This window comes from Pan paniscus, chromosome 15, assembly GCF_029289425.2.
Source record: "Pan paniscus chromosome 15, NHGRI_mPanPan1-v2.0_pri, whole genome shotgun sequence".
Taxonomy (NCBI): domain Eukaryota; kingdom Metazoa; phylum Chordata; class Mammalia; order Primates; family Hominidae; genus Pan; species Pan paniscus.
Genome location: NC_073264.2, coordinates 71831160 through 71975338, shown reverse-complemented (window position 1 = coordinate 71975338; position 144179 = coordinate 71831160). Strand labels below are relative to the sequence as shown.

General features: G+C 44.5%; 1 protein-coding gene and 1 long non-coding RNA gene across 3 annotated transcripts; one reads left to right on the top strand and one right to left on the bottom strand.

Moving 5' to 3' along the window:
* Positions 1 to 39662: 39662 nt before the first annotated feature.
* On the bottom strand, positions 39663 to 47791 carry LOC134728904 (uncharacterized). The gene is made up of 2 exons (XR_010109768.1): positions 46352 to 47791; positions 39663 to 42298 (listed from the first exon to the last, which is right to left on the bottom strand). It is a non-coding gene; the product is annotated as an uncharacterized LOC134728904 (long non-coding RNA).
* Positions 47792 to 47875: 84 nt separating this feature from the next.
* MAP3K9 (mitogen-activated protein kinase kinase kinase 9) lies at positions 47876 to 134323 on the top strand. 2 transcript variants are annotated; one of them, XM_034937736.4, is made up of 13 exons: positions 47876 to 48651; positions 56367 to 56780; positions 95629 to 95809; positions 106739 to 106887; positions 107816 to 107991; positions 114241 to 114481; positions 116666 to 116788; positions 118432 to 118585; positions 120801 to 120869; positions 122336 to 122448; positions 123036 to 123077; positions 123492 to 124295; positions 125974 to 134323. In XM_034937736.4, the coding sequence occupies exons 1-13, from the start codon at positions 48246 to 48248 to the stop codon at positions 126456 to 126458; spliced, it is 3357 nt and encodes a 1118-aa protein (XP_034793627.1). In that variant the 5' UTR covers positions 47876 to 48245; the 3' UTR covers positions 126459 to 134323. The 2 variants fall into 2 exon arrangements, with proteins under 2 accessions (XP_034793627.1, XP_014203118.2); XM_014347632.5 differs by lacking the exon at positions 123036 to 123077.
* Positions 134324 to 144179: the final 9856 nt, after the last annotated feature.

Sequence of the window (144179 nt, the reverse complement as noted above, 5' to 3'; positions counted from 1 at the left end):
TTTATGTGTCTGTCCTGGAACAGTACATCTGAGACTTTACTACTTATATGAATCATCTGGAGTTATTTCTAAAATGTAGATTTTGATTCCGTAGGTCTGGGGTGGGGCCTGAGATTGTGCACTTCTAAAAAGCTTCCAATCAATGTCCATGCTGCTCATCTAAGGACTACATTTGAACAGCAGAGTCTTGGAATAGACTGTGAATTTGAGAACAAGGGTTGTGCCTTATTGGTCTAATATCATCAGTGCCTTTTGTATATGCCTGTTGAATGAATGGTCACTGACTCATCACTATGCACCCATCTCTACTGCCTGTAGGAACAAACCACAGACAAGTAGATCATGCGCCCACATCCTTAACCAAACTCATCCTTCACCACATTCCCTTCCTCACTGATGAGTTTAGGGCTGATGTAGTGGCCCCAGCACAGCAGGAAGAATCTTGGAATCTTGGAATTTAACTCTTCAAATATGGAAATAAGTTCAGGTATTTACTTTTAATTGACTGTGATTTTCCATGGTAGTAAACCTCTTTTAATTCATTTTCACTTTGTTAATATTATCTGTTAAATATATCTGGAATGAATTTCTATATAGTTTGGTCTAAAATCAGTAGTTTTAAGAATGACAAAACCTCCTGGGTCAACAAGGACATGCTGCTCTTAATCAGCCTATGCTATTAATATATGGTATAGACCAGGAGTTAAAGATAATTAACCGTAAAGTTTCCAAACATATAAGATCCAAAGAGGTGCATGGATTCTTGCAGTTGAATCCAAAGCTCATACCACTTGCCACACGAAGCCCATTAGTCAAAAGACATGGTGTTGGGGCAAGGAAAGTAACTTTATTTCAGAGAACCAGCAAGCCAAGATGGCAGACTAGTGTCCAAAATAACCATCTTAAGTTAATAGAATTTTAGGCTTTTTTATGTTAGAGGAAAGGAGAATTAGAGGGCCTTCAGTTGAGATCAAGAAGTGACTGATGATCATAGATACCTGGGTGGCAGTGAGGGTCCAAGTTGGGGGGTTGTGAAGCTTCTTTGCCCTTGGTCAGGTCAAAATGCTCCTATACATCTTTAACATAACATTGTTACTTGTGTGTACACCTCTTTATCTTCTTAAAGATTAGTTTTGAGAAGGGACTATCATCATCTTTCCCTTTAAAAAGTTAGGCTATAAATTAAATTCCTCCCATAGTTAACTCAGCCTATGTACAAAGATAAATAAAAGTAGTTAACCCAAAAGATATCACTATGGGCGTGGGGAGGTTAGGAGCAAAATGGAGCTAGTCATGTTAGGCTTCCTTTTGTTACTGGAAAGGTGTCCTGATCCAGACCCCAAGAGAGGATTCTTGGATCTCGTGCAAGAAAGAGTTTGGGTCAAGTCCACAGAGTAAAGTGAAAGCAAGTTTATCAGGAAAATAAAGAAATAAAAAAATGGCTACTCCATAGGCAGAGCAGCCCTGAGGGTTGCTGGTTGCCCATTTTGATAGTTATTTCTTGATTCTATGCTAAACAAGGGGTATTTAGCATAGTTATTATGCCTCTCCTTAGCATAGTTATTCGTGCCTCTCTTTTTGAGACCATATTGGGTAACTTTCTGATGTTTCTATGGCATTTGTAATCTATCATGGCGCTGGTGGGAGTGTAGCAGTGAGGACCACCAGAGGTCACTCTCATCACCATCTTGATTTTGGTGGGTTTTGGCCATCTTCTTCACTGCAACCTGTTTTATCAGCAAGGTCTTTATGACCTGTATCTTGTGCCGACCTCTTATCTCATCCCATGACTTGGAATGCCTTAGCTGTCTGCGGATGCAGCCCAGTAGGTCTCAGCCTTATTTTACCCAGCCCCTATTCATGATAGAGTTGCTCTGGTTCAAACACCTCTGGCATTTCCTCCCTCCCTTTTTTAAGAGAACCCTTAATCCTAAAGGTTGCAGAGGGATGAAGATCCATCTTTCGTAACTTCTTCAGGCTGAATAGGGGTAGTAATATTCCTGCCTAACTATTAGGGTCTCTTTTGTGCAAGGTAGAGAGGAGCTCAGTAAGAAAGCATCAATACGGTGAGGGCCATTCATAACTCCAAGTTTCGACAAAAGATGCTATCTGAAAGATTAATACGTGTTCAATTTAAGAAAATTGAGGGTAATGTAGGCATGTGAAGCTCTGCACCCCAGAAATCAGGCCACTAAAATGACTTGGCCTTATAATTGGCTTATGTCTGTCTTTTCCCTTTAGTCTCATTAAGTTAAAAAGGATTATTTAAATTTAATAATGTTTAAATTTTTGTACTCCTTAGCAATTTCTTCTCCATCTCTAGAGGTGAGAGATACAAAAAAACTTAAATGATAAATACTGTTCTATCAACAATAAGCCAGATTCTAGAAAAATAAAAAAAATTAAACAAAATACTGTACTAAAAGCTTTACACCATCATCCTTCTCAGTCCTCATAAAGGCCCTAAAGTTAGGTCCTATCATGATTCCCATTTTGTTTTATTTATTTATTTATTTTCAAAATGATGTTTTGAAATATTTACACAGTGTAGACTGGCTGAATGGAACTAATTAACATATGCATTACTTCACATACTTCATACTTTTTTGTGGTGAGAACACTTAAAATCTACTCTCAGAGATTTTCGAGAATACAGTACATTGTTATTAACTGTAGTCACCATGTTGTACAATAAATCTTGTGAACTTATTCCTTCTGTCCAAATGAAATTTTGTGTCCTTTTGTTATCCCGATTCTGACTCCAAGACAAGGTTCTTGGATCTCACGCAAGAAATAATTCAGGGTGAGTCAATAAAGTGAAAGTAAATTTATTAAGAAAGTAAAGGAATAAAAGAATGGTGACTCCATAGGCAGAGCAGCCCTGAGGGCTGCTGGTTGCCTGTTTTTATGGCTATTTCTTGATTATATGCTAAACAAGTGGTGGATTATTCATGCCTCCCCTTTTTAGACCATATAGGGTAACTTCCTGATGTTGCCATGGCATTTGTAAACTGTCATGGTGCTGGTGGGAGTGTAGCAGTAAGGACGACCAGAGGTCACTCTCATGGCCATCTTGGTTTTGGTGGGTTTAAGCCAGCTTCTGTACTGCAACCTGTCTTATCAGCAAGGGAAAGACCCGTATCTTGTGCTGACCTGCTATCTCATCCTGTGACTTAGAATGCCTAACCATCTGGGAATGCAGGCCAGTAGGTTTCAGCCTTATTTTACCCAGCTCCTATTCAAGATGGAGTTGCTCTGGTTCAAATGTCTCTGACACTTTGACCAAGTCTTATTTTATAGATAAGGGAGTGGAGGCTTATACAATTACATTAACTTGCCCAAGATCATGTAGCCAGTAAAGTCATGGAGCTGGCATTCAAATCCAAGTCTATCTCATTCCAGTCATTAGCACACTATTCTCTGCTGCCTTGTAAAATATAGGATGGGTTTTGAACATCCACCAGTGGAGGTAGAATTTGGGCGGACACTGAGACAAAGCCTAAGGCAGTTCAGGTGTTTTCTCTGACATTATGGATGAGCCTCTTTAGGGTGTATTGTGTTTTTTTTTTGTTTTTTTTTTTGAGACGGAGTCTCGCTCTGTCGCCCAGGCTGGAGTGCAGTGGCGCGATCTCGGCTCACTGCAAGCTCCGCCTCCCGGGTTCACGCCATTCTCCTGCCTCAGCCTCCCGAGTAGCTGGGACTACAGGCGCCCGCTACCACGCCCGGCTAATTTTTTGTATTTTTAGTAGAGACGGGGTTTCACCGTGTTAGCCAGGATGGTCTCGATCTCCTGACCTCGTGATCCGCCCGCCTCGGCCTCCCAAAGTGCTGGGATTACAGGCGTGAGCCACCGCGCCCGGCCAGGGTGTATTGTTTTAAGCCACACTTTGACCTAAGGCTTTAGAGCCACCCAACAATATAATACAAGTCTTTCTTTTGAATACTAATTTTGCAATTCTTTGTACACAAATGACATGAAAATAGGCCCATTCTATGCAATTTAAAAAAAATACTTGGGGCTGGGCGTGGTGGCTCACGCCTGTAATATCAACATTTTGGGAGGCCAAGGTGGGTGGATCACTTGAGATCAGGAGTTCGAGACCAGCCTGGCCAACATGGTGAAACCTTGTCTCTACTAAAAATTAGCTGGGCATGGTGGAGGGCACCTGTAATCCCAGCTACTTGGGAGGCTGAGGCAGGAGAATCGCTTGAATCTGGGAGGTGGAGGTTGCAGTGAGCCGAGATCATGCCACTGCACTCCAGCCTGGGTGACAGAGTGAGACTCCATCTCAAAAAACAAAACAAAACTTGAAAATACTTGGTATATTAGTTTGCTAGGGCTATCATAACAAACTACCATAGATTAGATGGCCTAAACAGCAAAAATGTATTTCTTACAATTGTGGAGGCTAGAAGTCCTAGATCAAGATGCTGGCAGGATTGTTTTTTTCCAAGATCTCTCTCCTTGGCTTGCAGATGGCTGTCTTCTTCCTATGTCTTCACATGGACTTTCCTCTGTGTCCTAACCTCTTCTTATGATCCCAGTCATATTAGATTAGGTCTCACCCTAATGACCTCATTTTAGCCTCATTACTTTTTTAAAGACTCTATCTCCAAGTACAGTCACATTCTGAGGTACTGGGGATTAGGACTTCAACATGTGAATTGGGGACCTGGGGACCTATTCAGCCCATCACACTTGGATCAGCAAGGCACCCCTTGAGAATAATCCTGGATATAGAAGAGAGATCTTCAATTTCTAATTCAAAATTAACAATCACATGTGTTTTACACCTGACTTCTAATAATGGTTATTTAAAATTGTTACTCTAATTTTTCATCCTCTTAGAAAATAAATGTATTCATGCTGAATGCAAGGCTTTTTAGGAATTGTGGTCTACAATGTGCAAGAATGCAGGCCAAGGACTGTAAACACAAAAATATAGGAGGCAATATGCCCTCAGCATTACACTGCCTAGAAAGTAGATTTCTTATCTTAAAAATCATTTCAAATCAGACAATCTATAGAATGGGAGAAGATATTCACAAACCATGTGTCTGACAAAGGCCTAATCTAACAAATCAACAAGTAAAAAACAAATGACCCCATTAAAAATGGGCAAAGGATGTGTCTCAAAAGAAGACATACAAGTGGCCAACAAACATATGAAGAAATGCTCAGCATTATTAGTCATTAAAGAAATGCAAATCAAAACCACAGTTAGATATCAGCTCACACCAGTCAGAATAGCTATTATTAAAAAGCCAAAAACAACATGCTGGTAAGGCTGTGGAGAAAAGGGAACGCTTATACACTGTTGGTGGGAGTGTAAATTAGTCCAGTCACTGTGGAAAGCAGACTGGAGATTTCTCAAATAACTTAAAACAGAGTTACCGTTTGACCATTTGATCCAGCCGTCCCATTACTGGCTACATACGCTAAAGAAAATAAATCATCCTAACAAAAAGACACATGTTCATCACTGCAAAGACATGGAATCAACCCAGGTGCCCATCAATGGTAGATTAGATAAAGAAAATGTGGTACATATATGCCATGGAATCCTACACAACCGTAAAAAAGAATAAAATTATGTCCTTTGCAGCAACGTGGATGGAGCTGGAGGCCACAATCCTAAGCAAATTAATGCAAAAACAGAAAACCAAATAGATCTGTTCTCACTTATAAGTGGGAGCTAAGCATTAAGCACACATAATCATAAATATGGGAATAATAGACACTGTGGACTACTATAGCGGGGAGATGGAGGGGTTGGGTTAAGCAACTACCTATTGGGTGTACTCACTACCAGGGTAACAAGATCCATTCTACAAAAGTCAGCATCATGCAATATTCCCATGTTCCATTTACCTCTCTATTTATTCCCCAGCACTGATCTCTGAAATTAGCTCCACTCTCACAGATCTGCACATGTAGCCCCTGTATGTAAAATAAAAGTGGAAATTAAAAAAAAAATCATTTCAGGTCGGACATGGTGGCTCATGCCTGTAATACCAGCACTTTGGGAGGCTGAGGCAGGCAAATCACTTGAGGTCAGGAGTTCGAGACCAGCCTGGCCAACATGGTGAAACTCCGTCTCTAGTAAAAATACAAAAAATTCACTGGGCATGGTGGCAGACACCTGTAATCCCAGCTACTTGGGAGGCTGAGGAAGGAGAGTCACTTGAACCTGGGATGCAGAATTTGCAGTGAGCCAAGATCGTGCCATTGCACCCCAGCCTGGGCAACAAGAGTGAAATTTCATCTAAAAAAAAAATCATTTCAATTTATTATTATATCTGACTACAAGAGTAATAGCAACTTGTAAAAGCGAAAAAATTTTAATACATTTATAAACTAGAAGGAAAGTCTCTAGGAATCTCACTCCTTATAGATGACCTCCAGAGCAGTGGTTTTCTGACCAGGAACATTTTTTTAAAAAAAGAAATCGTGTTAGCTTAATATGTAAAACAGATTTAAAAAACAAAAAAAGCAAAGCTCATCCTTCTGGGTTCTCCCTTGGAGTTTACCTCCCTTCGATTTATCTACTGGGTGCTTTAGTAATCCAAACCCTATAATACATACGCCACATTCTTTTCCTGATTTTCAGATAGTTAATAGTACTGGTTTATTTTTCTAATTGGATTCCTATACATCTTAGTCCAGTCAGTTACATCCTTTAAGGAAAGGCAGACCTGTGCAATTTGGGATTATGGTGTCTAACACAGAAACACACCATAATGAGGGATTTGGTTTCATCAGTTGCACAGTCCCCCTGTTTTTAGATTTTCTGATACTGAGTGATGCAGTAAGTCTCAAAGAAAATCAGCAAACTTCAGCCTCTTTACAAAAAATTTTCAACTGTGGTTAAAAAAGCGCACATAAAATGTACCATATCTATAATTTTTAAGTATACAGTTCATTAGTGTTAAGCGTCTGCGCATTGTTTGCAATACATTTCCAGAACTTTTCCATCTTGCAGAACTGAAATTCTGTACCCATTAAACAACTTTCCATTTTCTCCTCTTCCCAGCCCCAGGAACCCCTGCATGAGCATAGGAGACAATGTCTTACTTGTGGGGCCAAATGGGCACTCACTGCCAGAAATTATATCCAAGCAACTGCCATATTGAGAAGGGAGTTGGCTGTTTCATATATCCTATTTGGGGAAGCCATTTTGAGCTCTTCTCTTCCTCCATCCTTACTCCCATCCTCCGAGTCTCCTCCTTGCTCAGCTATCAGGATGGTGGCTGTGACAGATAAAGTCCCTTATAGGTCTAAATATGGATTGCACCTGCAACTGAGCAGAGACATCATTGGGATGAAGCAAGGATGACTTCAGGAAGGAAGAAAACTGCATCGGTGATTGTCACTGGCCTTCTTTCTTTAAAATCTTCAACACAAATGCCACTTTCCTGAGTACTCAATCTAAATTTTGTCTTTTTATCCACTTTCATGGATGAATCCTATACCTTTGCCAAATAATGCCAATCAAAATTTGACAGTTTATCTACCACTCTTTTTTGATACACTTTCTTCTCTTGGCCTCCAAGAAACCACACTAACTGGTTATCTCTCTGCAATTCTGGCTGATCCTTCTCAGTTCTTTTTGCTGATTTCTTCTCATATCCCTGACCTCTAAATGTTGGAGTCCCCAGAATTCGATCTCTTTCCTCCATGCTCAATGCCTTGGTGGTCTCATCCAGATTCATGGAATTAAATACCATCTCTATTCTCATAACTTTCTAATGTATATCTCCTCTGAACTCCAGACTCATTTATACCCTATAGGACATTTCTATTAGGATGTCTAAAATAGGCAACTCACAATTAAGGCCCAGACAAGTTCACCCCTCCCTCTGAAACTAGCTCCTTCTCTATTTAAGTTAATGGCAATTATATCTTTCCAATTGCTCAGGGCAAAGACCTGGGTACTATCCTTGCTTATTTCTTTCTCTCCCTAACCACTTTCAGTTTGCCAGCAAATCCTGTCTGCTCTACCTTCAAAATATATCTAGAATTCAACCACTTTTTACCACCCCTATTTGTCTAAGCCCTCATGATATTTTGCCAAAAATAATTGCAGTGGTCTCCTCATCAGATTCTTTACGTCTGCCCTTGGCTGTCTGCAGCCTATTTTCATCACAGGTCAGAATGTTTCTGTTAGTATATACGACAGATTATGTTGCTCCTTTGCTCAAAATTCCTCAATAGTCTCCTTTGACACACCCAGGAGAAGCCAGTCCTTACTCTGATTTACTAAGCATTGCATCATCTGGTCTGTTACATTTTCCTTTTTTTTTTTTTTTTTTTTTTTTTTTAGGTGGTGTCTTGCTCTTGTTGCCCAGGCTGGAGTGCAGTGGCGCAATCTTGGCTCCCTGCAGCCTCTGCCTCCCAGGTTCAAGTGATTCTCCTGCCTCAGCCTCCTGAGTAGCTGGGACTACAGGTGCCTGCCACCACGCCTGGCTAATTTTTTTTATTTCTACTAGAGATGGGGTTTCGCCATGTTGGCCAGGCCGGTCTTGAACTCCTGGCCTCAAGTGATCTGCCCGCCTTGGCCTCCCAAAGTGCTGGGATTACAGGCGTGAACCACTGGGCCCGGCCTCCTCCCCAGTTTAAAATCCCCCTTTCTTGTTTTTTTTTTTTTTTTTTCTTCTCCGGTTTTATAAATATCTGCCATACCATAGAGTTTACTTATTTATCTTGTTTATTTTCTATCTTCTATAATAGAATGTAACCTTCCTACAAGAGAGGTTTTTTTTTTTTTTTTTTTTGAGACGGAGTGTCGCTCTGTCCCCCAGGCTGGAGTGCAGTGGCGCGATCTTGGCTCACTGCAAGCTCCGCCTCCCGGGTTCACGCCATTCTCCTGCGTCAGCCTCCCAAGTAGCTGGGACTATAGGCGCCTGCCACCACGCCCGGCTATTTTTTTGTATTTTTAGTAGAGACGAGGTTTCACCGTGTTAGACAGAATGGTCTCGATCTCCTGACCTCGTGATCCACCCGTCTCAGCCTCCCAAAGTGCTGGGATTACAGGCATGAGCCACCGCGCGCGGTCTGCAAGAGAGGTTTTGATCTCTCTTGTTTTATTTGTCTTGTTGACAGTATTAGCTCCAGTGCTTAGTACAATGCCTGGCACATAGTTAGCTCTTAATAAATATTTGTTGAAAAACTTCATAAACGTCATAAATTTGTGTGATTAATTGATCAATGTATCTGATAATTCTCCTAGAATGTGAACTCCTTGAGACCAGAGACAGAGCCTGTTTTATTCACTCCTGTATCCCTAGAACTGAGCACAAGGCCTAGTGGGTTAGTAGATGCTCAGTAAGTAAGTATGTTTTAAAATAAATAATTCAAGATGTCAACAATGCCAGTATTGACAGAAGGAATTTATTCAAGGGAACATGGTAATGCAGCTGTTGCAGCTAGGAGGCTGCCTAAACAGTCCCCAAATTAGTCTTAGAGTAGTATGGATTTTGTTAGGAGTCGTTTTTCATATATGCTTGAGCCTGACAACTTGAAATGACACATAATAGTGTGTAGCAGTGGTGTTGCATGTGCTTGGAGTTTGAGTTCTAAAGTCAACATGTGTGACAAAACTCATGTATGGAAAAAAATTACCATTAAAAGTCCCTTTCATCACCCACATACAGCAGATTACAGAGTTTTATGTATTCTGTGCCATCTCTCAGTAAACTCAACATAGCCAGTTTTCCCTCCAGAGTTGGAACAGATGGCCATGGCTGTTTCTTTGGTTGAGTACCAGATGAAGTAGTTGGCTTGAATTTAAGAGCCATATTGTAGGGGGGAAAATTACATATATATGTATATATTCATCTGTATTATTTCCTTTTGCTGAGCATATAGTTGAATTCCAGCAACTTAAATGTTTGTGTACTGGAACGCCATTGTACCATTTGATCTTCAGCATTGTCAAATCCTTTTCATTGCTTATTATGGATCCAAGGCCTGGTAAGCGGAAGGGGGTCGAAAATAACCCTGTGGGGTCATTGCATAGTTGGTATGACCAATTAGAAGAACGTCAACCATAATGATTTTCCAAATTAGAAAAAAATCCTTTCAGCTGGGTGCAGTGGCTCACGCCTGTAATCCCAACACTTTGGGAGGTTGAGGCTGTAATCCCAACACTTTGGGAGGTTGAGGTGGGCAGATCACTTGAGGCCAGGAGTTTCAGACCAGCCCGACCAACATGGTGAAACCCCATCTCTACTAAAAATACAAAAAGTAGCCAGGTGTCATGGCAGGGACCTGTAATCCAAGCTGCTAGGGAGGCAGAGGCATGAGAATCACTTGAACCCAGGAGGCTGAGGTTGCAGTTAGCCAAGATTATGCCGCTGCACTTCAGCCTGGGCAACAGAGAGAGACCCCGTCTCAAAAAAAAAAAAATCCTTTTAACTAAATTGAATACAGGCTCTAAACCCCTACAAAAAATAATAAAAAGCATATATGGAGTGCCCACTGTATGCTGAGTACTTGCTGCTTTGTTTATATTGTCTCACTGAGTGGCCTCGTAGCAACCTGTTGAAGAAGGTACTCTAATCCTAAGCTGTGACCCGGCTGTGATTCTCCACACCAGTTAGGCAGGCATGCAGCTTGGCCATTGCCTGAAAGAACACACTCAGCCACAGCCAATGATGGAGACACTCTGAGCCCAGCGCCGCATGGTGCAAACATTCCTGTCCTCTTCCCATAGGTTGTCTTTTAGTCCACACCACGTGTGCCTTGCAGGGGTGCTTTCCCCACCCCACAAAGGTAACTGGAGTATTTATCTATAAAGAAAATGTTAAGAGTAAATCACCTTGTTCCATGAGTTCTGCATAATGGTACTCACTTTATTGGTGGAGTTGGAAATTTTTAAATTCCATTTTGGTGTGAATTTATGAATTACTTACAAATGACCTCATTTAAAGGGCGGAAGGAATCGTGATCATTTACTATATTTCTTTTCTTTCTTTCTTTCTTTTTTTTTGAGACAGCGTCTCACTCTGTTGCCCAGGCTAGAGTACGGCAGCATGATATCTGCCTACTGCAACCTCTGCCTCTCGGGTTCAACCAATTCTCCCACCTCAGCCTCCCAAGTAGCTGGGATTACAGGTGCACACCACCATGCCTAGCTAATTTTTGTATTTTTAGTAGAGACGGGGATTCACTATGTTGGCTAGGCTGGTGTCAAACTTCTGGCCTCAAGTGATCCACCCGACTTGACCTCCTAAAGTGCTGGGATTACAGGCGTGAGCAACTGCACCCAGCCTACTACATTTCTCTTTTGAACATGTTCTCTACTTAGTGTCCTAGTTTCTACATTGGATAAATTCTTTGTTTCAGCCAGCTCTCAATGAAAAGACTATGACTACAGCACCATTGCTTCAGACAAGCAGCATTGGAATAGTCCAGCTTGTTCATTTCTTCTTTAAGAGACAGAGTCTCACTCTGTTACCCATGCTGGAGTGCAGTGGTGTAATCATGGCTCACTGCAGCCTCACTCTCCTAGGTTCAAGTGATCCTCCTCCTCAGCTTCACAAGTAGCTGGAACCACAAGTGCACCCGACCGTGTCTGGCTAATATTTCATTTTTTTGTAGCACAAGTTCTCCCTATGTTGCCCAGGCTAGTCTCTAACTCCTGGCCTCAAGCCGTCCTCCTGTCTCAGCCTCTCAAAGTGCTGGGATTACAGGCCACTGTGCTGGTCTCTTGCTCATTTTTTTACACTTCCTCGTGTGTTTCCTCATCAGCTTCTTTAAGTATCATAATTTCTTTCATGTCTCCAAAAATCATATTTAAATATTTATCATAAGCCTGGTCCATGCTGCCAATGTCTAAACCTTCTAACATTTTCCTTTCCTTTCTTTTCTATCCCCTCTTCCTCAGGAACCTGGCTTCATTGTACCACTGGCCATTGTGTTTAAATTAAGGACAAAAGACACAAGTTGGCCACTCTGGTAAAGATGAGAAGAAGCAAGAGGGAGAAGGAGGCAGAGACGTGATAATTCTTCATCTCACATTGGTATATAATGTCAGTGGTTCTTGGGAACTTTAAGCAGCTTTTCCTTGTTACCCAACTAGAAGGTAGCAGACCTAGAAGTTGAGCCTGGGTCAGTGAGGCTCCAAACCCCCTGCTGTTTCCATTACATCACACTACTTTCCATAGCAGCAAAATCCCATTAAACGCAGGTATTGGGTAAAAATGATGGGCTGACTTTGTGTGAATAGATGGAATCATGAAGAGTTCACTAAATAGGTCTGCATGTGTGACTTTGGAAAGAAGGCAGACTAAATGAAGGAACTTTCTTCAGATCATCAACACTGTGAATGACAAAGCTTTGCTCTGTATCATGCTGGAAGTTTTGGGACCATGCTAGATGTTTTGAGAACACACGAAACATCCTATAAGACTGCACTCAAGGGACTTATAGTCTAGGTGAAGGAAAAAATCAGGCGTAGAGCACACGCAAACTAGATAATTAAGGTGAGTTTAAGGGACTAATTTATTTATAAAGATGTGGGTGGGCCAGGCACAGTGGCTCACGCCTATAATCCCAGCACTTTGGGAGGCTGAGGTGGGTGGATCACAAGGTCAGGAGTTTGAGACCAGCCTGGCCAATATGGTGAAACCCCCTCTCTACTAAAAATACAAAAAATTAGCCAGGCGTGGTGGCTGGTGCCAGCACTCGGGAGACTGAGGCAAGAGAATCACTTGAACCTGGGAGGTGGAGGTTGCAGTGAGCCGAGATCACACCACTGTACTCCAGCCTGGGCAACAGAGCAAGACTCCATCACACACACACACACACACACACACACACACACACACACACACACACACACAAAGATGTGGGTGAGGTTTAGGGAATTGGAAGAGAAAAATGCAGTACCCTGGGTTCTAGCAACAGTAGGGTTTGGTTACCCATGCCTCCAAAACATGCAGGGGAAAGGGAAAGGAACAGAGCATAGCTGCATGAAGAGGGAGGGACACACCCCTCTTTCAGGAGCTGTGATCTTCAGTAAAGGGAAGCAACCAACCCATGGTGACCCATCAGGGAGGGAGCCATAGTAATAAACACCCCAATCTCAACTTCTCCGCTCTTCAATCTCCTGGTGATTCTTCCTGTTAGCTAACCCCAACCAGAAGCTAGAGGGCGAGCACTGATTCCATCTGAAAAGACCAGTCCCGTGGTTACAGCAAGAAATGAGAAGAGGTAGAAATGAATCTGAAAGGGCAATTTTATAAACTTTAATTTATAAGATAAATTAAAAGGTAGCTTTATAAATTGATACACCATTTAAGTGTATTGTGAAGGTTGCAAATTACAAGAGTATTCCTGTAAATCATTTTGTGAAACATACCTTCATGCATTTTCAATTCACTGTATCCTTTATTTTATTTTTTAATAGATGGAGCCTCGCTCTGTTGCTCAGAGTAGAGTACAGTGTCTATTCACAGGTGTAATTACGGTTAACTGCAGCCTTAAACTCCTGGGCCCAAGGAATCCTCCCACCTCAGTCTTCCAAGTAGCTAGGACTACAGGCATGTGCCACTATGCCTGGCCACAGCATCATTTTAATATATCCTGATGTTCTCTTATGGGTTAGTTTCATGTAAAAATTGCCCAAATTAAATGTTGAGATAGACTGGCTTCCTGGCTTACCCAAAGTGAGAGGAGAGATGAGCTAAAACCTGAATTGAGCACATTTCAGTTGCATTGTATAGGCAATGTTTTTGCTCATTTTTTTTCCATTGCATAACTTTATTCCACTCCCTGAGATGTTTCTCCATGCCCTTTTCCATCATTTTTTCATCTCTCCCTTGCTTCCATTTTTACTCTCTCCTTCTTTCCTCCAATAAAAAGGGCTTCTTGGCTCACACCTCCATCAACAGACGCTTGGAAATAATGCACCATGGCAGGTTTTCAAATATTTTTTCTTTCCTCCCTCCAGAGAGAAAAACAAAAGCGTAAAGATGGCTTGAGGGATTGGATCAGAACATTGTTTTACTGGAATTTGCAGCTGTTTCTGGATTGCAGAAGTCACTGGAGGGAAACAATGTGCTCAGGGACTGAAGGAAATGGTTTGGCTCCAATCTGTCCCAAGTCATCAGGGGAGGAATTTTTTCATTGTTACAAAGGTTGTTACTCCATAAAGATTTTGCATCTCTCTACAGAGAGTGTGTGTCTGAGGAGAGGCATGGGAAATTCACATAGGATGGGAGCAAAAAAAGGCCAAGGTAAAATGCTAGTGAAAGGCAAAGGCAGAAAATAACTGACCTTTGGTCAGGACACAGTCCATTTTCTGGGTTCTGGTCTAGACATGCAGCTCATGAAAGATTCAAACTTTATTTCTTATAGTCTAAGAGCTAGGTGAGCCAATGAGATTTTCCTTTTTTACCAAGCAGGCAAAATGAAGATGGGCTTTATATAGACAGGTGGATCCAGTAATAAATGAATGAGAGACTCATTTGGCTTCTCATTGATGAAAAGCTGGATTTATGTGCTTAAGTACTGCTGGCTCTGTATCTATAGGGAACAAATAAATCTGTACACACCTTTGCACTCCTATGTATGCATTACTGGTACTGTTTGAAGAGGCCTCTGGAAGCGTGTGTTTTCCTTCCAGGGTGCTCTTCCTGCCATGCATCCTGTCATCTCTATGGAAGGAGCCTGTAGAACACCTGCAGTTAGGCAGAGATCAGGCTAGGTGGGCAACTGTGGTCTCCTACCCACCTACCAACACTCATTCCAGCTCCTCTTGGTAGATGTTTCTGTTTACTTTTAGGTTCACATATATTCTTCTTTCTTTTTTTTTTTTTTTAAGAAAGTTAGTGTATGGATTGAAAGCTGTCCCTACCAAAAGATGTTGACATACCAACCCCCAGTACCTATGAAGGTGACTTTATTTGAAAATGGGGTCTTTGCAGATGATCAAGTTAAGATGAGGTCACTAGGGCAGGCTGTAACTCAGTGTGACTGATGTCCTTTTAAAAAGAGGAAATTTGGCCGGGCGCAGTGGCTCACGCCTGTAATCCCTACACTTTGGGAGGCCGAGGTGGGCGGATCACGGGGTCAGGAGATCGAGACCATCCTGGCTAACATGGTAAAACCCCATCTCTACTAAAAAAATACAAAAAAAGTAGCCGGGTATGGTGGTGGGCTACTCAGGAGGCTGAGGCAGGAGAATTGCTTGAACCCGGGAGGCGGAGGTTGCAGTGAGCCAAGATTGCGCCACTGCACTCCAGCCTGGGGGACAGAGCGAGACTCCGTCTCAAAAAAAAAAAAAAAAGAGGAAATTTAGACAGAGACAGACATGCATGGAGAGAGTACAATGTGAAAACACAGGGAAAAGACAGTCATCTACAAACAAAGGAATACCTGAGGCTACAGAAGCAAGGAGAGAGACGAGGAACGGATTCTCCCTCACAGTCCTCAGAAGGGACCAACCCCACCAACACTTTGATTTCAGACTTTCAGCCTCCAGAACTGTGAAGCACATTTCTGTTGTTTAAGCCACCAGTTTGTGGTACTGTGTTTTGGCAGTATACAGTTAAGTTTGATAAAAATCTTCTGGTACAATCTTGTTTCTCCCAATGACGAAACTGAAGTTCAACAAATAAAATGACTTACGCAGTTGTGGATGCGGTTGGTGGACAGGACTCTAAATTCCCAGATCATTCCTCTATCCATTGCTATAACTGGTGTGATTTGGATAAATCACAATATCAGGCTTCTACCATTGGGTCCAGAGGATGGAGCAGTGTCACTCCTATCTTGTAATATACACACTACTAGACTTTAACAGTTTAAGACAAGACTTTGGCATTATTAATGTTGAGTGGGTATGCTTCTCCTGTACTTTCAGTGTTAATGGGCTTTGCTTACGCTCACCGGCTCATCTTTTTGGTTTGTTTGTTTGTTTGTTTGTTTGTTCAGAGAGAGTCTAGCTGTGTCACCCAGGCTGGAGTGCAGTGGCACGATCTCGGCTCACTGCAACCTCCGCCTCCCGGGTTCAAGCAATTCTCAGTCTCAGCCTCCCGAGTAGCTGGGACTATAGGCACACGCCACCATGCCTGGCTAATTTTTGTATTTTTAGTAGAGACAGGGTTTTGCCATGTTGGCCAGACTGGTCTTGAACTCTTGATCTAAGGTGATCCACCCACTTCAGCCTCCCAAAGTGCTGAGACTACAAACTCGAGCCACTGCGCCCAGCCTCACTGGCTCATCTTTTAAAAAGCCATAGGAGCTTGAAGAGATTGCTAGCTAGGTTACATAGCCAAGTTACACCTTATATGTAAAAAGAGCTGGGGCACTTATTGGGAAAGTCAAGGACAATTTCATCTGCATCTGGTCACTTATCTTACAAAAATCTGAAGTTCTGATGAAGCTATTGGAGCTCCCTGGGCCAGGCAAAGTTGTGACAGGTGAGAGGTGCAGAGTGTGTCCTACTTGCAAGCTGTCGGTGACAGAGAGCTTCTCTGCTCCTCTGTCTTCACAGCTATAAAATAACTGGTTGCCATCTTTAGAGAAGGAAAGAACTCAGTCTGCCTGCCTGCTATGGTTTGAATGTTTGTCCTCTCCAGAACTCATGTGGAAATTCAATTGCCAATGTAATGATATTGGGAGGTGGGGCCTTTAAGAGGTAATTAGGCCATGGATGGGCTTAATGCCTTTCTAAAAGGGCTTTTGGGAGTGGGTTTTCTCTCTTTTTGTTCCTGGACTCTTCTGCCAACAGCAAGTCCCCCACCCCATTCCCCGGAGAATGCAGCATTCAAGGTGCCATCTTGGAACCAAACACTGGGTCTTCACCAGACAACAGACCTGCTGGTGCCTTGATCTTGGACTTCCCAGCCTCCAGAACTGTTAAGAAATAAATTTCTCTTCTTTATAAGTTACCCAGTCTCAGGTATTCTGTCACAGCAACACAAAGCAGACTAAAATATTGCTTCATTTTTCTCCGGCTTCTCCTGGGGCCCAGCACACCGCCTGGCACTGCCCTTCCTGTGTGGTGGGCATGTTAGGGCCCACTAAGCTCTCCACACCTGACTCCCTTTTGGTCCTTAGTTGGAGCTTTCAAGGGTCAGTCTCCAAGCTTCCATCTGACATGGCGGGGGAGGCAGGGCCGGGAAGTCAGTCGTTTTGCTTCCTCTCTTTCTTTGGATGCTAGCAGAGCTCACACTTCACACACACTTCCTACAGGCTTCTCTGCTCACTGCTCCCAAGTAGCTGCTCCATGCTACTTGGAGGAGTGGTTAGTACAGTCATCCCTCAGTAGTCATGGGGGATTGGTTCCAGGACCCCCTGTGAATACCAAAATTCACAGATGCTCAAGTCCCTGATCTAAAGTGGCAAGTACTTGCATATAACCTATGCACATCCTTCTTATACTTTTTTTTTTTTTTTGAGATGGAGTCTTACTCTGTCACCCAGGTTGGAGTGCAGTGGCACCATCTTGGCTCACTGCAACCTCCATCTCCCAGGTTCAAGTGATTCTCGTGCTTCAGCCTCCCAAGTAGCTGGGACTACAGGCATGTGCCACCATGCCCAGCTAATTTTTTTGTATTTTTAGTAGAGATAGGGTTTCGCCATGTTGGCCAGGCTGGTCTCAAACTCCTGACCTCAGGTGATCCACCCGTCTCAGCCTCCCAAAATGCTGGGATTACAGGTGTGAGCAACCACCCCCGGCTGCTCCTGCATACCTTAAATCATCTCTAGAATACTTGTAATAGCTTATACAATGTAAATGCTATGTAAATTGTTGTACTGTATTGTTTAGAGAATAACGAAAGGAAAACGTCTGCACATGTTCAATATGAATGCAACCATCCATTTAAAAAATTCTCTAGGGCCAGGCCCAGTGGCTCACACCTGTAATGCCAGCACTTTGGGGGCCGAGGCAGGTGGATCATGAGGTCAAGAGATTGAGACCATTCTGGCCAACATGGTGAAACCTCGTCTCTACTAAAAATACAAAAATTAGCTGGGTGTGGAGACGCGTGCCTGTAGTCCCAGCTACTGGGGAGGCTGAGCAGGAGAATTGCTTGAAACTGGGAGGTGGAGGTTGCAGTGAGCCAAGATGACACCACTGTACTCCAGCCTGGTGACAGAGCAAGACTCTGTCTCAAAAAAAAAAAAAAAAGATAAAAAATAATAAATTCTCTAATATGTTTGATCTATAGTTGGTTGAATCCATGGATGTGGAATCCATGGATGTGGAATCCATGGATACGGAGGGCCTACTGAAATTGGATTTGAACTGGGAGAGAAAGGTTTCAGGAATTAACCTTTATGCCATCATTATCTGATTTTGAGAATTATGGGGAAACACCACACACTAAAATGTTCAATTTATGTACAAGACTTTGGGCCAAAAGGACATAAATTACCAACATAATAACTGAAAGAAACAAGTTTCTAGAGAAGATTGGAATTTGTTTGCCCACCTAGTTTTGGTCTTGTAACTTGAGAAGTGTAGAGAAATTTTAGTGAAGCAGAGAGTTAGAAAAGTAGGGAAGAAGAGCAAAGAGCCATGTGATCACCATCTGATCCAATTTGAACCCCTATGGCTAAATAAACATCAGCAAAAAGCTGACCCAACAGTTTAAGAGAGATTTGGTGAGATTCTGGCAACACACAGAACTTCTTCACAAAGGGCTGCATTATGACTTTCAAAGGCCCTGTGTACTTTTACCTTCTTGGGCCCTTTTCTCATTAAAAAAAATTAAAATGGTATTTTACAACTACATTGGTATAAAGGTGAATGTATTAATATTATATATTAAAACATTTTATTTGATCCTAAAGTTCATTTTTTCTTCTGATTTTAAAAGAAATTAAAACTATTTCATGAGACCCTAATAGTATTGTGGGCCCTAGGTGCTGTGCCTACCGTGCTAATGGTTAAGCCAGCCCAGGCCTTATGGCCCTGGGAACAAAGTGTGGCATAGAGTGAGTTAGGGAGGAGGCCCTTCTTTCAGCCTCTGCATGAAATTCAGGTTTACTCTGATATCCTCATGATAAAAAGCCTCAGGAAGCTCCAGAGATAGCACCTGTGACATGGACTTTGGCATTCATGTGATGGGTGGTGGCACAGATAAGGCTGCCCTAAGTGGTTCTGAGACCAACACACATGATCGAGTGGGAACTAAAGTAGAAGAGGAGAATCAGGATGGAGAATTCATGCCGACTGTGGTGACAGACTGAGTTTTTCATATTTTGACATATTATTCAAGGCATTTGCCTCCTGTAAGTCCTTATATCTTCACCCTTCTCTGATGTTAACTAGCATTTATTGCTGCAGAGGACAAATGCTATGATAGAGAAGTATAGAGTTTCAAAAGTCAATACTCCCTCCATTATTTTTATTAAAGTATAATTTATTGACAGTAAAATTTATCGAATTTAGTGTGCAGTTCTGTGAATTTTAACAAAAGTATATAGTCATGGAACCAGCACCACAATCAAGTTCCATCATTCCCCCCAAATTCTCCAGTATCTCTTTGTAGTCGGCCCTTTCCCTGACCACAGCCCCAACAACTACAGATGTTTTCTGCTGCTATTGTTTTGCCTTTGCAAGAATATCACACCAACGGAATCCTCCTGTATGTAACCTTTCGGCTCTGTCTTCTTTCACTTAGCATAACATATTTGAGATTTCATCCATGTTGTGTGTATCAGTAGTTTGGTTCTTTTAAAAAATTGTGTAAAATATATATAACATAAAATTTACAATTTTAACCATTTTAAGTTTACAATTCAGTGACATTAACTACATGCACACTGTTGGCAACCATCACCACCATCCATCTCCAGAACTTTTTGCTAAAATGAAACTCTGTATCCATTAAATAAACCCCCCGCCCCCATTCTTCCCTCTCCCAGCCCCTGGTAAACTGGATTCTACTTTCTGTCTCCAACAATTTGTCTATTTCAATTACCTCACATAAGGGAATTATGCAATATATGTCCTATTGTCTCTAGCTTATCTCACTTAACATAGTGTTTTTAAGGTTGATCCATGCTGTAGCATGTATCAGAATTTCATTCTTTCTTAAGGCTGGATAATATTCCATTGTATGCATATGCCACATTTTGTGAATCATTCATCTGTTGATGGACATTTGCATGCTTCTGCCTTTGGGCTATTGTAAATAATGCTGCTATACATACTGGTATGTTTGTTCCTTTTTATTGCTGAGAAGTACTGTATCACTTTTTATGGATGTACCACAATTTGCTTATTTACTGACCTGTTGAGGGACATTGGGTTGTTTCCTGTGTTGGGTGACTGTGAATGAAGCCATTGTAAACATTTGTGTTTATAAATGTTTACATTTATAAATACCTAGGAGTGGGATTGCTGGGTCATATGGTACAGATATGTTCAACTTTATAAGAAAGTGCCAAAGTGGTTTTCCTACCAGCCTACCAGCTGGTAGCCTACCAGCATGCCTACCAGCAAAATATGAGCACTCCAGTTGCTCCATACCCCTGTTAGCACTTGATATTGTCAGTAATTTTATTTATCAGTTATTACCCATTTTAGTTGGTGTGGAGTGGCATCTCATTGTAGTTTTAATTTGCATTTTGCTAATGACTAATGATGTCGTGTGTCTTCTCATGCGCTTATTTGTCATCTGCACATTTTTTTTGGTGAAGGTTATGTTCAGCTCCCTTACTCTCTTTTTAAGTCAGGTAAGCCAATACTTTCGATTTTTGAGCCTGGAGTTTTGTGTGTCAAAAGCCTCCATTCCATTCCAGCACAACCTCTTGACAGTGATTGTAGGGATTTCCTTCACCTGAAGCCAGAGCCAACACTGCTTGTTACCATCATTCTCCAAGTGAACAAGCTAATCAGTGTAGGGCAAATGATTCACTGTAGATTGAATAAATACTTTTTATTCCAAATGACAGAGAACCTGGTAGCAAATCTATCAGACTAACCCAGAGATCCCATCTCTTCCCAGAGTGGTAGAAAGAGTGTAGGTTTTGGAATTAGACAAATATGCTTTGAAACATGGTATTACCCATCAAGAGCTGTGTGTCTCTGAGCATAGTACTTCAGCACTTCAAGCATTATTTTCCTTATCTGTTAAACGGGGATAAGAATCACCACCTCTGGTGCAATTCTGATGCTAGCTACCCAGAGTGAGGACAAATTTCACAGGTTGAAGGCACAGTCCTCTATAATACTTCCCTCACTTCAGACACCCACCACAAGCTCTGGGACCCCCAGGCCACCTGCACTTTTGACCAACTGGCTACAAATTTATGCATTCTTACTACTACCTCACCTTTGATAATTCACTAGAAAAACTCACAGAACTCAGGAAAGCACTATATTAATGATTGCAGCTTTATTATAAAGGACACAAATCAGGACCAGCTAAATGAAGAGATACGTAGTATGAGGTCTAGGAGGAGGGTTCCCAAATGCAGGAGCTCTCATGTCCTCTGGACACATACCCTTCCCAGCATGTCAGTGTGTGTCTTAGTCAGTTCTGGCTGCTATAAAAAAATACCATAGACTGAGTGGCTTAAACAAAAGAAATTTATTTCTCACAGTTCTAGAGGCTGGCAAGTCCAGGTTCTGGTGAGGGCCCTCTTCCTGGTTTGCAGACACACACCTTCTTGATGTATCCTCATATGGCAGAGAAAGAGATCATCTCTCTGCGTCTCTTCTTATAAGGTCACTAATCTCATCCCTGCAGGTAGAGCCAGAGCCAGCATTGCTTTTTACCCCCCAAAGGCCTCCCCTATAAATACTGTTACATTGGAGACCTGGGATTCAACATAGGAATTTTGGGAAGATACATTCAGTCCATAGCAGTGTTTATAGTCAACCAGGAACTTTGAGGGCACTTCAGTGTCCAGGGTTTTTACTGGGGTTTCATTGAATAGCCATGATTGATAGAATCACTGGCCCCATGATTAAGCTTAATCTCCCGCCCTTCTCCTCTTCCTTCCATGGAGGTTATATGATAGCCCATGGCTCAAAGCCCCAACCCTTTAATCACATGGTTGGTCTTTCTGGTGTGAACAAACCCTATCCTGTGTCACCTCATTAGCATTAACTCAGGTGTGGTTCAAGGGACCCACCATGAATAACAAGGCACTCTTTTTTTTTTTTTTTTTTTTTAAGACGGAGTCTCGCTCTGTCGCCCAGGCTGGAGTGCAGTGGCGCGATCTCGGCTCACTGCAAGCTCCGCCTCCCGGGTTCACGCCATTCTCCTGCCTCAGCCTCCCGAGTAGCTGGGACTACAGGCGCCCGCTACCACGCCCGGCTAATTTTTTGTATTTTTAGTAGAGACGGGGTTTCACCGTGTTAGCCAGGATGGTCTCGATCTCCTGACCTCGTGATCCGCCCGCCTTGGCCTCCCAAAGTGCTGGGATTACAGGCGTGAGCCACCGCGCCCGGCCACAAGGCACTCTTATTACTCAGGAAATTCCAAGAATTTAGTCTCTTTCCCAGGAACCAGGAAAAAGACCAAATTCTTTATTACATAACACTATCTAGCAGATTTGTCACAATAATAAAAATTTATACCCATAATGCATTTAAAACAGTATGATACATAGCAGGTACTCAATAAATGATAATTATTAGTTATTAATATGTGATAGCTCATATTATAAACTATTAAGGAAAGGTTTTTCTTTTTATAACACCTGTAGAGTATTGCATGTAAAAGGACACTTAACAAGGCATTTTGATGAAGGAATTACTCTGTTGTATTATAAAATCTCTTTTTACTAAGGATGTTATTTCTATGTGAAATTAGTACCAGGCGCTCTTTTCAAAATAAAAACCCATTAGCAGATCTTTTAGTTGTGAGACAGAAGGGATTAAATGGAAAGAGGCCAACATTATTAATGATTATGTTGATACTGATACATTTTAATTTTTTATTTTTAACTCACAGAGTTCAAAGGGGGTTGAAATATACATGTTCATACAAATGGCCTTTTGTGCCATTGGAGATAACTCCAAAAATGTTTGCGCTATTTGCCCTATGATAGGCGTAAGCTCCTACTTCAACATAGAGTAATTTCAGTGAACTTACGCGCTCCCAGTTCTGAATTCTTAATTAAGGAAGCCCATGACCACATTCTTAGTATTTTGAATGCTTAGCTACATCACTAGTGATATTTAATGACATGCAAATTTGTATTAGGGTTCTCCAGAGAAACAGAAGCAATAGGATGGATGTGTGCGTGTGTGTGTGTGCATATGCACATGTGTGTGGGTACACGTGTGTGTGTGTGTGTGTGTGTGTGTGTGTGTGTGTAAAGAGATTTATTCTAAAGGAATTGCCTCACCCAATTGTGGAAGCCTGATACATCCAAAATCTGACACGGGAGGCTAACTGGCCAGAGATGTAGGAAAGGGTTTCAGTTCAAGTCCAAAGACAGTCTGCTAGTGAACCAGGAAGAGCTGATGTTTCAGAAGAAATTTGAAGGCAGTCTGCTGGCAGAATTCCCTCTTGCTCAGGGGAGGTGAGCCTTTTGTGGTATTCAGGCCTTCAACTGATTTGGCGTGGCCCACCACACCATGGGGGGCAGTCTGCTTTACTCAGAGTCCATTGATTTAAAAAGCAAATCTCATCCAAAAACACTCCCACAAAAACATCCAGAATAACTTTTGGCCAAATATCTGGGCACTGTGGCGCGGTCAAGTTGACACAGAAAATGAATCATCACAGAATGATTATCTCTAATATATGCACTGAGGTGTTATGACGTGACACGAGTGCTTCCAACGTATACAAAAAAATGATCAGACGAAGTACTCCAAAATAGTTTGTGCAATTGTGTTAAGATAGTCAAAGTAGAATCATTTGTTATTTTTTCCTGAGCTCCTGGCTTGAGGAAAGGCCTAGTTCAAAGAGGAATTAGGCATATTAGGATAAACCTCAGCCTAGGGCAACTGGGTGTAGCCCGAGGAATATAGATATAACCATGGATGGGGGAACCCATGGACAGGACCCAACCAGAAAGATTCCTCTAAAAAGGTGAAGAAAGAAGAACTCTCAGAGCTGGAGTTTCATTTTATTTATTTATTTATTTATTTAGAGACAGTCTTGCTCTGGTGCCCAGGCTGGAGTGCAGTGCATGATCTCGGCTCACTGCAACCTCCACCTCCCTGGTTCAAGCGATTCTTGTGCCTCAGCCTACCGAGTAGCTGGGACTACAGGCATGCGCCACCACACCTGGCAAATATTTATATTTTTGGTAGTGACAGGGTTTTACCATATCGGCCAGGCTGGTCTCAAACTCCTGATAAGTGATCCACCTGCCTCAGCCTCCCAAAGTGCTGGGATTACAGGTGTGAGCCACTGCACCTGGCTTGGAGTTTCACCTATGATTTTAACATTCACTAAGCAAAAGAGGAAGAGGGAGGGAATGAGGAGAAATATGGAGGAGAATGAGAAAATGTCAACAACAGGCTCGTCACGACACAGAGAAACAAGTTTAGATCAAGAACTGGCCTGCTTCACGCAGAAATTATGCTCATTTTACTTAATGGGTTTGCTAGACAAGCTGACTCGTACAGTTGCTATTTTCCTCATCTTTTATACGTGCACTTCCCTTGCCTTTCAGGCCCGGATGGAAATTTTGCTCCTGTTACATTTTCTTAAATGAACAAGCTTCGGTGAGTTCTATTAAATCAGCTTCATACATCAGCTTCTCTGTTCCTTAATCATTTATCCTGCTCTTTCCTGGACTCTCTCCCACTTATCTCCTTGCGGCATGGAGTTATCCATGGCTGAACACAGTGTCCTTGATCAGAGCATGACTGTTCCCTCACGTCCTCTCTCCTATCTCTCCTCAGTCCTTTCTCTCCATCCCTCCTTTCCAAAGTCCTCCTGTTAGTGAAGCGCGTTTTAGACATCGCTTTCTTCTCAGCTCTGCCCCCAGACAAGACTCTGGGCCAAATCTTATCTAAGCACTTCTCGTGGGTGTCTCCGTATTTGTCTACAAACTTGGCAAACTTCTTCAGGCCAGAGTGACATATGGTGGTGCACTCCTGAACCAGGAAACTCCCACAGAAAGCGTGGTGAAATTGGGGCTCTCAGAGCATCTGGGGGCTGGAATTCAGTGCTAATGGTGAGAAAACTGTTAGGGGGGCCTCAGGCTAAACTTAGACAAACTGTGAAGCTGGCAGAATTTATTTTTAGGCTGACCACTTTTCCTTCCGCCCTTATGAGCCCTCCTCCAAGTTTTCAATGTCCACAGATGCCTCCTGGATGTTCTGGTCTCCTTTCCCAGACCTGCCCAAACTGGACAGCCAGTAAGATTCTGTGTCTAGCTCTCTATGCTTACACTTATTCGAATGTACATTTAATTAGCTCTCAGCCAATAATAAAAGGGCAAAATGATTGGAAACAATCCTTCACCAAAGAAGATATAGAGATGGCAAATAAGTACATGAAACGATGACCAACAACATTAGCCAATAGGTGCAGTGGTTCACATCAGTAACCCCAATATTTTGGGAAGCTGAGGTGAGCGGATCGCTTGAGCCTAGGAGTTTCAAAGCAGCCTGGGCAACATGTTGAAACCCTGTCTCTACAAAAGATACAAAAAATTAGCTGGGTGTGGTGGCATGCACCTGCAGTACCAGCTACTCAGGAGGCTGAGGTGGGAGGATCACCTGAGCCCAGGAGGCTGAGTCTGCAGTGAGCTGTGATGGCACCATTTCACTCAAGCCTGGGCAACAGAGAGAGACCCTGTCTCAATAACAACAAAAAATTAGTCATTAGGGAAATGCAAATTAAAACCACAATGAGATACCATTATGCATTCACCAGAGTGGTTAAAATTAAAAACATTTACCAGACCCTGTGATGTAAAGCAACTGGAAGTCACATACAACGCTGATGGGAATCCAAAATGGTACAGCTGCTTTGGAAAATAGTTTTGACAGTTTCTTTAAAAGGGAAACATACATGTACTATGTAACCCAGCCATTCCATTTCTAGGTATTTACTCAAGAGAAATGAAAGCATATCTCCACACAAGAGACTTGTATACAAATGTTCATTGCAGTTTCATTTGCAATAGCCCCAGAACTGTAAACAACCTCTATTAGTTTGCTCAGGTGCCACAACAAAATGCCACAGAGTCTCTGGCTTAAACAACAGGAATGTATTTTTTCACAGTTCTGGAGGTCAGAAAGTCCCACATCAAGGTTCTGATCGGGTTCTGGCTCTGGTGAGGGCCCTCTTCCTGGCTTGCAGATGGCCACTTTGTCTTCATGTGGCCTTTCCTCTGAGTGTGCTCCAGGGATAAAAGGAGAGCAGGAGGAAGAAGGAGAGGAGGAGTGGAAGGAGAAAGGGAAACTAGGCCTGAGAAACCTTGCAGCTTCCACCAGGGCCCTCATAGCATGCTCCTGCAGCACGAGGCTACTGAATGACATCAGCTGAGAGGAAGAGCTGACAGCTAGCACTCAGGCCCCAGTCCTGTTAGTGAGGTCATCTTAGATCATCCTGCTCCAGTCAATTCGCCAGATGACTTCAAACTCATGAGTAACTCCAGGTGAGACCAGCAGAAGAACTGCCCAGGTAAGCACAGCCCCAACCGCAGAATCCTTAACAAATAAATGGTTGTTGTTTTAAGTGGCTGAGTTCTGGAGGAGCTTGTTAGGTAGTCATAGATCACTGCAACACTCACTTAAGTGTGTGAAATCTAAGGCAGTTCCCAGCAAGCACCTAAGAACCCATTTCTGATGTTTTCACCACCTTGCCCTGTAATAATGGGCAAATCACTTACCATCTGCACCACAATCATTTTGCTCTTCAAACGGGAACGTTACCATGTATTTCAAAGGGGTGTGTTGAAAAAATTATTTTTGTAGGATGTTTCTATATGCAGTTGAGTGGGAGTGAAGAGTTTGGAAACATATTTAGTAAGTGGGTCTATTTTGATAGCTCTGGCTAATAAGGTTTCTTTGTTGAGGCTGTCCTTAAATACACAATGTCAGGTTGTTCTCCAGCAGTCTTCAGACTACTGATTACTGCCTCTTCTCTCTTGTCCGTCCCTGTTCGCCTTTTTCTCTCCCAGTGGTCCTGTCATCTTTGGCACAGGACAGCTGAGATTGCTGCTGCAGCCTTGCCTTGGCCTTTATCCTTTCCATTTGGGAAATCCTGTATCTTATTTCTTTTTCTCCTAGTGCAGTGCTCTACAGGTATGATGAATGAGGAAACTATTAAACTGCTGATTCTTGGGTAGAAAGGCCCAAACAAGGTAAAACAAGGTAAAAAAAATTGACTATTTCATTAGAGAGAGAAGCTGCCCTTTAAAAGAGGTTCAAGGTTCTGACGCTGCTGAAGGCAGTGTCTAGGATGTGTATGGCAAAAGACCGTGGGGGCAGATCTTGTTTGGCAAGAATTGTCTGAGTTGGCTCTTTAACTATGCGAAGTTAAAGCAAGTGGTGGTCCATCTTCCCAGAGGAATGAAGCAAACAGGGCCAGTTTTATGGCTAAGGTTTGGTCTAATCCCTGGTATGTAGCTGACTTCCAAAGAGGTTAGAGAAACGTGTTTTGGGGGCCAAGGACCCTACTTAAATGAAAGGGACCTAATACCCAAGCTACATCTCTCGAGGTTTAACATTATTTGATACTTCCAATGCCTAAGATGATCCCAACCAGGTCCAGCAGGCAGAAAGGGACATCAAGCCTCCCCAAGGGGCAACTTAACTTGATGACAAGAGTTAACAGAAATGGCAATTTGTCTGAACACCAGCACTTAGGTTATCATATTGGAAAGGCTGGAATGGGCAGAGTATGTTAAGCTGGAAACCTTTCCTGGCCTAGTTACCTAGCACTTTTTGAATGAGCTTTGGAAACAATACCTGTGTATATGAGTGTGACACACTGATGAAACTTTTTTAAACATTTTTTGAGACAGGGTCTCGCTCTGCCACCCAGGCTGGCGTGCAGTGGTGAGATCTCAGCTCACTGCAGCCTCTGCCTTCCAGGTTCAAGCAATTCTCATGCCTCAGCCTCCCGAGTAGCTGGGATAGGTGTGCACCACCATGGCTGGCTAATTTTTGTATTTTTCATAGCGACGGGATTTTGCCATGTTGGCCAGACTGGTCTTGAACTCCTGGCCTCAGGTGATCCACCCACCTCGGCCTCCCAAAAATGCTGGGATTACAAGCGTGAGCCACGACATTTAGCCTGATGAAACTTTAGAAGCTGAGGCCCATACAGGTGTGATAAGACCATTATAACGCCCAGGGGCTAAAACTGGCGTAATGAACAGTGGGGGAGACACAACCTCTTTCTCTGTCTCTCACTCCCTGACTCTTTTCTCTCTGATGAATAATATTTAGTTAATATTTGGATGTGCATTAAATTGTGTTATTTGGATTCTCCATCCCTAGTGATATATAATCTGCATACTTTATAGATCTTGACTAGTAGTGGAAATAAATACTTAAAGTTTCTATATCTAGATTCTTTGTCAAATATTTATTGTTCAAAGAAACACTGATATATGTAGATAAATAAAATTCTTATAATGAAGACATTTTGAAATAATATTTAGGCAAATTCTATTGTGAAAGGAGGCATGGAACGGTGGAAAGAACTCTGATTTAGTGATACTAAGACCTGAGTTCTGGTCCTAGATCTGCTATTAGTTAGCTGTATTACTGGCCTATTATTTATGATTCTATCAGTATTACTTTGGGGGGCAACTTCTATGATATTAGGAAGATATTTTCAAGAGGGACCTGTGTTGACTAGAAATACATAATGCTCATTAAGAAAATTTATAACGTAATCCCAGCTATTCGGGAGGCTGAGGCAGGAGAATCACTTGAACCCAGGAGGCAGAGGTTGCAGTGAGCCAAGATTGCGCCACGGCACTCCAGCCTGGGCAACAAAGTGAGACTCTATCTAAAAAAAAAAAAAAGAAAAGAAAGAAAATTTATAACAAAAAATATAGGCCTCTTTATTTTTATTTTTTAAAATTAGGGATGGGGTCTTACTATGTTGCCAGGCTGGTCTCAAACTCCTGGCCTCAAGCAATCCTCCTCCCTCGGTCTGCGGAAGTGCTGGGATTATAGGCATGACCCACCTGATTCTAGCCTGTCTCTTTAATCACCACTTTTGTCCTGCTTTGGAATCCGATTCCTGATTTTATTTTTTGCTTTAGAAATGAGCAATAGGTAGTTTGGCAGAAGAGCGAACAGGTGTGGAGGGAGCTAACAGAGGTTTTGTTGAAACCACAGACTTGCTTTCCTGAAATAAGCATCAGCCTTCATCCAAATGCCTTGTGTAGATTTCCATAAATAAAAACCTGATGGTAAATATAGATTCATTAAAGGGTCTTAAAATAGGAGCTAGGCTGTGCTGCAGGCTTAAGCAGGGGACACAACACAACTTCTCTATTTTATCCTTTTCTTCTTTTTCTTCACTCATCCATGAGCTTTTATCTGAAAAAGCAGAGAGCAGATGTGCCTGAACTCTTTGGTTACAAATACTTGATTGGCTAATTTGGTTCAAAAGATATTTATTTTGTAAGAGATGAAAATCCAGGGTGGCTACAGATTTAAAGGAACAACTGAACCCAGGGACCAGGCACCGTGATCTCAGCAGGGCTGAAGCTTTTCTATGTGGTGCTGCGGTGGCATGGCCCGGCTCCAACTGCTCTCTGCATTTGTGTCTCAGCTCAAAGTTCAAAGTCCCCAGAAAGTGATTCTGTTGCTCAGTTTAGGACCTAAGTCCACCCTGTCTATGCTCAGGGGAGGGGTCATGTTATTAAAGTCTCACAAGAAGAACATGGAAGCAGGTGAGGCAGCTCCCCGAAAGTGTGTGTGTGAGTGGGGTTTAGCGGCTGTTACCAGAGGAGGAAGGCTGATGGGAAAACGCCATGGTGTCCAAGGCTCTAGAACTTCTCAGAAAGAGCTGTGAGTGGCAGCTATGTCAGATACCTCCAAAATGCTCCCAGGGCACAACTGGGAAATTTCAGGAGCATTGAGAGCCAGTTGGCCAGAAGGCTGACATCCAGTGGCTGGTTTATATTTTAAAGACTGCAGCCAATGTTTTTTCTTCCTCTTCTTACAAGCTTGTAAACAGCTGGCATTCAATGATATTCATTGACTGATGGGATGAGTAAATGAATGATGACACAGCTGTTACATGGGCCAAGGGAGTCTTCTGCTCTACATTAGCCTTAGCAGAATTAGTTTAGGAACTGTTTAATGGTAATTGAAGCCCACCAGAGCTATCTTTAGCAAAAGCTGGCCCTTGGTGGGATATTGTTTACAGCAGGCAGGGACAGATGGGAACCAAGGCCTGAATGACAGGGAGCCTCTTGTTTTCATTCCTCTCTGAACGTCTACATGCTTTCTCTGGATGCAGTTTGGGTTTTTTTTTTCTTTTTTTTTTTTTTTTGAGACGGAGTTTTACTCTTGTTGCCCAGGCTGGAGTGCAGTGGCATGATCTCAGCTCACTGAAACCTCCACCTCCCAGGGTTCAAGAGATTCTCCTGCCTCAGCCTCCCGAGTAGCTGGAATCACAGGCGCCTGCTACCATGCCTGGCTAATTTTTTGTGTTTTTAGTACAGATGGGGTTTCACCATGTTGTCCAGGCTGGTCTTGAACTCCTGACCTCAGGAGATCCACCTGCCTCAGCCTCCCAAAGTGCTGGGATTACAGGCGTGGGCCACTGTGCCTGGCCCAATTTGGTATTTTTAAATTTTCAGTCCACCTAGTCAGAAAATAGCTTTCTAAGCCTCCAGTGTTTGTATTTCCTCTGCTCAAGAGCCCAGAGTGACTGAGACTGAGCCACCTTCATTCCCATTCCTGGGGTCTGCACCTGGCTCAATCAACCAAAATGGCACCTGAGGAGGTGTTATCATGTGGATTTGGCAATCCACTGTTATCATGTGGATTTGGCTATAGGAGCAGTTCTTGGGAAAAGGGGGAGATTCAGGCAAACAACCCAATTGGTATCTCCCGCAAAGCCAAATAATAATTACTACTTGCTTACATTTGCATAGTGCTTTAAGGATACTTGCTATCCATGATCTCATTTGATTCTTGGCACAACCTTATGAGGTAGGCAAAACAGGTATTAATATTCTTACTTCACATCTACTTTATTTCACCTTGCTGTGGGTCTGTTTTTAAAAATTCCTATCTCGGCTGGGCACGGTGGCTCATGCCTGTAATCCCAGCACTTTGGGAGGCTGATCATGAGGTCAAGAGATCGAGACCGTCCTGGCCAACATGGTGAAACCCTGTCTCTACTAAAAATACAAAATTAGCTGGGTGTGGTGGCATGCATCTGTAGTCCCAGCTACTCAGGAGGCTGAGGCAGGAGAATTGCTTGAACCTGGGAGGCAGAAGTTGCAGTGAGCCCAGATTGTGCCACTGCACTCCAGCCTGGCGACAGAGCAAGACTCTGTCTCAAAAAAAAAAAAATTGTATCTCTTCTATTTGCCTTTACATTTATTGAGGGCGTAGATTATATCTTTTTACCTTTGCACTTAGATCTCTAGCACCTAGCTCTGGGCTCTGTACATGATGGGCATTTAATTGATATTTCTTTTCTTTTTCTTTTTTTTGAGACGGAGTCTCACTCTATTGCCCAGGCTGGAGTGCAGTGGCACGATCTTGGCTCACTGCAACCTCCGCCTCCCGGGTTCAAGCCATTCTCCCGCCTCAGCCTCCCTTAGTTGATATTTCTTAAATTGAATTTCCGTTTTCCAGATGAGAAAACTGAGGTCCGGGCTGGGCGAGGTGGCTCACGCCTGTAATCTCAACACTTTGGGAGGCCAAGGAGGGAGGACCACTTGAGCTCAGGACTTTGGGACCAGCCTCGGCAACATTTGTGAGACCTTGTGTCTACTTAAAAAAAAAAAAAAAAAAAAGCTGGGCGTAGTGATGCATGCCTGTAGTCCCAGCTACTTGGGAGGCTAAGCCAAGAGGATACCTTGGGCCTGGGAGATTGAGGCTGCAGTAATCAGTGATCATGCCACTGCACTCCAGCCTGGGTGACAGAGAGAAATTGTCTAAGAAAGAAAGAAAGAAAGAAAGAGAGAGAGAGAGACAGAGAGAAAGAAAGAAAGAAAGAAAGAAAGAAGGAGGAAGACAGAAAAAAACCTGAGGTCCAGAATGCTGAGTGGCTTGCTTTGGGACACACAACTCTAGGGACAGGAACCTAATGATCTGCAACCAGTTATCATCCCTCTATGTATCCAGTGGATGATTCATAACAACAGAGATAAGCCTTTGGAACCCCAGTTATATGGTGGCTTAGACTAGGTTCCCACCTGAGAGGTCTCCAGCAGCTCAGAAAGACCATGCTGTAAGACAAAGCACCCAGGCTCTGAGGTTAGAAGCCTGAAGTCTGGTGGCCTCCAGGAAAACAATCTCAGCCCTCCAAGAAGGGTCCTTGCCAGAGGAGTTGGACAAGCACCTAAGGAAGGCAGGTTATTAACACCTGAATTTTCTCAGGAGCTGACTCAACTTTCTTAGCTGCCTCACATTTGAGTTTGATGGGAGAGAAAGGAGAAAGAAGCTGAGGTAGATACTGCCTTTGTGAGAAGCTTCCCATCACCTGGCAGAAGACAGTCAGGGACAGCTGCAAGCTAGAGCTTATGGTCTCTGAAGTGGGCAAGATCATACAGCTCCACCACTTACAAAATGACCTGGACAAGCCCCTTCAGCTGTGTTCATTCTCCCAGAGTTGTGTGAGGGTTAAATGAGAAAATCTAAGTCATTTGTCATTACATAGGATTATCATCTCTTTTCATTCAAGGTAGGAAAAGCAAGAATTGTGCCAGGCAACGATGAAGAAGGCAAAGTCCCTTTCCTCAAAGACTGATGGTCAAGGGAGGGGAGTAAATGGCAGAGTAAAGTGGTGAGGGATCTAAGTGTGGGTCGATCCTGTGGGAACCCACACAGGAAGCATCCCCTGTATCCTCAGGATAGTCAGGAAAGGCTCCCCAGAGTGTGGACCTTTTTTTTTTTTTTTTTTTGAGATGGTGTCTCACTATGTCACCCAGGCTGGAGTGCAGTGGCATGATCTCAGCTCACTGCAGTCTTGATCTCCTGGGCTCAAGCAATCCTCCCACCTCAGCCTCCCAAGTAGTTGGGACTACAGGCGTGCACCACCACGCCCAACTAATTTTTTTTTTTTTTTTTTTTTTGTAGAGCTGGGGTTTTGCCATATTGCCTATGCTGGTCTCAGAACTCCTTGGGCTCAAGTGATTCACTTGCCTTGGCCTCCCAAAGTGCAGGGATTATAGGCATGAGCCACTGCGCCCGGTCGGAGCTAGGTCTTAAAGGATAGGTAAGACTTCATCAGGCAGGAGAAGCTGTGTTTGCAGGAAATGGTGGGATTATGACAGGGTGACTACGAGGACATGGAATTACAATATGGCTGAGGGTGACAGAACTATCATCAGACGCCGTCTTGTGTCATCAGACTCCTTGTATTTATGCTGCAGAGGCCACACTTGGCAGGCTGATTTCAGGGGCATCAATCAAGAAGTCTCTGTGAAGTCACAGGCTTTCAAGATTCTTCTTCCCTTGCTTGCTGGGAGTGGCTGTTCCTCTGTTCACCTCCATTTCTTCAGGGCTGGAAGAGATGTGAGAATGATCTGGTGCAATCCCCTGCACCATGGTTGGTATGGATGGGTATCCCCATGTTATAAATGAGGCAACCGTGGCCGAGAGAAGCTGCAGCCAGTCCTTGGGGATGCGGCACCCAGGACTGCTTCTCCTGGAATTCAAGATGCTTCTTTTCTTTCCTCCCTTTTAGGTTTCAAATCTCTATTTCAGGCAATACTTGATATATTATGTATTTATAATTCAAGTTTTCAGACTTTTCTTAGCAGCAGGTTATAAAAAGGAGAGAAGCAGAAGCTGAGACAGGGAGGAAGCAAACAGAATGGGGCAGAGGTGGGAGTGGGAGGCTGAAGGCTTCCAGGAAGATAAGCTTCCTCGACTGTTAGTGGATTCCGCATCTGCGGCAATTCTACCCCCATCCAAACTAGAGGCTTTGGGACTACTGAGAACCAGGACCACCTATTTTCACAGCAAATGCCTGGAAGGAACCCAGGTGTCACATGTTGAGGGTTTATCAGAATAAATGGCTGTTATTTTCTTTTCCTCTTCCCTTTCCTTCTCACCTACCCTTATTAGTGATCTAGTGTCATAGCTGCAGAGTGACAGCAGGGAGACAGGAGTGAGCGGGGAGTGTGGGACAGAGGGGAAGAAAGAGAAACAGGCCATACGCAGACCTACAGGCAGCTCCTGAGCTACCCAGATCGCTTCTCCTGTACAGTTAGAGCTGCTGGCCCGAGGGAAGGGAAGAGGGGGTCCCTGTTGGAGCAACTGGAGTGGCAGGAGGCGAGTGGGTCGAGGGAGAGTTATTAATAGGCACTAGAACACATATTTACAACTGGTGGCTTAAATTAAGGGCAGCACATTCACACCTAGCTACTCCCAGGCTTCCCACAAAGACATCTGAAGCGTGCAAAGCGCGCTCCCTGAGCCCAGCCCACCAAGGGGCGCGGCCCGCCTTCGTAGGGACAAGGTCTCTGGCGCTGGCCTGAGCGGCTGCGGGAGTTCGCTCCTGGGAGAGCGCAGCGAAACCGAGGGCATCCTTCTCTTTAAAAGGAGGGGGCGGAGGAAGGGAGGAGGGGAGGAGGGGAGGAGGAGAGGAGGGGAGGAGGGGAGGAGGGAAGTGGGGGAGAAGGGAAGGAGGCGGGGAGGGAGAGACGGAGGAAGAGAGGGTGGGAAGAAGGAAGGAGAGAGAGAGGGCGAAAAGGGGAGAGAGGGGCGAACGAGAGAGATGTGGGGAGAGAGGGGAGAGGAGAGGGACGGGGCAGGGGAGGGGAGAGCGAGGGGAGAGAGAAAAAGAGAGAACGCAAGGGGGTCGGGGAGAAGAGAGAGGAGAGCGAGAGAGAGCGGGAGGAGAGGGGGAGGGAGAGAGACGGGGGAGAGCGAGACAGAGCGTGGGGAGACGGGGAGAGGGGAGAGCGAGGGGAGACGGGGAGCGAGCGAGAGGAGAGGGGAAGAGAGAGAGAAGGGGGAAAGCAAGAGAGTGGGGGGAAGCGAGAGAGAGAGAGAGGGGAGAGACAGAGGGCGGGGGAGAGCGAGCGCGAGCGAGGGGAGGGGAGAGAGAGAGGCGCGCGCGCTGGTTGTGCCTGCGAAACCCTAAGCTCCGCCAGCGCTATTCCTCCTCCCGCTGCCAGCCCCGCGTCCACGTGGGGAAACTGTCCCTCCTGTGCCGGGAAGAAACGACTCACCGCCTTGCAGAGGCGCGGAAGCTGTGCGCGGGACGCCACGGCCCCGAAGCCGCGAGTGACCGCAGCTCCGATCCCCCGGCGGGAGGCCTGCCCGAGCGTGGGAGCCGAGCCCAGGGCCCTTTCTCCGCACTGGCTGCGGACCTAGCCCTTCCTGGGTCCCTCCTCCCCCCGGGGAGAGAACGTCAGCGCCCAGGATCCTGATGAGGGGGCGCGGTGGCGCCGACCGAGAGCCCGCCCGGTCCCGGTGTTGGGGGGCAGAAGGGGAGGGGTGGGCCGCAAGGGGCGGAGAGGGCCCGGCGTCCCAGCTGGGATGGAGTTACGAGAAAGGGGTTCGAGGCAGCCTAACCCTCCGCGCTGAGTCCTGGAAGGCAGCCTGTGTATGTAGCTCGGTGCATTTTGCACGAAGATAGGCTGCTCCCGGCGGGGTAGGGGGTCGGGGGAAGGTCCTCCTGTGGGTAAACTGATCAGAAAGCCGATAATGGATTCTGGCTCCGACACACGCCACCCCTGCTTGCTTAGTGGCTCTGCACCCCACTTTTTATATAAAGTGGTTATTCAAAGTACCTAGCACATAGGTTTTTGGTGAATATTGAATGGGAAGGGCAGGTGAAGTCCTTGGCACAGGCCCGGCACACCGACCGATGGACCCAAGAATGTCAATTATTTTTGCTGTTATTCCCTCCAACCTCAGCTGTCCTTTCTCAGAAGCAAAGCTAGGAGACACCAGAAGAGCCGGTGCGAAAGTTTGGCTTGTTTTAACATAAAACCCACACTCCCTAAGGAAGTGGATTCTGAGTGGGAAAAGCTTTGGAGTCAGAAGCAGGAACCCCTGATTGGGTCTTGGGCTTCTGTTCCTTAGTACTGTTCCTTAGTACTTAGCCACACTGAATAACCTCCCTGGGCTTCCGTTTCCTTATTAGTAAAATTGGCTAAAAAGTCCCAACCAGGTAGTACGATCCCTTCTGCCTTTATTGAGGGCTCACTATGTTCTAGGCACTGCTCTTAGGGCTGCCTCCGTATTATCTCAGTTAATCTCTAAGCTAGTTTAGGAGGTAGTTAGGATTATTTAAAATCTCCATTTTGCACTTGAAGAAACCAAGACTTAACAGAGAGGCTAAGTAAATTGTCCTAGACCACACAGTGAGTCATGGCAGAACTGGACAGAACTGAGATTCAACTCAGGCAACCTGGTTCCAGAGTCTGTATTTTTTTTTTTAATAGACAAGGTCTTACTCCCTCTCCCAGGCTGAAGTGCAGTGGCGCAGTGGTGCCATAGCTCACTGTAACCTTGAATTCCTGGTAGCTGGGACCACAGGTGTGCACCACTATATCTGGCAAAGTTTCTAATTTTTTGTAGAGACAGGGAGGGACTCACTTTGTGGCCCAGGTTGGTCTTGAACTTCTGTCCTCAAGTGATCCTCCGGTTTTGCCTCCCAAAGCATTGGGATTAGAGGCATGGGTCACTGTGCCTGGCCTCAGAGTCTGTATGTACTCTTAGTCAGTATACTGGCACCTGTCTGTAAAAGTGTTTTCTGAACTCTAAAATAGTATATAAATGTTGGCTGTGATTACAGTGAGTGGTACAGTTGGTAGGTCGGTGGCTTCGTCTTTGTATACTAATGGAGGGTATGTCTATCAGTGCCCAACCTACTGTCTGGTACTCAATAAGCTGTCAGTCACTCTGCCATCCCTTGCCCACATCCCAGGAAGGAGTGTACCCATGCAAAAGAATGGCAATTCCATCATGTACAGAGCTGGGGAAGAGGGCAGACTATAAGATAACGAAGAGACATCATGAAGCTGCAAGCAATTGCACCTGACCTGGGTATCAACAAAACCCAAGGAAGCAAAGATGGGAAGGCTTCAGGTTGGAATCTCCCCTACTTTTCATAAAACACAAAGCACAAGAGAGTTTCCCTGATGTTCCACCGGCCAAGCAGGCTGCTCTCTGGGGCTCCCACTGACTTCACAAAGGGCTCCATCCAGTAACCCAGAGAACAGGCAACTGTCTTAAAGGTCTCATCAGTGTCAGGAGACTCATGTCTCATGTCTGTGAGCAAAAGATTCACAGCCTTCAACTAGGAAAGGCATAGCCACTTAAAAGGTCTCCTTGAGTAGAAATCTGGAAAACCACGTTAAAGGAGAAAGTATTTTATTATTTGAGTCTGAATGTTTTCTAATCATTATTGCGCCCTTAGTCATTTTATAGAGTTAAGGTTCTCAGGGACTAGACTGTTGTCATTTAACAGTTCTTGAATGAACTCCAGATGATGTAATCAACTGCCCACTTGACATCTCCACTTGGGTATAGAACAGTGATCTCAAACTTATCATGTCTAACATTAAACTGGTGAGATTTGCCCCCAAACCAGCTTTTCCCACATTCTTCTTTAATGGCAACACTAGCCTTCCAGTTGCTCAAACCAAAAACCTTGATGTCATCCTTGACTCCTCTCTTTCTTTTATTCCCTTTCTGATTCATCAGCAAACCTGGTTGGTCTACCCTCAAAATGTATTTCTAAATTCTGACCACTTTTCACCATACCCATTGTCACCTCCCTTTTCTAATTTGCTGTTATCCCTTGACAGGCTTACTGAATAGCCCCTTCCTCCCACAGTCCCCGCACTTGCTTTCTGAAGCGTGTTGCAAACCCAGTAGCCAGAGTGATCTTCTTGAAAAGGCAGACCACACCACTCCTCTGCTCATTGAAATCATCGGTGTGGCAGGGCATGGTAGCTCACGTCCGTAATCCCAGTACTTTGGGAGGCCACAGCAGGAGAATTGCTTTAGCCCAGGAGTTCGAGACAGTCTGGGCAACATAGTGGGACCCTGTCTCTACAAAAAACAAAACAAAGCAAAACAACAACAACAACAAAAATTAGCTGGGTGTGATGGCGCATGCCTGTAGTCCCAGCTACTCAGGAGGCTAAGGTGGGAGAATCGCTTGAGCCCAGCAGGTTGAGGCTGTAATGGGCTGAGATCACGCCATTGCACTCCAGCCTGGGCAACAGAGTGAGACCTTGTCTCAGAAAAAAACAAAAACAAAAACAAAAACAAACCTCTTCAATAGCCTGTCTCATTTAAAGTAAAACCAAAGTCCTCCTTTGACCTGAAGGACCCCATGTGAACAGGCCACCCTACCTCTTATAGCTCTTACTACCCTTGAGTTTGCTATCTTTTCATGAATACACAGGCATTTTCCTGTCTTAGGGCCTTTGCACTACCGGGCAGTTTGCCTGAATGCTCTTCCCCTGTATCTGTATGACTGGTTTCCTAAATTCTTTCAGGTGTCTTTACTCAAAAGTCACCTTGTTGGCCGGGTGCCATGGCTCACACCTGTAATCCCAGCACTTTGGGAGACCAAGGCAGGTGGATCATCTGAGGTCAGGAGTTCAAGACCAGCCTGGCCAACAAGGTGAAACCCCGTCTCTACTAAAAATACAAAAATTAGCTGGGCATGGTGGCATGTGCCTGTAGTCTCAGCTACGTGGTGGCTGAGGAAGGAAAATCACTTGAACTGGCAGGCAGAGGTTGCAGTGAGCTGAGATCATGACATTGCACTGCAGCCTGGGCCACAGAGTGAGACTCTATCTCAAAAAAAAAAAAAAAAAAAAAAAAGTCACCAGTCACCTTATCAAGGAGGTTTTCTCTGGCCACTCAGAAAAGTAGCCCCTCCTAACATTTCACATCCCCCTTCCCTTTTATTTCTTCTTTGCATTTACCCCTCTCTAATCTGGTATTATATATTTTAGTTGCTTACTTTGTTTCCCCCACTAGAACATGAGCTTTATGAAGGGAAGAGATGAAGGGATTTTTGCAGGAAGGGATTTTTGTTTGCTGTGTTCACTATTTTATCTCTAGTGCCTTGAATGGTGCCTGACATGTAGTAGACACGTGTATAAATATTTGGTGAATAAACGAATGAGTAGAATAAAAAACGAAGGACCCCAAATTAGCGCAGACCTTTTAGCAAGTCACTTATCCTCTCTACACTTCAGTTTCTTTGAATGTGAAATTGAGTTTTGCATAAGACAGCTCCCAGTTTCCCTCCAGCTATGTGCAGACATCCCTGAGTTAACTTGAAAAGCTGGGAGCACAAAGGGTGAAGATTTGGGTTCAAGCCCCAGTAACATCACTTGCCTGAGTCTTAGTTTCCACACTTAGTTAGCCCATACAACAAATTGAAAGGGCTCCACCCAGCGACCGCGAAGGTTATTCTAGCTCTTAACTAGAAAAAGCGTAATTATAAAAGGAAGAAGGCGCCATACCCCTCAATACCACACGGCGGCGCAATGGTCCACCTTTGTCTCTAAGAGGGCACTGCTGTGCCAAGTCCGTTACAAAACAGCCACCACTACCGTGCAATGTATTATTCAGACAACTGTGACGGTTGCTCATTCCTCAGATCTTATTGGTTTGTTTAAATAACAAAAATATTTAAATTGTTACTGTTTTAGATAAGAAGGCACAACTCTCAAAACCAAAACAGAGAGCTTACGTTTGAGTTCAGTCTTGCCAACGTGATTTAAAGACCAAGGTTTGCCGGGCGCTGTGGCTCACGCCTGTAATCCCAGCACTTTGGGAGGCCGAGGCGGGCAGATCAGCTGAGGTCAAGAGTTCGAGACCACATGGCGAAACCCCGTCTCTACTAAAAATAGAAAAATCAGCTGGGTGTGGTGGGTGGGCGCCTGTAATTCCAGCCACTCGGGAGGCTGAGGCAGGAGAATCGCTTGAACCTGGGAAGGCGGAGGTTGCAGTGAGCGGAGATGGCGCCACTGCACTCCAGCCTGGGTGACAGTGTGAGCCTCCGTCTCAATAAATAAATAAATACAGACCAAAACGTTTGAAAAGCTAAAGTCTAAATCCGTGTCAGGTGAGGGGTGCCACAGTCATGCTAACTTAGTCCACATATGTGTCTGCACATTACCAAGAATTTCCCTCCATGAGGTAGGAGGGGTGAGGAGTAAAGGGACTGTTTGGATTCCAAGACCTTTTGTTTGCTTGGAAGAAGCCGTTAAAGCCTCTAGCAAATAAAAAAGACTGTGAACCTAAGCAAGCCGTTAAGTAACAGGAGTCATTGTCATTATTGTTACTTATTAGTAGTGTCATCCTCAGCTTCTGTTTTCCTTCCTCCACCATCTCTCCAACTAACAATAATGATTTTAGTTTGAATTTTGTATTTAAAAAGATAAAAGTGATTTTGTAGTTCTTTATTACAATTACACAAATATCACATGGTTATTTTTGCTGTAGGAAAAAGAAAAGTAAAATGAAGGTGACATAGTTTGGCCGTCTGTCCCCGCCCCAATCTCTTGTTGAATTGTAATCCCCAATGTGGGAGGTGGGGCCTGGTGGGAGGCGATTGGATCATGGGGGCGGATTTTTCATGAATGGTTTAGCACCATCCCCTTGGTGCTGTCTTCAGGATAGTGAGTTCTCATGAGATGTGATTGTTTAAAAGGGTGTGGCACCTCCCCCGTTACTCTCTCTCGTTACTGCTTTCGCCATGTGACGTACCTGCTCCTCGTTGCTTTATGCCAGGATTGGAAGCTTCCTGAGGCCTCCCTAAAATCAAATGCTGCCATGCTTCATGTAAAACTTGAAGAATCGCAAGCCAATTAAACCTCTTTCCTTTATAAATTACCTTTTCTCAGGTATTTCTTTTTTATTTTTATTTTTATTTTTTTTGAGACAGAGTCTTGGTCTGTTACCCAGGCCATCTCAGCTCACTGCAACCTCCGCCTCCTGGGTTCAAACGATTCTCCTGCCTCAGCCTCCCCAGCAGCTGGGACTACAGGCACGCACCACCTCACCTGGCTAATTTTTGTATTTTTAGTAGAGACGGGGTTTCACCATGTTGGCCAGGCTGGTCTCGAACTCCTGACCTCAGGTGATCCACCCGCCTTGGCCTCCCAAAGTGCCGGGATTATAGGCGTGAGCCACCGCGCCTGGCCAGGTATTTCTTCATAGCAATGCAAGAACAGCCTGACACAGAAGGCACTAAAAATTACCCACGCTCCACCACTTAGCTCAGAAATAGCTGTTAAGATTTTTATATTATCCACCCAACACATTTGTAATTATATTTTATAAGGATTTTTACTACTCTTTCATTTATCATTATACTGTACACATTTCCACATCATTAAAATTTTTCATAATTATCAACAATAACATGTTTTTTTAATAACCTGTTTAAAATTGACAAAAAGTGTATATATTTATAGTATACAACATGATGTTTTGACATATGTATGCACTGTGGCGTGGTTAAATCAAGCTAATTACCATATGCTTTTCACATACTTATTTTTTTGTGTGGTGAGAACACTTAAAATCTACTATCTTAGCAATTTTAAAGTATAAAATATATTGTTATTAACTATATTGACCATGGTGTACAATAGATCTCTTGAACTTATTCCTTTTTTCTAACCGGTAACCATCATTTTCCTCTTTTTCTATGAGTTCAACTTTTTTAGATTCCACAAGATCTGTTCCATAAGAGAGTGAGAGTTCATGTGATATTTGTCCTTCTTTGTCTAACATACTATTCTAATTAGAAAATCAGAATATTTTAATGGTAGAAAATATTAAATAGTATAGGACAAAGAAAAAAAATCACTCCTAATCTCATAATCTAGATTGGTGATAATTGCTGTTCACCTTTTGATATATTTCTTTCAATAATATTAATGCATATATATTTTTCACAAGATTAGGAATATATTATATATATAGTTCTCTTAATTTTTCAAATTTATTTAAAAATTATTTGAAAATTACAACAGATAGATTTCTTTTCTTTTTCCACTTAACGTGATTATTTTCCCAGTCATTTCATGTTCTTCAAAAACCCCGATGATAGGAATAATTTTCTCTTTCCTGAAATCTCTCTTCTTGTGATTGGATCTGTTTGAGGTCCTGGACGGAAAGGCTTGGATGAAGTCCTTGCAGACTCAGCATGGTTGTAAGCAGTATAATTTCAGAGGGCTGTCCCATGGGCTCACTCTGCAACCAGGCTGGATGAAGCAGAAATGATTTGACCTTCACTCCTTAATTAAAGGCTCTGATCATTGTTAAAATGCAACTTGCTCTCCAGAGATGCGACATTCTAAACAGCCACCCCCCCAATAGTTTATTGCTTTTCTGAACTGAGGTTTTCCTAAAAGAGGAAAGATTTCTTACCTTTTTGGTGGTTCAAGCTACATTAACTCATAATTCCTCATAGAGGAATTAAATACTATCAATTGTAATAACATTTACAATTTATTAAGCACTTATTATTATGTATTAGGCACTGCCAGGAGGACCTCTTACTTCATCTAACCTTCACAGCAACCCCATTTTATACAATCTCATGTTACCAACAATGAAACAGAGGCTCAGAGAGGTGAAAGGCCTCCCACAGTCATGACAAGTTGATCAAGACTTGTGTGGGTCTGACTCCAAAGGTCTGTTTCATCAGCCCTGCCACATATCTGCCCAAACCATTTGCTTAAAATCATATTTAATGCAAATGGAGTTTATGAAACAGGAACTAGGGCTTCTTTCCTGAAATGGTACACATGAGAGGTGAAAGTGGTGGGCTGGCTCTTTTAGAAAAGGTCAAAGGGGCCAGGCACGGTGGCTCAAACCTGTAATCCCAGCATTTGAAGAGATGGAGGCAGGAGGATCACTTGAGGCCAAGAGTTTGAAGCCAGCCTGGGCAACACAGTGAGTCCTTATCTCTACCAAAAATTAACAAAATTTGCCAGGTGTGGTGGCATGTACCTGTAGTCCCAGCTACTCAGGATGCTGAGGCAGGAGGACCTACTGAGTCCAGGAGTTTGAGGCTGCCATGTGATCAGTGAGCTATGATAGTGCCACTGCTCTCCAGCCTGGGTGACACAGTGAGACCTTGTTTCTTTAAAAAAAAAAAAAAAAAAAAAGGTGAAAGTCTGCTTGAGGGATTTTTTTTTTTTTACATCAAAGTACTAATTTTAAATATTTCCCAAAAGAATCAAGGAAAGGGTGACATTCATTAACTAAGTCACAGTTTAGGCTCAAATAATACCAGTAACTACATGCTAGATTATGTGTTAAGCACATAACATATATAAGATAGGTACAATTATCCCTAATTTCCAGGTGAGGGATCTGGGGTACAGCAGGGTTAACTTGCCTAATGGCACACAGTAAGCATAGATTCAAATTCAGTCAGAAGCCAAGACCCCAAATTCTTCATTAGTCTATGATGCCTGCCCTCTTTCTTCCCTTCCCTCCTTTCTTTCCTTCCTTTTCTCCCCTCCCTGCTTCCTTCCTGTTTTTCTCTTTTTCGTCCTTTCTTTCTTTCCCTCTCCTCCTGCCTTCCCTCCTTCCTTCACCCCTTCCTCTCCTCTCCTTTCTGTTCCTTTTTTTTTTTTTTTTTGAGAGAGGGTCTCGTTTTGTTACCCAGGCTAGAGTGCAGTGGAGCAATCTCAGCTCACTACAGCCTCAACATCTCTGCTCAAGCGATCCTCCCATCTCAGCCTCCCAAAAGCTAGGACCACAGGCACCACCATGCCTGGCTAATTTTTCTATTTTGTAGAGATGGGGTTTCACCGTGTTGCCCAGGCTGGTCTTGAACTCCTCAGCTCAAGTGATCCACCCATCTCGGCCTCCCAGAGGCCTCTCTTCCTTTTTCCTTCCTTCCTTCTCTCTCTTTCCTTTAGGGAAAACCCTGGGTTCAACTTTCAGTCAAGAGGCCTAGGTGTAATTAAAGAGTGTTTCTTGGGGGTAATGGGCAGGTGAAAGAAGGAAAAAAATATATTGACTATTTGCTGGGTGTGAGCAGCAAGCTAAGAGCTTCTGCATGTCCTGTCTCATTTAATCCTATAAACATCCATTAAAACCAGGTATTATTATTACACCTACTTAAAATTGAGGAAACTGAGGTTCAAACTGGTGTCTTGCCCAAAGTCACAGCATTTTTAAAGGACAAAGCCAGGATAAACCATGATCTGTTGACTTAAGTCTAATGCCAACTTGCATCTTGATTGCTATTTTCTCCCTTATGCTATGCTTTTCAGCGTGGTAGAGAAAATGTTTCTTTTTTGGGGTGACATCTGCCAATCCCCTCCTCAAAAACTTCATAGTGGTAAAATCTTGGTAATTCCACCTGACTTTCAAAGTCTTTTACAATCTGCCCTTCTTTTATTTCATCAGTTTTATTTCCCATCACTCCCTTTTTGCATTCTCTCCTCTTCTCTGGATGAAATTTCTATTATTGCTACCCACTACATTAATTTCTATTTCCACATCTTTTATTCTCTATTAATCAGGTTGTATATATCTTTCAATGCCCAACTTAAGCATCTCCTCATCCATTCTAGTCCTCAGGGAAGGCAGTATTTGATCACCCCACAGCCCTACTCAAAACCTTTCAGTGATAACCTTTTACATGCTGAACAAAACCAAGGCTTCTTCGCCTGGGATTCAAGTCAGCCAGCCAGTTGCAAAGAAGTACTGAGAGTCAATTATGTGCTAAGCACTCTCTAGGTGCTGGGAGAGCTGTGGAGAACCAGACAGACTGGTTCCTACCCTTATGGTGGATGCACCAGACATTAAATAATTACAAATAATCAATTACATAATTACTAGTGTGAATCAAGTGATTACAGGGCCCTCTACAGTCTGGTCTCAACCTATCTTTTCAGTTCTTTCTCATCCTTCTATTCCATCCAAATGGTCCCCTCTCCATGCTTTCCTACGTCTGTGGCTGTGCCTATTCCCACCCTCCTTTCCTGAACACACTCTTCCCTGCTCCACCCCATTCCCCTCCAGGACCAGTTCTGGTTCTGCTTCTTCCATGCAACCCTGCCAGACAAGTTTAGTCTGAAAGATCTACCCTCATTTGAATTCCTAGCACTTACCCATTCAACAAATATTAACTGAATGACTTGTTGAAATGTTTGATGAATGATTCTTTATGAGATTCTAAACACATGCTATGGTATTAAAGGTTTAAGTTGTACAGGGAATTAGTTTTCCTATTGAGAAGAATCAGTGATTTTTCTCCTCTCTTCCCCTCTTCCCAGGGAGTGGGAAGGAATCCACGAAACTAAATAGTAGAACATACGAAATTATGGAGAAGCAAAATGACAATAAACTTACCCAATTACTCATAATCCGACTACTTAGAGACCCACCATTGACATTTTTCTCTTTTTAGTACTTTTTTTCCTGTTTCTGTTTTGCTGTGTGTCTACAGTTTGTAAGACTCTTTTTCCCTCAAGTTAAAAAAAATTTTTTTTTTTGAGACAGGGTCTTGCTTTGTCACCAGATTGGAGTGCGGTATAGCAAACACTGTTCACTACAGCCTTGACCTCCCAGGCTCAAGCAATCTTCCTGCCTCAGCCTCTCAAATAGCTGGGACTACAGGCTTGCACCACCATGCCTGGCAAATTTTAAAATTTTTTGTAGAGATAGGGGTCTCGCCATGTTGCTCAGGCTGGTCTCCTTCCTGGGCTCAAGTGATCCTCCTGCCTCAGCCTCCCAAACTGCTGAGATTTCAGGCACGAGCGACCATACCCAGTCCTAAGTTAAAATTTTATCAAGACAATTATTTTCTTATGGCCTTTAAAAAAACACAATATACCTCCATCCCCACTCCCTTGCTCTCTGCTGCTTGATGGTGGAATGGTTTTGTCTAAAACAAAACCTAGAGAATTTACTCAGACTCATCCATATCTTTTCCAGTTCATGGATCCTATGTAAAATAAGAATCTGAGCATTGTTTTAGGTCTTTACTTAAACAGAAATCCTTTTTCAAGACCTACTCTGGATGCTTTTTAGAACAAGCCTCATCTCTCTTCTTCAAGACCTCAAATGTGTGCTATGACTATACAGTGTAGTCATATTGATGAGCGAACCACAGAATGTTCAAACTATGAGGACACAGGATATCTTCCAGTTCACTCCCCTCACTTTAAGAGTACAGTGTTAGGACACCTGCCCGAAGTCATGCAGCTGCCTAGTTATCTTTCCAAATTGCCCCGCTGTCTTTAGTTTGTGTAATAATAAACCCCAAACTAAAATTCAACAAAAGCACTCACCCTTGCTAAATAAATCATGTCTATTCCTACCACTGAAGGGGAAAAGGTAACAAAGTTTGGTAGAGGTTGGGCTAGATCCTTCAGCACTGGCTTATTTAGAAATTTCAGAGGACTAGGTGAGGTGGCTAAGGCCTGTAATCCTAGCACTTTGGGAGGCCGAGGCAGGTGGATGACTTGAGCCCAGAGTTCAAGACGAGCCTGTACTTCCAGCTACTCGGGAGGGTGAGGTGGGAGGATGGCTTGAGCCTAGGATGTTGAGGCTGCAGTGAGCCGAGATTGCGCCACTGCACTCTGGCCTGGACAACAAACTGAGACCCTGGAAGAAAAGAAAAGAAAAGAAAGGAAAAGAAAAGAAAAAAGAAAAGAAAAGAGAAAAAAAGATCAGAGAACCTTTCTTACTGGAAGTCAACGTTGCCACGATAGGATTAAAGCAAGAAGAAACATTATGGGCCTCCTATCTCGTCCTTAATGTTCAAAACGCAGGGTATAGCAAAGCATATAGGAAGAGGTCGTCCTCACTTGTGAACTCAGCATCGGCTTCTACGTTTATTCTGCTTTGGTTCTTCTTAATCTGACCTCTATAGACTTCGCCACGATCCAAGGTGTAATTCCAACAGGCAAAAGAAGTCTAAGGATTGTCGAAAAGGTGGCTCCCTTCAGACAGACCAAGCCCAATTCATGGCAGCGTTCCCAGCCCCAGTTTGAAGCTCAGTAAGGTGGTCTCTTGCCTTTCTGAATTCTGAAAAAAGAGTGGTGTTGGAATCTCTTCTTACCGGAACCCAGGAGAGGGCGAGCTGTGGTGCAGTCCTCATAAAGGGGAGAACTGTAGTTTTCAGAGTTCTAATGAACATCCCAATGGGCCTAAAAGGCTTCAATAAGAGATGAAAGGTTCCGGGTGAGAGTGGGCGTGGGCGAAGCTGATCCCTCTAGGTTGGACTAAGGCAGAGCCAGATCCAAGAGGGAGAATCCAACTGTAAAAGGGATCTGGGGAAGAAAGAGCTCTGTTGGGGGTGCAGCCGGATGAAGAACACCGGTGCTGCTCAGTGCAGCCCCTACCCATCCATGGCAAACAAAGGCAGCGGCCTCCCTTCCAGCCTTTTAGTTTGAATAAAGGCTCAGTATTACCTTTTAGGATCCACCCTTCCCTCCTCACGCACCCAATGAGGCCGGAGCCTCTTCCTGCCGGGAGGTGCTGAACTCTCCCAGGAAACGGACAGGTGCCGCGAGCCAATGGTGGGAGCTGCGGCGGGCCAGTGGGCGGGAAGAGTGGGTCGACCTGGGTTTGAGAATGACAGAGCCCGCAATGGGGGAAGGCACGGTGCGTCGGCGGCGCAGGGGGTGAGAGGGACCAGCGAGACGGCCAGCTAGCCTGCCCCAACCACGGCGGAGGAACCGGGGACTGGGCGGCCGCAGCCAATGGGAAGGCAGCGGGCGCGGGGCGGGGCGGGCGTGGGGCGGAGCCCCCTCGGGTCCGCAGGGGCTGGGGCGGAGCCAGGCCCGCGTCAGGTGGTCCCGGCGAGCTGGCGGTGCGGGGGGCGGGGCACGGCACGGCGCGGAGAGGAGAGCGGCGGCCGGCGGGCAGCGGCGGGCACCGGCTGCGCGAGCAGGTACCGGCGGCAGAGGTGACGAGGCCGCCCCCGGGGGGGGCGAGCGGGCAGGCGGGGCTCGGCCCGCTGCGCCCCTAGGCTGCGCGAAGCGCTCGCGCTCGGCGCTCTTCTCCTACCGCGGTAACAGCGCCGGCGAGCCGGCTCTCCCAGCCCTGCCAGCCCGGGCCCTACCTGCGGCCGCCGTCGTAGGGGGGGGGTCCTCCCAGCTCTGCGGAGGCGCATGAACAATAGGCGGCGGCGGCTCCTGCGGGCGGCGGCGGCCCCGCACCCTATGGATCGGCCGCTCCATGGAGCCCTCCAGAGCGCTTCTCGGCTGCCTAGCGAGCGCCGCCGCTGCCGCCCCGCCGGGGGAGGATGGAGCAGGGGCCGGGGCCGAGGAGGAGGAGGAGGAGGAGGAGGAGGCGGCGGCGGCGGCGGGCCCCGGGGAGCTGGGCTGCGACGCGCCGCTGCCCTACTGGACGGCCGTGTTCGAGTACGAGGCGGCGGGCGAGGACGAGCTGACCCTGCGGCTGGGCGACGTGGTAGAGGTGCTGTCCAAGGACTCGCAGGTGTCCGGCGACGAGGGCTGGTGGACCGGGCAGCTGAACCAGCGGGTGGGCATCTTCCCCAGCAACTACGTGACCCCGCGCAGCGCCTTCTCCAGCCGCTGCCAGCCCGGCGGCGAGGACCCCAGTTGCTACCCGCCCATTCAGTGTAAGGCGAAGGCGGGGCCCGGGAGCCGGGCGAGGAGGGGGAATGACGGAGGCCTGGGGGGCGGTCGGGGAAGGGGGGAGCCCTGCGCGAGGGCTGGGATGAGTGCGGGGGGTGGGGAGGACGATTGACCTGGGTGTGGGTGGCGCGCGCTTAGGCTGCCCGGGCTTCGCTTGGTGTGCTGGATAAGCTCGAGACGCCTCAGGCCCTGCCCGCACTTCAGACGCTTGGGCTTCTTCACCTTCATTTGGCCACCTCAGCAGTGGCTCCCGATTTCCACATCCTGAAGTCCCAGTCTGAGAATTTGCCAGTTTCCCAGTCCCTTCTCTTACCCACCCCCCCGCCGCCCCCCATTCCCAATCTGGAAGTGTTTATGGCAAGCTGGTGGTTAGTGTCCTAGCCTTAGTCCCCAAATCAGGGACCTTGCCACCACCTCTTCTAACGCCTGTCCCCCGCCTCCTAAAGGCATTTGCTTTCAAAGAGATGGGGGTGTCTCCGCAGGGCTGAGCTGGCTCACAAGTCCCGGAAGCATGTGTGAACTCAAGGCTCAGGTGCCTGTAAAATGTCGGGTTGATTTCTTGGATCCTATTTCTTATATCTCAGAAGTTGCACCTTTAGGAGTCTCACTGATTAATGTGCTAAGAGGGATGTGTGTGTTGAGAGTGGGGGTGGGACAAGTGATGATTAGAGAGGAAAAAGTATGTCGTTCCCCCATGGGAGATCAGGATTGCAAGGTACAGTGGCTGAATCCCAGTCCTTTGACAGTGAGGCTGTTTGGGAAATACATTTTCTTCTTTCTTCTCATCCTAGATCCTTGCCTATATTTGGAACTGGTCAAATCTCAGGGGGACCATGCTCAGGGGTCCCTCCCAGGGCCTTTCTCCCAGTGTCCTGGTTTCCGTCAATTTTCCAGGAGCCCCATATTTCATACCCTATAATGAAATCTTTTTTTTTTCAAGGGAGTTAAATTGCCATCGCAATCCCTTAATCATACTAGTTTATTTCAGAAAAAACATGTAAATATCTCTTTAGTGCAGTTTACACTGTTTTGTATTTGAGAGTTTCCATAATCTCTTATCTGTTAAAAAGGTATTGTTAATATGTATTAATTAATGTTTATTCCTTATTTTGTGTACTTTCATCTTAGTTGATTTTTTAAAACGTCATTAGCAAGGACCAACTTTAAATATTTAGTTTTAAGATTTCCTTTGTAACAGTTACGTTTTTGGCTCTGTAACTTATTTTTTACCCCAGCAATTGTGTTACTTTAATCTTGAGTTTTTTTGTTTTTTTGTTTTTTTGAGACAGAGTCTCGTTGTCTCCCAGGTTGGAGTTCAGTGGTGCAATCTCAGCTCACTGCAACCTCTGCCTCCCGGGTTCAAGCAATTCTCCTGCCTCAGCCTCCTGAGTAGCTGGGATTACAGGTGCCCGCCACCATGCCTGGCTAATTTTTGCATTTTTAGTAGAGATGAGGTTCACCATATTGGCCAAACTGGTCTCGAACTCCTGACCTCAAGTGATCCGCACGCCTCGGCCTCCCAAAGTGTTGGATTACAGGCGTGAGCCACCGTGTCTGGCCTATCTTAAGATGTTTTTTAAAAACTAGCACATAATATCAAAATCATAGCCTCTTCACTTGTTTTTCTGCTCTTCTTTTTCTGTTGGTGTTTTGACTATCAAATCGATGTTCAAATCTTTAGGTTCCCCCTCTCCCTCTCATTCAGTTTAAAACTTCATTTTTCTTCATTTTGATCTTTAAAATGCCTGGAGGTAGCAAATTACTTTAAGTTGTTTCCAGATACTACATCTTTTTGGGACTAGTTTGGTAGCCTTAAGGCTAAGCATCCTAGCATAGTGTTTTGAAAGTGTTGAAAATGAACTTGGTCATATATTGGAAGAAATATGAATAGCCTGGCATGTTAGAAAACAGTGTCATTTTAAACATAAGTCAGATTTTGATTCTGTGGGTGAAGTTTTGTGATTTTGTTTTCAGGACAGCTAATGTCAAAGCAGAAGAGCTAGGTGAGGTTCGTGATCAGGAACTCGGTTTCTTCAATATCTTGTGCTCTGGCTGCTAGAGCAGTCAAGAGTCAGTATGACGTAGGCTGAAAAACTGTCCACAGAGCTAGGCATGGCAGCAGCGTGCTACTTCTTCATTTGGTGGCCAGGACTTATCTTCATTGTCATACAGGTTATCTTGGATAGAGTGGATTCCTAAATCTGGAACCCAGATGTTGAGAAAGTAGGAAGTAACTTGTTCTAATGGAAAGAATTGACTTGAAGAATATGGCATTTGAAAGACCTGACACGTTCTTTTATTTGGCCTCACTAGGAGTTCTGATCTTGACTAGAATTAATTTTTGATAATTCAGAAAATTTAGTTTCAGTCAAAAACTAATTATTGAGTACCTAGTGAGTGATAGATACTGTACACTGTGTTAAGTACCAGGACATAAAGAAGTGATAAGATCAGAAGGTGCTTATAAGTTACATGAGGGAGATTAACTATGTAAATATAAAACTTCAGTGCAGTGCCTTGGTTCATCAGAGGGTGAACATGGGCGGTCATTGAAGTCTATGTGCTCTACCAGATCAGTTTGTGTCACTCGGAAAGTGAAGACGATTGACAAACCTTGTCTCCGAAGACTTGGAATGAAATTGAGCCACTGACACTTCATCGCCAGAGTTACCCTTTTGAACTTCTCCTCTGAGCATGTGTTGTGACGTTGCATTCTGGACCATGAATAGAAGACATTAAGTCAAGCAATACTGTTCAGCTTTAGTTTCATATTATTGCTTCTTAAAGTGAAAATTTAGCTTCAAACTTGATTTAAAAGCTTTTTTTGTTTTTTTTAATTTTTAGAGACAGGGTTTCACTCTGTCGCCCAGGCTGAAGTGCAGTGGCATAATCATAGCTCATTGCAACCTTGAACTCCTGGGCTCAAGAGATCCTCCCACCCCAGCCTCCCAAGGAAGCTGGGACCAGAGGCGCATGCCACCATGCCCAGCCGATTATTTTTATTTACTTTTTTAACAGAGGTGAGGTCTTGCTTTGTTGCCCAGGCTGGTTTCAAACTCTTGGCTTCAATCATTCCTCCCACCTCAGCCTTCCAAAGTGTTGGGATTATAGGCGTAAGCCACTGTATCTGGCCTCAAACTTTATTCAAAACGGAAGGGGAAATTACTAAATATTATGGCAAAGAAAACATATAAAAATGATATTATAAATCATTTTACATTCATATAATGCTTTAATCCTCTCCATTGTAGGTACTTGTTAGAGTTTAGCTGTCTATGGATGACAAATATAAATAACCCAAGAGCTCATCCATCGTCTTTATTTTAGTGAAAGATGAAAAATGTACAGTTCCAAACTCATTATCTTGGGAGATGCAATCCTAGGTATTATATGAAAGTTTCTCTTACAAGAGAGTTGTTTCAGTTTTCAAACAGGGCATACATTAAGGTTATTAGTTTATGTTTTTTGTTATCTACCTCCACTAGAAATAGAAGGACATATTTTCAGATGTACCTAAGATTTTTAAGTGAGTGAAGTATATACCATTCACTTACTCAAAACCCACCAAAATGTGCCTAAACATTCAGTTTCCAAGCATACGATTGAGAGGGAATAACATCTTGACTTTAAAAATGGAAGAACTAAGGATTTATTCCTGATATTCCTGGAAATATCCTTCCACAGAAACTGAAAAATGTGCTGAATGCAGCTTGACCTGATTCTTACTTAAAACCAGGTCTTGACTGGAGCAGGGAAGGGAAGGAGAGCCCCACATACTCTGCTGCAGCTGAAGGTCTAGTTCCTTCGTTCCTATCCCAAGGGACTGAGCAGGGAAGGAAAAAGAAGGTCCTTCCTCCCTCCCTTCTTCCTGGGTTCTGTCTTTTATCTGCTTGAAAGTTGTGTTCTATACTTTTCTTGGAGTCAGGTCATAATATTTGCTTAACTAAATAGCAAGAACCTGAGATTTTTCTGTTCTACCCAAAGAGAGGTTATTGCTTTCCCTTCCCTGCAGAGGTTTTTAGAGGAGCTGTCCTTTCAGCACCCTAGTACTGAATCATATCTTTTAAACCTCCCTGCATTTATTTTTTCAATCCCTCCTGCATTTAAATGAATATTTAACACCTACTGTGTGTTTACAACTATGCTTAAGACTGGAGGAAAGAAGGGAGGGTACAAGAGAAAGTACAATAGTTAAAATTCCCTTAAGGAGAATTCAGATACTCAGTTGAGGAAATAAGAAAACAGATACAAATTTGTTAAGTAATCACACATCTTTTCATATGTGTAAAAGCTGCTAGAAAAACATGAATGTTCCTCCCTCCATGACCAGGAAGACTCTTAACATGTATTTCTCCAAGAGGGTTTCTAATCTTTCTTCATAACATAGGCATATTTTTCTCATTCATATAGATGACATCAGGCACAAATTAGTAATCAGTCAGGATTCATTTTGGGGCTCAGAATCTCTCAAGCTATTTTGAGCAAGAAAGAGATTTAGCACAGGAAATTCTGTGCTTGCAGAATTGTTGGAAGGGCTGAGAGAAGAGGCTCTCAGCTGGACCTATGTGAACAACTCCCAGAACATAGCAGAACTGGCCCACCAGGTCAGCTGCTACTTCTCTAATTGGGAACATACAGAATCAGGAGCTGCCATTGAAGCTGTTGGCTTCAAAAACACCCTGTTGTGTCTGCAGCCCAGAGATTAGGCAACCACTTGGCTATGAAACATTCCTCTCCACATCTACAGACTTAGTGATTGGACACCAACATGCTGATGCAAAAAATCCCTGCAGCAAGAACATGGTCTTCATCTCACTTCTGCCTTTCAAGTATTGTGCATCTAATCGGCAGAACTTAATCTGCATTCAGAACTTTAGCTGTAAAGGAGTCTGGGAAATGTAGTTTTTAGCTTCCTAGCCTCTGTAGTACTGAAATTTGTGCTAGAAGGATTTTGGAATGGATGCCGATTGCTAGTCTACAATGTTCTGCCATGACATTCATTCTTCAGGAAGATTGCTGGATAAGGTGATAACCTCTTTAAACAGTTGGAATTTTGGGGTCTGGATGGGCTATACTTTTTGTATATCTAAAGACTATCCACCTAACATCCACCTAAGAGTTTCCTTTGTGCAGACTGCCAGTTGCATTACAAAATACAGATGGGCTAACCTCAGATGGGATAGAGGTGCTATAATTAAGCAAGAACAGATTTTTTAGCACCACCAGCGTCTGAGTGGAGAACGGAGGCGTTACAGGGCTGGCTGAGTAAGGAAGGGAATAGTCAGCAGTGGCATTCCTCTTTTGGTCTTGTCAAAAGTTCAGAAATGTATCTTTGTTTTCTTAGTTTTTTTTTTTTTTTTTTTTAGTAAGGTGTGATTATTTTCTGTATTTGTTTCAGAAGGTCTAGTTCCAGTTCAGTTTTTTTTTTTTTTTTTTTTTTTAAGATCTGAATTTGGTTTATTTCCTCCTGAGATAGTGTGTTAGTCCATTCCTGCACTGCTATGAAGGAATACCTGAGGCTGGGTAATTTATAAAGAAAAAAAGTTTAACTGGCTCACGGTTCTGCAGCCTGTACGGGAAGCATGGCACCAGCATCTGCTTGGCTCTGGTGAGGCCTCAGGGAGCTTTTATTCATGGCGGAAGGTGAAGTGGGAGCAGGCATGTCACGCGGTGGGAGCCAGGAGCAAGAGAGAAAAACTAGATAGGTGTCACACTGTTTTAAACAACCAGATCTTGTGTGAATTCGAGCAAGAACTCACTTATTACTGTGAGGAGGGTGCCAAGCCATTCATGGGGGATCGGCCCTCATGACCCAAACACCTCCCACCAGGCCCCACTGCCAGCACTGGGGCTTACATTTCAACATGATAATCAGAGGGGTCAAATATCCAAACCATATCAAGTAGATTTTTTTTCCATTTTATTTCAAGGATCTCTTGGTTACCTACAAAATGTTTGGCATGGCAAGTGCAGCGGTGAATAGGGCAGACAGAATCTCTGCCCTTGTGGGTCTCATAATCTGGCCTGGACAATAGGCATTGAACAAGTAATTAAGTAATTATAACCTTGATGCCTCTTGTGGAATGGAAACTGCCATGGAAGTGTTTGATAGGGGCCTGACCTCATTTGGTCTTGGTGATGGAGAAGTTCCACTATGAAACTGATATTTAAGACCTGAGGTATGAGTATGAATCAGCCAGGTAAAGACAAAAGAAAAAAGAAGATAGAGAACAGGGTTTCATGCAAGAAACAAAACACACTTTGCTCATATAGCACTTAGCACCACATGTAGCTCGCTTTATAATCACTGGCAGCTATTATTATCTACCCATGAAAGCCTTTCCACACACAACAAAATATATAATCAAGTACCTTAGGTTCAAACTCTGGATTTGGGAAGGAGAATGATTGGTTGGGATACTGGGTGGGATACTGGGATCATCAGGGCTTGAACTGAGGCACAGATGACTGCTGGAGTAAGATATCTCTTATGAGGCTCCTTTCCCATGTTTCAGTCTCCAGGTCCAGGTAGAACCAAGTTCTGAAACTCTCCCAAATTGACTGCGTACTTCCTATATTCACTGCTGCTGAGGTTCAGACCTCTGAGCTGCAAGGCCTCCTTAGGGGGTCCTTTTGCTGTTGGGTCTGTGTCCTCCAGGTTAGTTTCCAGTGGCTGCCAGAGTTGATTTCCTTTCTAAATTACAGGTCTAACAACATTCCTTTTCTGAAAGATACATGACTCCTCTTGTTTACAATGTGATGTTCAAGCCCCTCAGAATGGCTTTAAAGACATTTCCTGGCCTGGTTACCCTCAACAAGGCTTTGAGCCTCGTCTCCAATCCTGATGCACATGACCTGGCCACAGCAGACTCCCTGGAGGTCCTAATATACCGTATACTTCCTACTGCATGTTCTTGGCTCCTGTCCTTCCCTCTGCCTGATTGTCCTTTCCTGCCCTGATTTCCTTCATCGCCTGAGATCTCTCCCACTCACTCTTTAGGGCCCATTTCAAATGTTGCCTTCCCTGAGAATCCTTTCCCCACTCACCCCCTGAGTGCTCCGTGCTGCTGTGGGAGCTAGTGATTTTCCTAAGCCTCTAATCATACTTCTGCAGAAGCTCTTCTCATCCTATGGTTTGGTTGTTGGGTGTCTGCCTTGGCACTGAGTTGGGTGCTTCTCACCACTGAGTACACAGTAAAGCTGAGTAAGTCTCAAAGAAAGGATCTCGGCCAGGTGCAGTGGCTTATGCCTGTAATCTCAGCACTTTGGGAGGCCGAGGCGGGAGGATTGCTTGAGCTCAGGCATTCAAGACCAGCCTGGGCAACATGGCAAAACCCCATCTCTATATTTAAATGTATTTTAAAGGAAGAAAGAAAAGAAAAAAAAGGACGTCTCCCATATTCCCTTTAGTGACAATAGTTGGTTTTGGTACAGGATTCTGCATGATTTTCCAGGTGGGATTTTTTTTTCATGAATGTTTATAGAATGCCTACCATGTGCTGACTGTCACTAAGGAAAATGCAAAGGAAAATAAGTTGATTGCAGTTCCTGCCCTTATGGAATTTGCTTTATAATGGGGAGACAGAAAGGCCCAGTAAACAGACAACTTGCCGTGTTTACCCACTCAGGTAAATGAAAGGTTAAATACGATGTTTTCAAGATGTTTTTGACTTGCTTCTTTTTTTCTTCCCTTTCTCAGTGTTAGAAATTGATTTTGCGGAGCTCACCTTGGAAGAGATTATTGGCATCGGGGGCTTTGGGAAGGTCTATCGTGCTTTCTGGATAGGGGATGAGGTTGCTGTGAAAGCAGCTCGCCACGACCCTGATGAGGACATCAGCCAGACCATAGAGAATGTTCGCCAAGAGGCCAAGCTCTTCGCCATGCTGAAGCACCCCAACATCATTGCCCTAAGAGGGGTATGTCTGAAGGAGCCCAACCTCTGCTTGGTCATGGAGTTTGCTCGTGGAGGACCTTTGAATAGAGTGTTATCTGGGAAAAGGATTCCCCCAGACATCCTGGTGAATTGGGCTGTGCAGATTGCCAGAGGGATGAACTACTTACATGATGAGGCAATTGTTCCCATCATCCACCGCGACCTTAAGTCCAGCAACAGTGAGTATGAAGAGATGGGGCTGGAGGGGCTCAGAGCAGTTGCAGTTGTATCCCACGACGTCAGTAGGAGTGGACTTCTAATGGAACCTTAGAGGGCAGTGAAACTCCTTGCTTAAACACATTCCATCCTTGAATGGAGATGTAGGAGGTGAGATGAGTGCCAAGAAAGATTGGTTTAGGAAGAGAGGAAAGAGGCGCCTGAGGAGTTTGGGATAATTTTGAGCTTTTTTTTTTAGCAGTCTAGAGTGGCCTTCCCTACTATTTTTCCACATATCAGAATGTGTAATTCTGATATGCTGTGCACAAAACTTGTGGGAAGTGTGAATATTATCACAAAAGGGATTTTCCTCTTTGTGGAACAAGAGGTAGAGCAAGCCTTTATTATCTGTTTGAATGTTTACCTAAACACCTCAACTTGAGATACCCATCACAGAAGGGACTATAAGAAGAGAATGCTATTCTTTAAACTGTGAGCTGATTCAGATGGTGATGTCCATTTGGAGAGCATGACTTCCTGGTAATATCACCAACCTCCTGGTAGCCCAAGGGTGGTATTAATTAAATGCCGTAATTACCTAGTGTTTAATAGCAGGGAACTGAGAAGCAACTCTTTATTAAACATCCAGAATCCATAAACTGGATTTAAAGCAAATGTTAAATATTAAATGGTGAGTTGGTAGAAGCTCCAGTCCTTCACGTTGGCTGACTCAGCAGGGCTAGGAATACGCTTCTTTTCTGTGGTAGTTTGTGCTCTCTCTCGCCTAAACTGGGTGGTAAAGAGGACACAATTGCATAATGGTATGTACTTAAAATCACTTGGAGCATCCTGTCCCAGAGAGGAGGGCATTTGAGTTGAAGGACTTTGTTGGGGGGAAGCATGGGCCCCCAGGGACTTCACTCTCTTTGCATTCAGCTTTGAGCCTAGAAATCCTTCAGACTTTGTTTTGCTCCAGGCTGTTCCAGATGTGGTTTATTTTTCTGTTGATACTATGGTGAATCTGTTTACTTTAAAAACTACATTTTAAGGCCAGGCGTGGTGGCTCACGCCTGTAATCCCAGCACTTTGGGAGGCCAAGGCGGGCGGATCATGAGGTCAGGAGATCGAGACCATCCTGGCTAACACGGTGAAACCCTGTCTCCACTAAAAATACAAAAAATTAGCCGGACATGGTGGCGGGCGCCTGTAGTCCCAGCTACTCGGGAGGCTGAGGCAGGAGAATGGCGTGAACCCGGGAGGTGGAGCTTGCAGTGAGCCGAGATTGTGCCTCTGCACTCCAGCCTGGGTGACAGAGCGAGACTCCATCTCAAAAAAACTACATTTTAAAATTATGTAAGTAGTGGCGGGGTACAGTGGCTCACGTCTGTAATCCCAGCACTTTGGGGAAGCTGAGGCTTGAGGGGGAAGAGGATTGCTTGAGCCCAGGAGTTTGAGACCAGCCTGGGCAACATAGCGAGACCCCATCTCTTAAAAAAAAATTATGTAAGTAGTAAGTGTCTATTGTAGAAAATTCGAAAGTGCAGCTAAAAAGAAGAGGAAGTTAACCTATAATGTTTCCCTTTAGAGAGAACAACTATTACATTTGGCATATCCTTCCCGACATTTTTAAAGCGTATCTGGTTTATGCATATACAAATATACATTTATCTTTTCTACCTGTGTTCTTTTCCCCCTTAATAATAGAAAAACTCCTTCTTGTAAGGGTATGGAACATTAGATATGTATTTTAGATATGATGCATGTGAAGTATTTAAGTTACATAAAAAATCTGGTTTCTCTTTTTCCCTTTGCCATTTTCCTGTCTCTTTATCATGATGATTTTCATCCCCGCCCCACCCCCACTCAAATTCTATTCTTTAAATAAATTAAAACTTTTGGTGACCTCTTTTCAAAGTAATTTCTACCTAGAGATTGCTTTAAGTGATGGGGTAAAAAGAAGCAGATATATTGCTTGGAAAATGTGATGGAGAAGCTGAATTTTCTTTATTTTACTTTTTCTAATATTTTTATCATGTTGAGAGAAGTAGGCAAAGTATTGTAAAGTTACATAATTGAACCCATTTAGAAAGTTGGGTTAGGATAACAAAGTTGTAAAAGTTAATAGTTTACTTGATGAAGTTTTGAATTTGAGTATAATTTTAAGCTCTTCATACACGTTTTTACCTCTTATGAGATTTGTATTTAGGAGTGGAGGCTCTTATGCAGGAAAAGTTACCCTGTTAAGGTTCTGCTGTTTGTAGGAGAGGGCAAGAGACCTGAGTGTCATTCTGTTATTCAGGAGACAAAACTCTGGTCCTTTCTTTTTCCTTATGTGGGTTTTAGGATTGCCAAGGGGAGCCATCAGGATTGCAGAAGTTGTATAATACTTAAACATTCGGCAGTATTTTAAAGGACCTTCTCAATACAGTTGATGCCCAGTAATGTTTATGGTCCATTGGACTGCATGGTTGGCGCTGATGTTGATGCTAGTTGTAAATCTTACATGTATGGTGGGGTAGCACTTTGACATTTGTCTGTGGGTGGATGTTTGCCAAGGATTGTATACGTCTAATATGAGCCTCGATGATACCACCATTCTTACTCCATTGCAATGTGTACATGACTTGAAAATGATTGTATTTTATTTTAATTTTATTTATTTATTTTTTTTAGAGACAGGGTCTCACTTTGTCACCCGGGCTGGAGTGCAGTGGTGTGATCTCGGCTTACTGCAATCGCCGCCTCCCAGGTTCAAGTAATTCTCCTGCCTCAGCCTCCTGAGTAGCTGGGATTACAGGAGCCTGCCACCACACCTGGCTAATTTTTGTATTTTTAGTAGAGGTGGGGTTTCGCCATGTTGGCCAGCCTGGTCTCGAACTCCTGACCTCAGGTGATCCACCTGCCTCAGTCTCTCAAAGTTCTGGGACTACAGGCGTGAGCCAGTGCACCAAGCCTTTTTTTTAAACAATTTATTATTATTATTATTATTTTAATAGAGACGGGAGTCTTGCTTTGTGGCCCAGGCTTAAAATTATCTTAGAAGTGTTATGCCACTTCTTTGCCCATTGCCTCCAGCTTGGGAGCCATAACTTCTTTGTATTTTATAGACTTGGGAACACTGGTTTGTTTTCCTTTCTTTGTTAAGGGTTCCAGAGAATTGGATTTTGGTCATTGTCATGTGAGGGCAGAATACTAGGAATTATATGTGTTAGTTGACTTTGACCATTCGAGAAAAGAGTATGTATACACAGGAGCTGTCTTTGTGGGAAAGAGAAAGCAGTTGATGATAAACCCCTAGCTGTTAGAAAGGTTCAGTAAAAAGTGTCTTATTAAAATGTTTTATTATTTTGGTCATCTACTTTAAAAAGTCATTTGCAGTTTACTGGCAGTGAAACGCGTATGGCATATAGTATCCTATGTTGATATAGAATCTGCATTGAGTTTAGATTGACCGTACGTAGCCCAAAAAGCCAAACAAAATAACAGCGGCTAAACAAGGTCTACATTGACTTGTCTTTGAAAAGAAGCCCGGAGGATTTTAGGGCAGCTCCATATTGTCATCTGGGACCCAGGCTCCTATTTTTTACTCCCTCATCCCAGTACTTGGCTTCCATCCTCATTGTCACCCTGTGGTCCAGATGGCTGCTGGACTGCCAGTTATGAGGTCCAAGTCATAGGCCTGAAGGAGGAGGGGAAGCAGAAGCACAGAAAAGGTGCCCCATGTGGCTGAGTTGGCTCCCATTAATCTCCCAGAAGTCCAGCATGGCGTATGTGCTTGTGTTAATTGGACAGAGTGTGGTCGCCTGGCCATCACTCGCTGGAGAGGAGACAGGGAGATGGAGGCTTTTATGCTGGGTGTCATTGAACCCAGCTGAGAATCAGGATCTGTTATCAAGGAAGAGCATTGCCGCTAAGGAATTGGCAGCTAGCAGTCTTACCATGGAATCTTAATGCAGGACATGCATCGGTATGAACTGTTACCTCAGATGTCTAGCATCATACAGCCAAACAAGTTTAGCCAGGCCCTGGGACGTGTGGCTCAGACCCCTGGCTTAACTACTGGTTTATGCTACTTTACCACATCACATCATTAACTTAAGCATCACACCCTAAAACTACTTGTAAAAAGCCTCTGGCTATAAAAATGGATTTATGTGTCTCTTCTCCATCAAATTGGGGAAAACCAGTTACGTGATAGTTAGCAAACACATTGTTGAAAGATGGTCTTAAATGGAAAGGTTGTCCTTTTGGGGGCAGGTAGATGGACTTCAGGATTTTGTATAGTAGGTGGCTTGGTGTAATGGCATTGGGCAGAAGAGCAGTTTAATAGTGGCCATTAAAAGTTATATAAGTGGCCAGGTGTGGTGGCTCACACCTGTAATTCCAGCACTTTGGGAGGCTGAGGGAGGAGGATCACCCGAGGTCGGGAGTTCAAGACCAGTCTGGCCAACATGGTGAAACCCCATCTCTACTAAAATACAAAAATTAGCCTGGGGTGGTGGTGGGCGCCTGTAATCCCAGCTACTTGGGAGGCTGAGGCAGAATCATTTGAACCCGGGAGGCAGAGATTGCAGTGAGCTAAGATTGTGCCACTGCACTCCAGCCTAGGTGACAGAGCCAGACTCTGTTCAAAAAAAAAGAAAAAAGAATGAAAAAAGTTAAATAAGTAAAGATATCAATATTCAAGTAATATGAAAAAGCTTTGGAAAGTAAAAACATTGAAAGTGAAGGTATTCTCATTACTTTTATATTCATATTAAATAACTCTTTCCTTCTCTTAGAAAATACAGAAAAGGGCTGGGCACAGTGGCTTAAGCCTGTAATCCCAGCACTTTGGGAGGCTGAGGTGGGCGGATCTCTTGAGCCTAGGAGTTTGAGACCAGCCTAGGCAGCACAACAAAATCCCATCTCTGCAAAAAATACAATAAAATCTAGCTGGGTGTGGTGGTGCATGCCTGTGGACCCAACTACTTGGGAGGCTGAGGTGGGAGGATCGCTTGAGCCTGGAAAGTTGAGGCTGCAGTGAGCAGTGATTGTAACATTGCACTCCATCCTGGGCGACAGAGTGAGACTCTATCTCAAAAAAAATAAATAAATAAAAGAAAAAGAGAGGCTGGGCATGGTGGCTCACGCCTGTAATCCCAGCACTTTGGGAGGCTGAGGTGGGCAGATCATGAGGTCAGGAGTTCGAGACCAGCCTGGCCATCATAGTGAAACCCCATCTCTACTAAGAACAAACAAAAAAAATAGCCGAACGTGGTGGCATGCGCCTGTAGTCCCAGCTACTCAGGAAGCTGAGGCAAGAGAATCACTTGAACCCGGGAGGCGGAGGTTGTGGTGAGCCAAGACTGAGCCACTGCACTCCAGCCTGGGCAACAGAGTGAGTCTCTATCTCAAAAAAAAAAAAAAAAAAAAAGGAAAAGAAAAAGAGGCTGGTCACGGTGGCTCATTCTTGTAATCCTAGCACTTTGGGAGGCCGAGACAGGTGGATCATGAGGTCAGGAGATCGAGACCATCCTGGCTAACGCAGTGAAACCCCGTCTCTACTAAAAATACAAAAAATTAGCCGGGCATGGTGGTACGTGCCTGTAGTTCAAGCTACTTGGGAGGCTGAAGCAGGAGAATTGTTTGAACCCAGGAGACAGAAGTTGCAGTGAGCCGAGATCGCGTCACTGCACTCCAGCCTGGGTGACAGAGTGAGACAACATCTTGGAAAAAAAAAAAAAAGAAAAGAAAAAGAAAACAGAAAAACAGGGGTAAAAACACTGTGTGTTTTTCCAGTTTTTCTGTGCATTTTTGCATGTTTATTTTTACCCCTAGATAATAGCCTAACAAAAATATTGCTTGTAGCATGCGTTTCTCCTCCCTCTGTCAGTGTGTTGTCAGCTTGTGGCCCTAATCACTACACTCTTGCCTGCACACTCCTGTTGGACAGCTGGGGTATTTCATCGTTGTTCTGTGTGGCCTAGTGCTTTAGTTTCATATAATTGGGAATAACGTCATTCTGCTCACAAGGCCACAGCATCCACTTTGCATTAATGTTTGATTTATCCCCTGCCTGTACCTTCTTTGGGTTTCAACCAACTCATTCTTAACTTTATAGCTAAAAGAGCAGAGGTGAGTGGTGAACTGTATTTGGTTTGGGGCTAGGCACACCTGTCTTCCTCTTTTCAGATGTCAGCTTAAATGATCATGAGATCTTTGCTGCCTTCTCTTCTTCTAGAGGCACTTTCTTCTTTAGCCAAGCTGGTCTCCCCTTTCCTCCTTGCTGGCAGGGGTGCCCTCGCCTCATCTCTCTGCCTGTCCAACCCTTCCGCAGTTTTCTGTGCTCAGTTCAAACCTGGCTGCTTCTGGTAGCCCATCACATATCCTTGCTGTAGTCAGTGCTAAGTCATCATTTGATGAATGTGTACTACCTGGTAGTTCGTAGAAGAATATTGGAGTGACAAGAGACTAGAACCCCTGGTCTAATGGCTGCAAGTTCAACTGCCATCCAGCCAGGGTGAGTCAATTTAAAGCACTGGTAGGCATTCACAGGCCATAACGAAACAAAACACTGTGCTGGCCTGTAAGCCAACCTGCCAAGTTACACAACCTGGCCTCTTTTTTTGGCTATGATTTCAGGAGCATCCCTTACATCTCCAAATAGGTTTTGTGTCTTTAGCTCCCAGCATAGTTCCAGGTGCATAGTAGGGTCCTCAATAAATGTATAGATAAAAGGAATGAATGAATGAATGAATGAAATATCATGTGAACTGGTTTACTTACGGGATCCCAAAATGTAAATGTTCCCTTTCTCTTACCCATGGGTGTCATTCAGACCTCACTTGTGTGGAATTATTTATTTATTTATTTATTTATTTTATTTTATTTTTTATTTAGTAGAGACAGGGTCTCGCCGTGTTGCCCAGGCTGGTCTTGAACTCCTGGGCTCAAGCAATCCACCTGCTTTGGTCTCCCAAACTGTTGGGATTACAGGCGTGAGCCACCAGACCTGGCCATGTGGAATTTGCTTTTCATCCTCGTTAGAATCCCCTGGCCCTTGATCCATCTTAATTGTCTGAGCCCAACCACCTGTTTTGGATGCTGGAGTGTGGTGTTGTGACAGTACATTCGTTATTAATCCCAAACGCCTCTGCCTCCTCCCCTCTTCACACTTTTCCTGATCACCAGCCCTGGCTAACTCACTGGCCCACGTCTCCACTGTAGCCAGTTGCCGGCTGCTAGGAGCTGCTGGAGCAGACCACTGCCCGGTGCTGTCGGGTCTACTCCCAGTCTGTTCTGTCCAACCTCAGTACTCCCTTTGTTCCCAACTTGGGGACTGCCTGTCACGCTCCTCATGGTGCCTGTTCCAGTTTTGTTGAATTGTTGGATTGGCTGCTCCTGTTGGAACTGGAGGTCCATGTAGCATCTCCCTCTCCAAATTCTGTTCACTTGCACCTTGTCCTCATCTCCAACCTTCTCTTGGAGTTCACAAGGTCAGGAAGCTGAAGACATGCTTTCACCAGTGTGAGGATGATAGAGATTTTGTCTTCCCCTTGGCCTCAGCTCAGCAGGCTCTAACATTCTAAGCCCTGGAGTATACCTGGACCACACACTAGCCAAAGCTCCTGACTGGTTTTCCTGTGTGGGATTTCTCATGGCTGGTGAGTTTGCTGGCTGCCAGACCTGTGGCACCCTGGGACCCACTGGATCCCAGTCTCTAGTGTCGTCCTGCACGCATGGTAGAGCCCATTCTGCCTGATGGAGGAAGCAGCTAAGGCTCAGGCACCCTGGTCAGGGATGATGTGGCATTAGACTTGCCTCGAAAAAGGATGAGGAGTAGCTGTAAAAACAGTTTTTTCCTACAAGAGAATGAAATAGGCAGGAAAACATTCCCAGAGTGGACCTGGAAGGCAGTGAAGTATCATCTGGAAAACCCAAGTCTTGGTCCTTTTTGAGAGGTAAGTAAATGACTTTTTGTATGCTTCATGGAGGCCTCTCCAAATGAAATACTTCTGGCATTACCTGGCTCAGGTACTTCTGAATTTCTCTCCCTGTTTTTTTCCTTAGTCAGGTCCTTTGGTGGTTTTTGCCACATGTTCCTTCTTAACAGGGAGTTGGAGGATGATGGATGTGTTTTGAGGATTTTCCCAGGCGAAAGTGTACAAGCGCTCAGAGAATTGGATTTATCTTTTGGTTGCAGGAGGCTATGCCAGAGGTTAGCTAGCAGCCACCTGGCGTGTCTCAGAGCCTCCTGTTCAGTTGATGGGTAGCGTTTCCTATGAATACAGAGACATGTTCTGCAAGCCAAAATAAATACGTAAGTGAATAAAACTGAAATGAAGCAAATAACCAGCCGGGTGAACAGGACTCAGCACAAGAAACCATTGAGGCTGGAGATCTGACTTGCAAGTCCTGTTGCATCTTTCGGTTCTTGAACGTGGTTTGGGAACCTTGCCTTTCCCTTTTGTCCTGTGCCTTTGTGGCCATCTCCTGCACAAAGTTGGTTTTCTTTTATGGGCCAGTCTAAGTCCTGGTGTTAAGAATACAGCAGGAAACAAAAACAGACACAGGCCCTCCTCTCCAGGAGCTCCCTGTGGGGTCAGGGGGAAGGACCTTGATCAAAATAAAGTGGCACAAAATGTAAAGTCAAGACTGTGGTGAGTACCATGAGCATGGCTGATAACGGGACATGCCTCGAGAGGCGTGCTGGAGAATTCTCTGAGGAAGTTTTGTTTCCGACGTGATCTGAGAGAGGCAAGAGTGGAGACAAAGTGGAAAGGGAAGGTGGGGCAAGGAGGTTCCAGGCAGTGAGGCCAGCAGGCCCAGTGCCCCGTACAGTGTGGCCTCCTAGGAGGCAAATTGCGTGCTTGGATTCTCTTGCCTCCATCCTTTCCTGTGGTTGGTGGAGAAGGATTCATAAGGGGAATGGATCTCTTTGTGGGCCACGTGCCTTCATTTCCCAGCGGTTGCTCTAGAGTCCTGCCTGCCTCTTCTTCCTATTTCATCACCGTGGAGGTTCTCTGCAGCTTACTCAGTGGGGCAGCAAGTAGCTCAGGACACCAGGCAACTTTTAAGCTCTCATAATGCTGTGCTGGAGTTGGAGCAGAAGCTTGTGCTGTATGAAGGGCCTTGGTTGGGGTTTCTGGACCATGAGCTTTTAGTTGCAGAAAACAGCCTTGGTGAGGGGTTGAGTTCAGGGCAAGAAAGGCGTTGAAAGGCGTGTGGGGTCTGATTTCCAGATGAATATTTAGTCTCTTCCTCTTTGATCTGTTTCCTCTGATTTGAGCTACTATTGCCTTGAAAGTAAATAATACATTTTATTGTATCTTCCCTTCCCCACATCCCTCCCAACCAAACCTGGTAAGAGCTAGGTATTGACCACAGTTTGTGGGTGGTCTGTGGCACCGTCATTGCTCAGGTTCAAGATTTGTCCTTCAGGATCTCTGAGGAGATGAGAGAAGAGCCTGCCTATTTCTCCTTTCCTCCACATCTCTTGGAAAATTTTCCATTCCTTAACCTGGTTCTTCACCTTGTTTCGATGATGTAGCTCAGGGTCACTTATGGATGGCACACAAAGCAGTAATGTCAGTGGTCTGGTTGAGTCAGGAGAAAAATGTAGCTTCTATCCCAGGTCCAGGGAGCCCAGGTCTTTCCTGTGGAGTCCCCTTAAATACCCCTGACAGCCTCTTGTAGAACCACACTTTGTTCCTCTTATAATGTAAAGATTAACACAGGGCCAGGGAACCACGCAAAATGGTTCCATGCAAAATGTGGATACATTCATTTTGGAGGGAAAAGGTCAGGGCTCTTATTATTGTAAGACTCAGAGAAGGTTATGAAACAATATCATTACAGATAACTTAAATTGGGCATCTGTGTAAGAGGTGTTCTGGTGCAGTGGAAAGAACATGGGCCCCAGGGCTGTCCTTGACACTGACTGGCCAGGTGGCCTTGGGCACGTCTGTGATCTCTCTGGACCTCAGATTCTTCATCTGCAAAATGAGGGGTTTGGACAGGTGGTCTCTGAGGTCCTGCCCAGGACTTAAAGCATGAATGTCTGTGTATTTGGGAATGTTAGTGACTACAGGGTTTGTCTGCCTGTGCATGTCAGGCTGCTATGTGCTCAGGTTCCCCACTTCGGGGCTTGTTCTGGCTTGGGCTGAATCTCCTGAAAGGGAATCTTTGCCGAGTGGTTTAGTGGAGAAAACAGTTGACAGGAGCCCACAAGTGGTCCCCTTCCCCCACTGCTGCTCGGGGCATGACAGATGGCCTTGCTGAGAGAAGATGCTCTGGTCACATGAACCATCCTGGAGATTCACAATAATCCAAGGACAGCCTTCCTCCTAGAAGCAGGACACAGTTAGTCACCTGCTACTCTGTCCTTGGAGCTAAGCAAGGGGCATCCTGGTGTCTCGGAGCTTTGCTGCTGCTTTGATTTACACTTGCTTCCTGCTCACTTTTTTGAAACAACATAGGGCTTTTCCAGGTGGGGCTCAAGGTCACTTAGGCGACTTTAATTGTGTGCCTCATATATCCCCACTGACCTGCAGAATAACAGGAAGAACATGTCCCCTGTGTGATCCACTATACTGTAAGAGTGAGACATATACATTAGACATATTGAAAGCTGTGGGTTGCATGTCCCTTTCCCTCCTAACTTCCCTAAAGTTTTTGCTCTCTTTAGGAAACTTGAAGGTTTTGATCTGAGAAGAAAGCATTTTCCCCTTAAGATTGGTTTTGGGAACCACCGTGGTCTAATGGAAGAAACACTGGCTTGGGAGTTAGATAGACTTGGATTTAAGCTACTTCTTGAGCACTTGACATTGGGCACGTGGCCAACCTCTTGGAGTCACAGGAAATCTCATCCGTAAAATATGAACAACACAGAAATGAGCAGTACTGTTTTAAGATGATATGAGCTATTAGGTGTCCGTATCACACAGGCACTGCATTCAGTAAATGGCACTGTGCTTTTTTTCCTTTCTAAGGAGTAGGAGAAACTTCTTCCCATTCCTTGTTATTTTAGTTGCACACAGGATATGGCTGAATTTCCCTTTTTAAAGTTGGTGCAGGAGGATTTTAGGCAGCCCTGAGTAGCCCTCTCCTAAGCCAGCCAGGCATAGTTTTACTATTCCCACCGAAACAGGCAGATTTGATTCTGCTGAAGCCCCTGAAAGGGATTGAGCCCCACCAGCCCCTTCTAACTGTGCAAAAGCCTCTTGTGGAAACGGCCCGTGCGTCTTGAACCCTCTGGACTCAGCCTTAACTCGAAGTGCTTGGTCCTCTGAAAAATGCAGCCTCGTCCTGTCTGTTACAGCCTTTGGCTTGATTGAATGGGACAGCTGGCCAGTTTTATGGCTCTGCTGGACTCTCAGTTGATAATTAAAATGCTTTTGCCCCAGGAGGAGGGCAATATATTTCTTTCCCTCCCTTCTCTGCTGCATTAGTCTGCTTTTTTCACATCTTCTCCTGGCCTCCCTATGTCAACTTAGCTTTCTTGTTACACAGTGTCATTTAAGACTCTGGAGTATTCAGGGTGGATTGAAGAGATTTTATTTTGAGTTTTGTGGTCTTGTTTTGGAAGGTAAACGGAGCATGTCTGGCCCTTTTTCATCTCTGTATAAGAGCTTTGTTTCCTACAGCTACTCTCTAAATCTGGTTGTGTCCAGCACTTAGTAGGTCCTTAAGAAATGTTTATAGTTTTGATAATCACAGATTCTAGCACTGTGTCTTTCCCATACATACCTCCTTCCCACATAGACATTCTCCAAACAACACCACACCTCTTCTGCTTTAGAGCCCTCATTTAGGATGTGAACCCTCTCTTCTTTTGGGGATGAGCCCATGTGAACTGTGGGTGAAACTGGATTTGAGTCTTACCTGGCTCTGTTACTTGCTAGCTAAGGACCTTGAGCAAATGATACACCCTCTGTGGCTTAGCTTTTGCAGATGTAAAGCGGGAATAATGATAATACCACCGATCTCATCTTACGGGGTAGAAGTGAGGATTAAATAAGATCATCTAGGTGAAGTTCTTAGGAGTGCCTGGCACGTAATAAGCACCCAGTATATTGACCATTTTAATTATAATTCCATCTGCTACACTTATTCCCTTAGTATTTAGATCACAATTGGTGATTATATTTTTGGGTGGTATCTTTTGTCTTGTACTTGCATTTTCATTGTTTTAGTCATATTCTTTCCAGTTGTACTGTAGAATTTAAAAAATTCAAAATGTAGTGGATACACATGGGTAAAAATAGGACAAAATTGAAATACAAAAAAAAGTCTGTCTCCAGAAAAAGAGAGAGAGAAAAAAGAAAAGTCTCTGTCCTTCCCCCCCAAACCCTAAGTTTACTTCTTAGAGGCAAATGCGATTAAGTATCTTTTTGTCTCTGATAACTTTTTTTCTATGAAAACATAGAAATCCCAATAGAATTCTTGACAGCAGAGGTGTTGCTGTTTTTCATCCCTTCATCTTCCCTTGCTCCCCCCATCTCTGTCTCCCCTCACATCATCCCTAGTATAGGACTTCGCATGTAACAGCCCAGGTGTTTGGTGGCAATTCCAATGTGGCCAACCAAAAAATCTTGTTTTGTTTGTGTGGTTTTTTTTTTGTCCCTAGTTCCTTTCTGGATGGACTCAAACACTTTTACTGAATGAGCTTTGTTTGTTCTCTTCAAGCCTTTGCTTTTATATATCTATTTCATAAACTTTTCAGGGGCTTGGGACCCTAGAGGAAGGTGTTCCTTGGAGTAGCTTGTAAAGTCAGAAGCCCAATGTGTGTCTTTGGAATTGCCCAGCTGTGAAGGTACTGACTGTCCATCCATCCCTTGGAGCAGGTTTGGGAGTGGGGCCCATTGCAGCAGGTGGGCATCAGGATGCTGGCAATGACCAATCTTTTTTTTTTTTTTTTGAGACAGAGTCTTGTACTGTTGCCCGAGCTGGTGTGCAGTGGTGCCATCTCGGCTTGCTGCAACCTCTGCCTCTGAGGTTCAAGTGATTCTCCTGCCTCAGCCTCCCGAGTAGCTAGGATTACAGGTGCCCGCCACCACGCCCAGCTAGTTTTTTGTATTTTTAGTAGAGACGGGGTTTCACTATGTTGGCCAGGCTGGTCTCAAACTCCTGACCTTGTGATCCGCCCGTCTTGGCCTCCCAAAGTGCTAGGATTACAGGTGTGAGCCACTGCGCCCAGCCAGTGACTGATCTTATAGTTAAGATCTTTCTCTGCAAATCCTTGTGACTGCAAGCTGATGTGGCTTATGAGGCAATATAACAGGAAAAAGTATCATTGAAAAAGGAAAAAAAAATAGTTATGCTAGATTCCAGTGTGCAGATACAACTGTTTTCATCTTTATATTTGGCTTTCCTATTCTTATCTATATACCTCATCTCCTCCTGCTGTTTTATTCACGGTGTACATGCCATCTGGACACTTAAAATTTGTTTTTGTTTCTGCATTCTGTTAACCTTCAGGGTCCAAGAGGAAGGAGGATGCCTTAATCAGTGAGTACCAAGAAAAACCAAAAAACTAAAAATAAAAACAATAAATAAGAGGAAGGAGAAAAGGACTGTGGGTAGGGAAAATAGCAACAGATTTTGGATTCTGGTCATTCTTGACTTTCTTTTTTGCTTATAGATATGATTAGAGCTTACCGGAACCTTACAGTTGTGAACCAGAGAAGCTGAGTGACTTGCCTAAGGTCATCCTGATGCTCATGATAGTGTTCCTTCTTTTAGCCTGACAATGGAACACTGTTACTCTGCCAGGCTTTCCAGCTAGGACCAAAGTATTTCAGACAACAGTGGAAACAGGATCTGTACCCCATTCGAGGAACCAGGGGGACAATTTCCTTGTAAGGTCCCAAGGTCAAAGTTTGGGGTGAAGTCAGTGTTTTTCCTGGTTACTAACATGAACTCGGTCTTTGGTATGTTATGTAGAAGGATAACAGTGTTCAGTATTCTTCTAGGTGGTACAATTTTTAGGAAGAAAAGAATAATAAAAACATTTTTTATTTCTTAAGCAGTAGACTCCTGGCTCCCTGTGCTTAGAGATAGGAATCCCCGCTGAGAGATAGATGGGAATCCTGGAGTGGATTGTTAATAATCTCCCTGTTATTGGCACAGTTGTGTGATAGAGAGTTGTTTTCCCCTCTGCCCTGCCTTAGGAGACCTACCCTTACTAAGTATTTGGATTAAATTAATAATAAAATAGCTTGCTTTGCCCAAATGCACAGCAGCTAGTGACAAGGGGAGATGCCACATCACATCCCATGGATGGCAATGGAAAATCAACTAAGGACTTAAAATTTTCCCACATAAGCTTCAGATGATTTAAGATTATTAGTGTAACCTGATATTATCTGATACTCTCCTTGGCTTATTATTCATGGTGACAGTAATACATGGCCCTCATTTCCTTCATCCCCCAAATAGTCCTAGAGGTAGTAGAAAGAGTATGGTAGTCCCCTCTTATCTGCCATTTCACTCTCCCTGTTTTTAGTTACTCATAGTCAACTGTGGTCCAGAAATATTACATGGAACATTCTAGAAATAACGATTCATAAGTTTTAAATTGCACACCATTCTGAGTAGCGCAATGAAGTCTCACGCCTTCCCACCCCTTCCTGCGTGGGATGTGAATCACATCCTGTCCAGCATGTCCACACTGGGTGTACTACCTGCCCATTAGTCATCCACATGGTCTGTCCTGACATCCAACCATTGACATTGTCACAACGCAATGATCCCGGGTCATCCAAAGCAGACGATCCTCTGACTACACATCAGAAGGTTGGGAGTACCAAACACTGTGTCACTGTGTCACCTCGCCTATGTCATCTACCGCGCACTTCATCTCATCACGTACGCATTTTTTCATCTCATAATGTCACAAGAAGGGCGAATACAGTACAACAAGATCTTTTCAGAGAGAGAGAGAAACCACATTAATAAAACTTTTCTTATAGTATAGTTGTTCTATTTTATTGTTAGTGTTAATCTCTTACTGTGCCTAATTTATAAATTAAACTTTATCATAGGTATGAATGTATAGGAAAAAACAGTATATACAGGGTTCTGTCCATGGATTGGGGCATCCACTGGGGATCCTGGAATGTGTCCCCTGAAGATAAGGAGGGACTACTGTAATCATGCTTTGTATTTGGTCCTTTAGAATTTTATTTGAAACAGTATCTACCTGAGGTACTCCAGGAAGAGGTGGTAGTATCCCCATTTTATAACAGAGGAAGCTGAGGCTCAGGGAGGTTTAACAATGCCCTGCCCAAGAACACATAGCTAGAGAATGATAGGGCCTGGACTCAAATACCAGGCTCTTGAGTGCTTGCATGGTTTTCTTCCTGCTCTGCTTGTTGGAAACAGACTGCAATAGGAGATCCTTCTCTAGCACCTTGTTCTGCAGTACGGACCCTGTGACTCACCAGAGTCTGGGTGCAACAGGGCTAGACCTGGACATTAAACCTGGTCTTGGGGACTTTGTGGGGTAGATCATCCCCACATTTGGAACTACAGATAGGGGATCCTTTATTTCTCCAACCCAGGACCTCTGGTACCTCCAGACCTGATGGTCCTAAAATGCACAAGACCTGAGAGCTAGTTTCTCATTTCTCTTTTCCCCAGGGCCCCTCCAAAAGCACAATTTGAACCTCAGCCATCCTTCTGTAGCCTCAGCTTTGCTTCTTCTTCCATCTCACTCACTCTGTCTCCCAGGCTGGAGTACAGTGGCCTCCACTTCCCGGGTTCAAGCAGTTCTCCTGCATCAGCCTCCTGAGTAGCTGGGATTACTGACGCCTGCCACCACACCTGGCTAATTTTTGTATTTTCAGTAGAGATGGGGTTTCAACATATTGGCCAGGCTGGTCTTGAACTCCTGTCCTCAAGTGATCTGCCCACCTCGGCCTCCCAAAGTGCTGGGATTACAGGCATGAGCCACCGTGCCCGGCTTCAGCTTTGCTTCTTGTTAGTGTTTGTCCTGAACCAAAATTGTGCTTGCATACAGCTGCCCAGAAGTTGGGCCATCGCAGAAGCTTCCATGTTATTGGGCTCTTGTACATACTTGTGTTTGTGTTGTGGTTTTGTTTTTTATTTTATTTTATTTATTTTAGTATTTTTTTTTTGTTTTGAGACGGAGTTTTGCTCTTGTTTCCCAGGCTGGAGTGCAGTGGCGTGATCTCAGCTTGCTGCAGCTTCCACCTCCTGGGTTCAAGCAATTCTCCTGCCTCAGCCTCCCAAGTAGCTGGGATTACAGGCATGCACCACCATGCCCAGCTAGTTTTGTATTTTTAGTAGAGGTGCAATTTCACCATGTTGGTCAAGCTGGTCTCGAACTCCTGACTTCAGGTTATCTGCCTGCCTCGGCCTCCCAAAGTGCTGGGATTGCAGGCATGAGCCACTGCGCCTGGCCGTGGTTTGTTTTTGTTTAAACAAAAGAAGTATATATAGATTTCAGATGCATTCACAGATGATTGTTTATGGAATTTAAAAAATTTTAACCAGAAAAGTAATATAAACATTCAAAAAGGGTTTGGACACATCTGTTAATTGCAGAGCCCTGTGTGGTTATTCAGATGCCACGTCTTTCAGCTCTGTGTAGTCTGGGAGGTGAGCGGGCCCTTCTGGGGTGTTTCTTTGCAGCTGAGGTTATGGCCAAATGGACCATGCGTGAGCAAGAGAGCAGTTCCATTCCTCCTGGAGGAGCGCTGAGCATGCTTTGTGGTGCCCACTTAACACTTTTAGATGAATACTATGAAAGACAAATTTGGCTTCACTGTTCATTCCTTGATGCTCCAATTTGGATTGATTGCTGGTGGAATAACACCTGGACTATCAATGAGCGAAGCCTCCCGGCTATTTCCTTCGCCCACCTCACAAAGAGAATTTTGACTTTGCTGCTCCTGGAACTTTAGAGCTTTGTGGTGGGAGGAAAGGGGAGGGGACAAAGAGTAGAATCCTTCAGGAGCTCTTTTGGGAGGAATTTTGAGCAGGAAATGAGGGAGCTTCTTTCTATAAGGACAGTGGATGGAATTAAAAAGGGGTATTTGAGGAAGCGTTGCTGTGGATCATATGAAACCTTTGGATGCTCAAGAAAAATAAGAGTCAGACTAATTTGAATTTACTTTAGGATGCCGTCTTCCTTCCCACCTTACGCTCGTTTGGACACAGTACTGTCCTGGGCTTCTAACATGTGAGTCTGTGACTTTATATGCTTGACTCTAGTTGCATGGACCGTGAATCTGGCCAATTTTAGGTTTCTTACAAGCATTTTGATGCTTGATTTGATGTGTAGTATATTGGTGGAGAGACTGGGATAATGACCTTCCAGGAAGAGTAAAAGTGACCCCGCTGAGGAAAAATAAGATATTCTAAGACTTTTCCTTACGTGGGCATTCACTGAAGGCAGGGAACACGGCATTTGAGCGTTTTCCCAGCAGTTTCTGGGTATGCCTGTTATGCCCACCTTCCGGGTAGCAGGGAAGGAAGGAAAGGACTGGCTTTCATCTGGAAACTGAGGTGTAACATCTTGAGAATTTGTATGGTTTTGAATTTTCCCTACCATGGTGAGATCCTCAACTCTGTCTCATGGGGAACAGGATTTGTAGAGTAATATTCAGAGGTAGACTAGGAAGATGCTAGGAAGTCTCATCTTCCCCATCCAATGGACATGGAGGTGGGAGGAAGGAATTAGAAAAGCATCCATATCATAGACTGAAAGACAGTGAGTCAGAGAAAAGCTAGTCTTGGCCTGAGGAGGTACTTGAGGTTGGTTCCTCCCTGCTCTTACATGGAGAGGTTGAAAAGTGATTCATAGGAAACTTTAATTGGTGTTTCATAGCTTTCCAGGGCTATTAAGGACTTGTGGTTCAAAATGGCAACTCCCAGTGTTTCGAGCCTTTGTGGTTGGGACTTCCTTGCCTGCAAGGTGATGGGATGAAGGTGGTATCTATGGTGGGTTGTACCGCTTCCTCCTCTGCCCTCAAATCCTTTCTCCTCTGCGATGCCTGGGGTGAAGTGCAGGTCACAGAGCCTGGAATGTTTTCTTTTTGTGTAGATTATGATTCTCAACCAATGTGGGTAATTTTATTACCCAAATGTCCTCATAAGAAATTGACATGCCTGCTATTGCATACATGCTGTAAGAAATATGATCAATTTATTATATACACAACATAGAGGTCACTTCCACTGCATTCTTTCCATCCTTAGGAGTTGTGCTATGTAAACACATCCCAAACAACCAGAACAGTGTGATGTAGTAGGGGACAGCGTGTCAAGATACATGAGATGGGGTCTGGAGAAGGCAGAATTCCCTGGGAGGCCTTGATGGAACAATTAGGCCTTAAAGAACGGGTAGAATTCAAGAGTTGGTAATAGGGCAGGTAGGCCATAGCTATGACCTCCCAGGGAAGGCAGCCTGCCCCAGCTCAGACAGAGCCAAGTGTTCACTGATGCCATGTCCCATCACCTGGGTTCTTTAGGCAATTCCCAGACCTGGAATATTGACTAGGAAAGCCATGCTCCCAAGAAGTTGAGTCTTCCATGTGAAACAGCTCCTCTTTCTAAGTGGCCAGAGAACCTGGGCTGGTACAGTTGTGAGCTGGTACAGTTGTGGGCTCTGAATCAAGCAGACCTGGCTTTGGGCAAAGTCCTCGACCCTGAGCCCATTTCCTCCTCTGTAAAATGGGGATAATTCTAGTATTTACTCATGGCATTATAATGAGGATTAAATGAAGTTATGTGTGTAAACCCTTAGCATAATGCCTGGCACAAAGTAAATGCTCAGTAAAAGGTAGTTTTTCCTTTTTAAAAAATTCTAGAGCAGCAGCAGATAAGAGACTAGACTCACAGTGTATCACCTACTGTTTCCATTACTATTTCTTCAGAACAAACTACCCCAAACAATAACATTTTATGAAGCTCATGGAGACTTGGCTCAGGAATTTGGAAAGAGCTCATTAGGGATGGCTTGTCAATGTCTGGGGCCTCACCTGGGAAGACTCGAAGGCTAGGGGAGGCTGCAGATGGAGGCAGGAACCATCTGAAGGTTGTTCACCCACATGCTCAGTGCCTGAGCTGGGAGAAGCTGGAGGCCAGGACTGCTGATGGGGGTGCCCATGTGCAATCTGTCCATGAGCATGGCTCTCTTAGGGCTCTTGGCCTTACGTAGTGGCTCAAGGCTGCAGACCCAAGTGTTCCAGTGAACATGGGGAAGCTGTAGCATCTTTTCTGATCTAGCTTAGAAGTCGGGCATTGTCATTTCTTCTGCATTCTGTTAAAGTGAGTCTCAAGACCACCCAGCTTCAAGTGGAGAGGACACAGACCCACCTCTCAGTGGGAAAAGTGTCAAGATCACACTGGGGAAAAGCACCAAGGATGGGAGATGATTGACCACTTTGCAAATGTAACCTTCCATGCCTGCTAAGGGAACTCTGCTAGCAGAGCTTGGGGATACAAGGCCCTGGAGAGCCTGTGCGGCGGCTGCACCCCATGGCCACATGCCAAGAAAGAACTGCTTTCTGTTGACAAAACCATCAAGCATCTGATAGACTTCCTCTTCTTTGGTTATATTTATCTGGTATGTAGCTGGGTACTTCAGAGGTATGACGGAGATCTGGCAGCTCTTCTCAGTCAGTTTGAGCTGGTACGATGAGAAAATTCAGGGGAGGCAGGTGTTTAAGGAGATGTTCTTTAGTAAGGAAAGTGGCTGCACAAAAGCCTCTGGCTTTCTGTTTCCTGCTGGTGATATCTGTGCCTGGATGAGGTGAGGGATGTAGTCCCAGCTGTGTTTTCTGGGCTTAATTTGCACAAGATGGCAAGGGCTGTAGGTGTCCAAATTGACGCCTTTTGAAGCAGTTATATTTTAGGATGTTAGAGAGAGCTAGGTGTCCTGCAGACACATGTGGGAGGTTTGGTCAGGGAGATGGTGCTTATTCTTCTGTTTTAATCATGAGAACCTTTCACTCAGCAGCATGGGAGATGTGGGAAGTGGGTACGGCCTCCAAGAAAGAGATGAAAGTGAAGTTCCCATAGAAAGTTGGGGCTGGTTAAAGGAGTCATTTTTCAAGGCTGATGAATTGTGCTGTGCCTACAGGAGGCCTATAAATATATTAGTTCCCTATCATGTCTCCTTCTATCCTCCAGCCCAACAAGGCAGCAGAAATCCACACCTCATGCTGTTAAGTCATGCGGCAGGCATGGATGTGGGCACATTAGGAGGAAGGCTGGTGCTTTGGGTTGTTTCTCCAGTGCTGGTCCACATGAATACATCTGATTTGTTCCCTTGTTCCCCAGAACACATATTCACATTATGGCCAGCCAGAGTTGTCTGGGAGTGGCGTGGTTCAAACTATCACCCTAGTATCCCAATCTTGTTAACTAACCAGCCTGTCTGAAAACTTTGCATAAGGCCTGGGTGCCTGTCTGAAGGATCAAGACACTAGCCAGCCCCAGGAAGCTCATCTATCCATTCTGTCTCCTCTGACGTCATTCTTAGGTTGTGCCATTCCCTTGCTGCATGCCCTTGGCTGACATTGCAAAGTGCATTGCACTGAAATCTGGGGGCTTGCCAGAGATGTCCCAAATGAATGCAGGACTGAGCCGTGTTGGCAAGGAGTGGCTGTTCTCAGCATGCCAGAACTGTGGAATTGCATCTGGTCTAGTTAGTAGCAGTCAGTAATATGTGAGTTGGTAGCTACAACTGAAAATGAAGGAACCCTGTTTCTAGGTGTTTGTGGCTGCAGAAGCTTCAGTTCCTGTTGGAAGGGAAGAGTGGGTGGGTCAATGTTAGCCTAGAGGTAGGAGGAGTGGGACCACTAAACCCCCCTGAACTCACTAAATGCTAGTATATTCCTGTGAGATTGGTGACATACAGGGACTTAGCCAGAGCAAGTAAGTGATGTGATGTCAGAGAGATTTCCTAGGACTCATGGACCACTCTTTCTCCGTGTATGTGAAATTAATTACTCTGTCTGACTGTCCCATCCTTTCCATCCCCAGTACTTGAGTTTATCATTCACCATTGTCCCCTGGACAATTGTAATAGGTTACTTACTGTGGCTCACTGCCAGTCTGTTGCTTTTTCAGTTGAATTTGTCTCACTGCAACCATAGTTGTTTTGCTGAAACTCAAATCTTGTCACAACACTTTTCTGCTTAAAAACTACTTGTGACTCCAGGGTCATTTCCAAGTTCCTTGGCAGGGTCTGTAGTCTTCCAGTCCTGCCCCAGCCCTTCACTGCAGCTCCTTCTTCTCCCTTTCCACCTCATGAAAGTTCTGCTCCAGCTACAAGGGACTATTTCTTAGATATGTCAAGGCCCCTCAGCCCTCTTGGACCTGGACTCACGTTATTCCCTCTGCTGGGAGTGGTCTTTCTTCTGATTCTCCCCCTGGACCAAACCCTGTCCTCTCGTTACAGCACAGAGAGCAGTTGTTTATTCTGTGAGCCCCTTCTAAGGAGCCCCTTCCTCTGTACATTCTATTTTCAGGCATCCTCCATGTTAGGTGTTCAAACAAGATGGGTGGACGGGGTAGGGTAAGGCATCATCAAGAGCATGAGAGTAGCCAGTGGTCCCCACTTTACCACTTTCTGGCTGGGTAGCTCAGGGGAATATCCTCACTTCTCAGCCACAGCTTCTTCATCTGTAAGTAGAGATTAAAACAGTACATATCTGTAAACAGAGATTAAAACAGTACATCTGTTTTTATATAAGATACTGCACGTAAAATGCTTAGCATGGTGCCTGCCATGTGGTAAGTGCTCAGTAAATGCTAGCAATGATGATGACAGTGTTATAGGTGTAGACTTATATGGCCAGAATGAGAGAAGTTTGGCCTGGTGCAGTGGCTCATGCCTGTAACCCCTGCACTTTGGGAGGCCGAGGACGGTGGATCACCTGAGGTCAGGAGTTTGAGACCAGCCTGGCCAACATGGCGAAACCCCGTCTCTGCTAAAAACACAAAAATTAGCCAGGTGTGGTGGCGCATACCTGTAATCCCAGCTACTCAGGAGGCTGAGGCATGAGAATTGCTTGAACCTGAGAGACGGAGTTGCAGTGAGCAGAGATCGCGTCGTGACACTCCAACCTGGGTGACAAAGGGGGACTCCGTCTCAAAAAAAAAAAAATAGCTGGGCTTGGTGATGTGTGCCTGTGGTTGAGGCTACTTGGGAGGCTGAGGTGGGAGGATTGCTTGAGCCCAAGGCAGCAGGGGGCAGAGGTTGCAGTGAGCTGAGATTATACCACTGCACTCCAGCCTGGGTGACAGAGTGATACCTTGTCTCAAAACAACAACAACAACAATAACAACAACAACAAACAACAAAAAACAAAAGGGAGAGAGAGAGGTTCCGTCCTAGTTTCCTTTATAGGATCATCTATTTATCCCTCTCTTTTCCTTTCCTTTTTTCTGTGTAGGTGACTGCCGACCTTTTCTAGTAACCACAGTGGTTGGTATCTTTTACCAGTTTCTGCCAAAGTAGGTAGATTCTCAGGCATGCGTGTTGGCTGGGAGGAATCTTGATTTTTTGGAGTGAAATCTTGGATTCTGTCCTGGTTATAATTCTGGTCTTGGATGTTGGTTATGTCTTAGAGGCTTTAGCCCTTTCCACCCATGGTGCTGGTGTCTTCGCAGAGAACTACGTGGACACTGCATTAGTCAGGGTGGGGCCTCATGGTCCTGATATATCTTTTCACAGCCAAGGGTCTAGTGTCTTAAGAGTTGACTTGCCAGGGCTTGTGACTCTCTGGTGACCAGTGGTCCTTATGCTTTGGGACTCCAGCCAGTATCCCCTGACTACTTTTAATAGCATCAGACTGGTCTGATAGGGAAGACTTTCTGAACCCTGGACTGTGATGGAGCAAGGAGACCCTCCTTCTGTAAAATAACCATTCCCTCTGCTTTTGAGTATGTCAGGAGGGTCTTTCCTGGGATGAATGAGCAGTGAGTAATGCTTCTCCCTTGGCTGACTATGGTTGCTGGTGAACAGTGGAGCTGGGGTCCAGAGGTTTTGGAGTGGACACTTATTCTTTGCCTTTCTGATATATGAGCCTCAGCCTTTCTCACCACTGTCTAAGAGTGCTTTCTGCTGCTCTGGGGATGAGTCATTGGATAGGGCACACATTTTAGAAAAGAAAAAAGATAAGTGGATGGTGATTTGATATGGATGGGGGCAGGAACTGGAGATTCCCCTGAGAAATAGCTACCCCTTTGAGGTGGGCATTGGTCGAAGCAACAGCGCCCTAGAGATGGGTAGAAAGTGAGAGATCTTTGGCCGGGTGTGGTGGCTCACGCCTGTAATCCCAGCACTTTGGGAGGCCGAGGTAGGCAGATCACCTGAGGTCAGGAGTTCGAGACCAGCCTGGCCAACAAGGTGAAACCCTGTCTCTGCTGAAAATAGAAAAATTAGCCGGGTGTGGTGGCAGGCGCCTTAATCCCAGCTACTTGGGAGGCAGGGGCAGGAGAATCATTTGAACCTGGGAGGCAGAGGTTGCAATGAGCTGACATCAAGCCATTGCACTCAAACCTGGGGGACAAGAGCGAGACTTCTCTCAAAAAAAAAAAAAAAAAAAGTGAGAGATCTTTTAGTTCAGGGTGTTTCATGGTTTTTATAGCCTAGTGTCTTAAGGGCTGATGGGAGAGGATTTTTTTTAAATCAAAGTGGAGGTTCTAGGTTGAGAATGCTTTATTTGGGGCCCGAGTGAACAGCTATATGGGACCTACCTGCTACTGCTAGCGCCAAATATATACCTATTTTGAGGGTGAATCTCTAACGGAGAGAGCAGAGCTTTAAGATCGTAGGGATTCCTTTGCTTTATTAGTTTTTTTCTCACACTTGTGAACATTTAAGTTTTTGGTTCCTAGCTCTCCCACTGACCTTCCTCATAGTTTATCTGGATATACCATGTAGAGGATGAGGCATGGTATTGAATTTGCAGGGTCCAGCCTGTACTACTCAAAGCAAAACTCAAAACTTCTGAAATGGTTTCAGACCTAGTGTAGGAGGGTTTCTTCTCCTGCCCATCAACACCCTCCCCGCAAGCCACAAGCTACTGTCTCAGCCATGGTGCTTTTAGCACATATTTGTCCTAAATTATGCCTGGGGAGATGCTGCCTGCCGGTAAGCTTTTGCCACCACACCTTGCCAAGCTATTAGAGTTGATCCTGAGTGTCTGTGAGCTTCCCAAATATTTATTTTATTTATTTATTTATTTTGAGACGGAGTCTCGCTCTGTCGCCCAGGCTGGAGTGTAATGGCGCGATCTTGGCTCACTGCAACCTCCACCTCCCGGGTCCAAGCGATTCTCCTGCCTCAGCCTCCCGAGAAGCTGGGATTACAGGCGCCCGCCATCATGCTCAGCTAATTTTTGTATTTTTAGTAGAGATAGGGTTTCACCATTTTGGTCAGGCTGGTCTCCAACTCCTGACCTCAGGTGATCCACCCGCCTCGGCCTCCCAAAGTGCTCGGATTACAGGCTTGAGCCACCACACCCGGCCCCAAATATTTAGTCTTAACTTCTTAAGCACTCTCATTTAAATATAAAAGCCTAGTTCCCTTCCCTAGAAGGATGTGAAATAAGACTCAGGTGGTTTGGTTTTAGTCCAGGACCTCCTGGGTTCTAGTGGAAAGGGCAGTGGACTTAGAGGTAGAATTAGGTTTGACTGATAGCTTTGGTGGCTTCTCTTCCAGTTCTCTTCTGTTCTAAACACAGGTTTCTCTCCTTGTCCCTGCCAGTGAGAAGTAGCCATTAGCTTGATAGTGCCATGTAGAGACCCACTTCTAGTGCTGGGCTCTGTGTTCAGTAGTGTTATGGGCATTGGTCCATTCTGGATGTAGGATTCAGCAAGGTTATGCCCAGTGGATTTATAATATGAGACTGTCCCCAGGCAAATAAAAGTAAGTTGTGGGTCATACACTGTGGCCTAGAGAGACTGGTATTGTAGAGATGTATCTTCTCAACATTTGACCCCCAAATGGAGGGGGCAGCAGGGTATAGTGAAAGGAGCATAGGCCTAGAAGCCAGAGCAAGATTCAAATCTTGACTCTTTCGCTTCCTAGATGTGGAAAAGTTACTTGCCCTTTGAGTCCCAGCTTCCTCAACTATAAAATGAGGATGCTACCCAACTTGCAGGATTGCCATGAAAACTGCATGAGGTAATGTGGATGTGAAGTGTCTAGTATTGCACCTGGGACATAGTAGGTATGCAAAAAAATAGTAGCTGCTATTATTATTAAATAATTTATGAAAGTAACAAAAACAGATGTTTATCCTAGATGATTTTGGATTTCGACAATGATGAAAGTGAAGAAAAATGTTTCGCTTATCATCTTATATACTAATGTTTTATTATAATATAGTTACATGTATTAAGCTGCCTATTATATCTTTTTTTTTTTTGGTGGGGGGACAGAGTCTCACTCTGTCTCCAGGCTGGAGTGCAGTGGCACAATCTTGGCTTACTGCAACCTCTCCCTCCCAGATTCAAGTGATTCTCTTCCCCAGCTTCCCAAGTAGCTGGGACTACAGATGGGTGCCACCATGCCCAGCTAATTTTTATATTTTTAGTAGAGATGGGGTTTCACCATGTTAGCCAGGATGGTCTTGATCTCTTGACCTCATGATCCACCTGCCTCGGCCTCCCACAGTGCTGGGATTACAGGCGTGAGCCACCGTGCCTGGCCTTTTTGACATACATTTTGTTGTTGTTGTTTGTTTTTGAGATGGAGTCTCTCTCTGTCACGCAGGCTAGAGTACAGTGGCATGATCTTGGCTCACTGCAGAGGCAACCTCTGCCTCTCAGGTTCAAGCGATTCTCCTGCCTCAGCTTCCCGAGTAGCTGGGATTACAGGCGCCCACCACCACGCCTGGCTAATTTTTGTATTTTTAGTAGGGATGGGGTTTCACCATGTTGGCCAGGCTGGTCTCGAACTCACCTCAGGTGATCCACCCGCCTCGACCTCCCAAAGTGCTGAGATTACAGGCGTGAGCCACCACGCCCAGCCTGATATAAAATATTTGAAGTGTCATGTGTACATAAGCTAGTTTAAAAAGCCGAAATATATTACAAGCCTTGTAATAAATAACAAAGGTCTCCTGCTTTATCCTTTCTCACTCACTGACTCTTCCTCCTGGCTGGTGATCTTGAGGGGAGATATTGGTTTAATTTACACAGTATTTGAACACCCCTTGCCTATTAGCACAGTGCCTGATACATACAGGCTTTCAGTACATGTGGGTTATTATATTATTTTTGAAAGGTTTAAATCAATACTTAGTATAGAACATAGATTTCAGGTTGATTAACTTTACGGCAGCTTGGAGAGGCTATCCAAATCTTTCATTGTATCATACTGAGACTCTGTTGACTGGGATCTTGGTTTTGGTTTAGATTTGCAATTTTGATATGTCTGTGTCTGTTTTGCTGTAGTAATGAGCAAGATATTTTGTAGGAATTGAACTCTGTATTAATTCAGTTAGATTAGCTGTGAGAAATAGACACTTAAAGTAACAGTAGCTGAAATAAGTGTCTCTCTTGTATGTAAAAGTTTGGCATGAGATGGCCAGTGATTGGCAAGACATCTCTGTTCCATGAGCCTTACCTCCTTCTCGTTCACAGCTCTGCCAACTCTTGGGGCATGATCATGTCCTCATGGTCCAAGATGGTAGCTAGACCTCCAGCTATCACATTCACTTTCCAGATAGCACAGTGTATAAAGGGATGAAGAACAAAGTCCAAAGGCCTAGAGCTGGAATCTTTTAAGACAGGTTACAGAAAGCACCTACAATGACACTTTTTAGTTACCTGGCTACATCTCAGAAGAAGGAGGCTGGAAAATGTAGTAAATGTTCTGAGTGGCCTGGTGCCCATCTTGCAATTGTGGGTTCCATTACTATGGGAGGAGGGGAGAATAACCACTGAAGGGCGACTAGCAGTCTGGGTCACAGATTTCAGGCTCTTTTCCTATCATTAATCCCTTCTTAGTCCTTCCCTGATATGCTGCCAGGATTGCTAATGTAGCAATCCCTTTCTGCTGTGTTTTCAATTTGTTTTCTCTTTCTGCTGCTGACTCTGTCCTTCTGCTTTAACCCTTACTTGGAGATTTCTCTCCCATTCACCCCTTCAGAGTTGGAGGCCTTGAGACACTTGCTTGGATATGCGATGGAAGCAGACAGGTAATTCCTTCCTTGGGGGCAATGACCTACTGCTTTCTGCATAACGTGCTTATAGTTGCAGCACTGAGATCAGTGGTTCCCTTGGGGAGAGGGTTACTGAAAGGTATCTTTGACAGTGTTTGTATAAAGTGTAAATATTTCTGTTTTTCAAATGTGCATGGGTACTGTTGTGTTGAGAAAATATGAATTCACTTAGAAGCATTTTCTTAGGGTGTTTAGTATTTTCTTAGTGTTTAATATGGCATGGTGGTCTGGGGTCCTGACTGATTTCATTCAGGCCTGGGCTGAATGAAATGTCCTGGCTCCGTCTCTTCCCACTTGTAGACCAGCCTGCCTGAATTTCAGTCTCCATATCTGAAAGTGGGCATAGTTATAGTACCTACTTTCCAGTATTGATGAGAGGATTAAATAAGATTATAGATGTAAATCACTTAGCTTAGCACCTGGTATGTTGGAAGGACTCCATAAACATTAGTTGTGGTTATTATTTTCTTCTTAATCAACACACACTAAAAGTACAAACAGCATCATAATGGCTTTTTTTTCAGCTGAAAGGACATATTTTGAAAGGTTGGAAATCATTACTGTAGCTTCTCAGGGGACTCCAATATGGCCAGCCCTGGAACAGGTAGCTGGGGACCAGTACCTAAACTGATTTAAGCAGACACCTTTTGGGATGATTTGCATTCATTTGTTAATTTCAGATGAATGTTTATTGAGCACTTATTATTCCTCTTAGGTTATAGGCATAGAAAGGGAGACCACTGTAGTTCAGCTTTACTCTAGCTCAGGAAAAGGTCACTGTATTGAATGCTCTCTCTCTCTCTCTCTATCAGGGGTGTTTTGTACCCATTCATTTGCTTTGGTTTCCTCTTTTATACCAAAAGGGAGTGACTCCTAAGTCCCCAAGGAGCCAATTCTCTCCACCTTTCTGTAGTTACTGTGGCAGGGACTCTTGGCTGCTGTGCCTGAGTCCTTGTCGGGAAGCATAGCTTTGCTGGTTGTGCCAGTGGAACCCGGTGCAGCTCTGCTGACAATGCGGAAGCTGCTGGGGCCACCGTTGCTGCTGGCGTCTCCCTTCCATCTCTAGGCAGCACCGCAGCTCTGCTGAGGTCGAGTTGGGGAGTCTAGGTGGTGAATCATTTGCCTTGGTAAGCAAGTCTGGCCTCTCTTGGCCTTGCCTGGAGAGACAGAGCGGGCAGAGCCCCACGGGCCAGGAGAAGCTGGGGGATGCACAGCGGCCGCACTCTGGCTGCCTGGTAGTGGTCCACGAGTCAGGCTCTCCCATGCAGCTCTTGCTGCGTCAGCACAACAGGGAGCCTGCTCTGTGTTGGGTCTGAGATCATCTTCCTTCCTCCACTGGAGGCAACGTACTGTAGGAAGCAAATGTCTCACGTGCCACTCAGGCGCCCTAAAGGCTGGCTGTGTCTAATGAATAGGGCTTTTCTCTGGTGTAGAATCACTTCACCTAACTCCTTTTCCCCCTATGTTTAGCTGTTCTTCAGCTCAGATGGATGGTGGGGCTTGGCTGGCTCCTGGGAAGGACTGACACAGTTTCCAGGGAGTTACAGACTCCAGGAATGTCAGAGGTAGGGAAATGGGGGCCTGGTGAAGGTCACACAGTGGTGGAGCGAGAACCCAGACACCCTGGGTCTCCATCTGTTGCTTTTTTCTTTCTGCCTTGGTGTAGCTCAGAGACTGTTTTTATTAAGGTGAGACAGGATGCTGTGACATAGATCTGGAGTTTAAGCCCTGGGCTTTGGCAGGAACAAGCAGGAGTACGTATATGCCTTCCTCTATTACACCCTCCCAGGATGGATTTTGCATATCAGGAGAGATGGAAGAACCAAGTGATGGAAAGCTGGAAGCCTTTGAAAGTTTCCTTTGTAGGATATGCTAGTTTCCTTTTCCCTACCCCAAGAAAACAAAACTGAAGGCACAGTTCTATGCTAGGGTAGCAGATTGAACATGTGAAATGCTACAGCTACCTTTACTCCCTCCTGAAACCCAGTGAAAGCCACAGCAAACCTACAAGGTGCATGGGAGAAGAGACGATAGCTGTTATGTTTTGGAGACTGGAAAACTGATGGAGAAGTGGTAACTGACTTAGAACATTTGAGAAAGATAATTAAGTTGACAGTAGGGAAAGCAAAAAAAAAAAAGCAATCCCTTTATATCACAGAATCTCCTCTACTTTATGCAGCCACTTGACTGCCTTTTCTTCTTGGAAAGGGTAAAACAAGAGTTACTGGACTGGAGACAGCAAGCACAGAAAAAAATAAATAAAACAAAACATACCTCCTACACGTCCTTTCTAAGGAACTACTGGAGAGTACACACCACCGAAGCAGGGGAAGGAATCAGTAAAGAGGGGAGTGGGGTGCAGGACACAGGGATTAACACAGGAGGGAGACGAAGGGAACCCCTTAGGACTGTGTACCAGACGTAGAGGATGGGCAGCTTAGATCTGAGCAGCGTGACTCAGAATGTCATCACCAACTTACCTGCAATCATTGTGCCATTGATTTAACTGGAGGACTGACTACCTGGGGAAGCCTGGGGCAGATTGTATCTGCTCTTGGCTGTCTTGCTCATGTGCTGATGAAGCTTCTGTCGCCCCTCCTTGCCCTGCTGATGGATAGACGCATTTTATATTAACAGAAGTGTTTTCTTTGCCCAACCCTCGGTGCTAAAGGTAGGTCCATGTGAATTTAGAAACAGAAAATATGAGCCAGGCACGGTGGCTCACTCCTGTAATCCCAGCACTTTGGGAGGCCGAGGCAGGCGGATCACTTGATGTCAGGAGTTCGAGACCAGCCTGGCCAACATGGTAAAACCCCGTCTCTACTAAAAATAAAAAAAAAAGTATCTGGGCGTCCTGGTGTGTGCCTGTAATCCCAGCTACATGGGAGGCCGAGGCAGGAGAATCGCTTGAACCCAGGAAGTGGAGGTTGCAGTGAGCCAAGATTATGCCATTGCTCTCCAGTCTGGGTGACAGATTGAGACTCAAAAACAAACAAGCAAAAGAAACAGAAAATACAGAAGAGTCCCACTCTCGCAATTACCTTGACCCCTACCACCAGGTGTTCCCACTGTGGTTACCTGCCCTGTGTTTCCAGGACTTGTTCATGATCTTGCCTATCAACTTTCCCAGGAAGGGCTCTTGTAAATTCCATGGGAATTTCCCAGAGACTCTGTTTAGCTTATTCCCTTTGGGAAGGCTTCATTTAGCAAAGGCAGTATTTTTACTCCTCCATGGTGTTGTGGGTAGAATAGTGTCCCCCACAACCCTCCACACAAACAATAAGTTGAAGTCCTAACCTGTGAAATTTGGAAATACCATCTTTGCAGATGTAGTCAAGTTAAGATGAGGTCATACTGGATTAGGATGGGCCCTAATCCAATGACCGATGTCCTTATAAGGACACATAGACAAATAGGAGAATGTTAGGTGAAGATGCAGACAGATACACAAAGGGAAGATGGCCATGTGAAGATGGAGGCAGAGATTAGACTTAACGCTGCTACGAGCCAAGGGACGCTAAAAACTACTGGCAACTGCTAGAAGCTAGAAGGGTCAAAGAAGGATCCTTCCCTAGAACCTTTGAAGGGAGATGGCCCTGCCGACACCTTGATTTTGGACTTCTAACCTCCAGAACTGTGAGAGAATAATTTCTATTGTTTTGAGCCACCCAGTTTCTGTTAATTTGTTATGGCAGCCCTAGGAGGCTACAACACACAGCTTCATTTTTTGTTTGCCACTCACTTTTTCAAAACTAAACATTATCTTATTTAGAGATGTGTACATAGCTGGTAAAATCATAAAGAGAAGTAAAGAAATGAATAACAGAAGTCACGGTTGTCAGATGTTTAGGGAGAGAGGAAAGGGGGTGGTGGAGAGAGACACATGGAACTTCTAAAGGGACCGGATGGGATTATGTGGGTTTTCATATTATGTTCTTTAAACCATATATACATTTTTAAATTTTAGAAATGGAGTTTCACTGTGTTGCCCAGATTGGAGTGCAGTGGCTGTTCACAGGCACAAACATGGTGTGCTATAGCCTTGAATTCCTGTTCTCAAGCCGTTCTCCTGCCTCAGCCTCCCAAGTAGCTGGGACTACGGGTGTGCTCCACCACTCCCAGCCATATATACATTTGTACATGTTACATGTATACATTTTAATGTACTCTCCTATGTGTATAATACATTTAACAATAAACTTTAAAAAATAAAACAAAACATAACCCTCAAAACCAAATTAGCTGAGTTACGTAATGTAGGAGAGATGGCATTGAATCATCTGAACCAAATGCAGGCCTGAGGACATGAGCCTTGGCACCAAGGTGAGCATTTAGCAAATTGGAGCCTCTTGTACTAATGGAGATGAATAATAAATAAGAAATCTGAAAATGACATAGATCATCAACCAAAGCTAAGTTTACCATTAGGACCTAATGGGAGAGTCTCCTCAGTGATGCCAAGTTTTGAGAGCCTGGCCTCAGCTAAATGATATTAGGTCAGATTCACAAATCCCTTAGTGGCAAGACACCCCCCATTTCTCCTGCTGACCTCCTAATGGGATGGCCTTGAGACCATTTTAAGTGGTCTGCATTAAGCAACATTGAATCCCAAAGAAAGTCATTCAGCTTTTTTGTGTAAATGGAGGATCAACATTCATTTTGGTGCTGTTTGTCTGTAATTCCTCTCAGAACACTTCAAATCTTTCTTCTCAAGCAGAGAAGGCAGGCCTTAGGCTCAGCATTTTGACCATATGCGGGTCTGCCACTATACCATTTATTTTTGTTTCATTTTATTTGTTTGTACAGGTTACTCAATGTTAGGAGAATTTTTGGCTTTCCCATTTACAATAGTGATATAGAATTTCTTCTTTAATTTTTGTTTTAATTTTTAATTTTTGTGGGTACATAATAGGTGTATATATTTTTGGGGTACATGAGATATTGTGATACAGGCATATGATGCATAATAATCACATCATGGAAAATGGGATATCCATCCCCTCAAGCGTTTATCCTTTGTGTTACAAGCAGCTCAATTATACTTTAGTTATTTTTAAATGTACAATTAAATTATTTTGACTATAGTCACCCTGTTGTGCTATCAAATACTAGGTCTTATTCTTTCTATTTTTTGATGCCCATTAAATATTATTTAAATAATAATATTAAGTGGTATATATAGGTGGTGTCCTAATTGGGAAATAATCAAGAATGATGTCTTTGTGCCAGGCACAGTGGCTCACTTCTGTAATTCCAGTGTTTGGGAAGCCAAGGCAGGAGGATCGCTTGAGACCAGGAGTTCAAGACCAACCGGTCAATACAAAAAATAAAAAGTTAGCTGGGGTTGGTGGTGCGCACCTGTAGTCCTAGCTACTCGGAATGCTGAGGTGGAGAAACGCTTGAGCCCAGTAGTTCAAGGTTACAGTGAGCTATGATTGTGCCACTGCACTCCATTCTGGGCAACAGAGTGAGACCCTGTCTTGACCTGATACTCACTTTTGTCACATTGTCTTTCCTTATAGAAGGCGAAAGGCCGTTGAGATAAGCTGAGAGTCTTCAGGTTATCTTTCTCTGTGTGTCCCCTACCCGACCTGGCACTAACTGGGTGTGTTAGTCACTGGTGAACCCCTGGCTGAGGTATTACTCTTTCTCTAGTCTCCTCCCAGTGCCCCTCCACCCCCTACCCCAATACCTGGCAACAATAAGATGGGAAAGTGGATAGTTTGAGAAGATGCACAGATATCCCATTGGTCAAGTATGTGACCAGCAAGAGATGAGTTCTTTTTTTTTTTTTTTTTTTTGAGACTGAGTGTCACTCTGTTGCCCAGGCTGGAGTGCAGTGGCGCAGTCTCGGCTCACTTCAACCTCCGCCTCATGGGTTCAAGAAATTCTCCTGCCTCAGCCTCCCAAGTAGCTGGGACTACAAGTGTGTGCCACCATGCCCAGCTAATTTTTGTATTTTTAGTAGAGACAGGGTTTTGCTATGTTGGCCAGTCTCGTCTTGAACTGCTGACCTCAGGTGACCCGCCCACCTCAGCCTCCTAAAGTGCTGAGATTATAGGCATGAGCCACCGCACCCAGCCGGGATGAGTTCTTTCAAAGAGCCTGGTCCTGTGCTTGGTTCCTAAAGGGGACATGGCATAGGTTCCAGAAGAAAAAGAATGAGGTTTTTGCTTTCTAGGAGTCATACTGTATCACATGCTAGCGGAAATGATGACACCCATATATATGCAGCAGTCAGGAATGATTAGAAGTGCATATAATGTTAGATTATGTGGTATTTGGATGCTGAAGGAAGAATTCAGGAAAAAGAAGTGCAGGGTAGACTAATCAATGACAGCTTTAGGGATTATGCAGAAATGGAGGCAGGGCTTAAAGACACATAGGATTTCTTTCTGGCCTCTGTACGGCATGGCACAAAGGTGAAGAATGTGGTTCTGAAGTCAGACAGATCTGGATTTGATTCCCTTCCCCATCCCTCACTGACTGGGCAACTGACTTAACCTTTCTGTGTCTGGTTTGGAGTGCATAAAATGGGGAAAATAATTACACCTACTGCTGAGGGTTGATTTAAGGATTAACAAAAGTGATGGACATAAACAGCATCGTGCTGCTACGTAGTAAGTGACCCATAATGAGTAGGTGTCATTATTAATCAAGCATTCCATTTATCTATACAGCAAAAACGTATTGCATGGTTATTGTGTGTCAGGGACTGCCAGGCCTTCCATATCAGTCCCTTGAGCACTGAACCCTATGGTTTCCATTTATGTACAGGATACCTAATTATAATAATAACTATAGTGCTCCAAGTGCCAGGTACTCTGCTAGTTGCTTTATTGCTGTATCGCCTTTAATCTTTATCCCCATTTTGTAGAAGCAGGAATTGAGGTACAAAGTTTAAGAGATTTGTCCAGGGTCACATTAAGAGTGTCAAGCCTAGGATTTAAATTATCTGCTCTTTTCCTGTTCCATACTGACTCTTGTTACAGTGAACCTAGACCCATTATGTCCAAAACTAAACTTGGCTTCTTCAAATGGGCTTTTTCTCTCAACTTCCCAATTAGGGGCACCACCATTCTTCTGCTTGTCACCCAAACCTGAAAGGCTGGAGATGTCTTCCTTCTCCATCAGGCCCCTACATCTGGTTAATCACTGGGTCTTTAGTTCCAATGTATCTTTTCCTTTCTCTTCCACTGCCTGGCCAGGCCCCCATTGACTTACGCCTAGACTTGTTAGTTCTTCTCGGTACAGTCACACATCACTTAATGGCAGGGATACATTCTGAGAAATGCATCATTAGGCAATTTCATCATCGTGTGAACATCAGAGTGTACTTATACTACACACCTGGGCTATATGGTGTAGCCCAAGCTTGTCCCGCTGTGGCTCAGGACACTTTTTCCTTTGTTTTTTTTTTCTTTTTTTTTTTTTTTTTAGCTGTTGTTGGTGTATTTTATGCGTGGCCCAAGACATTTCTTCCAATGTGGCCCAGGGAAGGCGAAAGATTGGACACCCCTGGTGTAGTCTGCTGTTTCCAGGCTACAAACGTGTACATGTTACTGTACTGAATATTGTAGACAATTGTATTGCAGTGCTAAGACTTTGTGTACCTAAATGTATCTATACGTAGAAAAGGTACAGTAAAAATATGATATAAAAATAAAAAATGGTACTTCTTTACAGAACACTCACCATAAAATGGAGCTTACAGGACTGGAAGTTGCCCTGGGTGAGTGAGTGGTGAGTGAATGTGAAGACCTAGGACATTACTGTATACCACCAAAGACCTTATAAACACTGTACACTTAGGCTACACTAAATTTATAAAGAAAACTTTTTTTTAGATGGAGTCTCACTCTGTCACCCAGGCTGGAGTGCAGTGGTGCAATTGTGGTTCACTGCAACCTCTGCTTCCCAAGTTCAAGCAATTCTTCTGCCTCAGCCTCCTGAGTAGCTGGGAGTACAGGCACGCACCACCACACCCAGCTAATTTTTTGTATTTTTAGTAGAGATGGGTTTTTGCTATGTTGGCCAGGCTGGTCTTGAACTGCTGACTTCAAGTGATCCTCCTGCCTCGGCCTCACAAAGTGCTGGGATTGCAGGCCTGAGCCATGGCGCCCAGCTGAAAAATTTTCTTTCTTCAATAATAAATTAATCTTAGCTTACTGTAACTTTTTAACTTTATAAACAAAAACTGTTTACTTCTTAACTCTTTTGTAACAATGGAGCTTAACATAAACACACTGTACAGCTTTGCAAAAACATTTTCTTTCTTTTATCCTTATTCTATGAGCTTTTTTCTATTTACTTTTTTTTTGTTGTTTGTTTGTTTTTGAGAGAGAGGTCTCACTCACTCTGCCACCCAAACTGAAGTACAGTGGTACGATCACAGCTCACTGCAGCTTTGACTTCCCAGGCTCAAGTGATCCTCCTACCTCAGCCTCCTGAGTAGCTGGGACTACAGGCATGCACCACCACACCTGGCTAATTTTTCTATTTCTTTGTAGAGACAAGGTTTCACTATGTTTTCCAGGCTGGTCTCCAGCTCCTGGGCTCAAACGATCCTCCCACCTTGGCCTCCCAAAGTGCTGGGATTACAGGCATGAGCCACCACCCTCAGCCTACATTTTTTTTTTTTTAAAGAGCCTGGTCCTGTGCTTGGTTCCTAAAGGGGACATGGCATAGGTTCCAGAAGAAACATCAGCCTACATTATTTTTTTTAACATACATTTTTTTGTTGTTGTTATTTTTACATTTTAAACTTTTTTGTTAAAAACTAAGACACAAACACACATTTTAGCTTTGGTCTACACAGGGTCAAGATCATCAATATCACAGTCTTCCACCTCTACATCTTGTTCCACTGGAAGGGGCAAAACACACCTGGAGCTGTTAATCTCCTATAATAACAATGCCTTCTTCTGGAATACTTCCTGAAGAACCTGCCTGATGCCGTTTTACAGTTAACTTTTTTTTACATAAGTAGAAGGAGTGCACTCTAAAATAATGATTAAAAAGTATAGTATGCTGGCCAGGCACAGTGGCTCCCACCAGTAATCCCAACACTTCGGGAGGCTGAGGTGGGAGGATCGCTTGAGCCGAGGAGCTTGAGACCAGCCTGGACAATGAAGTGAGACCCACTTCTGTATAAAAACTAAAATAATTAGTTGGGTGTGGTGGCACATACCTATAGTCACAGCTACTCAGGAGGCTGAGGTGGGAGAATCACTTGAGCCCAGGAGATTGAGGCTGCAATAAGCTATGATTGCACCACTGCACACCAGCCTGAATGACAGAGTGAGACCTTGGGTCCAAAAAAAAAAAAAGTAAATACATAAACCAGTAACATAGTCGCTTATTAGCATTATCAAGTATTATGTATGGTACATAATTGTATATGCTATGCTGTTATATGACTGCCTGCACAGTAGGTTTACAGCAGCATCACCACAGACACATGAGAATACATGGTGCCATGACATTATGACAGCTGCCATCATCACTAGGTGATAGGAAGTTTTTAGCCCTATTATTACCTTATGGTACCACCATCATGTTTTTGGCCTGTCATTGACTGAAACGTCATTATGCGTTGCATGACTGTTTTTGCCATTGCCCGACAGGAGAGGTGAGGTTTACACAATGCACTCTTATGGACTTCACCAAAATTTGATAAAACATTCTTACATTTTTCAAGATGTGAAAGCATGACAGTTTGTTATTGCCACAGCTGTTTGTCAGTGGTAGAAGTTTACAGTGGGCTTACTGCAGTGGTACAAATATGTAAACTGCTGTGAATATAACCTTTCTCTTCCACTCAGGAAAGCATGTTGGGAGATAACAGCTCTCCCCTCTGTTTGTGTTTTAAAGCTTTCCTCTTTAAACAAATGGGGCTGGGACAACTGCATAGCCACATGCAAAAGAATGAAATTCGACCCCTGTTATATGCAGAAATTAAAAGTGGATCAATGACCTAAATGTAAGAGCTGAAACCATAAAACTTTTGGAAGAAAACATAGAATTAAATCTTCATGATCTTGAATGTGTTAATGATTCTTAGATATTATACCAAAAGTATGTGCAATAAATAAAAAAATAAAGTGGACTTCATCTAAATTAAAAACTTTGGTGTATCAAAAGTATCAAGTAAGGGAGAAGACAGCCAGTAGAATGGGAGAAATATTTGCAAGTCATGTATCTGACAAGGGTCTAGTATCAGAATATATGAAGAACTCTTATAACTCAATAATAAAAAGACAAACCACTTACTTTAAAAATGGGCAAAGGATTGACTGGACATTTCTCCAAAGAAGATATACAAATGGACAACAAACTCATGAGAAGATAGATGTTCAATATCATTAGTCATCAGGGAAATGCAAACCCAAACCACAATGAGTTACCATATCACATGCACTAGGATGGCATTAAGAATACCAATAATAAGGAAAATAGCAAGTATTCGTGAGGATGTGGAGAAATTGAAACCCCCATAGTCTGCTTGTGGAAATGTAAAATGGTTCTTCTGCTGTGCAGAACAATTTGGTGGTTCCTTCAAAAGATAAACATGAATTACCATGCGATCCAGCAAATATGCTCCTAGATCTGTACCCCCCAAATGACAACAAGTATACAAATATATGTATACACATGTTCATACACACTAGTCACAGTAGCCAGAAAGTGGAAACAACCCATGTGTCTATCAGTGGACAAAAGGATAAACTGTAATATGTACATACAGTGGAATATTATTCACCCATAAAGAGGAATGAAGTACTGATATAAGCTATAATGTGGATGAACTTGAAAACATGTTCAGTGAAATAAGCAGGTGTGTCACATATTGTATGATTGTATTTACATGAAGTATTCAGACTAGGTAAATTTATAAAGACAAAGGAGATTGGTGATTGCTAAGGTTTGGGAGGAGGGAGAATGGGGAATAATTGCTTAATGGGTACAGGGTTTCCTTTTGGGGTGGTGAAAATGTTTTGGAACTAGACAGGTGGTAGTTGTACAACATTGTGAATGTACACAATATCACTAAATTGTTCACTTTGAAATGGTTAATTTTATGTTATGTGGATTTCAGCCCAAAAAAAAGGTCTACAAAAAATAAAATAAGGCTTTCACAAGCTTTGGTGCTTTAATGATTAGTAGCAACGGGTGCTTGGTAGATACCGGTATTTGAGGACATGATTATTGAGAGTCACTGGCGTGCACTACCACACCTAGCTAATTTTTTGTATTTTTAGTGGAGACGGGATTTCACCATGTTGGCCAGGCAGGTGTCAAACTCCTAATCTCAGGTGATCCACCCGTCTCGGCCTCCCCAAATGCTGGGATTACATGCGTGAACCACTGTGCCCAGCCAGGAATTTATTTAATTGTGACATGTGTATTTTAGTTTCTTCATCAGTAAAACTGAGATGGCAATAGTACCTGCCTTGTAAGTTGTTGTGAGGATTAGAGATAGTGGCTATAAAATGGGTGGTACAAAAATGGATGCACTGTAGGTGTTTAAGAAATGATGGCTCTGACCATCAATCCATGGCAGCTAAATGCTGGAGCCCACAGGAGAGGCCAGGAGGATGGCAGAAGAGTTCTGTTCTGTGGTTTCCCTGTGATTAATGCAGACTCTGGTTTCTTCTGTATTCGTTTCCTTGCCTAGTATTGATCCTCCAGAAGGTGGAGAATGGAGACCTGAGCAACAAGATTCTGAAGATCACTGATTTTGGCCTGGCTCGGGAATGGCACCGAACCACCAAGATGAGTGCGGCAGGGACGTATGCTTGGATGGCACCCGAAGTCATCCGGGCCTCCATGTTTTCCAAAGGCAGTGATGTGTGGAGGTAAGGTCCAGGGGGGCAGGGACAGCATTTCCCAGGTCCATCTTGGTGGCACACACATTTCAAGACTTGGAGAATTGAGGTTACCTAGGATCCCAGGCACCTGAAGTAGGTCTAAGTGACCTCCCCCAAGAGTCATCTATGCCAGTTCCCATATTGCCAGGGGACAGTTTCTAATGCTTTCATCTACCAAAAAAATCCCTGAAGTGCTATACGCAGGCCACTTTTTGCTGGTGATTGCTCCCTAGGAAAGGCCAGTAGATTCCAGGGGCAACATGTACTCCCATCTCTACGCTGTAAGATGGGAAGGACACTCAGTCCTTCTCGGAGAGCTTCGTGAGGATCAGTCTGGCTTGTTCAGCAATGCTAGGCTTTCGTGGCTGTTACTGCTGAACTTGGGGAGGGGATTAACCCAATGTCCTCACTCTAAAGCTCCTGAGCCAATGAATGTTCTTTGTGCAATCTCGTTTTTCTTGATGGCCTAAAAATTACCTTTTCCAGTTATCTAGTTCATCTTTTAGTCAAGGCTCTATCTGTTGACATTGATCCAGAAATCAGAAAAAAATGGGTCCCAAATATGTGCCCAGAACTGCAAAGCCGCAGACTAGAAATGACCAGCCATCCTCCTAGTAAATGTGAGCCCAAAAGGTTGCAAGGAAATAGATCTAAAAATTTTCCCAGCTGAGGAAGGATGAGCAACTACCTAGTATATGTTGTCATGGCTGTGGGACAGTAGCATCACCTTAGTATACAAAAGAAAGGACTGTAGTTTATCATTATATATAAGTCCATGGAGTTATTGTCCTGATGTGTTGTAAAGTGAGCTGTGTGTGTGTGTGTGTGTGTGTGTGTGTGTGCAAGTATATTTTAAATAATAGCTTTATTGAGCTATTATTCACATACCGTAAAGCTAATCCTTTGTACACTTTAGAATGTATAAGTTGGCTGGATACAGTGGCTCATGCCTGTAATCCCAGGACTTTGGGAGGGTAAGGTGGAAAGAACTCTGGGGCTTGGGAGTTTGGGACCAGCCTGGGCAACATAGCGAGACCCCCATCTCTACAAAAAGTTTAAAAAGTATCCAGGTGTGGTGGCATGCACCTGTAGTCCCAGCTACGTGGGAGGCTGAGATGGGAGGATTACTTGAGCCTGAGAGGTTGAGGCTACAGTGAGCTGTGATTGCACCACTGCACTTCAGCCTGGGTGACAGAGAGAGACCCTGTCTCAAGAAGTAAATAAGCATGTAAGTCAGTGGTTTTTAGTATATTTAAAAGGTGTGTATGGGTCACCATTGTTATTAGTTTCCTAGGGCTGCTGTAGCAAATTACTAAACCTAGTGGCTTAAAGCAACAGAAGTGCGTGCTTTTATAGTTCCTGAGGCCAGAAGCCTGAAAGTGATGTGGGCAGGGCCACACCCTCCAGAGACTCTAGTGAAGATAATGACTCAAATAAGGATTCTGGGTATTGGGACATAGATATACCTTTTTAGGGCCACCATTCAGCCCATTACAACCACTATCTATTTCCAGAACTTTATTTTTATTTATTTATTTTTTTGAGATGGAGTCTTACTCTGTTGCCCAGGATGGAGTGCAGTGGCACGATCTCAGCCCACTGCCACCTCTGCCTCCCGGGTTCAAGTGATTCTCCTGCCTCAGCCTCCCAAGTAGCTGGGATTATAGGCGCGCACCACACCTGGCTAATTTTTATATTTTTAGTAGAGACGGGATTTCGCCATGTTGACCAGGCTGGTCTTGAACTCCTGATCCAAAGCAATCTGCCCACCTTGGCCTCTTAAGGGGCTAGGATTATAGGCATGAACCACACCATGCCCGGCCAATTTCCAGAACATTTTTATCATCCAAAAAAGAAGCTCCATGTCTATTATCAGTCCTTCCCTAATCCTTCCCCGTTCTACTCCCTAGCAAACACTAATTTCCTTTCTGTCTTTATGAATTTGCCTGTTCTGGATGTTTCACATAAATGGAATCATACCATTTGTGGTCTTTTGTGACTAGGCTTCTTTCATTTAGCATAATGTTTTCAAGATTCATCCATGTTGTAATACAAAATTAGCTAGGCGTGGTGGCACATGCCTGTAATCCCAGCTACTCGGGAGACTGAGGCAGAAGAATCGCTTGAACCCAGGAGGCAGAGGTTGCAGTGAGCCAGGATTGTGCCATTGCACTCCAGCCTGGGAAACGAGCGAAACTCCGTCTCAAAAAAAAAAAAAAAGATTCATCCATGTTGTAACTTATCTCAGAATTTCATTCTTTTTTAAGGCTTAATAATATTCCATTGTATGGATAGACCACATTTGTTTATCCATTTATCAGTTGATGGGCATTTGGGTTGTTTTTGCTTTTTGGCTGTTATAAATAATGCTGCTATGGACACTTGTGTACAACACAAGCTTTTGTGTAAACATATTTTTTTCAGTTTTCTTGGGTCTATCCCTAGGAGTGGAATTGCTGAATCATGTAACAGTTCTATGTTTAACCTTTTGAGGAACCACCAAACTTTTTCATCATAGCTATACCATTTTATTATATTCCCGTTAGCAATGTATGAATGTTCCAATTTCACCACATCTTTTCAATACTTGTTATTGCCTTTTTAAAAAAAAAAGTTATTATTATGTCTATCCTTGTGGATATGAAATAGTATTTTGTTGTGATTTTGATTTGCATTTCACTAAATGACTTATGATGTTGAGTATCTTTTCATGTAATTATTGGCCAATTATATCTCTGAACCTGAAGAAATATCTATTCAAATCCTTTGCCAATTTAAAAATTAGAGTATTTGTCTTTTTATTGTTGAGCTGAAAGAGTCCTTTCTATTCTCTCATCAGATATATGATTAGCAAATTTTTTTTTCCATTCTGTAGATTGTTTTTCCACTTTCTTAAGGCTGTTCTTTGAAACAGTGTTTTTAATTTTGATGATGTCTAGTTTATTTTATCATCTGTGGATTGTGCTTTTGGTGTCATATCTAAAAAACATTGCCTAGTCCAAAGTCATGAAGACTTACACTCCTATATTTTTTTCTAAGAGTTTTATAATCTTAGCTCTTACTTTTATGTCTCTGATCCATTTTGACTTAATTTTTGTATGTGGTATGAGGTAGGGGTCCAACTTTATTATTTTTCATGTGGCTATTCAGTTATCCTGGCCCCATTTATTGAAAAGACTGTTTTTTCCCATCGAATTATTTGGTCACTTTTATCAAATGTCAATTTACCAGAAATATAAAGGTTTATTTCTAGATTCTCAGTTCTACTCCATTAATCTATATCTGTCCTTATGCCAATACCACCCTTTCTTAATTAGTATGACTTTGTGGTAAGTTTTGAAATTAGGAAATGTGATTCCAATTTTGTTCTTCTCTTTGAAGATTGTTTTGGCCATTCTGAGTCCTTTGCATTTAATGAATCTTAGGGTAATTTTGTTAATTTATACAAAATAGATAGCTGGGATTTTGATAGGAATTGCATCAAATCTGTAGCTTTGTAGATTATTTACACCCTTTTTTTTTTTTTTTTTTCGGACAGGGTCTCAATTGCTTGAGCTGGAGTGCAGTGGTGTAATCATGGCTTACTACAGCCTTGACCTCCTGGGCTCAGGTGATCCTCTTTCCTCAGCCTCCTAAGTAGCTGGAGCTACAGGCATGCTCCACTTTTTCTATTTTTTTTTGTAGAGACAGGGTTTCACCATGTTGCCCAGGCTAGTCTTGAACTCCTGAGCTCAAGCTGTTCACCTGCCTTGGTCTCCCAAAGTGCTAGGATTAGAGGTGTGAGCCACTGCGCCTGGCCCTATTGACATCTTAATAAGTCTTCCAATTCATGATCATGGGATATCTTTCCATTTATTTAGACCTCCTTTAACTTCTTGCAATGATGTTTTGTAGCATCTGTATATTGAACCTCATTTTACCATGCATTAATTACAGGGTAAAGTAGCTAATGAGAAGAAATGAGTTTAACTTTCCTTAAAATATCTGACCTGATCTCATTAAGTTGAGTTGTATACTGATATTCAACTATTTTTGATATATAAAATCAGCAATTTCATGTTTCAGTTTAACACTTTTATTGCTTGACCATATGCTAATGAGATTAATACATCAATTAAGCTAAGCTGCTATTACAAAGAGGCATACAGATATGGAGGCTTAGATAGGATAGAAGCATATTCTCTTTCAAAAACTAGCTAAATAGCCCAGGCTAGCAGGGCAACTGTGCCCCATGAGATCGTTTAGGAACCTAGGTTCTTTTAGATTCCCTCAGTGCATTGACCTTGACCGAATGGTTAAATTGGGTGACTGTTATGTGTGTATTACAGTTTTCATAAAAGAGGAAGGAGAACTTACTCATGGCAAGCGCAGTTTATCTTTAATTTGGAAACTATCCAGAAGTTGTATACATCTCTGCACACCCGATTGCCTGCACTTGGTTATGTGGGCACACCTGGCTCCAAGGGAGGCAGAAAAATGTACGTTCTAGCTGGACAACTGTGTGCCCCACTATGGAAGACAGGAAGGGTGGATTTGAGGGGACAAGCAGCCACTTGTCACACTCAACTCTCTCTTGCCTTTTTAAATGGAAAACCATGATTTCTCAGTAACATGATTGTTTTCTACCTCCAGTATTCCCACTAGGTTTCTTCTCCCAGCCTAACCCTGAAATTGCTCAGGTTTTACTGTCACACACTCCAGAGGTTTCTGCTGGTGACGATTTGGACAGAGTTGTGTCATGTATCCAAGTACCTTCGTACCTTCCCAGTGGGAAGGGAAAGCACAAATGCCGCATGTAGAGTCTTCTCAGGATGACAGAAATTAAAGACAGGGAAAGACAAGGCCATTGCAGAGCTTTTTTCTCCACCGAAAGAACAAGGGCAGGACCTTTCATCTTTTACCCTAAGTATCCTTGTTGTAAGACTAACCTCTAGGTCTTGCCCTATAACCATGATCCTAAAAGCAGGCTTGAAGGAAGAGCCTCTGGTGAGAGGCATCTGATGAAATTATTCTACTCTCTAGAGGAAATCACTTGGAGGTAAACCTCAAATCAGAAGCACTTTGGATGATGTGTCTTGGATATTGTCACATGGTTTGCCAGCAGGTCTCTAGTTGCTCTAGTCTAGACTTGTTCCCAGGACTTAAGCCTCCTGACCCAGTTTGGTTGATGATTGTGGTTTGAAAACATAATTCACCCTGCTCCCTTTCAGCTGTCTTAGCTTCTATGCTGCAGGATTTCCTTCAAAGCACAATTTATAACCCATTAAATGGGCCTTTCATTCCTTCTTCCTCAGGCTTATCCATCTAAGTAGCTCCAAATGGTCTCTCACCTTTAGCAGAGGAAAATGTGTGCCCACTGCTGTACATACAGCAATGCTTGTACACTGGTAACAGTTGTTACCACCTACAAATGCTTAAGGGCTAGAGTCTGTGGTAAATGTTATACATCTTCTATAGTCTTCACAAGAATTCCCCAAAGTAGGGATCATCATTTCCATTTTACAGATGAGGTAACTGGGCTCAGACAATTGAAGTCACATGCCTAAGTTCACCCAGGTGGCAGACAGAAAGCTATGATTAGAACTAGATATGTGTGTAGTGACAATCTGTGCTTGTAGTTATGCCACCATCTGTACGGTCTTGTTCCTGCACTTAAGGCAGCCTCTTCTGAATGATCAGCCCACCGTGCGTGCCTAGGGCCCAGCAGGGTGTCTCAGGGAGGGCCAGGGCATGCCTAGGAACTTGGTACAAAGCTGTTTCCCAAACTGACTTGTAACTCACTGACTCATTCAAGAAGTGTCTGTGGAATGCTTGCCCTATGCCAGGTACTGGCTGAGTCTGAGTGCCCCACACCTCAACCCTCCTGGAACTCATCCAGAGCTGGGGGCCTCTGCGCCTCTGCTATTCCAGGTGCCCAGGGCCATCTGGTTTGTCTTCCTGCTCTTTGAGTGTGCTTCTAAAGTTCTCCTGCAAATGTTGTGATGGAGGGTGAGATGATAAAGGGCTGGATCCTCAATTGTGTAAGTTTCCCAGTCTGCTTGGATTGGGGACTGCCTCAAGAAGGCTATTGCTGAAATTGTTCCCTTTCTTTGCGCTGTGTGGGTAGAGCAGTGGTTACTGTCAGAGGGCATCGTCCCACAAGGCCTTCTTGCCTGTTGGTTGTGGGATGAGGTGGAGGCATTTTCTTAATCATTTTAAGTTTAAAAAATTACAATAGTGGCTGGGCACGGTGGCTTACACCTGTAAACTCAGCACTTTGGGAGGCTGAGGCGGGCAGATCACAAGGTCAGGAGATCGAGACCATCCTGGCTAACATGGTGAAACCCCATCTCTACTAAAAATACAAAAAATGAGCCGGGCGTGGTGCTGGGTGCCTGTAGTCCCAGCTACTCCTGAGGCTGAGGCGGGAGAATGGTGTGAACCCGGGAGGTGGAGCTTGCAGTGAGCTGAGATCGCACCACTGCACTCCAGCCTGGGCGACAGAGCAAGACTCTGTCTCAAAATTACAATAGCAAAACGTTTGCTGTAGAAAAAATTTGAAAATATGGGTAAACAAGAAAGAAAAGACAGGGAAAGAGAATCACCCTGAACCCACTTATAGAGATAATGCGTATTGATATTTGGGTGTGTTTACTCCTATTCATGTGCTCATCTGCCTATCCCTAGTGGGATCTTTCTGTTTTAAAAGTTGCTTTTTGAATGTAATATAGCATGAACACATAACCACATTAATAAATATGTTGTTATGTCAATAAGTTTATCAATGTATATATTACATATATGTTAATAAATACATCATCATTTTGAATGAGGGTTCAGTTAATAAGAAGAAGAATTATATGCTACTTTCAATTTACAAAGTGCTTTCACATATATTAGTTCAATTATCTTTGTCAAAGATTATTAAACAGTCAGTGTGGTTCCTGGAATGTGGAATCATAGATAATTACCAAGTGCAAGACATTCCCCAGCCCACCTCATTCAAGGGAGACTGGTCACCTCCTTTCAGAGCATGGACCCTGACCTGACAGTCTAGAGATGGTGCAGGTTACTACAAAATAGAGCTCTGGCCCAGCACAGGCGTGGAGTTGCTGTGCCTTTTGTCAAGAAAGGTAGCTGTCCACTTTTCCTCACTTTGAAAAAAAAAATCAAACACCCCTCCTCCACCTCTGATCCTAGGAAATGGTTGAAGGGATTACCAAGCCTCGGGAGGTGGTTAATTATTGACTCAAGAGTAAATTCTGTGAGGGTTGGGTTAGGCAGTGAGGACTTTTAGGAAATTACTGGCAGCACTGTGGGAGCTGGTGGGTCTGTGTTGTGGGGAGGTACTCAGAGGCAGTGACTTAGCTGAACGAGTTCTTCCAGGCTGCTTGCAAATGGTCATCAAAGGACTTGTTGACCTTTTAACCTTGGGAGGGCAACTAAGTTGACTAAACCTGAGGTAAATCACATCAACTTCTACTGCCCGCCTTGCCCTGAGCTCAGATCCATGTAAACTTGTATTTCTCTTGAATTTCTCCAGTCTTTTTTCCCACCAACAGAATACCAAGTCTTCGTTTATATCACCCACCTTCCATTGTAAACATAAAGCGGGACATTGGCAGAGGAAAACTAGTTTAGTCAGCCCCAGAAAGACTTCTTCTCTGAATGCCAGTGTCCCTCAGCAAAGCTCTCACCAACACTGTAGCTCTACATAAGTCTCCTCAGACACAATCTCATTTCAGGCCCTTTTGGAGAAACCACAGGTCTACTAGCCATAGATGGTAATTTCTGGATGAGGGTTAGTTGTTGGTGTTAGTGATTCCTTGTAACTCTCCTTCTGTAAGGTCGGTATTGCTGTCTTTGTTGTAGGGATGAGGAAACTGAGGTTTGGAGAGGTGAACTTGCTTCCTAAAGGCACATAGCTGTTAAGTGATAAAACAGGCATTTGACCCAAGTCTGTCTAAATCTTTCTCTGGTAGCATTCTGCCTACTTGGGCAGTAGTTCTCACATTCCTTTTAGCTGTAGAACCCCTGAAGTGGGATAGAATGCAGACAAACAAAGAAACAAGCCAGGTAAGAGCAGAGCTGCCCTGACTGGAGCTAATGGGGCCAGTCCCAGTCCCATAACCCCCCACCCCTGCCTCACCCCCGACATGCTTCCAGGCGGTCTGAGACACCTTCACAGGACACTGAGAGCTTAGTGTGAAAATTGTCACAGAAGGGATGCAGGGACACAAACAGAACATATTTGGATCTTTGAAACTCTCTATGATCTTTCCAGGTAGTTAGGGCCCAGATACCGTCTGTCTTTGCCTGGTTGGGAGAAAGGGGTTCTGTGGGACCTTTGGTTTTTATTCTCCAGGATGGAGATGGGCATTTATTCCAAGAGCAAGCAATGGAGGATAACAGTGGCTTTGACCTAGGAATCTGGTTGGCAATGCTGAGAGTTCCTGGAGGTCACTTGGTAGAAGCTCCCCAGCATGACCGCTACCTGGATAAGTCACATGAAAGGTTTGTCAGGAAGTGTAATAGTGCAATTCTTGATGATGTTTGGGTTTTCCTCTAGAGGACCCAGGGCAGCCTGCAGGACTGTCTGACCATGCGCTCGCTCCCATACCCACAGACCCACTCACTCACATATCTATGAGTGCTTCCTGTGTACCAGAGCTTGGGCTAGGTCCTGAGAATGCAAAGATTAAAAACATTTCTCCCTGCTCTTTAGGAGCCTATAGGCTAGCAGACAAACAGCTACAATACATGGCAGCCCAAATGGGCTGAGTAACATCTGGGGATGTCGAGAAGGCGTCGTAAAGTATCCAATGCTATTCCCATAAGCCTCCAAACTAAAATCCATCTCCTGTCTAGACGAGTCAAGACCAACTGGCTACCAGGCTTTTTGTTTTTTCCTGGCAAGATGCATAAAGAAAATGATAGTATTTGAAGGCCTCACTGGGGTAAAGCCGTCATCTGATGAATGAATAAATGGTGGGACATTTGAGTTGGATCTTGAAAGATGATTAGCATTTACCAAGCAAAGAAATGGTAGAAGGCATTCTAGGGGGAATAAATTGAGAACTGGTCTGGGCCCACCATGATGTACTCTGTGTATGCCCTTAGTAATATGCTCCTAAACATGTCTAAAACTTGCTTTCCTTGTGTGCAAAATGTTGATAATACCTATCAGAATTGTTGTAGAGATTCACAGTGATGTTTGTAAAGTGTCTTAGTGGTCTTCATATATAAGGTTTCATGATAAATAGCTACTGGGTTTATTATTATTATTGATTACTTTGAGACAGAGTCTTGCTCTGTCACCCAGGCTAGAGTGCAGTGGCGTGATCTTGGCTTACTGCAACCTTTGCCTCCTAGATTCAAGTGATCATCCTGCCTCAGCCTCCCAAGTAGCTGGGATTACAGGCATGCACCACCACACCTGGCTAATTTTTGTATTTTTAGTAGAGATGGAGTTCCACCATGTTGGCCAGGCTGGTCTTGAACTCCTGACCTCAAGTGATCTGCCTGCTTCCGCCTCCCAAAGGCTGAATTTACAGTCTGGGATTACAGATGTGAGCCACCATGCCTGGCCTATTATTATTTTTTAAATTAATATGACCTTTGTTGCTGGTTGCAAAACTTATTGTTGAATTTGGTGTTGAAAACATAAGGAGAGCCATTCTTCTAACTATTCATAGCCTTATGGTTTCTTGTCCTGACTTATTCCTGGAAGGACTGAGTGCTGTGTGATTGTGTCTGGTTCTGATCGTGAATTCACAGAATAATTCTTCCATTAAGCTTTGTACTCCACATTCACTGACTCACAGGACACGAGAAAAGAAATTCTTTATGTGGACTTGAAAGATAGGGAGGGCACACTGAAGTTCTCACAGCTGATGCGCTGCTCTGTTCTACCAATGTGGTCTACCCTTGTGAAACTTTTCCATTTGAATTAGACAGAGATCTCCGTTAAGAACCCACTCACGCTGATCTGGGGGCAGAAATCTATTCAACCTAGTGGGCATTTAAAGAAATCTTTTATAGGAACAAAATCTGCTTTGAGTGGTTAGCACTCTGCTTTTTGTAAAGCTAAAAAGAAAATCTGTTAATCCTAGCACTTTGGGGGAAAAACTGTATCTGTGACAAAAGCTGAAGTTTTCTTAAAACAGAAAAAAAATTATACTTGGGAGGCTGCCTCTTCTCCCAGTTTATTTCATTAATAATAATGATAACAGGCCAGGTGTGGTGGCTCACACCTATAATCTCAGCACTTTGAGAGGCCGAGGCGGGAGGATCACAGGAGGTCAGGAGTTTGAGAGACCAGCCTGGCCAATGTGGTGAAACCCTGTCTCTACTAAAAATACAAAAATTAGCCGGGTGTGGTGGTGCATGCCTGTAATCCCAGCTACTCGGCAGGTGGAGGCAGGAGAATCTCTTGAACCCAGGAGATGGAGGTTGCAGTGAGCCGAGATTACGCCACTGCACTCCAGCCTGAGCAACCGAGCGCAACTCCATCCCAAAACAAACAAACAAACAAACAAAAAACAATAATGATAGTGAAAGAGCTATGGCCATTGGGCACTTATTTAAACACTATAGTAGCTCATTTAATTCAACAATAGCCTTGCCAGACTGATAGTGTTATTCGTGCATTACAGATTAGGAATTAGAGGCTTAAAGAGGTGTAGTGCCTTGCCCAAGGTCATATAGCTAAGGAATTATGGAAGAAAACTTGAAAACCAAGTATGCTTGACTCCAGAGATTTTGCTTTTAGCTAGTAGGCTTTATGGTTTCCCTTTTATATTACATTAGTATTTCTGTTTCATTAGTCTCACTATGTGTTGGGGAGAATGTGGAATGCTCAGAAAAGACTCATGAGCTATTGCAGTGAAGTTGTACCTGAAGTTTATTACATGGCTTCTGTCTTCTTCCTCTCCTTAGCTATGGGGTGCTACTTTGGGAGTTGCTGACTGGTGAGGTGCCCTTTCGAGGCATTGATGGCTTAGCAGTCGCTTATGGAGTGGCCATGAACAAACTCGCCCTTCCTATTCCTTCTACATGCCCAGAACCTTTTGCCAAACTCATGGAAGGTAAGTAAGCCCTGGCCTGAACCAAACTGGAGACACTTTGCCTCTTGTAAGCACTGGGTAGAGTTTGGCCAATTCTATGAGATCAGTTACTGAAAGAGGAGATAAAGTTTCAGTCACCTAAGGAGGAATCCTCTGGGCAACTGGAAAGGCTTCTTCAAGATGACATCCACACCCTGCTGCAAGCAGTCATATCTCCAGGGACTGTAGAAGTGAAATTAGTAACAAAAGCCTGCTATCCGGCACTTCAGCATATTATCATTTAATGCAAAATCAGAAAGTACAGCAACTTTTATGTCAGGACCTCTGAATACCTTAAGAGACGTGAAGAACATCTTAGGAGAAAGAACTCTAAAAGTCATCTAGTCAAACCCCATAATTTTGTAAGTAAGGAATCTAAAGCTAAGCGAAGTTGAGTGGATAGGTGGCCACCTCATTAGGGAGTGGCTGAGCTGGGATTAGGTAGAATTTGATTTCCCTGACTCCCACTAGAATGCTTTTCATCCTCGCCTCCTCATCATCCCATTGTGGGTGGGGGAAGGCTAATTCATTTATTTATGGGAAACTGAAGCCCAGGGCATAATTCCCCATTGTCTGTTCTTGAATCAGGTAGTAACATGGTAAATTGTGTTGTGGTGGTGCTTTGTACAAGAAAACTCTTTGGGCTCGCTTTTCTTATCCTTAATTAACAGCCAGAATGGAATGAGTACAGAACTGCTGCATTTCATTTCCATTTTCACTCTTTATGGTTGTAATGGTGGACAGTTTGCTTTACTTCCTGAGCCTTATTTGAGGTTACCTAAATTCTGATCTCTGTTTCTGGAAGAAGTAAGAGGTAGTTTTCTGGGAAGTGAGGCCATGTAATAGCCTAAGTCTTACATGTTTGCTTCTGTCCATTCATGCTTTCTGAGTATTCACATGTTCTATTCAGACTGCTGGAATCCTGATCCCCACTCACGACCATCTTTCACGAATATCCTGGACCAGCTAACCACCATAGAGGAGTCTGGTTTCTTTGAAATGCCCAAGGACTCCTTCCACTGCCTGCAGGACGACTGGAAACACGAGATTCAGGAGATGTTTGACCAACTCAGGGCCAAAGAAAAGGTAAACAAAACAAAAAAAACAACAAAAAAAGAACGAAAAGAAAAAAGGCATGCATTGAATTAGTAGACCTCACTCACAGGGACATCTGGACCGAGTCTGACTGACCATCTTGATTCTAGCATGCCCACCTTCCAGCTTGGTATCTACTTAATTGTCCAAACCAGAGAAGAATGCAGTTGGGCAAAATCCCAGTGCTTGGATTACAGGCCTTTTTTCTTTTCTCACAGTGGAATGTCTCACCCTGCCAGCTGGAAATATGAGAAGTTCTGGAAATGTTTCTTGATTCTACAATAGACTTCTAGAGGAAGGTTAACTTGATATAGGGATACTTCAACCTTGAGGATAGTTATCAGAACATCCTTCCCATGTCTTTTGACATCAGAATCAGAAATAGAATATGGGCAAAAAATACCATGGGTCTGAAATTGTGTGGCATTTTTCATGTTTTTATGAAAAGTATTCCAAGCCCAAACCAACCAGGGAGTTCAGAGACTCCTAGCCTACCAGAGATCTGCTTTTTTGTTTTGGTGGCCATTCCCTAAATGGCCCCTTTCTGTTCCCTCAGTGTGTCCCTAGCAGTCAGTGTACACACAGGTGAAGCCAGTCACATGCAACTATATTGCTTATATAGGGGCAGGACTAAATCTAAGGGATGTAGCTAGGGGCAAGAGAGAAGTCTTTATAGATTTGGTTAATTTCTTTTATCTTTTTTTTTTTTTTTTGAGACAGTCTCGCTCTGTCGCCCAGGCTGAAGTGCAGTGGCGCGATCTCAGCTCACTGCAGGCTCTGCCCTCTGGGTTCACGCCATTCTCCTGCCTCAGCCTCCCGAGTAGCTGGGACTACAGGCGCCCGCCACCTCGCCCGGCTAATTTCTTGTATTTTTAGTTGAGACGGGGTTTCACCGTGTTAGCCAGGATGCTCTCGATCTCCTGACCTTGTGATCCGCCCACCTCGGCCTCCCAAAGGGCTGGGATTACAGGCCTTTTTTCTTTTCTCACTCTGCACTATGGGAATTTGGGAAGTTAATAGCCATATGATAATAATGATAGCTAAAATTGTTTATGGCTTTATGGTTTCCCACTTTTTCCACTTGAAAAATTTGATGAGACCTTTTTGTCTGTTTTATCCAGGAGTCCTATGGCTCCTGCCATCAGTATGTAGGCCAGGTGTTATTATTGTTTCCATCTCAGAGCTGAGGGTCAGCAACTTGCCTGAAGTAACAGAGTTAGTAAGTGGGGAAGCAGAATCTTGAATGTGGGTCTTCTGATTCCAAAAACCTATATTCGTTGTAATATTATATTAGTCTGTTCTCATGCTGCTAATAAAGACATACCCAACACTGGTTAATTTATAAAGGAAAAAGGTTTAATCAACTCACAGTTGCACAGGGCTGGAGAGGCCTCAGGAAACTTATAATCATGGTAGCAAACAGGTCCTTCTTCACATGGTGGCAGGAAGAAGAAATAAGTGCCCAGCAAAGGGAGAAGCCCCTTGTAAAACCATCAGATCTCGTGAGAACTAACTCACTATTACGAGAACAGGATGAGGGAACCACCCCCATGATTCAATTATCTCCACTTGGTCCCTCCCATGACCCATGGGGATTATGGAAACTACAATTCAAGATGAGATTTAGGTGAAGATACAGTCAAACCCTATCAAGTGTCATTTTTGTTCTACACAAATGACTTACAAATAATTTCTGGAGCTGATTTGAAGAATTAAACTCTTTTTATGGAACATAGCAATTCTGAACACAGTACTGTTTGCCAAGTCAATGAGCATTCTCTAGAAGAATGGAGTGAGCTTACAGTGACTCTTTAGGGACCCTGGTGGGTGGACTTTCACTGGCTGTTGAGCAGAATGATTACAAAAGACTGTTCCTCTCACTAAATAGTATTCTAGCTAGAAGAATCCCAAGAGTTGCTGGCCTTTTTTTTTTTTGATTGCTGCATCACTGACCCTTGGTTACCTTTCTTTTAATTGATGAAATTATAAGGGTACCAGCCAGTAAGAAAAATGAAGTTTGGATTTTGTCAGTAAGTAGTTACTAGGAAGTCAAACTCATTCTTATAATAGCTAACATTTGTAGAGCATGTGTTATGTGCCATGCTTTCTTATACTTTCTATGAATTATCTTATTTAATGAGATAATAATTGTCTGTGTCAATGATGTCAGTGCTATTAACTCCATATTACATGTGATGCCCTTATTAACTTGTCCAAGACCACACAGTTAATGATGGTGAAGCTGGGACCTGAACAGGCAGTTTGTTCCAGAGTCCTTTCTCTTAGCCACCATGCTATGATGCCTCCCTGTTATAAGGCTTGTTGTTTGGTAAGTGAGAGTAAGATGTGCTTTCTCTCTGGAGAGATTCTTCTTAACTCATTCTGTATGTGGAAGATGTGATTTGCAAACTGTGCAACACAAATAGGTGTTGGCAAAGTAGGAGATTCAGCATGTTTAAGGGTCCTCCAGGTGAATGGTGTCATAGGCATATATTCCACAAGTTTCCGGATTTACCCTATGATTCAGCTAATTCCTCAGGTTGGATCAACCTACTGTTTCTAAGTATTATTGTGAGAATGCATTGGTGTCATCTGGGGTTTGTGTTCCATTAAAGAGAGTGACTTAGAGCCAGACCATCCCTTAGACAAGAGCATGGAGGAGACGAGGGCTTAGGAAGCTTGAAATTAGCTTTGACTTTTAAACTTTTACACTTAACAGCAAAATCAACCAACCAGGAATATTTTTTCTGCATCTTCCATGAATTTTTCTTCTCTTGGTAATGAAAACAAAGTCACAGGACAGAGAAACAAAGGATTTGGAGGGCGCACAACAATTAATTTGAGGTTTATTTCATCAAGGAAGAAGTAGTTCAAGTTCAACTCTCAGGAACTTGTGATAAATCTATGTTCCCATAAAGAAGGATTGCATTCACAATATTGCACTCTATCTCCTATTATTATTTCTCTTCATTCATTTATTGACTCAATAGTTATTCAACCACTGAGTACCTAGGCCTACCACATGCTAGACACTTTTCAATGTGCTAATTCTTTTCTCATTTCTTTTCTATCACTTTTTTTTTTTTTTTTTTTTTGAGACAGAGTCTTGCTCTGTCACCCAGGCCGGAGTGCAGTGGCATGATCTCGGCTCACTGCAACCTCCGCCTCCCGGGTTCAAGCAATTCTCCTGCCTCAGCCTCCCAAGTAGCTGGGACTACAGGTGCACGTCACCATGCCCAGCTGATTCTTATGTTTTTAGTAGAGACAGGGTTTCACTATCATGGCCAGGCTGGTCTCAAATTCCCAATCTCAGGTGATCCGCCTGCCTCGGACTCCCAAAGTGCTGGGATTACAGGCATGAGACACCATGCCGGCCTTCTTTCTATCACTTTTATGGCTATTTTGACATTCTCCTGGGGATGGAAGACAAGCTGAATGGAGAGTTTATAGCATCAGAATATTGTATTCATTTCTTGATCTCTTTCCTCTCTTCCACTGTTTACCTGCTGCTCAGCTTCCCCAATATGGGTTCACATGCTTGTTTTCTAGCTCCAGGTTCCCTTTCTACACTATTTTGTTTTAATCCAGAATGGTTACTTATAGTGAGTATTTCATTGAGAAGTTAGGTTTCGACCACAGAAGTGTTGCTGTGGCTCCTTTACTGAAGAAATATCCTGCTTTTTCAGACATGGCTCTCTCCAGGTTCCACCCCACACCCCACTTTAATCCAAGGCCCAGGGTAACCAGCATTAAGAGTTTAAAATCTAGATTTAAAAATTTTGTAGGCATGCTTTGTTTTCTTTCCTGTTTTCTCTCCTGTTTCCTGATTCTATATCCCCTCCCCTCTTGCCAGGAATTCAGTGCTGGGCTCACTTGTGAACTCATGCGGAAGGATAAAGGGGAGGTAGGGAAGAGGTTCTGCCATCTGATGTGGCTCCTGCTTCCATTCTCAGAGCAGGACAAAAGGGCCTGTTCTTGAGTCACAAGATGCAATTCCAACTGGGACTTTGTCCCAGTTCCACCCTCTAGCTTTCGGGCTTCAGCTCTCCCCCTAGCAGTGTGACTGACTGTCCTTCAGATTTGCAGGGGCACGGTCTGCTCTGGGGTGACATCTCCTGTGCTCATTGAGCAGTTTGTTTCAGGGGAGTGTGATAGAGCAGCAGCCAAATTTGGTTCTAGAGCAAGTGCCTGAAAAAGACCTCAGGAAATGTTCTCTTTTTTCCTTGCTATGCTTTTGTGATTCTTCTAGAGCAAATCATTGTCCTTTAAGATAAGGTGAGCGTTGAAACCACATAACTCAGTGGATTCATTCCTCAAGTGACCATGAAGATTTAGATGACATGCCTCACTTAGCTTTTGAGCAGCCACCCTGGAAACATATTTATATTTTATTGTTAGATGTTACCTGGAGGATGATTTATGTACAGTGGATACATTTTAAGCTGGATTAAGTTGGCTCTGCTTTAAAAATATCTTTTTTTTTTATTTTTACTATTTATTTATTTTTAATTATGCTCTTAAGTTCTGGGGTACATATGCAGAATGTGCAGTTTTGTTACATACACGTGCCATGGCGGTTAGCTGCACCCATCAACCTGTCACCTACATTAGGTATTTTTCCTAATGCTCTCCCTCCCCTAGCCCCCCACTCCCACAGGGTGTGTGACGTTCCCCTCCCTGTGTCCATGCGTTCTCATTGTTCAACTCCCACTTAGAGTGAGAACATGAGGTGTTTGGTTTTCTGTTCTTGTGTTAGTTTACTGAGAATGATGGTCTCCAGCTTCATCCACGTCCCTGCAAAGACACGAACTCATCCTTTTTTATGGCTGCATAGTATCATGGTATATATGTGCCACATTTTCTTTATCCAGTCTATCACTGATGGACATTTGGGTTGGTTCCAAGTCTTTGCTATTGTGAATAGTGCCGCAATAAACATACGTGTGCATGTGTCTTTATAGTAGAATGATTTATAATCCTTTGGGTATATACCCAGTAATGGGATTGCTGGGTCAAATGGTATTTCTAGTTCTAGGTCCTTGAGGATTTGCCACACTGTCTTCCACAATGATTGAACTAATTTACACTCCCACCAACAGTGTAAAAGCATTCCTGTTTCTCCACATCCTCTCCAGCATCTTTGTTTTCTGACTTTTTACTGATCACCATTCTAACTAGTGTGAGATGGTATCTCATTGTGGTTTTGATTTGCAATTCTGTAGTGACCAGTGTTGATGAGCTTTCTTTCATATGTTTGTTGGCTGCATAAATGTCTTCTTTTGAGAAGTGTCTGTTCATATCCTTCACCCACTTTTTGATGGGGTTGTTTTTTTTTTTCTTGTAAATTTGTTTAAGTTCTTTGTAGATTCTGGATATTAGCCCTTTGTCAGATGGATTGATTGCAAAGTTTTCTCCCATTCTGTAGGTTGCCTGTTCACTCTGATGATAGTTTCTTTCGCTGTGCAGAAGCTCTTTAGTTTAATTAGATCCCATTTGTTAATTTTGGCTTTTGTTGCCATTGCATTTGGTGAAAAAACATCTTTTATATAATAGAAAAAATTTGGCTGGTTGCAGTGACTCACGCCTGTTATCCCAGCACTTTGAGAGGCTGAGGCCGATGGATCACTTGATGCCAGGAGTTTGAGACCAGCCTGGCCAACATGGTAAAACCTAATCTCTACTAAAATACAAAAAAATTAGCTAGGTTTGGTGGCACATGCCTATAATCTCAGCTACTCCGGTGGCTGAGACATGAAAATCACTTGAATCAGGGATGCAGAGGTTGCAGTGGGCTGAGATCGCACCACTGCACTCCAACCTGGGTGACACAATGAGTTGCTGTCTCAAAAAATAGAAATTAAAGTAGAATCAAGTCTGTAAATAAATACATGATTATATTTTCTATTCAAACATATATATAAATATATGTAAATCACAGGCAATTTTAATGAAGAAGGAAGGAGCGACTAGAAACTCTTAGCCCCCATTTCTAGGGCTTGACCTATGGCTTTATCTTCTCTGACTGTCCCGTCAGTATGGCTGTTCTGAGCCTTCCTTTCCCCACCATTCAAGGTGGTCTGATGTTCATTTACCAGCTATCGAGTCCTCTCTCTTCACTGAGCATCATAGGAGAGCTCTCCAGGTCACCATAAGCCCTCTGGGAGCTCTCAGGCCTCATCCCAGAGCCCCTCTGCACTGAGCACCCCAGTCTTTTCTCTGATGGTTCTGCCCATCCTGCAGGAACTTCGCACCTGGGAGGAGGAGCTGACGCGGGCTGCGCTGCAGCAGAAGAACCAGGAGGAACTGCTGCGGCGTCGGGAGCAGGAGCTGGCCGAGCGGGAGATTGACATCCTGGAACGGGAGCTCAACATCATCATCCACCAGCTGTGCCAGGAGAAGCCCCGGGTGAAGAAACGCAAGGGCAAGTTCAGGAAGAGCCGGCTGAAGCTCAAGGATGGCAACCGCATCAGCCTCCCTTCTGGTCAGTGGCCGGGGACCGGCTGGGAAGTGGGAGCAGGGCAAAGAACTCGTGTGGCAGAGGGTTTGTGGGAGCCCGGGACTGAGCTTAGAAACATGACACCCTGGGGCTCAAACTCCAGCCTGTTTTAAATGGGCCATTCTGTTCACTGGAAAGACTGGCATGTTGAAAATCTACCCTACTCCGGGGAAATTGTTGCATGTGAGTGAACACAGAATATGAAGTGAGGACAACCCGGCAAGGTCCAGGCTGCTAGAAGCCTGGTGGCTCACAGGGGCACATCTCACTTTAGGCAAACCTGGAGAAGGAAGCATGAAGTTGGGGGAAAACATTCCAGGGTGTGCATGTGTGAGACACGAGAAGTTTTGGCTCTGCAAAATAACTTGTCTCAAGGTTTCTTTTTTTTGAGACAGAGTTTTTGCTTTTGTTGCCCAGGCTGGAGTGCAATGACAAGATCTTGGCTCACTGCAACCTCCACCTCCCCGGTTCAAGTGATTCTCCTGCCCCAGGCCCCCGAGCAGCTGGGATTACAGGTGCATGCCACCACGCCCAGCTGATTTTTGTATTTTTAGTAGAGACAGGGTTTCACCCTCAAGTGATCCACCCACCTTGGCCTCCCAAAGTGCTGGGATTACAGTTGTGAACCACCATGCTTGGCTGACGTTTTTTTAATTAGTCCCCTGAGTGCAGTTGAGACTGGGTTTAATGTATGAGAATTTACATGATAAGATTTACATGTGACCTTTCAGACACACACATCAGTTGAATAAACATGCATTTGTTGTACTGCAGCCTTGGGGAAAATATAAAGAAATATGAAACTATTAATTAGAATCTTTGTGGTGTGTAATATATCCATGGAGGGAGCTGAATGCTAAAATGTGTGTTGATGTAGATAAAGATATTCTCTGTGTTCTAAGTCTATGAGGCCCTAGAAAGCAGGCTTATTAGAAGTGTAAGGAACAGGCCAGGTGCAATGGCTCATGCCTATAATCCCAGCACTTTGGGAGGCCGAGGCGGGTGGATCATCTGAGGTCAGGAGTTCGAGACCAGCCTGACCAACATGCAGATACCCCGTCTCTATTAAAAATACAAAATTAGCCGGGCATGGTGGGGCATGCCTGTAATCCCAGCTACTCAAGAGGCTGAGGCAGGAGAATTGCTTGAACCCGGGAGGCGGAGGTTGCAGTAAGCCGAGATTGCACCCTTGTACTCCAGCCTAGGCAACAAGAGTGAAACTCCATCTCAAAAAAAAAAAAGTGTAAGGAACAAAGAAAGAATGGTCTAATAGGGGCAGGAGTAGATGATGTTAAGCACTAAAATGGTGGCTTAATTAAGTACAGATAAGGCATTCCATGCAGTTGAGTGAATATGTTCATGAGCCATGTTTGCTGGTTCCCTTGCTGCACATTTGTTTTTCCTTTTCAGACAGCATGGACTCTTTAAGCACCCTTTGAGCATCTAGCATGTGTCAGCATATTGTTGCATGCCAGGATGCAGATAGAAAAGCTATAGTTCCCACCTGCAGGGAGATCACAGTCTAATGGGGAGACATAGGTGCAAGCAACAGCTGTTTATTTTACCTCTTTGATAGATGAGGAGACTGAAACTCAGAAATTCAGACCTGTAAGTTTTACATTCTTTATGCTGTACTGTAACTTCCTTTGGAATGTGTCCGAATTGGAGCCATTTGCTGCATCTCCCTCACTGCCCTAGGTTCCCACAAGGGCTAGTCATTGATACCCTGCTGTGCCTGCACTTAGTGAGAAGAATCAGTGTCCCTGCTTCAGTCCCTGAGAAAAGAGGACCAAATCTATCTGATAATAGATTATGTGAAACCAATAATTTTAAGTTAAATTTCCTAGAATAATCAACAACATCTCATGAGCTAAACAGCTATTCTTAATACATAACTGCTTGAACTATATTCATTATATAGACAGCTTTATGAAGCTCACAAATGAAGTTCACTTGCACAGTGAATTTTCCATCTTTTTATACGTTCATCTCCCCATGTCCCTTGGGAAAAAGAGGTGATTCTAAAAGAGAACATTTCCCAGGTGAACAAAGAGCTTTTCAGGAAACTGGGGCCTGTCCCTCAAGGATGCTGAGGAATGTCACATTTCTTATATGAATTTAATTATGGGAAATGTTAATGCATACACGTGTTTGTCTTTCCCCAAGCAGATTTCCAGCACAAGTTCACGGTGCAGGCCTCCCCTACCATGGATAAAAGGAAGAGTCTTATCAACAGCCGCTCCAGTCCTCCTGCAAGCCCCACCATCATTCCTCGCCTTCGAGCCATCCAGTGTGAGACTGTTTCCCAAATTAGCTGGGGCCAGAACACACAGGGGCACCTGTCCCCTGCTCTGTCCAGCCACCGACTGGTCCAGGCTTGCTCCATCCATAACTTCTGCCACCTCTCCTCGACAATGTGTATATACATGCACATTATGTACGCAAACCCTTAGCCCTCTCCCTTGTCTCTCTCCATTAACTTTACTACTGCCCCCTCTACCTTTTAGTCACATATCAGCAAAGGGATTTGTGGGTACTAATGGGATCTTTAGTGGTTTGCAAAGCAATTTAGAAACTGGTGTGTGATGTAGATACAGGTTGCTACCTGGCCTGAGAACCTAACACACTCTTTGCCATATTTGGGGCATCATTGTTTTTCTTTAGTCCACACTTCCCAAGGAAGGGTTTTTTTTTCAAAGTATAGGTCCTAAGGAAACTTGCCATATACTTTATAATAGGCCAAATCTGGACCAATTTTATCTTTGCTACAGTATTTGCTTAAAAAAAAATACTCACACATACATGTAAGTGTGTGTGTGTGTGTGTGTGTGAACATACACCTGTATGTGAATGAATTAGTTTCCCTGGTTTAAAGACAGATTTTATTTAAAAATCCAAGATTTCGGCTGGGCATGGTGGCTCATGCCTGTAATCCCAGCACTCTGGGAGGCTGAGGCGGGCAGATCGTGAGGTCAGGAGATCGAGACCATCCTGGCCAACATGCTGAAACCCCGCCTCTACTAAAAATACAAAAAAGTTAGCTGGGCATGGTGGCACCCATCTGTAGTCCGAGCTACTTGGGAGACTGAGGCAGGAGAATCGCTTGAATGCAGGAGGCGGAGGTTGCAGTGAGCCAAGATTGCACCACTGCGTTCCAGCATGGGCGACAGAGTGAGACTCCGTCTCAAAAAAGAAAAATCCAAGATTTCTAGCTTTCCTTGAAAAATGAAATCAAATCAGTAGGTTTCTTTTTTCATGTGGCTACAGTTGGCTGGCACTAATAGCAGCTTCCGTATACTCTATATTTTGCCTCAGCCCCTTCAACTCCTTGTTTTTTGGTAACTAGTTCGCTCGTTTATGATATAAGCACAGTCCCTGGGGCATTTGGGTCTCAACCCTTGCTCCAAGGTATTAATGTCAGAAAAATATTCCTCCTCTCTTATCTGTCTTTCTCTAGGCCTGTTCCTTCCCCTTCTCCCACTCCAGACTTCCTTTTCCATAACCTTGAACTCCTCATTTTCTTCCCAACCCTTTCTTTCCAAGATTCCTGCATTTCCACACCTTCCTTACCCCTTGTCTTTTTTTCCCCCTTACCTGCCTCCTTATTTGCTCACTACCCAATCCCACCCAACAAAACAGGTAAAGTCAGATCTGTTTGGAACTCTGATGTCTGGCTGGCCTAAGCTCTAGCTTTACATTGGATTTGTGAAAATTGAAGAAGTGTTTCCATGTTTAGTACTTTGAGAGAGCTAAATGATTGGTGGCTGAGAACTCCATTACTTTCCTGGAAGGGTCCACTTGGGCACAGAGTTTTTGATAAGGTCTAACTTCCCTGCAGCTCCAAATGTGTGTGTGTGTCTGGTGGTATAGAGGCTAGTTTGGGGGAGCCCTGTCTGTCCATTTTCTAGATCCTGTCCAACCCTTGTGATTCACAGTGACACCAGGTGAAAGCAGCAAAACCTGGGGCAGGAGCTCAGTCGTCCCAAAGGATGAAGGGGAGGAGGAGGAGAAGAGGGCCCCAAAGAAGAAGGGACGGACGTGGGGGCCAGGGACGCTTGGTCAGAAGGAGCTTGCCTCGGGAGATGAAGGGTAAGTGCCAGATGACATGAAATTCTTTCTCTCTCGAAGATGGTTGTACCATTTAAACATAGGATATGAAATAACTTTTTTTCTCTGTCGTGTGTTTGATTGCTTTCTGAGAAATTACAAGCTTCTTGATCTTTACAACAGTTTTTCACCCTCCAAGTTCCTGGAACGTCCTAGAACAGGCATGGAAAACTTTTTCCATAAAGAGCCAGATAATACATATTTTAGGCCTTGTGATTCCTATGGCCCTGTCACAACTCTTGAGCGCCACTATTGGAACACAGAAGCCTCCAGAGACCATGGACAACATGTAAATGAGCGAGCGTGGCTATGTTCCAGTAAAACCTTATAAAAGCAAGTGGCGGGCAGGGTTTAACCCACCAGTTATAGTTTGCCAACCCCTGAAGGCGTTCTACTCAGAGTAGCAAGTAGCCCAAGCATTAACCAAATGTAAAAAGTTCTGCCAGGGTGTTCTGTTTATACCTGGCTCTTCTTCCAGCTTTAAAGCAGAGGAAAGAGAAGAAAGAGCAGAAGTTAACAGGACTCTCTTGCCTAGAGGCTCATGCTGAAGCAGGGGCAGGCAGAATAACCCAGCCCTGGTAGTACAGTTGTATACAACTCCAGGGCCGCTAGAACTATTTTCAGATCTCACCCCATAGCCACACTGCCATGTATGATGGCTCCTCTGGGCAGGGCACAAGAGGGGTGAGAGCCTGGAGTGTGCTTGTGTTCTCACTCGTGGGCTTGAGTCCTGGGGGTCAAATTCTCCCCTGAGTCTGGGTTCTTCACAGGCAAGGCACTCATAGTGTAGTAATGAAGATCTTTGACTCTAGCACCAAACTGCCTGGGCATGAACCCTGGCACCACCACACCTAGCTGTGTGACGTTATGTTTTCTCATTTATAAATGGCATAACATTAGTACCCATCTCATGGAGTTGAGGCAAGGACCAAATAAGTTCATCTTTGTGAGTGCAGAGAGGATGAGCTGGCCCATAGTGAGCGTATGTAAATATTAGCTCTGATGACACTTCCTGCTTCTCATGCAATTTTACATCATATCTGAAGAATGGACAGAATCGTTTATACTTCATATTCTTGGTGTTAGAAGCTAGCACAGTGTTTCTTGATGTTTCTATTAAATAAGTGCGAGGATAGCCAGCAGTCTCCTTCCACATTTTTTAGTGACTTTCTAAAGAGCTTCTCAGGTTGAATATTAGGCTTACAAGTGCCCTGAACCTGCAAGTGGCCTTGGTAATCCTTTAAACACTAAGATTCCATGTCCAAAATCTATGATTTTCCCATGTCAGATCTGAGCCGAAGGTAAAAATAACAGTTTGATTCATAAAGGATTGACTCTCTGAAGCTAGGCTTTGTAAATCACTAGATACCTTTGAGCAGAAAGTTTAGATATGTAGGGCAAACTACCTCAGCTATGTAAGAATCCAGCGATGGAATCCTTGGGGGATGGCAGATTCTTCTACTAAGTTTTGTAGGAGCAAGAGCTCTCCAGTTTGTCCTTTGAGCTCTGGGCTAGAGTAGGGTTGAGCTGGGTCTGAGAAACTCAGTCACCCTGAGTCTCTTGATTTAAATATTTTTTTTCTTTTGATCTTGGTAGTAAATTAACTTTATTTCACATTGCAAAATGTTAACTTTGGAATTTTCTTCTTCCTCACAAACTTTTGAAGGAATTAAAAAATATATGACTTAATTTTTTCATGAGTCTTAGTTCCTATTGAAGAAATAAAAGTATATTCTATCCAGACTTGAGTGAAGACCCCTTTAATGTCAGAAATTTTGAGAACTTCTATGTGATATTATTTCTGGTTTTAGTACCTTTTGACTAAAGAAAACACGTGATGAACAAAAGCCATTTTGAATTCAGTAATGTTAAGTGAGTTTTGCATCCTCATCCTTTTAAAAAATAATACATATTTGTCCAAAACATGCATACCTGTCTATAGACTGCTTGGGTATCTATGGATTCACAGCCCCCCTGCAACCGTGCTGCAGCTGCCCAGGGATCTTTGTCCTGGGCCTGTCTTGGCTTAAACAGGACCATCTTGTTAAGATTCTTTCATGGTGTGGGCTTTGTGTCTGGACAGTGGGAAGGCAGCTGGCGATGTGGTGTGAGTCCAGCCTTGGGTGTTTTGGTGTGGGAGAGGCTGAGCTGGATGTGCCCTCCATTGCCTGCTACTGATTCTCTTTATTCATTGAAGATCCCCTCAGAGACGTGAGAAAGCTAATGGTTTAAGTACCCCATCAGAATCTCCACATTTCCACTTGGGGTGAGTCTCATCTTCACCCTTTCACCAACTGTTCTGGTAACAATCTCCCTTCCATTTCCTTGTTCTTACAGCATACCCCATAGAATCAAGCCTCGTTATTGCCAGGGCTGAACTGACTTTTTTGTTTTTGTTTTTGTTTTAAGCAGTACCATTGTGCACCTTGGGAAAATTCCTGTGTTGATCTAATTTTACCATATTCTTCACTCCACTGACCACTCCAATTAGGATACTCCTGGCACTCTTGGTTTTAGAGAGGCTTAGATATGTGGCTATTTATCCTTTGGTCTTCAGCACTGGTTTTGACTTTACTAATCTGGATTTTCCTGGATCCAGAGCTGGAAGTGATGTTACGAGAGTCTCAGTTGGAAGCCCCAGGCTGTGGGTTTGGCAGCAGGCTTATCTCTGACCATATTTTGGTTGAAACCAGTGGTGGTTGGGATGTACTTTAATTTGCTGGTATTTCTGATAGCACTTGAAACAGAATTCTGAACAGGGAAAAAGCTGGTCCTCTGTCTCTCTCAAGATGGCTGGGACTTTGGGGAAAGTGGTCTTTAGTTGAATGATTCTTCCTAGCCTTAAAAAAAAAAAAAAAAAAAAAGAGCCACTCTGGTCATAATCCCAATATTTCTAGGGCAACCATAGCCCACAGATTCCTCAGTCCTCCCTTTTACTGTCCTCTAGGGAAAAGACCAGTGCTTCTAGGCCTCTGGTTCCCCCCTCCTACAAAGTGGTTGGCGGGGTGCCCAGGCTGTATCCTCGGAGAGTTACCGACTTTCCATATGGGCTGATGACAGGGATTTGAAAGCGAGCTCCTGTCCTCTGTCTCTCCACCCCCAGACAGACCAAGGGCTCTGCTTCAGCACTGTGCACTACCCACATAGGTCTGTCCCACAGTGCACTGGGTTGGTGCAGCTTTGTGGGTTGGTTTTTCCTTTTGAAAAGGGGATGGCTTTGAAAGTTGCCTAAGCATGCCATAAAGCTTGGAAGGAAAGCCTGAGAAATGCCTTATGTGGAGTAGCCTGGTCCACCTCTGCTAGCTCGGCTGCCCGGTGCTTGCCTGGCTTCGCAGGTCTTTGCATCACAGTAACTGTCATGCCATGAATGTGTTGTGTCCAGTGTCTGCTTTGAGTGCTTCTCTCTTGAGATGGGCTCAGGCAAGACCCCCGGCCAGCAGGGCCATCCTTATTCTTTCTGTCTGCTTGCCAGCTTGCCCACTAGTTCTTTCTACAGTTCCACAGCAGCATGTGAGGGGGATGGGTCATGTCATTGCCCTTTTCTTCCCTGGAGCATGTGCATTTCTGTTTGTGAAGCAGGTGGGCTTGGTAAGAGTCATTGTCTGTATGTACTCCAAGGTTCTTTGGTAGAATGAAGCAGGCAGGGAGAAACGTCTCCATAGACCCATGGAGCTGAGGGTCAAGTAAGAAAGGTAACCAGTTCTGACAGTTTCCTCTTTTCCTCTGATTCAGCCTCAAGTCCCTGGTAGATGGATATAAGCAGTGGTCGTCCAGTGCCCCCAACCTGGTGAAGGGCCCAAGGAGTAGCCTGGCCCTGCCAGGGTTCACCAGCCTTATGGAGATGGGTAAGCATAGCTCCTCTTGAGAGTCTTGGCTGTCTCCCTGCTCCCTGGGGGCATTCTTGCCCAAGCTTCTAGGACCATTTAAGGACCCCTAGCACTGCTTCATGGAGGAAACATTGGGAATGTTTTTGTTCTAGAATGTTCAGTGTTCTAGAAACTCATACTGCACTTGTGTTAAGGGGCCGGTATTAGTCAGGGTTCTCCAGAGGGAGAGAACCAATAGGAACCAAAAGGAAGTTTATTAGGGAGAATTGTCTCACACAGTTACAAAGGCAAAGTCCCATGATAGGCCGTCTGCAAGCTGGAGAATGAGAAAAGCCTGTAGTATGGCTCCCAGGGAAGACAGTAGAGTGGCTCAATCCCAGTTTGAAAGCCTTAACACCAGGGAACCCAGCAGTGCAGCTCCCAGTCTGAGGCCTGAGAGCCTCCGAAAGGCCTCAGTTACAAGTCTGAGAGTCCAAAGGCTGAAGAACCTGGACTCTGATTTCCAAGGGCAAGAGGAGAAAAAGTGTCCCTCTCCAGAAGGGAGAAACAGAGAGAGGAAGCTCAGCAAACTGAGCATCCCCCTTTTTCTGCCTGCTTTGTTCTAGCCTTGCTGGCAGCCAGTTGGGTGGTGCCCATCGACACTGAAGGTGGGTCTTCCTCTCCCTGCCCCCTGACTCCCATCTTAGTCTCCCCTGGAAACAGCCTCACAGACACACCCAGCAACTGTGCTTCACCAGCCGTGCAGGCATCCCTCAGTCCAGTCAAGTGGATACCCAAGTCACTATCACAGATCCCTTATGAAAGAAATGGCAAATTAGCAGATCTTTTATTCTGCTCTAAGGAAATGGGCTCTGGAATGGAGAGTGGTTTCCCTGTGTTGGGGGGTGGATAAAGCCCCCTTGGTTCAGTGTTCAATTCCATGTCCTGCTCATCACACCATTGAGCCTTTGTGTCCCTGAGACTGAGACAGGAGGCCTGGGGTGAGGGGAAAGGGCCAGATTCTTATTCCTGCCACCTCATTTCCATTTCCTGTTTCTCTTCCACTCTTGTCATCTTCACAGAGGATGAGGACAGTGAAGGCCCAGGGAGTGGAGAGAGTCGCCTACAGCATTCACCCAGCCAGTCCTACCTCTGTATCCCATTCCCTCGTGGAGAGGATGGCGATGGCCCCTCCAGTGATGGAATCCATGAGGAGCCCACCCCAGTCAACTCGGCCACGAGTACCCCTCAGCTGACGCCAACCAACAGCCTCAAGCGGGGCGGTGCCCACCACCGCCGCTGCGAGGTGGCTCTGCTCGGCTGTGGGGCTGTTCTGGCAGCCACAGGCCTAGGGTTTGACTTGCTGGAAGCTGGCAAGTGCCAGCTGCTTCCCCTGGAGGAGCCTGAGCCACCAGCCCGCGAGGAGAAGAAAAGACGGGAGGGTCTTTTTCAGAGGTCCAGCCGTCCTCGTCGGAGCACCAGCCCCCCATCCCGAAAGCTTTTCAAGAAGGAAGAGCCCATGCTGTTGCTAGGAGACCCCTCTGCCTCCCTGACGCTGCTCTCCCTCTCCTCCATCTCCGAGTGCAACTCCACACGCTCCCTGCTGCGCTCCGACAGCGATGAAATTGTCGTGTATGAGATGCCAGTCAGCCCAGTCGAGGCCCCTCCCCTGAGCCCATGTACCCACAACCCCCTGGTCAATGTCCGAGTAGAGCGCTTCAAACGAGATCCTAACCAATCTCTGACTCCCACCCATGTCACCCTCACCGCCCCCTCGCAGCCCAGCAGTCACCGGCGGACTCCTTCTGATGGGGCCCTTAAGCCAGAGACTCTCCTAGCCAGCAGGAGCCCCTCCAGCAATGGGTTGAGCCCCAGTCCTGGAGCAGGTGAGTCTTCTTCCTCTTTTCTCTTTCCTTTCTTTGTGCCTCCTCAGGGAGTGAAGATGTTTGCAGGCCTCATTTTCTCTTTCCACTTCGGGATTTGAGTGAACACCATTCCTCCTCTTAGCCAATCAAGAAATACAGATCTGGGATCAGGGAGGTGGCCAGGGCTGGCTGACTTTTCTCTGACCTGTGCCTCAGGGGTCTTCCCTGAGGATTGAAAGAAGACAGGCAGGTTCTAGGAAGAATCAGAAGACCTGGGACTCCTTTGGAATGTCCAGACCCTGAGTCTTAGGGTAGGGTAGTGTTTTCAGGGCACAGGAAGGGCAGGAGTCTAGCTTCTAGTTATTCCCTGAGGAGGATGATGCATTTTCCAGGAAGGAATCTTGCACTGCATGTGGGAGCAGTATTTTCTGCCACATAGCTGGGATTTTGCCTCTCATTATAGCATTAGTTCACACACACTCAGAAGGCAGGCTTCCACCCATTCATCACACTCTTCAACACTCACCCCTGACTCATACCTGCCTCTTCAGGTGTGGAGATGAGTCCAGGCAAATTGCTATCCCTGTGCATATGACTGCCCTCGACATCTGACACCTGGGGACACACACTCTTTCCTGTCACCATCTCTTTCCTGTCACCATCTCTTTCTCCCTGGAAGACCTAAGTCTGACTTGGAAACAGCCTCTAATCCAGTAGGAAAAGCGGGGATAGTAATACCCTTTCAATGAGATTTAAGTGTCAACAACAATTGTATTTAACTGTTTGGCTTGACCTGCCCTCCTGTTTTTTGTTATACTCAGATATGTGACCTCTTTGGGAACAGAAACCCTACATTACTCACCTTTGGACTTCTGATACCTAGCTCTGCTCCCGTCACATGTTTATTACATGGATGAGCAGTAAATGAACAGACATGCCCTTGAGTCAGGAGGCAGCAAGCTTTTTTGGTGAAGGGCCAGATAGTAAATATTTTAGGCTTTGTAGGCTGTACAGTTTCTGTTGTAACTAAACTACGCTGCCGTAGTGGGAAAGCAGACACTGGATGTGGCTGTGTTTCAATAAAATGTTATTGTATACCTTTTTTTCTTTTTTTTGAGACAAAGTCTCACTCTGTCACCCAGGCTGGAGTGCAGTGGTGTGATCACAGCTCACTGCAGCCTCGACCTCCTGGGCTCAAGTGATCCTCTTGCCTCAGCCTCCCAAGTAGCTGGGACTACAGGCATGGACCATCATGCCTGGCTAATTTTGCAAAAAAATTTTGTAGAGATGGGGTTTCATCATGTTGCCCAAGCTGTTCTTGAACTCCTGGGGTTAAGTGATCCTCCTGCCTTGGCCTCCCAAAGTGCTGGGATTATAGGCATGAGCCACTGTACTCCACCTAAAACCTTGTTTATAAACACAGGTGGCCAGCTTGTGTGTCATTTGCCAACATCTGCCTTCAGTTATTTCATTACATGCGACCCCCAAATGTCCTATTATTCTTACCAGATACAGGGATCATGGCCTTCTAGGTCACTACTGTATCCCCAGTGCCTCCCAGTAGGTGCTCCACAAACATTTGGTGATTCATGTTCTCCTGATTGCGTAGGGATATGGTGGTGTTTGGGGGGAGTAGTGGATATCTAACCCCGAAATATGGTGCATCATCTGATGCTTCTCCCTTTGTCTTTTTGACCAGGAATGTTGAAAACCCCCAGTCCCAGCCGAGACCCAGGTGAATTCCCCCGTCTCCCTGACCCCAATGTGGTCTTCCCCCCAACCCCAAGGCGCTGGAACACTCAGCAGGACTCTACCTTGGAGAGACCCAAGACTCTGGAGTTTCTGCCTCGGCCGCGTCCTTCTGCCAACCGGCAACGGCTGGACCCTTGGTGGTTTGTGTCCCCCAGCCATGCCCGCAGCACCTCCCCAGCCAACAGCTCCAGCACAGAGACGCCCAGCAACCTGGACTCCTGCTTTGCTAGCAGTAGCAGCACTGTAGAGGAGCGGCCTGGACTTCCAGCCCTGCTCCCGTTCCAGGCAGGGCCGCTGCCCCCGACTGAGCGGACGCTCCTGGACCTGGATGCAGAGGGGCAGAGTCAGGACAGCACCGTGCCGCTGTGCAGAGTGGAACTGAACACGCACAGGCCTGCCCCTTATGAGATCCAGCAGGAGTTCTGGTCTTAGCACGAAAAGGATTGGGGCGGGCAAGGGGGACAGCCGGCGGAGATGAAGGGAGCTGGCGGGCACAGCCCTTTCTCAGGGTTGGACCCCCTGAGATCCAGCCCTACTTCTTGCACTGATAATGCACTTTGAAGATGGAAGGGATGGAAACAGGGCCACTTCAGAGAGTCTCCTGCCCTGCAGGGCCTTTCTACCTGTGTCCACTGGAGGGGCTGTGGCCATCAGCTCTGGCTGTGTAGGGGAGGGAGGGGTGCATGCATGTCCCCCACCCTCCACAGTCTTCCTTGCCTTTAGAGTGACCCTGCAGAGTCACTCAGCCAAATCTGTCTGCTGCTCCCTCTCCTCAGCCAGTTGGGTGTGCGCAGAGCTGTCATGGGGTCCCTTTGTCAGCCCCGAGTTCAGCTTCCCAAACACCAGTGTTGGATATTCTGTGATTGATTTTGGTCCTCCTCCGCTGTCCTCCAACACCCAGGAATGGGAATCTGGCTTGGTTCGAGATAGGAGCTTTTCTGTGTCCTAAGCCCTTTCATGCTAGCAGGAAGACTGAAAGCAGGGTGGCCCAGTGTGGGGTCATAGGGCTTGATAGACCTGGCACTGCCTATCTGCACTTCCAGGTGCCCCACCTATTTATCTGAGCCCACAGGTGGAAAGGGGAACTGCCTCAGTGAGAACAGGGGGACGGGGATGTTAGGAAAAATACAGTAAAGTTGCAGTGAAGAGGTTCATGAAGTATGTCCTTGTTCTTTTTGGAAACTCTCGGCAAAGGGCAAACCAGCAACTATTGAGGGTACCCATCTAGCTACTTGGGGTCAGGACCTCGTCAGACCAGGTTCGGATACAATCATCTGCTCATCCCAGGAATAGTTTCTTGGGGGACTCACTCACTGGTGCCAGTTCTAAGTCAGAGACAAAATTCCACTGTCTGTTCCTTTTGTTGTCTGAACTTTATGTGTTACTCCCTTCCTTTGGTCTTCACTCTAATCCCTGGAGTTTGTGGGCTTTTGGTTATGTTTGGTTAGTAGATATCACCGCAATGCCCTAGAACAGCTATGAAGCAGAATACCATATGGCCACCTGGACATTGGGACTTGGGAATTCACTCTCAACTGGGCCATCCATGTTGTGATGCCCTTGAAGTAAAATGGAGCCAGCAGGAGTACCTTCTGTAAATGCATGTGGCAAAGTGCTATTTATAGGGTGCCCAGGGAGCCGCTGATGTACAATAACCTTGAGGTCCCCCATACTGAAAACTGACCAAGGCCTGTGCACAGGTAGTCCCTCATGCTGGGCTCTGAACCATGAGCTGAGTAGGAAGGATAGCAGAGGCCAACCCTGACCTTCCTGGAAGTTGTTTCCTTAACTTGAATGTTGAGCTTCCTCTAAAGCTTTCTCGTGTATGTCTTCTCCCTGCCACTACTCTGAGGCCTCCTGTGTTATGTGTGAACAGTTGTCTTTATGTGGGAATGACGACTTGATTGGGAGTAGAGTCTCAAGGTCATTCCCCTCTTCCCTCGAGACTCTCTGAATGCTGCTCCACTGTCTTTTGTCTTGGAGGTCACTCAGCAGGTTCCTTGCATTTGCTGCCTGGATGTGCAGCTGGCAACAGTGATGAATTGGTCACTGCTCTTTCTCTATAACTGGGATAGATGTCCTGCCTTGGGGTCACTAAAGGGGTGACCTTGTTCCTTGCTTTATGAGCCCATTAGCACTTTGGTTCAAGGGGCCCACCAAGTCTTGGACGGGAAGGCGCTACTGGTTTTATTGCCCAAGGTTTTGTTATTGCTTCTCTTCTGTGTCCTTCTCTTTGTTCAGTGAAGCCAATATGTAAGATACTGTTTTTGTCCCCATTCCCCTACTCCTGAGCTAGGAGGAAAAAATGTGAATCTTACCAGCAGTTCCAGCCAACCAAGTGATTCTTCTTCATTCTTGATGGGGAGAAGTACATACAAAGTTTGTTCTGACAGGGCGCGGTGGCTCACGCCTGTAATCCCAGCGCTTTGGGAGGCAGAGGCAGGTGGATCGCCTGAGGTCGGGAGTTCGAGACCAGCCTGACCAACATGGAGATATCCTGTCTCTACTAAAAATACAAAAAAATTAGCCAGGCATGGTGGCACGTGCCTGTAATCCCAGCTACTCGCAAGGCTGAGGCAGGAGAATCACTTGAACCTGGGAGGCGGAGGTTGCAGTGAGCCAAGATTGCGCCATTGCACTCCAGCCTGGGCAACAAGAGAGAAACTCTGTCTCCAAAAAAAAAAAAAAAAAAAAAAAAAAAAGTCTGTTCTGTGGCCTCCTTCCCCCGGGCCCTCCATAACCTCAGGCTAAACCATGAACACATCTGTATATCCTTGGCTCCACTAAATGGCCCTCTTGTGGCCCTCCAAACCATGCTGCCTATACACAGTGCTCTGTGGTATGAAGCAGAGATTTTTCCTTTGCTCATTTTTAACTTTTGCCATTGTGGTAGGTTGCAGCCATCTTTCTAGATGTAGTGTAACTGATGTAGTGTAACTGAATGATGGTCACCTGCCATTGAGTGAGAGGTTGAGTGCCATCCTTACTTGTCCACTGTGGGGAAAGATAAAGCAAGCCTGGGTCTTTGCTAAGGAAATAATTGTACCCGAAAGAAGCAAAAGCAGGGCTATCCAAAGGTGCTACTGTGAGCACCCATGAAGAAGGAACAGTTAGCATCTCTCAACTCCTACACACCTGGTCTCTGATGGGCCCCTGACTGCTGCACTCTCTCAGTGGGGCAAGGTTGGAGATGGGCTAAGGATCTGTATAGTAGTAGCAGGTCTCAGTGGCTTTCTATTCGCTCAGGTTCCCTTGTTCTGTGGTCCTGGTCGGGAGCAGGCCCTGGAGCTGTGGATGAAGCCACTTGAGTGGCAGTAGCCGGCACCCCTTTCCTCTGCCTTCCCTTTCCACAAAGACACATTCCTTCTGCTCTTGGCAGGTGCTAACTTCATGGAAGATGGTAATAGGAACAGATACTGCTCTCTGCCCCTGCTTCTTGGATTCTTCAGCTCCTACTGCTGATTCGGATTATCCCCTTTTGACCCTCTTGGGGATCCAGACTGCTGCCAGGAGGCTGAGTAGATACCTCAGTTATCTATATGTTATTTCTGAGAGGCTTTGGCGGATCCTCTTCACTTGGCATCCTGTGGCATCCCTAGGGTCTGGTGGTAACAGTAATAGCAACAATGATATCTTACATTTGGACAACTCAAAATAGTGCTAACTTTTCCTCCTGACCTTTGCAAAATGACATCATTTTCCTTGTACATTTGATACCCTTGCTAGTAGAGAAGGGGAAATGCTTAAAGATGAAAATTCAAGTGAAGAGAAATGAAAAAGTGGCTTGAACTAATTGCTGAGTGAGGCCACTGGGCTCAGAACTGAACAGGTTGGCTGCATTCCCCATTCTGCTTTTGCTGTGTGGCCATAGGCTTGTCTCTTTAGCCCCTCTCAGATTTCCTTCCTTTAAAAGCAATCATCACATGCTTTCCTCTCAAGGGAGTTGGGTGTATGTATCAGAGGTCAGTGAAACACCATAGCTCCTTGCCAGCTCCTAGAGGAAGCTTCTTTCATCTATACAGGATGAATCGCTGAAGTTGAGAGTGTGGCTCTCGTCACCTTTGCCTTGAGGGAACTTGCCTTTTCTTTCGTCCTTTGGCTTCTGGAAGAGGAGTGATTTGGAGGTGGTTGAGCATGACTAATGGGAGCCCTGGTTGGGCCCATGCCCTTCTGCCGCACATATATAGCACCTGGTGTTGACAAGCATTCTTTCCTAATTCCCCCACTTAACTTGTCTGACGCTGTCTGCCAATGTCATCCTCACCATTTGTGTCTTACAGAGAAGGAAATGGGAGAGGGAGGTTGTGTCTTACAGAGAAGGAAATGAGAGAGGGAGGTTGGTAGCAACATCAGAGTGACAGTTGGCTGTCTCTCATTTCTTGGGGTCATCAGTCTGATTTGTTTAGAGCCTGGAATCATCCCAGTTCCTGGAAGAATCTTTGGAAAAGGGTCCCCTTGCTCTTGGGACATGTGTCATGGTCACTAAGCCCCCTTTCCCTCAGGCTACTGTTGCTCAGGGACACAATGAGATACCCCAAGGACATCTAGACCTGACTTTTCATGAACTCTCTTGCCTCTGTGGTCCCCACATTGGAGACCTCCCTCCCTCCTCCTTCCCTTGTGTGAAGGAGACACCTCCTGAGCAATCCTAACTCATCCAGCTCACTTTTAACAAAGCAAAGAGCAGAGGGCACTGAAGACTGGATGACTGTGAATGGCACACCTTGGGGTTGAAACCGTGTTGGCAGGAACCTGGTGATAAAAGCTGCCTACTTCCTGGGTGTGTGAATTTGCACATATCTTTTCCCCTCACTGGACTTCAGAAGCCTACTGTGAACTGGGGACGATGCTATCTACTTTCCCTCCTGAAGCCCTTCTAACTTTCAAATGTATGGTCCTGGAGCCATGAGTCCTGCACAGAAACTGCAGCCTTGCCAGATTGCTTCCCTTGGTGCAGAAAAGTGTTCGTGTGTATGAAATATATGTACGGTTTTACGTCAAAAACAGTCGAATATCAGCTATTTCATATGGTTCACCCTAATGTACCTGCCTCTCTCTTTGGCTTTAGGTCTGAGAATGACTTGTCTTTGTCAAGGTATACTATTGTTAGAAACGCATTACCAAATGCATCTCTTCTGTCGGATCAGCGTATTCCTAGATTAGGAATTCAAATTAATGAAAAGTCACATGTGAAAGGAAAATCCATTGCTATTTCTGGAGAGGACCTCAGTCCTGGGCTTTTCCCTGGCATTGCTACCTGGGTGGGTGCTCACCACTCAGGTGCTGGTGTTGGAAGGCAGGAGGAGGAAGCTGAAATCCTGCCGATTAAGGCTAATTAACAGGGTTTAGGTGCCTAATTATCATGACTCAGCCCGGGACTTATGGTTAGCCGTGCAGGCCAGGTGAGTCTCTTATGGACTTCCTCTCAGACTGCTCTTTCTCATTTTGTCCTGATGAGATATTGACAGTCATGTCCACCCGCTTCCTCATCCATTTCCCGTCTTGGGCCCTGGAAGTACGGGGGCCTCTGTAGGCTGCCTAGGGAGCCCTGGCTTTGCTCTTCATGTTGGGCTCACTCCATGATCAGGAGCCAGTAGGACTGGTCCTTCCTGATTCTTACTGTCTGTGGTTCCCCATCCCCTACAGGGAGCCTGCTTTGGGCCTGGAGCTGGATAGAGAGAAGAGCTTTGGGGCCCAGCTGGTTATAGGAGCTGAGCTTTTCCACACCTCTCTTTGTTAACCCTTGGAAACAGACCTGCCTTTCACCTGACCCATCTTCCTACCTGTCTGGTCTGACCTGCCCTCTTTGAAAGCACTCATCACCTAGTTTTACTAGGCTGATTGGCAGATGTGGACATGACAGGTGTCTATCGAGATAGGTGTCTAACTAGTTAGGTGTCTCAGGATTGGACAGCAGAATACCATTCCAGGGGTGCACAGACAGGCCTCTCCTACCGGAACATGAGGGACAGACGTCTGGGCGTTCTGAACCCAGAGGTCAGAGTAGTCACAAGCGGAGCCCTGGGGAGCGAGGGCCCCAGGGCCGTGGTGTTCCTTGCCCTGCGCTCACTGAAGTCCAAGGCCAGGTTTCAGAAGTAGTGTGCTGCCCATTCCTGAGATCCTTCACACCTGGACACCAACCCAGACAAAGCCTGACTTAAAATTTTGATACTGTATTCATCGTGGAATTTTTCAATAACTCTGATTTTTAAAAAATACTGCATTGCAATATGATTTACCTTGATTACTGAGGTTCTTTTTTTTTTGGCACCCCCTTAAATTTTAACCCAAGGTGAGGGCCTCACTCCACTCTTGACCCAGCCCTGCCTGCCCCTCACCTGGACCTGTGAGAGGGGCTTAGGTACCACTGTGAAATACGTTTTAAATTTTTACTTGCCCTTCCCCTCAGGTCCTGAGTGAGGCAGCGGCTCTCTGGGGGTGCTCGCATTTAAATAGGAGTGTGTAGGCTTACAGCAATGAAACATCTAGGAGCTTTTAACTTTGGATCTACACCTGGGTGTGACATTTCCTTGGTGTTCTCTGGCTGCCTTTCCGGCTCTGCAGCCCTGAGGGCACTTGTGTGTGTGTGTGTGTTCCCTGGAGAAGGGAAGTGATTATGGCAGAGAGGCTCCTTTAGATTCTCCTCTTAAACCTCTTTGGAACATGTTTGAATTCCAGAAGTGAATGAACTTCATTCATTCTCTCGTCCAGATTTCAGAAGGGACTAAAGTGAATGGAGGCTTTTTCACTCCCTGGCATGCCAAGAGCCACATTCCCTAGCTCTGTGCCTGCACAGTGAGTCTTCAGAATTTGGCCCATCACACCCTCTGCTAGTATCGTTTCCACCACCCTCCTCATCCTCTGTCATCTTTATTTCATTCTCATCGTTTATCTCTACCTCCAGTTCAGATGCCATGCTGGCTGTGGCTCTTTTCTTCATCACCATCAGAGTGAGGCAAAGATGTATCCTGGCCTTGTTATAAAGACAAATAATACATGATAAGAAATCATTAATTTTTTTCCACGTGGGGGGTGGTGCTGTCCTAGTGATTCATATATATATAATTTTTGACTCCTTACAATAATTCTGGGATGTGGGTATTACCCCCATTTAAGAATGTGGAAACCAAGGCTCTGATGGCTCTATAATTTGCCCAGGGTCACACAGCTAGGAAGCAAGTTGCTGATCTGCTTGGTTCCAAAGTCACCTCTCTTTTTCCTCTGAGCACATTTCTAAGCCACTACTTAGAAGCTCTTGAGATAAAGTTGGCCTAGCTCAGGTCCACCGAGGTTTTGAGATTGCCCTTTGCCCAAGGAGGAGTTGTGTCCTTGGCTCACCTGTCATCTGCCTGTGACTGGACTTGAACCCTCGCACGTCTCAGCTGACATCCTTGATGCTGCTGGCTGCCTTCCTCTCCCTGTTTCCTCTCCATGACTCCAGGGGTTTGAAGCACACAGGAGCTGGACATGTCAATTCTGTAGCTCTTCTCCCAATACCACTGAAGGCCGTGAGCCTCTCTCCTGTTTCCAGCCTGCAGGTGCCCTGTTGCTGCTCTTCATTCCAGCTTCTCCTCACTTTTCTCTCAGTCTCTTGAGCTTGGAAGCCTTACTGTAGCTTGTGTCTCCTCCCTGGGCACTTGAGGTCAGGCTTTTGCCTTTTTGTCACATTGAGCCACATGCCTTTGATACACAGTTGTAGCAAAGAAGGGAGGTGATGAACTTGCTCACTTTCTTTTCTGATTTCCCTCCCTACTCATCCTGCACATTCACCCACAACCACTCCCCACCGAAACCCAGATATCTTATAGTCTAAGGCTTGTAGAGGATTAAGGAAAGGAATTGGAGATGGGTTTTACTTAGTTCACAGAAAAGCTTTCTTTGGGATTTTTCCTCCCCCTTAGGGCTTTTAAGTCTAGGTGAAGTGAAAGTTCACATATGTGTTTGTTTGGTTCCTCTGTAATTAGCTACTAGTTTTTATCCCTAGACCTTCTCTGCTCCAATGTCTTGTTCATGTGTCCTGACCCCGTGTCCTTGAATTCCCACTTTGCTTTGGGATTTAAGTTATTGTATGTTGTCAACAATATTTAAAGATGAAAAAGTCCTGAAGGAAACTTATCAGGTTCTTTCCTTTGGCTTTTTTTTTTTTCTTTCGAGGTACTGTAAATTGTTAACTAGGGATGCCAAGCAGGCTTGGTTCAATGGCTAAACCTCTTATTGTATTACAGTGTAATGCTGATCTCAGCCTGGTCTCAATGCCAGAGCACACAGAGACTTGAATAAAACTGTTATAACGATTACCTCTGGTTTGTTGTGGTTCTTTGTAAACTCATCCTTTCCCCCTTTTTTTTCTGTTTTTTTTTTGAGATGGAGTTTTGCTCTTGTTTCCCAGGCTGGAGTGCAGTGGTGTGATCTCAGCTCACCGCAGCCTCCACCTCCTGGGTTCCAGCAGTTCTCCTGCCTCAGCCTCTCAAGTAGCTGGGATTACAGGCGCCCACCACCATGCCCACCTAATTTTTTGTATTTTCAGTAGAGACGGGGTTTCATCATGTTGGCCAGGCTGGTCTTGATCTCCTGACCTCAGGTGATCCACCCACCTTGGCCTCCCAAAGTGCTGGGATTACAGACGTGAACCACCACACCTGGCCTCTTTTTACTTTTTAATTAAACTGAAGGCCATGAGTCTCTCTCCTCTGTTTCCAGCCTGCGGGTGCTCAAGTAACTGAGTTGTTTCCAGGGAGTTTTCATATGCAGGAAAGAAAGAACTGGAGAAAGACGGAAATGCTGTAGAAAAGAGGAGGTGGGTGAGAAGCTTCTCTGAGGGTCTAGGAGCCTCCAGCAGGACCATGGGAGCCTTTGTGAATGATGGTGCTGAACGGTGCAGTCTCTGCTCACAGTTGATTTTCACACAGCTCGTGGATTTTGGCTTTCAGAGCCACTTGTGAATATGTGCTGTCTCCTACTCCCTACAACTAACCATGCTGACATTCCTGGTGAAGTTGTGAATGGAGCTAAGAGGACAAACAGATGGAGTTATAGACATGTGAATAGGATTTGCCAGCTGTGAGTCACAGATTCCTTGTAGCTCTGATGCTCTTAATGGCACTCGTGAGCTGTGTGACCTTGGCAAGGCACTTAACCTCTCTGGGCCTCTTCTGGAGCAAGCTGATCACAAAGCAGCCTTTGTGCTCTCACTTTCCATGATTTTGTGTTAGGTGGGGATGAGGATAAAAGCAGACAGGATGAATCTTGTTTGAGGCCATTCTTCACTGCTTGAATCCTCTATTTCATCACTCAGCTACATGTGGAAGAAAACGACTTCTGAACTTAAATATTCAGACACCCTCGTGTGAATGCTGTAACCTTTCATTTCTCTCTGACCTCTTTACTCTTTTCTCTGACACCTGGGGAGGGGTGACTCCGAGGTGGGGTTCTGTGCTGGATGCTTGGATTGTGAGGGCAAAGCTGACCTTTTGCTGAGCCTTGAGGTTAGTTTGACCAGGATCCGGATAACCTTTGTAAAGCCAACTGGGCAAAAATGAAAAATTGACCAATCTCCTTGCTGGTGCCATATGGAAAGGTGCCATACTATTTTTGTTTTGTTGAGACAGAGTCTCGCTCTCTCACCCAGGCTGGAGTGCAGTGGTGCCATCTCAGCTCACTGCAACCTCCGCCTCCTGGGTTCAAGTGATTCTCATGCCTCAGCCTCCCCAGTAGCTGGGATTACAGGCACATGTCACCATGCCCAGCTAATTTAGTATTTTTAGTAGAGATGGGGTTTCGCCATGTTGGTTAGGCTGGTCTCAAACTTCTGATCTCAGGTAATCTCCCCACCTCAGCCTCCCAAAGTGCTGGGATTTCAGACATGAGCCAGTCACCCGGCCAGGCACCATATACTGTTAACATGTATACAAATTGCTGCATGTTTCTGGAAAGCAGCTTGGCCATATGGTATTAAAAACTACAACACAGGCCTGGTAATTCTGTTACTACTCTATAGTAATAAAAACTAGTTTAATGTGTCAACTGTTGCACTAAGACCTGACCTATGTCATCTCATTTACAATATTTCAACATCTTTAAGAGTACATCCATTATTATCTCCATTTTACATTGAGGAAAGTGAGGGCCGGAGGGTTGAGTAACATGCCCAAGACCACACAACTGGCAAATAGTGGAGCTGGGACTTGTCTGATTCTGGCATCTGCGTTTGTATCATAAGATTGAGTTGGGGCCTGGCGCGGTGGCTCACACCTGTAATCCCAGCACTTTGGGAGGCCAAGGCGGGTGAATCACGTGAGGTCTGGAGTTTGAGACCAGTCTGACCAACATGGTGAAACCCTGTTTCTACTAAAATTACAAAATTAGCCGGGTGTAATGGCACATGCCTATAATCCCAGCTACTCGGGAGGCTGAGGCAGGAGAATCGCTTGAACCTGGGAGGCAGAGGTTGCGGTGAGCCGAGATCGCGCCATTGCACTCCAGCCTGGGCAACAAGAGTGAAACTCCCGTCTCAAAAGAAAACAAACAAAAAAAGATTGAGTTGGATGCAGACAAAGATTTACAAGTCATCCCAATGTTATTTACAGGATCATTCAAGAGACTACAAATGACCCAAATAAGAATGCGGGTCTTCTGCCAGCCTCTTCCTCACCCAACAACATGGAATCTGATATAGTGAGAGCAAGAAGGCTCTCTTTACAAACTAGAAAACTGTCTAAATGCCTGACAACAGGAGGTTGCTTAAAATCTGCTGCTTTTCAAGGCATTTATTGAGTACCTTCCTGTGCTAGGTACCATCTGGACACTAGAGATTTGCAGCTTCTTTAGCCAGGTTCTCAAAGACTATATTGTCTGGTGGGAAAGACCAAAATATGAAGAAATCTGTTTAATATAATGTAGTCAGCGCCATGATGGGGTGCTAAAGGAGCACTGTGGGCTGGGTTTAGCCTGAGCTGGGGCTTCACCTCATGGAGGAGACAGAACCTGAGCTGAGTCCTAAAGAATAAAAGATACCAAGGCGGGAGATGGTGAGATGCTCCCTCTCCTCTCAGGCAGCACAATTCTGTGTCCACCTTTTTAAAAAAGTGAACCTTGTAATGCCTCACCCTGGGTTCCTAGCGCTGATTTTATCATGGACCATGTGAGATATTTTGTGGCCATTAGATTATTCATGAACAGGTTATTCATGAAGCTAAATTTTTCATGAATAATTAAGAAAATGTGAAAATGCTCATGATAAGCTAGATGGTAGGATATAAAAAATTTCAAAAGCAATTGGATCCCTATTATATACAGAAGATATATTTACATTTAAAAAAATACACACCTGATAGGCTCAGGAAAAAGACTGGGAGAAAGTCAGCTATCTTTGTGGGGAGGTATCATAGATGGTTTAAAAATGTTCTTTTGGAATTTATTAAACTTTAAAAAAAAGAATATATGTTACTTTTCTATTCAGCAAAACAATGGCAAATAAAATAGTTTGAGGATGCTTTTCCATGCTAACCAGGTTCCTTTGCAGGTGTTCCAGAGGCCACTGGCTTCAAGGTTGTCCCCTGCCCTAAGCAGTATAACAAGGTGATTCCAGAAGCCCTGCTTATGGAAGGTAGAACTGGGGCCAACTTCCTGGTCCCCCTCACCCCTTTCTTCATCCCTTCCCTCCAGTGGAGAGATGGTGCTGGAATGGTGAGCACCTGCAGACTGCTAGCAGAATCCAGTGAGGGCACATGTACAGAGAACATTCTAAGAAGGAGGTGCTGTGGGGGTTTCCTAGGGGCACAGCTGGTTAGGGATGTCAGGTCCTGCACAGGCAAATAGCACGTTCCTACAACACAAGTGCACACCCCTCTGTGAAAGGAGCTGCGCCAGGCCTGCGTCCACCACACCCTGTTTACATGCCTATGGAATGTGGTTCATTCAAGGCTGGGGCTGATGTCCTAATCCTCTGAGCCCTTGGTCCCCACCCGATCTAGTCCAACTAGCTCAAGCTGGAGAACATGTTTTGGCATAAGGGGGTGGGGTGGAGATGAGGGTGGGGGTCTGCCACTCTGTCCCCTCCTCCTCTCAGTCATTGGTCACACTGCTGCTATCCAACCAGGAGTGCCTGTTATGGGGTCTCAGTGGGAGGCACTGGACACTTCTTTGTGACGTAAGGACAATGGGGAGGCTTGAGAAAGATCAGCCTAGGAAATGTGCTCATGGAACACAGGTTGGATCACGCCACGCCCAATGTCTGCAGGAAAGGATCCACATTCTTGAGCACGGCCTTAAGGGCCCCACCCAATCTGACCTGAGTCTACCTTCCCAAATGCCCATCACAATTTCCCTGCCTCCAGTCCTTCCCCATCCCTAAGACTCAACACTTCTCTGCTTCCTGAAACACTTGATTTTCCAGGAATGGAGGCCTCCTGCTTGAAAGAGTATTATCCTCTTTATGAACTGACTTTCTGGCTATCTACCTAGGTGTCTAAGAAGACTGCAACCTGTAAGTGGTCACCATGGGTGCCGTGGCTCACGCCTGTAATCCCAGCACTTTGGGAGGCAGAGGCGGGTGGATCATCTGAGGTCAGGAGTTCAAGAACAGCCTGGCAAACGTGGTGAAACCCTGTCTCTACTAAAAATACCAAAAAAAAAAAAAAAAAAATTAGCTGGGTGTGGTGGCATGTGCCTGTAGTCCCAGCTACTCTGGAGGCTGAGGCAGAAGAATTGCTCAAACCCGGGAGGCAGAGGTTGCAGTGAGCCGAGATGGCACCACTGCACTGCAGCCTGGGTGATACAGTGAGATTCCATCTAAAAAAAAAATAAATAAATAAGTGGTCAAATGTGAGGGAAAGAGACAAGGCAAGATGGGAAAGAGAAGAAAGGAATAGAGATCAGATTTCATCCCCTAGAAGATGATAGTCTCCCTGGTGAGACTGAACACGCTAGGACGCAGTGGAGAAGGGTACCAAGCACCACGGGACACCTGTAGATGGAGGGACATCCTGAGGGCCATGGCTAGTGTGGAGTGGCCCGATAACGTAGCACCGATTCCCACCTAGTTCTATACTTTACCCAACCTGAAAAGACTCATCCCTCCAATCCTCTGACAAATGGTTATCGAGGGATGACTCTGGTCCCAGTTGCAGTGTGACTGGCAAATTCCAGTTCTGTGTGGGACCAGACAGGTCAATGAGTGAGGCACTCTTATGACAGTAAGACGCAGTGGGGAATGGTGCTGTAAGGAAAGGCATTCCCCATCTAAAAGCATGTCCTTAACTCATGCTCAAACACATCATCTCTGTGTTTTAAAACCCCTGAGGGTGAATGGGACAGAAAATGACTGCCACTTTTTTGGAATTTGCCATCTAGTGGGAAAATCAGCTTACCCAACAATTAAGGCACTATGATAATCTATATTTCAATATCTATCTATCTGTTAATGTCTATCTCTGTCTCTATATCTGTATTTCCTATATGGAGAGAGGGAGCGAGATAGGCACAAATAGGCAGACAAGAGGTGAGAAGTGATGTCCCAGTTGAGACCTGGAAGATGACTAAGACTTAAATAGTCCTGGGAGTGGTGTTAATGGGGAAGCCAGGTGTTGGGAGCAGCTGTGTGAAGGGGATTTTATCCTCTGCCAGCTCACTTATCTTAAATTCCTTATCTCACAGAGCACTTTGTTCTTGCAGCCTTTTCTTTGTGATAAGCACTAGTGTTAGGCGATATCTGGTAGGGAAAAAAAGATTAATTTTTACATAGGTGGGAGATGAAGAGGGTGCTTCCAGCTGGGTTCTGCCTGTGCTATTTAGTTTGCCCTGGGGTAAGGAAAAAAATGTGTCTCTCAGGACACATTCTATGCAGAATCAGAAAAGGAAATGGAAAATAACATGTGGGGTGAGAGGTTTAGGAGATAAATTTCAGGCATAGGGGATCTTTTCTATGCTCCTGTCTCTGAGCAAATGATATTAAAGTCAGAATATAACAGCCCCTCCCTCCTTCCTCCTACAACCCATCTTGGGAGTTTTGTCCCAGTAATGTAACAGTTTTCAATGTTTGGCCCGTTGATCCCTGGAGATAGGTGAGGTCAAAACTATTTTCACAATAACACTAAACTGTCGTTTATCTTTTTCACTGTGTTGACATTTGCACTGAAAAGCACGGCAGGTCAAACTCCTGGCATCTTGGGACAGTCAGAGACAGCAAATGGGACAGCACTCCTTGTATTCTCCATCACCAGGCACTTGAAGTAATGGGAATGCCAGTTTCACTTAAGAATGCCCTTGATAAAGCAATAGTTACTTAGTAACATTACTATGTTAATTAAATCCTGACTCTTGCTTAACTATATCTTTTTAACATTCTCTGAGATGAAATGTGAAGTCACGTCGTCACATCAAGTATTTCTGCTGTGTATTGAACTACAAGGTTGCCTGGAGGAAAAGCACATATGTGATTGAGTTGTGAGCTGAACTAGCTGCCTTTTTTTTTTTTTCCTTTTTCTTTTTTTTTTTTGAGACGGAGTGTCTCCCTCTGTCACCCGGCTGGAGTGCAGTGGTGTGATCTTGGCTCACTGCAAGCTCTGCCTCCTGGGTTCAAGCGATTCTCGTGCTTCAGCCTCCCAAGTAGCTGGGATTAGAGGCACGTGCCACCACACCTAGCTAATTTTTGTATTTTTAGTAGAGATAGGGTTTCACCATGTTGGCCAGGATGGTCTCGATCTCCTGACCTCGTGATCAGCTCACCTTGGCCTCCCAAAATGCTGGGATTACAGGCGTGAGCTACCGTGCCCAGCCTTTTTTTTTTCTTTTTTAAATGAAACACTGTTTTTACTTGAAAGAATAATTGTCAAGCAAACTATGGTTATTCAGGATTGAGTATTTCACAGATATTTTCTTGCAAGTGAACAAAGTTAGCCTGTCACTTCACTGAAAACAACTGTATTTGTTGCCAACGATGAAATTCAAGCTTTCAATTGAAAATTAGAATTTTGGAAAATTTTTGTCTATCATGAACTTGACCCTTCCCTTCCCTTCCCTTTCTCCCTTTTTCCTCTCTTTTTCTTCCCTTTTTCCTCCCCTCCTTTCTTCCTCCCTGATAGGATCTTACCCTGTCACCCAGGCTGGAGTATAGTGGCATGATCAGGACTCACTGCAGCCTTGACCTCCTGAGCTGAAGCAATCCTGTCTGAGCCTCCAAAGTAGCTGGGACTACAGGGACTGCAGGCACACGCCACCACACCCGACTAATTTTTCTTTTTCTTTTCTACTTCTTTTTTTTTTTTTTTTTTTTTTGGGTAGAGACGGGATCTTGCTAAGCTGGTCTGGACCTCCTGGAGTCGAGAAATCCACCTGCCTCAGCCTCCCCTGCTGGGATTACAGGCATGAGCCCTCACCATAACTGGCTTTGGCAGTTTCTTGGTACCTAAAGATTTTTTTAGGAAATTGGTAACAGTATCAGTCAATGTGATTTTTTGATGTCATATAATGAAATGTGTCAACACTGAAGATCTGTATAACTCGAGGAAGCAGTATTTCCCAAATGGCAGTGAATGAGATTACAAAATCATGCAGGCAAAAATGCATTCAAAGTCGAAGATAGAACAGCAGGTTTTAACATAACAGTACCAAAAGTTCATGGATGTGGTTTCAGATTCTCCATTCCAGCTAACTTTTAAGAAACCATAACTTGTGGAGTTTTGGAATAATATCAAAGAAGAATACCCACAATGATCTTAAAAGGCTATTAAAATACTCACTTCTTTTCCAACTACATATCTGTGTGAGGCCAGATTTTCTTCATATGTTTCAACTAAAACAAGATATTGGAACAGATTGAACACAGAAGCAGATATGAAAATTTAGGTGTCTTTTAAGTCAGACATTAAAGAGATGTGCAAAAATGTAAAATAATGCCACTCTTCCTAAATTTGTTTTTGTTTTGGAAAATACAGATTTTTTAATTAAAATTTGTTATTTGTGTTAAGCATTTATTATTGTTATTTTTAAATGGATCAATAAATGTTTTCCAAAATTTTTCAGTTTCATTTTTCTTTTTTTCTTTTTAGAGATGGAGTCTTGCTCTGTCGCCCAGGCTGGAGTATAGTGGCACAATATCAGCTCACTGCAACTTCTGCCTCCTGGGTTCCGGTGATTCTCCTGGATTGAATGCATTTTGAATGCATGATTTTGTAATCTCATTCACTGCCATTTGGGAAATATTGCTTCCTTGAGTTATACAGATCTTCAATGTTGACACATTTCATTATATGACATCATTTCATTATATGACATCCATTGATTCTCCTGCCTCAGCCTCCCGAGTAGCTGGGATTACAGGTGCCTGACACCGTGCCCCACTAATTTTTGTATTTTTAGGAGAGACAGGGTTTCACCATGTTGGCCAGGTTGGTCTGGAACTCCTGACCTCAAGTGATTCGCCCACCTTGGCCTCCCAAAAATGCTGGGATTACAGGCGTCAGCCACCGTGCCTGGCCAGTTTCATTTTTGAATAGGATAACTGTGATAGATATGACACATACTCAGGTGCTCTTTGGGGTCTTCAATCTTTTTTTTTTTTTTTAAGGGTACTGAAACATTTGAAACACCACCAGATGGCGCTGATGAGACCAAAGAACAGATTTTGTGTGCGTGAGAAAGGAAAAGATGGAGAGAGAGAGGGAAAATATGAAAGTGGGATCATAGTAGTGAGTTTTATGATGTGAAATTTCCTAATGGCAGTGATATTTGTAGTCGCTATAGGGAAAAAGTGACAGGCTTGGGAACCTAATCAATAGGTTTCTACAATCTAAATTAGATGAGTAGATTTATGCCAAATAATATGTTGGGCTTTTTTTTTTTTAACTTCCTCTAACAAAAGCTAAGCACATTCCTTGGAGGAGTTCCCTGCAGCCTCAGAAACTCAGCAGATTAAACTGAAAGGGTTCAGTCTTTTCCATTTTGTGTTGCTAATAAGATAACATGAATCTCTGAGGCTTAAAGGTGAAATGTAGGCAGAGTCATTCCAGGAAGGAGTGTACTATAGAAACCTCACAGCCTGCAGCTTATCCTCATGGGTCCTTGGAAGCCCTAAGTGGGGAGGAGGAAGTTGGAGTGGAGGCTGCTGAGGTGGGGACGGGAGAGGCTGCCTCTGAGACAGAGTTAGCTGGGTCTCTGGGTGACAAAATTGTATAAACGGCGGAGCTTTGTGTGAGGAACTATAAACAGGCATGGGAAAACTTGGAGCCAAATTTATTTTTCTTTCAAGGGCTGTCGGAAATAGCTGACAAAGGCCAGAATTCTTTTCCAGAGCTGAAGTTTTTATTGGCAATGCTCTTTTAAGGGCCACTAATAAGAAGAAAAGCAAGAGTCTGACCTGAAGGCTGGCTTCATAAGTGGGTTTATGAGCTGCTGAAGAAGTGGGTGCAGTGGGGTATCAACCCTCCCTCCCCTGCAGGCTGGGGGGGTACTCACATATTCACAAACACTTTTGGGAAACCCACTATGTCTGCGCTACGCACTATGCAAGGTGCTGGAGCTACAGCGGAGACTGAAATAGACATGGTCCCTACCCTCAAGAGGACTTGTTTGACAAAACAAAGTCAATACTGAAGAAATCTAAACATTTTCATGCCAATGCCCCCACCCCCTACCCTGCCCCACAACTGAGATTTAAAGTGTTTTCCTAGTCCACTCGGCTCATTCTCCGGTAAAACATAATCAGTGCAACTGGCCAAGTCGAATGGCAGGTTTTCCACACGAAGATGAGAGTCAGCATGATACTGAAAGGGGCTCAGAAGGGCAGGGGTGCTGCTTCACCTTGACTGCCTTTTCTTCTTGCCCTTCCCCCTTCCTGCCCTTCTTCTTCCTACAAATATTTATTGAGCATCTGCTAAGTGGTACATATTGAGACAACAAAGTTGGACAAGACATACTTTGTCCATAGCCCGGTATGTGGAGCTTACATGTATGTAAATGACAATAAGAAGGGAATTGCAAATTGTGGTTAGAGGTATGAAGAGCATAGGGGATGGGAACCAATTTGAGATAAAGATGGTCAGATAAAGTCACTACAGGAAAGTGATTTTAAGTCAGGATTTCTTAACTTTGGCACTTCTGATATTTTGGGTCAGACAATTCTTTGCTATAGGGGACTATTCTGTGCATTGCAGAATG

What these genes read in the sequence shown, in the direction of transcription:
- MAP3K9 (XM_034937736.4), top strand. Translation starts at nt 48,246, where the DNA reads ATGGAGCCCTCCAGAGCGCTTCTCGGCTGCCTAGCGAGCGCCGCCGCT. An exon ending in AACTCAGGGCCAAAGAAAAG is followed by an intron (nt 107,992 to 114,240) that starts GTAAACAAAACA and finishes CCCATCCTGCAG; the next exon opens with GAACTTCGCACCTGGGAGGA. An exon ending in CTTGCCTCGGGAGATGAAGG is followed by an intron (nt 118,586 to 120,800) that starts GTAAGTGCCAGA and finishes TATTCATTGAAG; the next exon opens with ATCCCCTCAGAGACGTGAGA.